The 144,179-nt window shown below is 41.1% G+C and overlaps 1 protein-coding gene across 1 annotated transcript; it reads right to left on the reverse strand.

Moving 5' to 3' along the window:
• Positions 1-6,340: 6,340 nt before the first annotated feature.
• On the reverse strand, positions 6,341-66,432 carry HTR2A (5-hydroxytryptamine receptor 2A). The gene is made up of 3 exons (XM_068984680.1): positions 66,021-66,432; positions 62,744-62,944; positions 6,341-7,140 (listed from the first exon to the last, which is right to left on the reverse strand). Exons 1-3 carry the CDS (start codon positions 66,430-66,432, stop codon positions 6,341-6,343), a joined length of 1,413 nt encoding a protein of 470 aa, XP_068840781.1.
• Positions 66,433-144,179: the final 77,747 nt, after the last annotated feature.

The raw sequence follows: 144,179 nt of genomic DNA on the forward strand, positions 1-144,179 counted from the left end.
TCAATGTAAGATAGGAAGTACAAACCGTACTCTTCTCTAGAAGCCAGAATAAGCACATTTTTAAGACCTCATAATCTTAATTATAAACAAAAACTTAAATGACCTTGGATCATTTTCAACAAAAATCTAGCTTTTAAAAAGGAGAGCTTTCTCTGCATTGTGCGTTCTACACCTGTTTGGGCTTTGAAATTTTAACCCTTCCAGGACTCAAATAGTGGGAACATTTGTTCTTCAGGGAGCCTGGGGGCTGTTTAAAAGAGCAACTTGATGGGGGCTGACTTTGAGAAAAATGCCACAGCAGAAATCCTTCCTATTGATATCAGACTCTTGGTCTCATATCTTAGAAACTCCTAAAATCATTGACAACTTGATTTTTCTCAGAAGATCCCCAAATAAAAGTTAAAGCTGTCTTTTATTTGAAATTAATCTAAAGAATTTAAGAAAACATGTGAATTGTGGGTTCCAGAATATTCCTTGCACAGGAAGTTATGCCTTGGTTCCTCAAAGCCTTGACTGGACTCCCTAGCACTCAGAGAAGCATAGCCTTAGACTCTGCAAAGATCATTGATTCCAAGTATTCATTATACACTTGAGGGAAAAGAGGCTTCAGCTAAGACCAAGGTCAGATGTTAGCAGCAGATGGAGGTTTTCTGTCTCAGTCTTCTGCTCCAGTGGAATCATAGCAAATCCTGAGGCTCCAAATGGATGTGAAAACTCCCAGTAACATTGTTGGCTCAGGTGGGCATCTGGTGTTAAATATCAAAAACAAAAGAGAGAACCAAGACTGATGGGAATGTCACGAAGGGAAAATGGGGAAACTATTTGTTTTTGCAAACTGCCTGCAAAATGATAAAACTTACCATTTAAAAAATGATAAAAATTAACAAAGAAGTTCTGTTCTACTGCATATTTGCTGTGAGAAAAGGAGTCTTTCCTGCCATGCAAATAAACAAGGGTGTCATTCCTCATCTCTGATTGCAGCCTTCCACCGTGCGCTGGTGAGCCCTGAGGAAACTCAGGAAGGAAGAATACAAGCCATCTAGCAGCCATCAGACTGCAGCCACTCCCTATGTTGAGCCCTGAGCAAATGTCAGTCGTGAAAACACAGGATACTGGCCCCAGATAGCTGAGGTGTGTACCAAAGGAAGGATTTCAGTAAGCCCAGACTCTTGCATCTTCCAATACATAGAAAAGCGCTAAATTCCTTAACTCGACATATCTGCTTTCTTTATTTAACAGTAATTTTTTGATGTTCCTGGTTACTTGCCCTTTGTTGCAAAACTCCTCTACATCCTAACTCTTCCCCTCACCTCCTTGGAGCAGTTTCTCACGTCTGTCTGAAATGCAATACCCTGGGCTGCAGTCCTCATTTTGCCTCAAGTAAAACTTAATATACTACTCTCATACTATGCCAATTGTTTTCAACAACTGGGGAAAATAGCCATTAAGAGAAAGCTTAGTAATGTTACACTGTCCTCAGTTTAGAATGACATCGTTAAAGTCACAGATGTTTCTTTCAAAATCATCCTTGTTACTGTGGATTAGAGCACAGCGTTAAGTTATAAAACTTTATATAAGTTACGAAGTGTCTGAAGGCACGTGTTTTTCTGTGGATCATTTGAGTGATACCGGGAGGATGTTTCTTGCCCTCAGATTTCTTCCTGCCTCCTCTCTCTGTTGTTTAAAATTGTTGCCTTTGGTTTCTCCTCCTGGTGGGCAGCTGGAGGGGTCTGTGAGAGACAGTGAGTTATCAGCTGGAGTTGCTTATTTGTTGTTTGCAACCCTATGGACTGTAGCCCGCCAGGCTCCTCTGTCTAAGGGATTTCCCAGGCAAGAAAACCGGAGTGGGTTTTCATTTTCTCCTCCAGGGGATCTTCCTGACCCAGGGATCAAACCCGCATCTCCTGCATTGGCAGGTGGATTCCTTAACCACCAAGCCACCTGCGAAGCCTGAATTACTTGTTAGAATTATTTACTAGCGCTCCAGAAAAGGGAAGAAACAAGAGGGAATGGTGCATAACATAAATAAGTTTTGATGTAAATAGAAGAAAACCAGTGAAGGGAATTCTACACTGTGGTAAGAACAAAACAGAAACAAATAGTTGTCAAAAAATGAGAAGCATTCAGAGAAAGGCTAGTAGAAGCTGTTGAATAATAATGTTGCTTAGCCCCTAGTTTTGTCTAGAATTTGCTCTGTTGGCTAATAATGTATAGAGGCTTTTTTTTTCTCTTTAATAACAACACATCTACAACATTTATATAGTGTTTCATAGGTTATCAAGCAGAGCCATAGCCATGACCTCATTTAAGCAATGGGGTTAGCTAGCCAAGACAAGTACTAGTAGTTCCATTTTAGAGACAACGAAATCAAGGCACAGGGAATGACCTGTCCAGGTTCAAATAATCAGTGCAGAGAGAGATAAGATGGGAACTCGCATCTTTTGGTTCTAAGCCCAGTGTTCTTTCTCCTACACCAAATTGAGCAGGGACAGAGTTTCTGCTTCAGAGTCAGATGACCCAGGCTTGCACTCATCACTTTTGTTGCCAACTGTGTGACCTCAAGGCATGTTACTAACCTCTCTGAATCTCAGTTTCTCCGTCTGTGAAAAAGACGGAATAATAATACATACCTGTAGGCTTGTGATGATTCCATCAAGTGAAGCAAGCAAAGCAAACAACTTACTGCCTGACACAAGACAGGTTCTCAATACATGGAGCTGGAAATACCTGGAAAAGATCCTTGTTATCCCTACTCCCCTTTCCCCTACATTCAGAGGTGAAATGATGAATCAGAGCAACTTTCCTGTTTATTCAATGATATTGCATCTCGACTTTAAATAATTCTTGAAACTAGCTTGTGTGAAAATGTGTGTGTGTGTGTATGTACCGATGAATGTCTTTGGGTACACCTGTATATGTGTACTCACAGGCAGGTGTACCCACAGGTGGGACCAGATATGGTGATGAAACATGGAGCATTTGTCTGCTACAGATAACTAGAAACTGGACCGTCACCATAAATCTAACTCAACTGGGAGGGTCCTAGCTCTTGTGACTGAGCTCCAGAAGCAATGGCTTTGTACTCTCAAAATACCTGGACGGTACCTGGAGCTCCCAGCCTGATCACTTGGGAGGTTTCAGGCAATTCTCTTTAGCAGACACAGCGATAGACTCACAAAACTGCCTTTATTTTTGAGTATACTTTATTTACAATTATTTATTCTTTCTCAAAATCGATTTAGCCTTGATTAAAATCATAACATAAAATAATCTTCACTCTATGTGTTCCATATGGCACAGAATAATTTAGCACTTTATAAATATGTTTCAATGATGCACAAGTGGAGAAAGCACCCTTTGCAAAAGCAGTTACAATAACTTAGTTCAATTTTTCTATGGTAGCACTTTAAAAAATGACCATGAGATGGTGCTGTGCCCAAGTAGATTAAGCATGTTTTAAACAGATTTCTCTAACTATGACACTTAATTCTTTTCTTTAAATGTGGAACAATTTACCATTCAACTTAGAGTAAAATAAGATTGGTCACTCTACTTTAATATTGACTAGGAATGAGTCTTTTAATCACAGATCCATAAATAAGTCAAGGACTGTTTCACTGGAGTAAGAGGTATGTTAAAAAGCCTTAAGTGGGAATTGTCTGGTGGTCCAATGGTTAGGATTCCTGTGCTTTTGCTGCCAAGGGCGTGGGTCCAATTCCTGTTCTGGGAGCTAAGATCCTGCAAGCTGTGTGATGGCCCCCCCCCCCAAAAAAAAAACCCCAAACACCCACAAAACTTAGTAATCTGAAAGTCCCCAGACTTAACAAAGAACCCCAAATTACCATTTTATTTAGGCTCAATCAAGTATGTAAAAGGAACATTGCTTTCATCACCCTCATAGAATTGTGTTAGTCTTCCCACAAAATTAGGTCAACTTCCAGTTTATTTAAAGAGCTGACACCTCTGTTACATTTTAATCTGCTTTGACAGCAATGGAAGATCATAGAAACGTTAGAACATGAAATTCACATTTAAATTGACGTCATACAAACATGCACACATGTGTATATACTAAATGTTTTCAGTAATGACTCTTGCTTTCCTCCATATAAATATATAAATATTGAATAAAGTGCATGGGAACACGTCTGTACAAGTATACAGATACATGTTGGTCTATATACACTTGAAGAGATAATCATGGAGAGAAAAACAGACACATTTGTAATATATATGTAGTCAAAAGACATATCAGGCAGTATTTATGTTCATTCTGACCAAGATTGAGTATATGGGTGTGGAATCTGTAGCCTTTACTATATAATGAGATGGGCAGAGTTATAAACTAAGGCAAAATACATTAGAGCAGAGACTTTTTAACCTTTGTATCAGTTAGTATGGTATAATCATTAAAATAGTTCAGTTCAAATGGAGCCTAGATATTAGCAGCTTACCATAAATTCTAGCTTTGAAAAAGACACCTTTCAATGTACTTAAAAGGACATAATTATTAATAAGACAGCCCTAAATACATTTCCAAATTACACAATGATATTTCCCACATTCTTTAGGTTTCAAATAGTTTTTTTCCAAATGTCATAGAGCAGAAAACTATTTTTGACTCATACAGAGGCTTCAGTATGGTATTAACATATCTAACATCTATTCCAATAAGAAACTACAGTTTAACTTAGAGTAATGTAACATCAAGGTGAATTAACTGCTGTTCATCTCTGTCTCTTTAGCAAACTTTCCTACAAAATATTACATTACCACTTTTTTAGGGGTAGAGAGTCCAGCGTCAGTGAGTAATAAATGAGCTTGTTTTTAGGAAAGTGGAACAAAAATTTCGCTCAGTATTTGGTAGTCAGAGTTGGGGTCAAGGTTGAAGTGCGTATTCCTAAATTAATTTGCAGATTTTGACCTTCAGTGGTATTTTTTCCCTCCTTATTTGGTGGGTATTCATGGGCAAATGGTCAGGAAACTGACAAGATGATCCTCAGAGTGGAAACAAACCTGTTTCTGAGCCAGATGAGAAGGAAATAAATTGAACTGGTTCTCTAAATGTCTGTTAATTACTATTTTTGATAAGAACCATTGTAATTAGGTTATTTTTCTTTAAAGGCAAAGATCTTGTTTTAATTATTTTATAACTTTATACCTAGGGCATTTTTTCACACGTAGTGTACACTCAATCACCCATTGTGAATCCAAAACTGAGCAGTTTTAGTAAATAACATACATTGATCTGAAAGCATTGGATGCCAACAGGAGGATCACTGCATTTTACAGAGTTGTCCCAAGACTCCATGGACTGGCATGCTGCAGTCCATGGAGTCACAAAGAGTCGGACATGACTGGGCAACTGAACAAGACCCTACTGCAGTCAGTAGCCAAACAACCTGAGTTCGTTCCTCAATCCTGACAGTTACATCAATACTGCTTTACTGCTCAGAGGAGCGCATGCGCAATGCAATCATTAAAGGGCAAGATACCAAACACTTCTACTGTGCTGTTTAAGAGAAGCAATTTCTAGAAACGTATCTGGTAATGTTTGATTATCCTTTTGATATGTTTACCTAGTAGAGCAAACACTAAACAAGACCACATTGGAAATTCAGAATAAAGCCTAAGGAGTAGAAGAGAAAGCAGCAATAGTTACTAAATAACATTTAAAATCTTGTTCACTTCTGAGAAGAATTAACTTGAAGTGCAGCAAATGCCAGCAGCTCTGTGAATATTTCAAAATGGCATCTATGAAAAAGCAGGAATGAAAAAGTTGTCAAGTGTTTCTTTTAAGTATCATAGCAATACAGATTTCATAACACTGTCCTTAGTGTCTTTTTGTCATTGTCATTCAAAATATGTATCATGGCAAGTTTTACAGAGAATTTTTCTTTATGTAAGAGGCCATTATATGTAACCAATATTTCACTGTTTAGAGCTATTTTTATTTACAGCAAAAGGTACCCAACTCATGCCATCAATTGACATCATAGCAGCGAGGTTTCCACTTGAAAATAGAAGATAATTTAGATTTATTTATGGCCTCATTGTAATTATACAATAAAAGCTAATTACTTTAAAGACACATCATTTACAATGTTAAAAATAATATCGTAAAGCTCACAGCTGAAATGCTGTCAGAATATTTTTGAAGTGCACGTTTTGTGGCATTGAACCCTGCTTTTCATTGACAGAATAAAATGAGGCGTATAGATATTACTGTTGGTTCCACTAGACTGGCCTAATTTTCTCCAGTCTCCCAGTGTTTTTCCCCTCCCAGAGAGGGAAAACGGACTCCGGGTTGCCCTCCACGGTTGCTAAGGCAACCAGCCCATCAGACACAGCTAACCTTTTCGTTCACTGTGTTGCTACTGTCTGCAGGAGCATCTTCAGAATGCTCTTTTCCTAGAGCAACCATAGTGCAGTCATTATCTGTCGTCTTGCCATCTTTCTTCGAATTCGTTTTCGGTCCCATTTGGAGTTGACTGGACTTGTAGGCCAAGGCTGGGATAGTGTTCACTAAAATTAACTGCAATGGTTTTTTATTTTCCTTGTACTGACACTGAATATACCTGGAAAAGGCCGACCTATAGGTCTTATTGAACAGTGTATACACCAGTGGGTTGACTGCTGAGGAGAGGTAACCGATCCAAACGAACACGTTGAGCAGGGCTTCGATGACGTCCCTGTTGCAGGACTCTTTGCAGATGACAGCCATTATGTTGGTGATGAAGAAGGGGCACCACATCACCACAAACAGGAAGAAGACGATGCCCAGCACCTTGCAAGCCTTCTGCTCGTTGCTGATGGACTGCATAGTTCTCCGGCCGTGCGAGCATGGCTCCCTGTGGATGGACCGCTGGAAGAGCTTTTCCGAAGACAGGGAGCTCTGAGGCAGGAAGCTGAAAGAAGCTAATTTGGTCCGTGTTCCAGGATCACTCACACACAAAGTGGCTTCTTTCTGGAGTGACTTTATGGTGAGAAAGTAGGTGATCACCATGATGGTTAAGGGAATGAAAAAGGCCACGAAAGAGCCAATCAGGACAAAGTTCTCATCCGCCAGTAAGCAACTCCCTTCCTTAAAGACTTTGGAATCGTCCTGGAGCCCAAAGACTGGTATTGGCATGGATATACCTGGAGATGGATGGAAAATGAGCCACGATTATTAAGGAAGTGAGTATATGAAGACAAGAGCATTACCACATAATGGTGGCTGTTAGAACAATTTTATATCAGCGTTGTTTAAAAGCTTAACATATACTTTCAAGAGAATTAAAATTCCCTTGGACTTACTTATCTGTTTCATTAAGTATACATTATATAGTTCCTTATATTTATATTGTCCTACATAGACAATCCTTTACTTATAAAGAAATAGCAATAAACTTTTCTTATGCTATGGTTTTCTGATTATAACATTATACTTATTGATTGAAGAAGAAACAGACTGAGACAAAGATATTTACTGAAGAAGAAACAGACCAAGAAAAAAAAAAGACCAATGATGCCACCACTCAGAGATAATCATCGTTAACAAATTGATGATGTTTATTTTAGATACACATACACACACTGTGCACACACATTTAAAAACAAACTCAGATTCTACTTCATGTATAATTCTATAACTCTGTTTTTCACTTTATGCATCATGAGCATGAGTTATACAAATAACTTCATAAAATTAAAAACAATGTATTTCTTTCTAGAAAATTAGGAAAATGAAAAAAAAGTAACAAGGTACGAATAATAACATGTATTCTCGCCAGTCAGGGGCACCCATAATTTGCTTTTTCCGTAGTTTTAGTTTTCCATTTACACGCATATGTAAATATATATATATGTGTGTGTGTGTGTGTGTGTGTGTGCAGGCAATATTTTATGTATAGCTTTAAATCTCATTTAATGTTAAATCATAAAACTGCATCTATTTTTAATCATTTTTGAAAAATATGATTTTATAATGTGAATTTAAAGTAACTCTAACCTGTTTTGATTCTTTTTTAAAAAAAAGATTTTTATTATGGAAAACTTCTGACATATATAAACACCACAACAGAAAATCCAGCACAATGAGCCTATCACCCGGTTTCAACAATGATCAGTTGGAGGCCAATCTTGTTTCACCCATATCCCCACCTGCTGCAACCCTCCCATGTTATTTTGAAACAAATCCAAGACATCCTATCATTCAATCTGTAAATATTTTAGTGTGTGTTTATAAAATCCATGCACTCTTAAAAATCCTGATATTATCATGATACCATTCCCATTCCTACATAGAAATTTAAATATTTCTCTCTAATATTATTAAATACAGAGTTGGTATCCACATTCCTAATGTCCTATAAAAGTTATTATATATTTTTTATAATAATTTTGTAAGTAAAGCATTCAGAAGGGTGGATTACAAACAAATTAGCAGCCACAGGCTTTTCTTATGGACACATATAAGTTTTGGGGACAGGATGAGCCAAATATATGGGAATTTGGGTCCACGGTCAAGTTGCCTTTTCACTCACATTTGGGGAGCTTTTAGAGTTGTTAGGCTCAGGCAGAGGAAGGCACAGAGGGAATAAAGGCAACAGCTGGCCTCTAATCCAACTAGGTCCGTCTAGCCAAGGCTATGGTTTTCCCAGTGGCCATGTATGGATGTGAGAGTTGGACTGTAAAGAAAGCTGAGCGCTGAAGAACTGATGCTTTTGAACTGTGGTGTTGGAGAAGACTCTTGAGAGTCCCTTGGACTGCAAGGAGATCCAACCAGTCCATCCTAAAGGAGATCAGTCCTGAATATTCATTGGTAGGACTGATTTTGAAGCTGAAACTCCAGTACTTTGGCCACCTGATGTGAAGTGTTGAGTCATTTGAAAAGACCTGGATGCTGGGAAAGATTGAGGGCAGGGGGAGAAGGGGATGACAGAGGATGAGCTGGTTGGATGGCATCACCGACTCAATGGAAATGGGTTTGGGTGGACTCTGGGAGTTGATGATGGACAGGGAGGGCTGGCGTGCTGCGGTTCATGGGGTCAGTAAGAGTCGGACACTATTGAGTGACTGAACTGAACTGAACTGAAAGTGGTCACAAACCAGCCAACAACAGTTTCATTCCCATGCCAGGAGCTACTGCTTGCTTGACTCTTGCTATCTGCGGAAAACTTCCGTTGAGCTCATCTCCATCCAACCAGGGATCGGACTGTCCTAACCTCATGTCACCTCACACTGGCCATCCTTGCAAGGAGGGTACATCAGCTTGAGTTATTGTAATGCTGGATGCAAATCTTCCTCGGTGACATTGGCCATTATGGTCACAGGCTGAACGGGCAGTATCTGTCACTTGTCTGTGCAAGGCCATCCCAGGATTCTTGGAAGGTGGAGATAAATGACATCAGAACTACTCTTAAGGACACTCGGTGTGCTTGATGACTCTTCATTTCCTTCATTCCTCTCTGTACCTGGCCTGTTTCTGGGAACATGCTGTGGGCCAAGAAGAGATGAAAGAAATGTGGTTCCAACAGGAACATCCTCTGAGATTTTGGATACATACCAGTTTTGCTTATCCTTCAACAGACTTTTTTAGAAAAAAATACTTATTTTTAATTGGAGGATAACTGCTTTACAATATTGTCTTGGTCTCTGCCATATATCAGCGTATATCAGCCATAGGTATACATATGTCCCCTCCCTCCTGAACCTCCGTCCCACCTCCCACCCCATCGTACCCCTCCAGATCGCTACAGCACCGGCTTGAGCTCTCTGTGTCATACAGCAAATCCCCACTGGCAGCCTATTTTACGCGTGGTAATGTATGTGTTTCCATGCTACTCTCTCAGTTCGTGCCACCCTCTTTCCCTCACTGTGCCCACAAGTCTGTTCTCTATGTCTGTGTCTCCATTGCTCCCCTGCAAGTTGAGATGTGGTTTCTAAGAAGAGTGTTTTGTTTTTCTAGGTGTTTGCACTAACCGTAGAAGGTGTTTCCTGTGTTAATCTACATGACCTTTGTTAGTGTGGTTGTTCACTACTTAGAATGGAGGCAACCAACATGCTTCCATGGATGTGGTGAGGATAAAATGAACCAAAGATGCAGAGTACCTAGGGCAGTGTTCAGTGCAGAGCAGATGTTCTGCCAATGGGATGTAAACACAAGAGCAGCCTTTTCCCAGGATTATTCAGATTAAATACATTCACTTGATTTTCCCCTAATTTTGTCATATTTTGCTTTGCTTGTATATTCTGGACATTAATGTATGAAAAAGTGAAAGCTGCTCAGTAGTGTCCGACTCTTTGTGACCTGTTGGACTATACAGTCCATGGAGTTCTCCAGGCTAGAATACTGGAGTGGGTAGCCTTTCCCTTCTCCAGGGGATCTCCCCAACTCAGGGGTTGAACCCAGGTCTCCAGCATTGCAGGCAGATTCTTTCCCAGCTGAGCCACCAGGGAAGCCCAAGACTACTGGAGAGGGTAACCTATCCCTTTTCCAGCAGATCTTCCCGACCCAGGAATCGAACCAGGGTCTTCTGCATTGTAGGTGGATTCTTTACCAACTGAGCTACCAGGGAAGCCCACTTTAATGTATAATAGATCTTAAATCAAAAGAAATTAAAAAGACTTTTGGCTATTGGCTCTATAGTTAATAAATAATGATGTAATTATTATCTTCTGCCAGGGTGACGAAGGGGCTCAATCAATTTTAATTTTGTCCAGCTAGAACTGTTGATTGCTTCTCTAATGTGATGAATTACAGCCATTACGATTTGTCATGATACACAGAAACAAAATACCAGCCATCCAAAAAACGTGTATGATTTTGTTATTCAACTCTTGGCTGTGCATTTTCCTGATTAATACAGAGGAAGTTACCACCTTGAGAGCCTCTTGCCCTATTTGTTTGTGACCTGGTAATTTATATAAGTGGCAGTTCTCAATTAACCAGAATATAGGATTGCTTAAGAGACCAAATTCATCAATCATTTTCAATCATTTGGAATTCAAATGTGTGTCCTTGTTTGGGGAGAAGACATTTTATCTCTCTCTCTCTCTCTCTCATACACACACCCTCTTTTGGCCCAACTTTTGTGGTCAGGGAGGGAGAGGAATGATCACGGAAGCCGAGAGTCCTCCATTAGGTCTGGGGTGAAGAGCTACTGTGAAGTGGGTGGGGCAAGAGGCACAGGAAGGTCCTCGACTTGGGGGACCTTGGTTAGGAGGGACAGAATGAAGTGCTTGGGTCTTTAATGGCCATTCCTCTTTGAATGTAACAAAAACACCTTGAATGCTCTCATATACCGTTCTTTTCAGTGCCTCACTCAGAGTAGATGGTAAATAGGGGTTTAGGGAGAGACTAACTATACAGTTAAAGTAATAGTCTGTAAAAGAGGGGGAGGAATTTTACGTCAAAGAAGCAGAACACTCAGAGAGACTTTGTGGACACAATAAGCAATTCAAAAACGCTCCTACCAGGAGAGACAGAGATGCTGGCAGACAGCCGAGACTGTGGTCGGAGCCATCTACAGTGCTTTAATTTTCTGGTTGCTTTGTTTGATAATAACTGCTTTTGAAGACCTGAGATCTCCTCTCACTTGAAATTTCTGCACATAAAGCATTTTCCTTTATGAACAGACAGACAGCAGTGTGAGCTACTCTGCATCTTAATATATTTTTCTGAGGAGTGGAAAACAGCAAACGAAATTCAGTATCAGTATCAGATCCTCCTTGCACATTGCGTCTTTCTTTTTATTAAGACTAAGACAATGAAGTGAATAGGAACCTTAGACACCCAGGAACATGAAGGCTTCGGTTGGTGATCTTTCTTTTAGGGTAACCCTGTTTAGAATTTGCATATAAAGTTTGCCCCTCTGGTTAACATCTTACCACAGTCAGGGTGAATGGCCTTAACTCTGCAGCACTGACTGTGAAAAGCAAACTTTATTCTCAGTCCTAGATTTTTACACTTTAATATCTTGGGACTGAAGGTATTTCTGAGACAGTGTTTCTTTGTGAAAGAAGAAGCAGAGATTCTCTGATAGGGAGCCAGTGGGAATCCCCAGGACCTCAAAGACCAAATTTTGCTTCATAGGTTTCTTTCTCCTGAAACTACTACTCTTCCTTTGCATTTTAATACATGAGGTTTTTTTTTTTTTTTTAAGTAATAGGAATGGATTTATTAGCAGTTTAAGAGAAAGCACCATGCATGGTAACTGCAGGCTACTCATCATACCGTAGTGAGAGATAGGTTGAATATATAGGCCAACTTGGGCTGGGACTTACCATCCTTCTAGTACAGAGCTTCTAATATAGCTCTGAGTCTGCCCAAGAGTTGCTGAATTCCTTATAAATCGGTGGTCTGCTAACGAGGCAGCTGTGCATAACAGGGAAAGCCAGATATGCATGTCAGTTACCCAGGAAATTGTATGTTTCTTCTTAGATAAATTCTGAATTTCTCAGTTTTTCCCTAAATAATCTTATTTATTTATTTATTTTTGGCTGTGCTTGGTCTTAACTGCTGCTTGGGCTTTCTCTAGTTGCAACGTGCAGGGGCTGCTCTCTAGTCGCAGTACGCAAGTGCATTGCGATCGCTTCTCTTGCCATCGGTGGAGCGCAGGCTCTGAGGCTCCCGGGCTTCCGTAGTTGCACGTGGACTCAGTAACTGTGGCTCCTGGGCTCTAGAGCACAAGTTCAATGGTTGGGGCACGTGAGCTTAGTTGCTCTACAGCACGTAGGATCCTCACAGGTCAGGGATCGAACCCATGTCTCCTGCGCTGGCAGGCAGATTCCTTGCCATTGAGCCACCAGAGAAAGTGAAAGTGAAGTCGCTCAGCCGTGTCCGACTCTGCGACCCCATGGACTGTAGCCTACCAGGCTCCTCTGTCCATGGGGTTTTCTAGGCAATAGTACTGGAGTGGATTGCCATTTCCTTCGCCAGGGGATCTTCCCGACCCAGGGATCGAACCCAGGTCTCCTGCATTGTAGACAGACGCTTTACCGTCTGAGCCACCAGGGAAGTCCTGAGCCAGCAGGGAAGCCCGCTGCATATCTCTATTAATAAACTGTAGCTTTTCAAAGTAGTTTTACAGTGTTTCATTTACTCTGAATTGATTTTATTTTTACAAAATTGTAAAAAATGTTATCCACACTGCCCTATAGGCAGACAAACATTTCACTTTATAGAAAAACAGGTTTAGCAAGCTTAGGTCATTTGTTTAGAATCACACAGCAATTTAGGGGCAAAATCAAGACCCGTCTTAGGTTTTTCAGTTCTTATGGTTGATTTTTTTTTTTACCTGCTTATTTGTTCCTTTTATGGTAGTTATAACAGTCTGTGACTTTATCAGAGGTCCTTAACATTGGTTGTAGGAGCACGGTGATAGCCCTAAAATTTGCAAAAGTTATGTCTATGTACATTGTTTTAGAGAAGATAGAGCCTTCCTCAGATTATCAGAAACGTTCTTGCTCCCAAGGCTGTTAATAACCCCTGAATTATATCAGTGCCCTACCTACAGAACACACACGCACACACACGCACACACGCACAATCCCCAATGGTCCTCTGTACTCTGATGCTTTCTTTTTCATTCTTTACTCTCAAAGTTGAAACTTTCCCTAGTGAGACATTATCTTTGAGGCCAGACATTTTAAAACTGACATCCTTATAATCCACACCTAGTTTCTTTTTTATATTGCAGTTATTCTCAACCTTGCGTGCATATTAATATTACCCTGGGAGCTTTTGAAAATTTCATCGCCTGGGCTCCATTCCCAGAAGTTCTGACGTTAGCACTTTGAACAATACTAATGCTCAGGTCCTGCCGGGATAGTATTAGCAAAACAAAAGAACACAGCTGATCTTAATCTGCAACCGGTGTCAAGAACCCATGATGTATAGGATTAAAAGTGCAGTAAAAAGTGTGGATTGTGAAATAAAACCAAATCAAGTAAAATTTAACAATTCTGCCCTTTGCCTTCATTAAATAAATCTATTAATTTTCCAACCGACTCAGGCCAACTTCCTGCTGCAAACAGCAAGGCAACGCAGAGAATTGATGGAGAGTAGTAGTTAATTGGGGGAGAAAAGTGTTGAGTGAGGTTATTATGTGAAGCCCCAAATCTTTGTTGCAATTCTTCAACTATTATGACTAAATGTCCGAAAAGCCTTTCAAGCCTGTATTCTGCCCCAGTCCATCTACGATTCTTGGAAGGAATGCTCCAAGTCTGCCTGCGGTCCATGCAGCTGTGCACTCACCGCCCAAGCTGGTGCCCTTGGTTCCCTGCCCTTGCTTCCGAGAAAGGTGACCTCCTGCTCTTCTGACCCTCATTCCTTTTCCATTGTGTTTGTAGCCCAGAAGTTGTGCTTTTTTAAATTTAATTTTTATTTTATGCTGGTGTACAGTTGATTCAGGGCTTCCCAGGTGGTTCAGTGGTCAAGTATCTTCCTGCCAATGCAAGAGACGTGGGTACGATCCCTGCGTTGGGAAGATCCCCTGGAGCTGGAAATGGCAACCCACTGCAGTATTCTTACCTGGGAAGAAATCCCATGGACAGAGGAGCCTGGTGCGCTACAGTTCATCTGGTTGCAAAGAGTCAGACACAACTGGGCAACTAAACAGCCACAACATAGTAACTAAGTGTACAGCTAAAGGGCTTTGGTTCTGCATATTCATATATCCATTCGTTTTCAGATTCTCTTCCTGTGTAGGTTACTGCAGAATATGGAGTAGGGTCCCTGTGCTGTACAAGGGGTCCTTATTGATTATCTGTTCTATATAATAGTGTATATATAGTAGTGTATATATGTTAATCCCAAACTCTTGATTTACCCCCCACCCTCACCCTCAATGAAGTTGTGCTTTTAACATGACCATCTTGCACTGAAAGGTCAAGGGACTGCATTTTGACTTGTTGAAGGTGTGTTTTCAGCCATGGACAGGACACCTGGAAGTCCATCCAGGTGCCTCATCCCAGGCGGATCAGTGTCTATCCACCACCTTCATCACCTGACCATATGTCATGAAGCCCAGATAGAATCTGAATGATATGATGGAATTAAAAAAAAATGATCAGAGTCTCATTTTCTTGTTGGAATACAACAGAGATACTTTTCAAATTCTTTCATTCAACTTGTCATCTGTATTGATAACAAGTGGACATCACACTATCCATCAACGGAAAAATGTCCTTTTCTAGACCATATATTTAGCCATGTGCTCAAGAGCAAAGGTTTATTTACAGAATTTCATCTCTGCCCAACATACATTTTCGAAGAACTATATCTTTTCTTCCATGTGTTTAAAAAGGGATAGAGTTTTGGGGTGATTCCTTCTGAAAGCCTGAAGAATGAATTTCACATGTGACAACTCATTTCAGGGCCTCTGGGCTTAGAAGGCATGTGCAGAAACAGTGTCCCTAATGCTTGAGTCCGCGCTATAAGATCTCTGTGATCTGGTCTTAATGTCATTATTCACCTTTCTCAATTCTGACACAGCCATGTGGTGTTTTCTGTCTTCTTTATGTCATATCTTGAACTGTTCAGGAGGGTATTACATATGGCTTGAAAAAGCAAGAGAGTTCCAGAAAAAATCTATTTCTACTTTATTGACTATGCCAAAGCCTTTGACTGTGTGGATCACAATAAACTGTGGAAAATTCTGAAAGAGAGAGGAATACCAGACCGCCTGACCAGCCTCTTGAGAAACCTGTATGCAGGTCAGGAAGCAACAGTTAGAACTGGACATGGAACAACAGACTGGTTCCAAATAGGAAAAGGAGTACGTCAAGGCTGTATATTGTCACCGTGCTTATTTAACTTATATGCAGAGAACATCATGAGAAACGCTGGGCTGGAAGAAACACAAGCTAGAATCAAGATTGCTGGGAGAAATATCAATAACCTCAGATATGCAGATGACACCACCCTTATGGCAGAAACTGAAGAGGAATTAAACAACCTCTTGATGAAAGTGAAAGAGGAGAGTCAAAAAGTTGGCTCAACATTCAGAAAACTAAGATCATGGCATCTGGTCCCATCACTTCATGGGAAATAGATGGGGAAACAGTGGAAACAGTGTCAGACTTTATTTTTTGGGGCTCCAAAATCACTGCAGATGGTGACTGCAGCCATGAAATTAAAAGACGCTTACTCCTTGGAAGAAAAGTTATTACCAACCTAGATAGCATATTAAAAAGCAGAGATATTACTTTGCCAACGAAGGTCCGTCTAGTCAAGGCTATGGTTTTTCCAGTGGTCATGTATGGATGTGAGAGTTGGACTGTGAAGAAAGCTGAGCACCGAAGAATTAATGCTTTTGAACTCTGGTGCTGGAGAAGACTCTTGCAAGTCCTTGGACTGCAAAGAGATCCAACCAGTCCATTCTAAAGGAGACCAGTCCTGGGTGTTCATTGGAAGGAATGATGCTGAAGCTGAAACTCCAATACTTTGGCCACCTCACGCGAAGAGTTGACTCATTGGAAAAGACTCTGATGCTGGGAGGGATTGGGGGCAGGAGGAGAAGGGGATGACAGAGGATGAGATGGCTGGATGGCATCACCCACTCGATGCACATGAGTTTGGGTGAACTCCGGGAGTTGGTGATGGACAGGGAGGCCTGGCGTGCTGCGATTCGTGGGGTCGCAAAGAGTCGGACACGACTGAGTGACTGCAATGAACTGAACTGAACTGAACTGACTCTTCAGCTGGTGGATCTGTCTGCTCCCAGCTGTGTCTTCTGCCAGTGGTGTACTTGGGGCATGGCAGTGTCCTGCTTCTGGAGCAAGGGTCCCATTCTGTGTACCTGCAGCACCTCGGAGGGTTACCTATTAATCCAAGCTCAACTTGTGGAAACACAGAAGTGCATAGCAGGAGAGACTCCTGAGGGCACAGGCCTTGGAAAGAAGCACATTGTAGGAGAGAAATACTGAGAATATCTGGGGATGCAGGACAGAGAGGAATGTGGTATCTAAAGCACGTTGGTTTGTTCGTAAAAGCCTTGAGCACCTCAGGGGAAGGAAGATGCCCTGTACGCAGAATCTGGAAGGTACAGTCTCACTTCTCCATTTTGCCCCAGATCAGTTCCAATGCCACTCTCTCCCCTGAAATGCTCTGCCAGCTCCTGGGGGGCTCCAGAATTTCTCTGTGGCAAGGACCTGGGGTGGCAGCTGGCTGGGTGTGTGGAGCAAGGCAACTTGTCTTGTGGCTACATTTGTTTTCACTTTGACTGTATGATGATTTGGGGGTGATCTGGGGGCTATAGATGGAAACCATGTTCCCAGACCATAGTCTACATTTCTTTTAAGACATATCTCATGACATCACTTAAGACACCCCTGGTATGAAGCCTTCCCCTAATTGTTTTTCTCTAAAATAAGAGCCTTTTTCCTTTATAGACCTTTATGTGAGTGTGCGTGCTCAGTTGCTTCAGCTGCGTCTGAATCTTTGCTATCCCATGGACTGTAACCCACCAGGCTACTCTGTCCATGGGATTCTCCAGGCAAGAACACTGGAGTGGGCTGCTGTGCCCTCCTCCAGGGGATCTTCCCATCCCAGGGACCAGACCCAGGTCTCTGCATCTCCTGCATTGCTATAGACCTTCATCACCTCCATAAATCATTTATATTGAGCTCACCCACCCTGCTAATGCCTTAGAATTTTTCTCTAGAATTGCCATTTCAACCATGAGATGATAATCTCATTATGATAATCGGTTATGTGACATCGCTTATTTTACTTATTGCAGGTTCCTCCAGCAGCTAATGCAGCGCTGCTCATCCTTGGGTCTGGGCAAATGCTTGTGGGGCTGATTGAATGAATGAGTGGAAAGAGGAGAAAAGATGAGGAATTACAAAGGTAAATTATAATAATAATTCTTATAGACATAACTTGAATTTACTGGATTATTTCATAATGTTATCCTTCATTTTTGCCAGAGAAACACAATAAATGAGCTTACCAGTTAGCCACCTAGGGCAGAGAGAGGGAAATCAGATAATTATGGGGTCGTTAACTTGTATACCTTCTGAGAAAACTACATAGAGGATTAACCAGCACATGAGCTGACCATCTGAACAGCTATGATCACAGGGAAAAGAAGCTGTGAAATGCAGTGTCTGAGGGAGAATCAGGAGACCTGGGTTTCTTCCTGTCTGTTCTGATTCATTACCTAGATCTAGGGCTGTTGTTTTTATCAAAGTTCTCCTTCAGGTAAATTACACAGGTACATATGAGGAAACTAGAGCACAAGATGGTGCGGAAAACACAGAACAAGGCATCACAAGACACAGGTTTGCATCCCGACTGTCAGTCACTAGCTGGGTGACCTCAGACTGCTTAATTGTGACGCCTCTCTCTGTAAGGTGGAGATAAGAAAAAGAGGCCTTCCCTAACTTACCTATAGGGCCTTGGTGAGAAAACAAGGTCCTGTGTCTGAATTATCTTGTAAACTTTTCAGATAGCAGTTATTATAATGTCCTTGACATTATGCTTGAGTATGCCAAGCTTGACTCATTATTCTCTGAGTATACCACAGAAGACCTTTGAGAACCTTTGTGAAGCCTAAGATCTTGTGGGGAAAACAAAATAGACACAGGTGATTTAGAAAGACGGCAGTGCAATATTTAAAATGGATAACCCACAAAGTCCTACTGTACAGCACATGGAACTCTACTCAATGTTATGTGGCAGCCTGGATGGGGGAAACCTTTCCCTTCTCCAGGGGATCTTCCCAACCCAGGGATCAAACCCAGGTCTCCCGCATTGCAGGTGGATTCTTTACCAACTGAGCCACAGGGGAAGCCCAAGAATACTGGGGTGGGTGACCAATCCTTTCTCCAGTGGATCTTCCTGACCCAGGAATCGAACTGGGGTCTCCTGCATTGCAGGCGGATTCTTTGCCAAATGAGCTATCCGGGAAGCCTTTAGAAAGACAGCAGTGCAATATTTAAAACGGATAACCCACAAAGTCCTACAGTATAGCACACTGAACTCTACTCAATGGTATGTGGCAGCCTGGATGGGAGGGGCGTTTGGGTGAGAATGGATACATGTATCTGTATGACAGAGTTCCTTTGCTATCTACTTGAAACTATCACAGTATTGTTATTTGGCTATGTGTATGCACTCAGCTGTGTCCGACTCTACAACTCCATGAACCGTAGCCTGCCAGGCTCCTCTGTCCGTGGAATTTTCCAGGCAAGAATACTTGAGGTTAATTTGGCTATAATCCAATTAAAATAAAAAGTTAAAAAAATAAAATTAAATAAATAAATAAGAAAATAGCAGTGTAGGATGGAATGAGACCAAGAGGAGAAGCAGGTGATGTGGATAAACACTCCTCCGTAATATCAGAATGTGAGGGTCATTGCAGGATAGTGTCTCTGGGAAAGAGTTGTGTAGGAGGCTATGTGGTTAAGCTGGGTTTCGTGGGTGAACAGACTCTGCACAGGGGTCAAGTCCAAAGGTAGAGGGGCAGGTATCCTATTGCTGAACACACAGGGCTGTAGTACACCTGCCAGGGAGCACTGGCCAGGGCTGAGTTCAGTTGTGTTTGGCATGCAACTGTGAACTCAGGAGCAAGGGCACGTGCCTGCCAGCGACAAGAAGCAGTTCCTCTCTCTGTGATAGCAACCTATTTTAGTCATTCATCCAGTGATCAAATATTAATTGAACATACAGAGAATTAGGTACTTTAGGAACTGACAGGAAGAAGGTGGTTACGTCTATAATCACTACGATTCAAGACTTTTGCCTGTCATTCACGAACTCATCAATCCAAATCAAGACTAGGGAGAAAGAGCATACAGAGGTATAAGCAGAAAATCTAGGTTTAGCCCTGGCATCAAATTGTTAAAATGCAGGTAAGGTAAATCTTGATATTTTTTTAAGGCAGGTATAATGCAGGATGGTGGGCTTCCCACGTAGATCAGTGGTAAAGAATCCGCCTGCCAACGCAGGAAATGCAGGTTTGATCCCTGGGTCGGGAAGATTCCCTGGAGAAGGAAATGGCAACCCCCCTCCAATATTCTTGCCTGGAAAATCCCATGGACAGAGGAGTCTGGTGGGCTATAGTCCATGGGGTCACAAAAGAGTCAGACACCACTTTGCTACTTAACAACAACAATGCAGGATGGCAGTTCTCAAGTATTTCGGTCTCAAGACTCTTCCACGCATTGAAGAATTATCAGGGACTCCAAAGAGGTTTTGTTTCTGTGGGTTATATCTATAAATACTTGTTGTGTTAGAAAAGAAAGCTGAGACCACTTACAATAATAATTTACCAATCCATTTAAAAACAAAACTAATAACCCATTACGTATTAACATAAATAACATTTTTATGAAAAATAATTATGTTTTCCAGAATGAAACAGTGAGAAGAATGGCTCTGTTTTGCAGTTTTGGAAATTTCTTTTATGTCTGACTTAATGGACGACAGCTGGATTCTCACACATGCTTCTTCTTCAGCCTGTTACATCACATGCCACGTATCCTCTGGAAAATTCCACTGCACCCCCATAAAACAATGAAAGGGAAAAGAGAAAATGACACCTTATTTCCCCCAACTTTATCAAGATATATGACATATACCACTGTGTAAGTTTAAGGTATATAATATGATGGTTTGATACACATACACTTTGCAAAATGTTTGCCACAATAAGGTTGGTTAACATATCCTTTATCTCATCAAATTACCATTCTGTTGTTGGTACAGTGAGAACACTAAAGCGCTGTGCTCTTAGTAACTTTCAAATATACAATATGGTATTGTTAGCTACAGTCACCATGCTGTACCTTAGGTCCCCAGAACTTATTCATCTTATAACTGGAAGTTTGAATTCTTATTTCCCCCAACCCTCAGTCCCTGGCAACCATCATTCTGATCTGTTTGTAACAGTTCAGTTTTTAAGCTTCTACATACAAGTGGGATCATACAGCATTTGTCTTTCTCTGCCAGACATTCACTTAGCATAATGCCTTCCAGGTCCATCCATGTTGCCACAGAAGGCAGGATTTCATCCTTTTTAATGGCTGAGCGATATTCCCTCTTTATCTATACACACCGCATTTTCTTATCCATTCATCAGTGGACCCTTCCATATCTTGGCTATTGTGAATAACGCTGCAAACAATGTTGGGGAGGTGGTATAGACATCTCTTCAGGACAGTGATCTCGTTTCCTTTGGATATGATGATAACAATGTTGATGACGATGATGATGTTGGTGATAATAATAGTATTAGCTTGCTAGACTTCCTGAAAGTGTCCCAGACATCCCTGGAATCCACACTGAAAACCACTGATGGAGAAGAAAAAGCCACCAGCTTCAACTCAGAAAACTCAAGTTTGGATCCCCTGTGACCTTAAGCAAACCACTTAATCCATCTGAGCTTTTTCTCCCATAAAATGGGGGATTGTTTAATAGTATCCCTATTAAAGAATTCTCATGAGGACTATAAATGAGAATTTCTCTACTGTTGGCATAGTAAATATTAGGTCTTAACTTGTTAAGTCTTATTCTGTCTAGCAGACAGAAATAACAGAGAAAAATCTTCAACAGCCTTTCTTAATGTGCAGAGTCCTTCATTCTATGTGAAAATCTCTGCTGTGGCTGAAACCACCAAAGTTTCATTGCAGACCTGCCTGGTATGATGAGGAAACTTCTATTTTCCTTGTCCACTGAGTATCAGAGCTTCCTGCTTCATCAATGTCACGTCTCTACCAGGGACTCAATTCTGCTGCCACTGGGAACCTGACACCTCAGCTACCTCCATGCTGGCAAAGACATTCTGTTTTCTTTTACTTTGCTCTTTTCCATATCACAGTTTTGACAAATGCTGCTCTTTGGAGGAACCTCGGCCATGAGCCAATGTCTGACCAGCAAGGAAGGCTGGGAATTTGAGTTCTGCCTCTTGGGAATGTCTCCAAATACAGAAAGGTTTGTTGGAAGACATGGCCAGCTATGACTATGCCAGATACCCATCTCACCAGACCTAGCTATGCTACGATTTGCAGCTGTTATCACTGGGCTAGGGGCAGGGAAATGCCTTTTTCAAAGATGACAGACAGTGCTGGAATTCTCGGCCTTTTGCTACTTTCCTCTTCTTCCTGCGATTGTCCTCTTTGTCATCCCTGCAGTCAGCACATGCTCAAATATTTAATACATAGATCAGTCTGGAAATTACATACTAATAGGTGTGAACTTGAATGCGTAGGGCACTGGTGTAGTCATATAACTGAGTTCTGTGTTGGAGTATAAGAAGATGGCAGAGTAGTGCCTGGTAAGCTGAACAGTGTCTAAGGACAATCAGGTTCAATTAAGAAAAAAACACATTGTGCAAGCCAAACAAAACATCTGTATGCCAGACCAATTTTTCATTATTCAATTAGCTTGGCATTGGTTTGGAGCTTTAAAAAGTTTTTTTTTTTTTTTTGCATTGTGTATTCGCCCTGCCCCCATAGCTGCTGGTGTAAATAAACTGCATCTCCTGTTGGTAGAAAAAAAAAAAAAAAATTAAAGTGCTTTTAAGTGGATTCTTCTTTACTCACATCTCTTATAGGTTTCTCATCTTGCCATGTTCTTGGGGTCATTGTCCCTGTACTGATAAACTGACATTGTTTCTACCAGAAGGCTCAAACACTTTTTAATTTGGTTCTTAAGTCCTGTGATCAAGCAGGGTCTTTCTCAGCATGGGTGGCAGACACACTCCCCTTGGACACAGATCAATGCAATAGCCACACAGATAGGTAAACTCTTGTTCTGACAGTGTCCCTGGAGGAGGGGGACATGGAAAGTCACCAACCAGTGACCCCCTTTTCTAACTTAAGCTACCCTTCTGTATCTCCCTCCTGTCTTAGCCACTCTCTCCTTGAACTGCTAGGTTTGTAGAACTTGGTAGCTTCCCACTCTTTTATCAAAAACTCATCAGAGAAGATTCCCTGGACGAGGAAATGACAATCCACTTCAGTATTCTTGCCTGGGAAATCCCAAGGACAGAGTAGCCTGGTGGGCTATGGTCCACAGCGTCACAAAGAGTTAGACATGACTGAAGTGACTGAGCACGCACGCACGCACTGGTTGGCCAAGACCTCTAAACTTCCCATCCAGTTTAAGGAAGCCTGAGATGAAGAACTTTGGGTTTTGATTTCTCCCAGACTGTATTTTCAGTGAGTGATAATAAAATTGCTACTCAGTAAGATTTCATTTATTCTAACTTCTAAAAAGTTATGTTGTTGTTCAATCGCTAAGTTGTGTCCAACTCTTTGCAACCCCATGGACTACAACATGCCAGGCTTCTGTATCCTTCTGCTGCTGCTAAGTCGCTTCAGTCGTGTCCGACTCTGTGCAACCCCAGAGATGGCAGCCCACCAGGCTCCCCCGTCCCTGGGATTCTCCAGGCAAGAACACTGGAGTGGCTTGCCACTTCCTTCTCCAATGCATGAAAGTGAGAAGTGAAAGTGAAGTCGCTCAGTCGTGTCTGACTCTTCACAACCCCATGGACTGCAGCCTACCAGGCTCCTCTGTCCATGGGATTTTCCAGGCAAGAGTACTGGAGTGGGGTGCCATTGCCTTCTTTGTTCCCTGTCTTTCACTATCTCCCAAAGTTTGCTCAATCTCATGTCCATTGTGTTGAAGATGCCATCCAACCATCTCATCCTCTGTCGCCCCCTTCTCCTCCTGCCTTCAGTCGTTCCCAGCATCAGAGTCTTTTCCAATGAATCAGCTCTTTGCATCAGGTAACCAAAGTATTGGAGCTTCAGCTTCAGCATCAGTCCTTCTAGTGAATATTCAGGGGTTGATTTCCCTTAGGATTGACTGGTTTGATCCCCTTGCTGTCCAAGGGATTCTTAAGAGTCCACACCACAATTTGAAAGCATCAGTTCTTTGGCACTAAGCTGTCTTTATGGTCCAAGAAGTTAATTTGCCAGTTATTTGTTAAAATTGAAACTCTTAGAATAACTCAGACCAGAAGAACACTCTCATATAGATAACTTCTATACCTTGGAAACAGGGACTTCTGAAAAATTCCTCAGTTGTCCTCTTAGGTTTGGGCTTCTTTAATAGCTCAGTTGGTAAAGAATCTGCCTGTGATGCAGGAGACCCCGGTTTGATTCCTGGGTCAGGAAGATCCCTTGGAGAACAGAAAGGCTACCCATTCTAGTATTCTGGCCTGGAGAATTCCACGGATAGTCCATGGGGGTAGTAAAGAGTCGAGTAAGACTGAATGACTTTCATTTTCACTTTTCCACTTAGTTTTTAAGGGTAGGATGGTTTTAGACTAAGGGGGAGAGAGACCCTCCCTTTACAACCTTTTAGGCATGTTGAGTAGTGGTGGATACGGCCAAGTAAACTGTGAACTTCTTGATTATACGCTCACTGCTTTTCTAAACTTTGTGACAGTATCAGAGACATGGTTTAACTAATTCCAGCCCACTAAAGTTTTGCACTGAAACATTTTGTGGGGGACAGAATAATGATGCCCTGAAATACTCACATCTAACTTCTGGAACCTGAATACGTTGTTTCACAGCGAAAGGGAGTTAAGATTGCAGGTGAGCATTAAGGATGCCAGTCAGCTGACCTTCAGCCAGGGCGAGAATCCCGGTTCATTCAGGTGGCCTCACTGTAATCACAGGAGACTTTAAAGTGGAAGAGAGAGGGGGAGGGTCAGATCAGAGCGACCAGGTCTTTGAAGAAGGCAGCCATTGGCCTCTAGAAGCTGGAAGGGGCGAGGTGATACTTTGTCCCTGAGCTGCCTGAAGGAATGTGGCCCTGCTGATGCCTTAACTCCGTCCGGTAAGGCCTATTTTAGACTTCTACCTGAAACTGGAAGTAATACATTCATGTGTTTCTTAAAAAATCTGACCAAACTGTTGCTCAGTTGTGACAATTGTTACTGCAGCCCCAGCAAAGGATACACATTGCTTGGAGCGGTTCCTGCTCAGACACTTGGGTATTGCTGTACTCGGCACATTCGGGGAGACGGTCGGGGGCGGGGGCGCCGCAGAGCTCTCCAGGTCATGAGCACAGCCGTGGCTTGCGCACAGCCCTCCCTGCCCTCACTGTTTCAATGGCATTGCTTTTGTGCGTCTGAAGTGGGATTCACCTGATGAATCCTTCAACACTTCATGAGTTTTGATGCTTATCTAGGCTCCTGGGTTAATTTTTAAACTCTCCTGTGAGGAAGCAAACTATTCCAGAATATGAAAAGCGGCATTGCTTTTCACCTTTATTTATGCTATGAAAGTGCCATTCACAGCTGTGGTCATGTTGGGGGTGGGGGGAAATAAATAGGCGGGAGGCTGGGCTTGGGAAGCAGTGCCTTCCGTCCTTGGTCCTTCCTCTTCCTCAGACAAGCCATGGATGTGATGGATTTTGTTCTCTCATAAACAGTGACAACAACTTTGTCAAGTTCCTCCAATCCTTTTGATCTTTGAATTGAAAGTGTGGGTTTAATTTAGGGGAAAACTAGTATTTTAAGTTGTGCTATTAACGATGTCAAATTATCCCAATATGAACACGTTACATATGTTTTTAACTAGTTGTCTTATTATTTTCTCATAACACTGTAAGACTTTTTAATTTTTTTATGAAGTTCTTGAGGATTCTTATGTTACCGCCTTTTTTTTTTTTTTGCCATATCCATCTGCGTGGTTGCTGCTGTTCCTTTGTAAGCTGTGTTACCTCTGAATTATTGAGTAAAGGTTGGGGGACGCATTCCCTTTATCGAATTGCTTCTCATAGGCCTAAGTATCTTTTGTTTGAGTTTGTGCCGCAGCTTATGGAGACACCAGGAGAAGGGGTTACACAGCTCACGCCCTAGCGCATATGCCTCCTGGTGATTTTGGTTGGGAAGGAAGAAGGACTTTAGTGCAGACAATCTCTAGCATTAAAGTGTGCGCCCAAAGTTCCTGTTTGTCCATAACCTGCCTGGATGGCTCTATGAGCACCTGCGTGGGCTGCTGATGTAGCCCTCCCCTGGCCCTCGGGCTGGGAGGAGCAGGAGGAGAGAGAGCTCAGGGACCAACTGACAGCTCCCCTGCTTCCCCCATGCTCTCGTTCAATGTTCTCGACCTTGCGGCACGTTAAAAACATCTCAGAGCTTTAAGATACTAACACCTGGGCCGAGCCCACCCGCTGACTTTGAGCCCTAGGTGAGGCCCGGGACAGAAGATTTTAAAACCCCACAGGTGATTCTCATGTGCTGTGGAGGCCAAGCTCTGCAGCCCCAGCCCTGGCTGGCCTGAACAAGCCCACTGGCTGGAGAAGGTGCCGGCGGAGGTTGCGGTTTCTTTGCTTTGCCTGGTCACCAGGGAAGCAGCCTCTGCCAAGGGTGGTGGGGAGACCCTAAGGGGGCCCTCCACCCCGTCTGTGGCTCTCACTGCTTTCCTGTCTAGATCACGTGTCTCCCATGCGTGGACCTGATAACCTGTTTTCCTAGAGGTTTGCTGTAGCTTTTATGCTAGTCCTCAGAGTCATTAATAACCTTCTTCTGCTAGGCTGGGAAGAGATAGTCTCCAGTTCCATAGGGTCTGCCTTTGTAACAGCGCCCTGAGGCTCTTCTTTACTTTTACATCTGGAAGAATAAAGGGGAGCCAGCCTGAGAGACTAAGCTAGACGGGTTGTGGTCATCAGCACCATGTGCATTTTCCTATCAGATTAGGGGGTGGGTGGGTGGTGGTGGTGGACTCTGGACACAGTGCCAAGCTTTGGATTTGATTCTTTTTTTAAAAAAAATTATTTTGGCTGTGCCGAGTCTTCACTGCTGCCTGGGCATTTCTCTAGTTGCAGCAAAGGTGAGAGGGGGCTGCTCGCTAGTTGCGGCGTGTCGACTTCTCACTGCGGCGGCTTCTCTTGTTGCGGAGCTCAGGCTCGAGGGCACATGGGCTTCAGTAGTTGGGGTGCACGGGCTTAGCTGCCCTGCAGTCTGTGGGATCTTCCTGGCCAGATGGAACCCATGTCTCCTGCACTGGCAGGTGGATTCTTTACCACTGAGCCCCCAGGGAAGCCCTGGGATTTGATTCTTACCTAACAAGTTTGTCCTTCAGAGTTGTGAGGATTTAATGAGATGAAGTGGAAAGACCCTCCCTCCCCCGCAGTGTCATCTTTCAGGAGATGCCCACAGATGTTAGCTGAACTTGAACTCCTGTGGTGTGAAGAGGACAGAAACATTAACTAATGTGTTACAGGGGGATCAATGCGCTGAGAATAAGAGAATCCTAGACGAGGTGGTGTTACAAATGGCTTAGGTGTTTCTTGGTGGCTGTGAGTCATACCTTCAGTGTTCCCTTTTGTTAGGATTGCTTATTAGATTTTGTTAGAATTTAGTTAATTAGACTTTTTTGTTAGCTTACAAGAAAGCACATAATAGAACTTGCGGAACTATTTAGAAGCAAAATAGAAATAAGCTACTTAGCTTATTTCAGGCTTGTACTGGCTTGAGGCAGACACTGCTAGAGTTGACTTTTATTGTTAGGACTTCCAGTAGTGGTGGTTTTTCTTTCTTTTCTTTTTTTTTTGAACCTCTATTAGAATAAAATATCACGATTCCAGGTCTGGCCCTACTTCAGCTCTATCTAGGATCTGTCCGGGGATTTTATGGTATACCTCACTAATAAGAGAAGTCAGCGGAGACTCCTAGGTTCAGGTATGTGATCGTAAAATTAACATTAGATAACGCTCAAGGGAAAACAGATCAGGGCCTCTGGTCAAGTGATCATAGATTACCTTCTGCCTCCCTGCCCCCGTGGCCCCCACCCCCCAACCCTGCTGCCCCCTGCCCCTGTTTTAAGGTTATGAGTTAAAGAGTGTTGCTGGGAAATGAGTTGAAGTCCTAATTCCCAGTATTTGTGAACATGACCTTATTTGAAAATAGACTTCCTTGATGATCAAGTTCAAAGAAGGTCATTAGAATAAGCCCTATGTCTAATCCTGTATATCTGACCGTATGGAGAGGGGAAGTTAGGATGCAGAGACAGACACAGGGATGACAGTACATGAAGATTAAGGTAAAGACTGGGTGGTGCATCTACCAAAACAAAGAATAAATGGGATTATCAGCAAACCACCAGAAGCTGGGGGAGAGGCGTGGAACAGACTCTCCCCCACGGCCTTCAAAAGGAGCCAGTCCTGCCCAGGCCTTCATTTTGGACTGCTAGCCTCCAGAACTGTGAAACAAATGTATTTAAGTCACCAGTTTGTGGCACGTTGGTATGGCAGCCTAGAAAAGTAATACACCCCTTTACCCTCACTCTGCCTCCTGGGAGAAGTGATTGCTACGGATAGGTTAGGTTCAAGGACACTCATTCAATTGTTAGGGTGAAGCCTGAAAATGTTGCTATTTAGCTATCTTTGATCTTCGGAAAGGTCAGTGTCACGTGATCCAACACAGAACATTCTTTCTGTGTGTGTGAGACCCCTAAATAAACCTCATTAGGGTGGTATGGAGGGTTGTCTCTCCCTTGCCTGGACTGGGAAGGGGCTCCCTACTGGAGGTATCCTGGCCACCTTTTTCTTTGGCTTTTTCCTTATGATATTGGTTGCTCTCTATTCCATATAGACAAATAAACTGTACCTGGGGACAGAAATGCAAAGCTTGCTTTCCCTAAAAAGGTCTGAAGTTGGAGACTTTTTTAGTGTTCTGAAGAGCCTATGAAAATTGTAAGACCTGGAAAAAAGGATCCAAAATTCAAATATGTAACCTTTTCAAAATGAACATCTAGTGTCTATGCAATGTAATCTCTAACTATCAGTGCTGAGCTGGCTACCTAGCTACATTAATATGCCACAATGGATGAAACTTACATTTTAAGATTATGTGGATGGAGTCTCTAAAAATAAGTCACCAAAAGTCTTAAACAAACCTGGGCTCTGGGGAAAAATGGTCTTTCCTCTAGTCACCATCGTCTTATTCTTACAACTTGTTCCTTGCTGGTATATTTCTTGACATTCAAGATAAGAGATTGGATTTTAGGCCAAAGAGGGTAGAACAAAGCAATTTTTTGTCCTGCTTCATCTCTGGTTATAAATTTCCCTTGGAAAAATGATAGTGTTCTGAATAATGGGTTAAGAACAAAATTCAGGCATTTGTGTCCTACCAATATGATTCTTAACCTCCTTATAAAAGTACTCAATTTGAATTGTTCTTCTCTATAAAAATCTCTCATTAAAATAAAACAGTAATCCCTCATGGCTTTCTAATCAACCTAATATGTGATTTAGAAAGGACTTGAAATAAAGTTGTACCTAATGCTTCCATTTATCTTTCCAGTGAACTCTTAATAAACCTTATTACTTAAGCTTTTTCCCAACAAAGACAGATAGAAAGTAAAGATGTAAGAATGTTACTTCATTCACTATGAACCTATGAAACTGAAGGTAAAAATTGAAGGGTTCTGAATAGAAATGAGTCTTCTAAATGGATGTGGGGCTTGGCTATCTTTCAACCTTATGGAATATTGATATTTTATGTGAATAGAGCTCAGTTGGTAAAGAATCTGATTCCTGGGTTGGGAAGATCACTGGAGAAGGGATAAGCTACCCACCCCAATACTTCAGGGCTTCCCTTGTGGCTCGGGTTAGGTTTAGGGTGAATACAGTCTGCTGCTGCTGCTGCTAAGTTGCTTCAGTCGTGTCTGACTCTGTGCGACCCCATAGACGGCAGCCCACCAGGCTCCCCTGTCCCTGGGATTTCCAGGTAAGAACACTGGAGTGGGGTGCCATTGCCTTCTCCTACAGGTCTTATAAATGCCTTACAATTGGTAAAAAGGTAAGATCAGCTTGCCTTTCTCTAGTAGAACCTCTTCAACTCTTAGCACAAAGTATTAGAGTGAATGGGGCTTGTATGGTGGTTCTTATGGAAGCACTCACAAAATATTGGGCTGGTCAAAAAGTTGTTTGGGTTTTTCACAAGATGGCATGGAAAAACCCAAACGAACTTTTTGGTCAACCCAAAATTTACATCCTGGGATCAGGGTTTCTTATGAAAAGGCTTGTAACTTAGGTTAAAGGGCTATCATTATTTAATGACTTATCGTTTATGCAGAAAATACTTTTCAAATATCTCCTAAGTGTCAGGCATGATGCTGAGCCCCAGGGATACCCCCTTGGCCGAAGCAGTCCCTGCTATGAGTTTACAGTTCAGTGGGAAGAATTACTAACAATGGTAAGAAATTCTATGGTGGCAGCAGTTTGGGGGTACCACAGGGAGCACAGAGAGACACTTAGATTTGGGGATCAGATCAAGAAAGCTTTCTGCAGAAAGTGACCAAAAACTTGAGCCCTCAAAAAGAAGGCTTTATTCAGACAAACTGAATACATTTCCTAGAGACAGGAAAGCGCAACATGTAAGAAGAAGTGACAGTGATTCAATATGAGGTAAGGATCCTGCAGGGAAAGATGAGCCTGAAGAGGTACACAAGAGTCGCATCTTGAAGGGCCTTGTGAGCCATTTGGAGAAGTTTTAACTTTATCCTGAGGGGGACACACAGCCATTAAATGACTTAAGGCAGAGAACGGAAATGACTGGGTGAAAGGTCTGGCAGCGTGGAAAATGGATTCGAAGGGAACTAGCCCAGTATGGCATCACCGACTCAATGGACATGAGTTTGAGTCAACTCCGGGAGTTGGTGATGGACGGGGAGGCCTGGCGTGCTGCAGTCCATGGGGTTGCAAAGAGTCACACACGACTGAGGGACTGAACTGAAGTCCAGTAAACAGGCTGGTGTCGAACACAAGGTGAGAAGTGACAGCTGTGGAGCCAAAGAAAGTGGGGGATTAATGAAACATTAAAAGAATCAGTAGATCATAGTGACTAGGTGTGGATGTGAGGGCAGAAAGAAAAACGAAGACTGAAGGTTTTTAGCTCTGTGGGGTGGTCCCTACCCCTCATGGAATGTGAACTAGAAAAGAACAAGTTTTAGGGAGAAAGGAATGTCAATTTTGGATGCAATGACTTGGAGATAGAGCATAACCAAAAGGAACTGCTTGGTTAACAGGCAGGAGTCTGGACAAGGAAGGTGCTAAGGATTCCTCCAGGACCAGCACCTCAGTTGTCAGGGAGGATCTTAGGAAGAATGGGGTGCTGAGTTGAGCCTTGAAGGATGAAGAGCAGCGATCATAATAAAGAGGTGGAAGATGCCCCAGACAGGGGGAGCATCTTAGGGAAAGAGATCAGAACACAATGAGGAGTTGCAGGTAACACAGAGGGGTTGAGATGGAGTAGAAAGGCAGGAAATAATTCTTTTTTTTTTTTTTTTTTATATTTTTGGATGTGGACCATTTTTAAAGTCTTTACTAAATTTGTTACAGTGCTGCTTCTGTTTCGTGTTTTCTTGGCCCTGAGACATATGGGATCTCAGCTCCCCAATCCGGTATTAAACCCGTACCCCCTGCATTGGAAGGTGAAGTCTGAACTCTTGGACCAGGCAAGTCCCAGGAAATAATTCTTAATGGGCTTTCCATGTCACACCTGATGCACGATGAACCAGGAAGAAGCCAATCAGATTCTAGGCAGGGGAGAGGCTCGGTTATATCTGTGCTTTACAGATTAGATTGGGCACTAACACAAGCGTGAACTGGAAATGGGAATAAGCTGGACCACTTTAGATAATATAGCACTATTCCTGTCAAAGGTAAAGTCCTGAATGGATGCCCAGGCAGAAGGGATGGAGAAAAAAGGAATGAAATCAGGCGATACCAAAGTGACAAAAGACCCAGCTATGGACTCTGGGAGGCAAGGACAATGGCAAGAATGATGTTCAGGGGTCTGACTTGGCCACTTCATAAGCTAGACAAGATGGGTGATGGGAAAAAGTAACTACTGAGAAAAGCAGGACAGATGGACCTTAACCCTTGGGTTTTCATTCTACTGAACTCATGAATTATTAAAATGCTGGGATTTTTGTTCACTACAAGAAACATTGATAACTTCTGTCTGCAGTAAAGAACTTGCAGTGATGTCATATTATCCTTTTCTATCAATATTAAGGATCAGGAATTATTTCACTCTGAAAAACTACTTTTCTCCAAGGAGACAGCAGTACTCAACATATGGGAAAAAAGAAAATATTGCTATAACTTACCATTTGTAGGCATTTTTCTCTCCCAAATAATCACACACAAATCTCTGCAACAAAGTTTTTAATAATTTGTCCAAAGCCTCAAGATATTACTATGTGGCTACTTATTTTCCAAGTTTCAGTTGAAATAAAAATGCTCCAAGTCTTTTCTGAACATCTTCTCTAAATGGTTACCATTATTACTGTTGTGATATTGGTACTATGTCCCATTCACTCATAGCCCTTTTTATCTGCTTCAGATTATATTTTGTTTACATATTTGTTTCTCACTGTACTCTAGGGTCCTTGGTTGGTATCCGTGTCATGAAGAGTAGTGAGGATTTTGACTGTTCCCCTGTCTGGATTTCTAACTGGAGGCCTAAGTTTATGTTGCTCTGTTATACATGGAAACCTCCATACTAATTAAGAAGAGATCCGAAGACTTGCCTGGTGGCCCAGTGGTTAACACTCTGCACTTCCAATGCAGGGGGTGAGGGTTTGACCCCTGGTTGGTGAACTAAGATCCCACATGCTACACAATGTAGCCCTCCCTACACGAAAGAGAGATCCTCAATGGTAACATGAACAAATTAAAACCATGGTGTTAACTGGGCTTCCCAGGTGGCGTAGGTGGTAAAGAACCCATCTGCCAATGCAGGAGATGTAAGAGACTCGGGTTTGATCCCTGGGTCGGGAGGATCCCCTGGAGGAGGGCACGGCAACCCACTCCAGCATCCTCGCCTAGAGAGTCCTAGGGACAGAGGAGCCTGGTGGGCTGCAGTCCATAGGGTCACAACAAGTTGGATAGGACTGAAGCGAATTAGCACACAAGCACATGGGGTCAGTGATGGAAAAGTGGCGGGAAGATCTGTGGGTGTGCATTTGTGTGCTGGGGCCTGAGATGGGGCAAAGAAGGACTGCCAAACAATCTCCTTTTATTTTTCTTTCGGATGAAGGAAAGCTCTTTGCTTCTAAAGAGGAAAAGACTTATTGAAAGAAGTCCCACTTAAAACTATATTGTTTCTGTGACCATACTCTTAAGTGGAGAGATCTGAGTGAGCCTTTCTCCAGCAGAAGCTGGCTTAATTGGATTCCAACTGGGGTGAATGAATTCTTAATCAGAACATATTTTATTTGCTTAAAATGAATATTGTTTTAGTTACCCCCTGTTTGTCAACAAAGTGGTCATTAACAGCTATCAGCGGCTGACCTTGACAGATTCCATTACTGAAATAATGAAGTCTGATGGGTTACTATTATTAACATTTGCTAATGGTTTCACATTTGCTGAGCAAGAGATGGGGGTGAAATAGAGCTGCTTACTCAGGCAGGTTGACCACCGGGGGATGGCAGGAAGTAGTGAAAACCACAGGGAGCTTGATGGAAAATGAATGGCTCCCAGGAAGCATTTCTACAAATGAATGCAAATTCAGATATATATCTTTTAATCACCATGTTGAAAAGGTTGATTACTTAAAATTAGACTCACCAGATGTTTTTGTGGTAGGCAGAAATGGGAAACTAAGCAGGAGGAAAAAAGAATTTATCCTTTTAAAAGGTCCTAGTTATTTCCTAACAGCTGGTAGGAAACTGAACCGAGATGAGAAAATGAAAGCAACCAGGTTCAGAGTGAAATGGAGGAGAAAGGCTTAGAAGCAAGAAAAAGAGAATAAGATGAAATCCGATTGAGTGTTCGCTTTTTTTGAAACTTGGAGCTTGGGCTCTCAAAGGATAGGATTTTATTTTTTTCTTCTAAGCAGCTTCCTTCTCTCTTGACATACTTCTAGACTGTGATAAATGTCTTCCCTTGTCCCCAAAACCATTATTAAATTTTCTTTACCTCCAGACACATGACCCAGCAACAAATATCCACACAGCTCCTTTCACTAATCCTGCAGCATGCCAAGCTTCCCTGTTGATCACTATCTCCTGGAGTTTGCTCAAGCTCATGTCCATTGAGTTGCTGATGCTATTCAACCATCTCATCCTCTGTCGCCCCCTTCTGATCTTGCCCTCAGTCTTAGCATGAGGGTCTTTTCCAATAAGTTGAGTTCAGTTGCTCAGTCGTGTCTAACTCTTTGCGACCCCATGGACTGCAGCATGCTAGGCTTCCCTGTCCATCACCAACTCCTGGAGCTTGCTCAAACTCATGCCCATTGAGTCAGTGATGCCATCCAGCCATCTCATCTTCTGTCACCCCTTTCTCCTTCTGCCTTAAATCTTTCCCAGCATCAGGGTCTTTTCCAGTGAGTCAACACTTCACATCAGGTGGCCAAAGTATTGGAGTTTCAGCTTTAGCATCTGTCCTTTCAATGAATATTCAGAACTGATTTCCTTTAGGATGGATTGGTTGGATCTCCTTGCAGTCCAAGGACTCTCAAGAGTCTTCTCCAACACCACAGTTCAAAAGCATCAATTCTTCTGCACTCAGCTTTCCTTACGGTCCAACTCTCACATCCATACATGACCACTGGAAAAACCATAGCTTGGACTAGACAGACCTTTGTTGGCAAAGTAGTATCTCTGCTTTTTAATATGCTGTCTAGGTTGGTCATAACTTTTCTTCCAAGGAGCAAGTGTTAATTTCATGGCTTCAGTGACCATCTGCAGTGATTTTGGAGCCCCCCCAAAATAAAGTCTGTCACTGTAGTTAGTGACTTCTAGCAAACGAAGCCTTCCTAAAACAAAACATCTGTTGGGTCAGATAACTCTAAGAACTTCCTCTAATTGGTGAGAACTTCAGTGGTAGAGCACACTACTTTACAAAATTTGGAGCCAAGACTGGCAGAAAGAGTAGGAATTGAAGTGGAGGATGGGTGGTATTTCAGCCCTGAAGTCAAAGAGCCTGTTAATTGGGGAAAGAGCAGGCAGACACTAAGGGAGACACAGAACAAGTGGGGTGAAGTGAGGGTGGAGAAATGGGCAGGTCCCCGAGGGCCAAAGGACACGTCTAAGCATTAAACCTAAAGAAGGTATTTCAAAGTCATCCAAAGGGAAGCCATTGAAAAGTCATTAAAGATCTTTATTTACACAACTCCTATCTCAGAATTTTGAATAAGGCATCAAACTTGCGGTGGTTTGAGCATTCAACTGTTTATCTACAAATTGACTGGGTTAATAGGTGCACAGATTAATGACTATGTAAAAATTTTGACACTTTTCTGACCACTTGATTAACATGAAGGTACTTTATGAGAATAAACTACAGAGTACATGAATAACAGCTGGAATTTTCCTTCAAGTAAATGACGGTGTGACCCTTCCTTGAGGATGAATCTTACCAAGTATTGAAACCAGCTTTTTAATAAAGCAGTAAAGGGTGTTAATTTTCCTAAGTTATAACAGAAGTTGAGAGCGTATGATTGTTACATGTAACATCTTCGATAGCACAAAAAGGAGGCAAAGACCTATAGTAAGGTAACACAGTCAAGGAAAATTAAGTTCTTTGCTTGGCTAATTATACTACTTTCTGTATTTGAAAGCCCTATCTTGGACTATGTAGAAAAATACTGATACTAATAAAATGACATTTGATTCACAAAGAAAACAAGCTACTGGTGGAAATATTAATGTTTAGAATGCTTCTAAGCACTTGGTCATCTCTGTGTAAATGACTTAAATCTCTAATTTATACAACTTTTCAATTTACTCCTCAAATAAAATATTAAGGACCTCTGAACTGATTCTCTCTGGTATAACCCTATTTTACCATGTGCATTTAAAAGTAAACAACTTCTTTTAAAAACTCTGTAATTTAAGTTCTTTAATTATGACATTTTCCTGACAGTCAAGTAAGGTCACATTATGAATGGCTATACAACTTTGAGTCAGTATATTGCTTGTATAGACTTTAACGGCAAATACAAATCAAAATCAAAAGGATAAATTCTCCTTATTATAAACAAGGAGAAAGACATTCCCTTTCCTTTCCTTAAAGCATTTTCTTTTGTACAGTTGTAAATTCTTTCTCTGACTCTGAGCTTTAAATCTTTTACAAAGCCTCTTCCAAGTCTTACAACTAGGAATGTCTTTAAGGACCAGGAAGCCAACCCTTTGAAATGCCATCAAGGGACATAGGGCCTTAAAATAGCAATAGATTAACCTAGTGGCTATTTTATAGATAACTCAGAATTACTGGATTCCAGGCAAAATTTTCTGGAGTTGGCCAAAAATTCAGTTCAGGTTTTACTGTAAAATGTAATGAAAAACTCGAATGAACTTTTTGGTGAACCCAGTAATTTGGGGTCATTTACTTAGAGTATATTTATATACACACACACGTACCTGTACTGATGCAGTAGGGGGAGGGGATAAACCTGCAATATTGAATGCTGATCAGCATTTCTCACTGACTGGAGGAGGCATAGACCAGTTGAAGCACACCTGAAACATGTTAGCAGCAATGGGAACATGTGGATGCTCAGAAGGGGTAAGCTTTCCCAGGCTTCCTCTGGCCATCTCATGAGACCTTTATGCTGTCTACACTTCATTATTAAGTTCTGCTATCTGTATCTTGCCCACATCCTGGAACTCCTAAGAGGATTCATTTGTGAGAGTTTTATAAATTGCTTTGTAGATTAAAATTCTCTGTAAAGTGTTGGCTACTACAGGCAGTCCTGACTTGGAGAGATTAGACTTCTGACAGTTCCCATTTCCGGGGCTCAGCATCGAGGTTCTTAACCCAGGAGGCCGGCTCCTGTAGAGACAGTGGGATCAGGTGACCCACTCGCTGATCTGTTTACCGGAGAAGCTGACCCGTCTTTCACCCTTAGCCTGGCCTCACAGTTCTCCTCCCCTGCCTCCCCCCTTTTCCTGAGGTCTCTCAGCTCTTAGAGCTGTCCCGGACCTGCCTAGAGGTCTTAGCGTAGGGGTGAGGCTGAGGAAAGAAAGTGTTGCATAGCAGCAGTAGTCATGAACGTCAGATCGGAAGACACGCATCTGACAAGTCCTGCCTTGTTAGTGAGGAGGGCACGGCAACCCACTCCAGTATTCTTGCCTGGAGAATTCCATGGACAGAGAAGTCTGGCAGGCTATAGTCCGTGGGGTTGCAAAGAGCTGGACAAAGAGTGACTAAACACAGCACAGCACAGCCTTGTTATGAAACCCAGACTAGGTACTTAGTCTCTTGGAGCTGGAGAAGACTCTCAAGAATCCCTTGGACAGCAAGGAGATCAAACCAGTCAACCCTAAAGGAAATCAACTCTGAATATTCATTGGGAAGACTGATGCCAAAGCTCCAATACTTAGGCCATCCAATGCAAAGAGCCGGCTCATTGGAAAAAGACCCTGTTGCTGGGAAAGATTGAGGGCAGGAGGAGAAGGGGACGACAGAGGATGAGATGGTTGGATGGCATCACTGACTCAGTGGACATGAGTCTGAGCAAACCCTGGGAGATAGTGAAGGGCAGGGAAGCTTGGGGTGCTGCTGTCCTTGGGGCCGCACAGAATCAGACATGACTGAGCGATTGAACAACTGAACACCAGCTATGGGCTAGGTACAGTGTGCGGGGTTGGAGATTCATCAGTGAACTAGACTACAACCCCTACCCTCATGGAGCATACATTCTGGGTGAAGATAAAACATAAGTAAATGCATTAAAAAGGCAATAAAATCAGGTGGTGGGGAGAGAAAGCTGGGTAAAATGAATGGATAAGAAAGAATGGGATAACCTCTCTGGGGAGATCAGGATAGGTCTTGCAAGAAACAAGCATTTGAGCAAAGGCTTAAGAGGCAATAGAACATGTACCTCTCTTGAGAAGAACTTTCCAAATGGAGTCTAAACACAGGAAAACAGGAAACTAAAAACTAGCTCTTGACCCTTGCCTGGAACTAATAACAATGACAACAGCTACTCTTAAAATGCTTACTCTGTGCTAGGCATGTAGTAGACAAAGTTAGCTAGCAGATATCTTGCATCTAAAATAACTACAAGTTGGTTACAGGTGACCTTCATCCTGGAAAGTGAAGGCTAACCACCAAATCTTAACAAATTGCCAGTCTCAGGGAAGGGGCCATTTTCAATTTGAATGTGTCTTATTCTGCAATCTACCACTTATGAATTTACATCAACATTATGATGTAACATGATGTATACAAACGTGTATACAGTGTATTATAAAATTGCGCAGGCAATTCTCCGTGGAACTTTGAGCTGCTCTTCCTCCGGAATATCTTATCAAGGATGTTTGAATAGTGAACAGCCTTGGATGTTAGAGATAGTGTATCCATCTGAAGCAAAGGGAAGGTTGCTTACTGCTTATCATAAAGGATTTGGGTTTGTTACACGCAGATTTCTTACTCACAGTGTAGTGTACTGTGTGTGGTTGTTATGCGGTTCCATTGCCCTGTGTGAAACAAGGCTCAGGCAACCAGCTCAAGAAAATGATGATACTCTGCCTATTATTGCCAGAAACCTCTGGTCCAAAACTCTCATGCCATCTGCCAGCATCTGTGAAATCTGGCAGGTAAACCTGTGCCTGATACCTTGCAAGGAAAGTAGAATCTTAAGATGCACGCTTTAGGCATCACATGTAATTTCTCAATGAATTAGTGATTTTGGTAGAACAATGGAATAGTTAAGGGAACATGAGAACTGATGATAAAGCTTATACACAAATTGAATTTCCTAACGTCTAAATTTTAACTTTGTCCTGCCTGAAGTAAAAAATATCCAGAAAAAGTAAGAAACAAAAAAGATAGTTCATCAATTGTCTTGGCACTGCTGCAAAGAGACAGTCAGTTCTTAAGCAGTTGGATTCCTTAGGCAGCTGGGAATCTAGTCAGTCTGTTAAATTCACAATTTTACGTCATCAGTGGACATTCTGTTTCTATATTCAAATATCTTTTCTTTCCATCTCTGTAAAGTTATGGGGATGTCTTTTCCCTAAGAAGTCAGACTTCAGGGAGTACATAATACTTGAATTATCTGAAAGCTCAGCATTCCTGAATGTGCAAAGCTGCCAGAGCTGGGTCAGAGAGGCATGCTGAATGGAATTACTGAAGGGTCTGCGCAGCTGGAAAAGGAGTCTGAAGATGAAATGGAAGCCAAAACTCAGACAGCTTGGGATTGAGATTTAACGTTTGTACAAGGTCTTTGAGGGTGAAGGCATTGCTACAAACAATGCTATTCAGAAGATGTATTTGGAGGAATTGACTAAAAACACAAAGTCAAGTGAAAACACTTGACTGTTTTCATGACTGAAAACACACTTCTACTCAAATTGCAGACTAGCATTTCCCTAAAATATCATTGGAATTTTTTCCCTTTAAATGAGGAAATCACATCTTTAAAGATGTGTAATTACTATACTTAGTTCTTTGAAAGAATCTGCTCACAGGGAGAATACCTTAAAGAGCCTATATTTGGCTGGGTTTCTATTTTATCCATTACCCAGAATTTTCAGTGTTTATCTTCAAGCACTTCCCTAAGGAAGTCTAGGATGGCTATTCATCATTGAAGTATCCAAAAGGACTTATAAACCACATCTATATTCACTAACAACTGGAAGATTGCCATTTAAAAGGTGGAAAAATTATCAGCTATTTATATTGCTACACAGAAGTTTCAATACTTGTTTTAAAATATCTTAAATTATAAGAAAATAACTTTTTATAAGTCTTTACTTTTTACCCTCATAACTATTGGTTTACTATTTGACAGTAATGCTTGTGGTGATAAAGTCACTTAAAGGAATGTGAAGGAGTAAAAATGGAGACGAGACTAAGAGGATAGCGATGATACCAAAAGCACAGGCAACCGAAGAAAAAAACTGGACTTCATCAAAATCCCACGCATCAAAGAACACTATCAAGAAAGTTAAGAGACAACCCATAGAATGGGAAAAAATATTTGCAAACTGTATTTGACAAAGGTTAATAACCAGAGTATATAAAACACTCCTAAAACTCAAACATTCTAATTAAAATGGACAAAAGACTCGAATAGACATTTCTTCAAAGATATGCAAAGGTCAGTATGTGAAATAACACTTGTCATTAGGGAAATGCAGATCAAAGCCACAATGAGATACCACTTTACAACTACGAGGAAGGCTATTATAAACAAAAAATAAGCATTGGTAATGATGCAGAGAAACTGGAATCCTGGTACATTACTGGTGGGAATGTAAAATGGCATAGTTACTGTGGAAAACCATTTGGCAGTCCCTCAAAGAGCTAAACATAAAGTTGTCATATGACCCAGCAATTACACTCCGCAGTAAATGGTACTCAAACACATCTCTGTATGCCAATGTTCATTATAGCATTATTCACAAAACCTGAAAGATGGAAACAGCCCAGCTCTCTAACACATAAATCCAACAAAATGTATATGTAATGACTATTCAGCTATAAAAAGAATCAAGTTCCGATACGTGCTATAATAGAGATGAAACTTGAAAAGATCCTAAGTGAAATAAGCCAGACAAAAAAGGATAAATAAAATTTCACTTATATGAAATATCTAGAATGGATAAATCATAGACAAAATAGATTGAAGGTTACCAGGGGCTGGAGCAGGAAGGAATGGTGAATAATTACTCAACACTCAGGGTCTCTGTTTGCGGGGATAAGTCTAGAAATAAATAATGGTAATGGTTGCATGAGATTATGAATATAACACTCCTAAATTATATTTTTAAAATGGCAAATTTGTTAACCATAATTTGTTAAAATGTACATGCCTTTTATTTTTGACTTTTAAATTTATCTTCTAAATGGGTCAAAGGCTTGTTTAAACTGAAAAAGTAAATTTATTGGGACCAAAAGAAGTATATCTGAGGTAATTTATAGGCAAGTGAAACTAAAAGGACAGACTACTGTAGGGATGGAATAAGATACACTATATGCCAAACCACTGTTTTGAATACACTACTTTATCAGTCAAAACTAGAAACAGAATTGGGGAAATGGCTGATACACTTTATAACAGCAACATGAGGGAATAAGTTGTAGCCATTAAAATCTTAATTTGGAAGCCTATATGGAAAAATAAAAATACATTAATACAACATTATGTGGAATGTCAGAATGTAGTATATAGTATGTGTAATATTATCTTTGCTAAAATACATTTTATGTGGGAGTCAAAACAAAAAGTTCTAGGAATAAAATATTTCTAATGTGTTTGCTTTGTTTTTTTTTTGATTAAAGGGAAAGTGAAATATATTGGTGGGCTCAATACTTTGCATCTCTAGTAATTAGATATCGTGCAAAGTAATGTTGGTTTGAACTAGATCCCCTTATCCTGGAGCTGTATCAGTTATATTCAATTTTAATCTGAAGACTTAAATGTAAATTGGGCCAAAATTAATGACCAGAGTTAAACCAGTGGTTAAAAGGTGAGGTAACAATGGCACCCCACTCCAGTACTCTTGCCTGGAAAATCCCATGGACAGAGGAGACTGGTAGGCTGCAGTCCATGGGGTCGCTAAGAGTCGGACACGACTGAGCGACTTCACTTTCACTTTCCACTTTCATGCATTGGAGAAGGAAATGGCAACCCACTCCAGTGTTCTTGCCTGGAGAATCCCAGGTTCGGGGGAGCCTGAGGGGCTGCCGTCTATGGGGTCGCACAGAGTCGGATGTGACTGAAGTGACTTAGCAGCAGCAGCAGCAAGTTAAATTCCAATTAAACATTGCTTGGGATCTCACTGAATACTCTCATTTAATGCCAAGACTTCAGGGATCCTTTGACATGACTAAATAGTTAGGAATTCAGTAGTCAAAACTCATTTTACAAGTGAGGAAATATACACTGCCTGTATTCTGACAAAAGTCAAAGTTGGACAGTAGCCCAGGTTGCCTGAGTCTTCATACTCTTCTCATGTCTTGTGCTGAACTGTGCATGACACTGTATTATAACCAGAGGAGCTCAGTGCTGGAAGATGTATCTTCAAAACGTTGTTTTGCCACTAAGTCATATCTGACTCTCTTGCGACCCTATGGACTGTAGCCCACCAGTTTGCTCTGTCCATGGGATTCTCCAGGCAAGAATACTGGAGTGGGCTCCCATTTCCTTTTCCAGGGGATCTTTCTGACCCAGGGATCGACCCCACATCTCCTGCATTTGCAGGCAGGTTCTTTACCACTGAGCCACCAGGGAAGCCCATTAAAAAGTTGTTAGATTACTGCTATTAATATTACGCTAATCAAACCCGTCATCCTTTCTCTCCTCTAACTTTCAGTGTATTTTACACTGTGAGAATTATTTCAATTTACCAGTAATTGGACTTTTCTGCATGCTAGAAGCTTAACGTAGAAAAAGCTTAATGTAGAAAAAGACCTATAAATGCAACCTGATTCATATTTCATATCTTGTGAGAAATTGGTTAAAATCCCATAAACTAGACAGGTCCATTTTGACCTGAAAAACAAAAAGGAAATCAATCACAAAATCCTATCTGCTTTCATGACTACTATTTACTCAGTTCTACTTGACGGTAGATTAAGAGAGAACCTCTTCTGGTCCATCAGTCCTCTCCTGGCCTTATTCAAGCTCCTGAGTTGCTTCAGTTCAGTTCAGTTCAGTCGCTCAGTCATGTCCGACTCTTTGTGACCCCATGAATCGCAGCACGCCAGGCCTCCCTGTCCATCACCAACTCCAGGAGTTCACTCAAACTCATATCCATTGAGTTAGTGATGCCATCCAGCCATCTCATCCTCTGTTGTCCACTTCTCCTCCTGCCCCCAATCCCTCCCAGCATCAGAGTCTTTTCCAATGAGTCAACTCTTCGCATGAGGTGGCCAAAGTACTGGAGTTTTAGCTTTAGCATCATTCCTTCCAAAGAACACCCAGGACTGATCTCCTTTAGAATGGACTGGTTGGTTACTGGGTTACTAAATAATCCATAGTCTACTCTGCATTCAATCATTATGGAAAAAGAAAAGCAAATCATTCTGAAAATAGAAATTTTAGCATTACTCTGTTGATATAGTCTGTGATTTAGTTTATTCACCAAAATCCAACTCTACTTCAAAACAGTGTTAATAGACTCTCTAGTTAGGCAAATGGACAAGAGTTGCAGATAACACCACCTGTGTTGGTGAGGCCAGTCAGAGGTTTCAGTGTCTTTCTCTGAATCTTGACACCTAACTTGTTCTGAGCATAATTCTGAAGATTGCGTAGAATCCCTTGGAGCCAGAACAAAAGCCTCTTTGTTCAGTGGCTTGCTGACAATTTTAGGTATTGAGATCTAACAGTAGAAAATGGAATTATAGAGCCAGAAAGGATTATCAAAATGTAATTTAATTCTAGACAAATCCCAGATAAGTCTTATGATTTCAGAAGAACTCCAGGGAAATTACTTCAGTTGTATCTTCAATTGTTTCCTCGTCAATTCTGGTAGAGTTTGTGATGTACAATGATAGCTTTAAAGTATCATGGTGCTTTTTGAGTTGTGAGATGGTTCCTGTGACTTTGACCAACTTGGAATGAAAACTACTCTTAAATTTAGATTTTAAATCCAAGATAATGTAAGAGATTATAAGGAAGCAAGGCCAGCACACCTGGCTTGAGGAAATCGGAATGGGCTCTTTAACAGTCAGCTTTGCCAGCATCTATCAAGTGCCTACTATGCTAGTGATGAATGAATCAAAGACAGTATGGACCCTGTGTGTGCAAGGTTAAAAACCCAGCATGCCCTACTGCATGGGTTGACAGCTCTGTGTACCACTATTGTACCATTGGTTCCTTGGAAACAAATGTACATAAAATGCATATGTCTGAAATCTTAAAGTGCATGTGAGGCACTCCATGAGAATATACATTAAAAAATCTATCCCAGTTCTAAACTGATAGTTCAGGCAGTTCCTCTTCAGTTACTCAGTCATGTCTGACTCTCTGCGACCCCATGGACCACAGCACACCAGGCCTCCCTGTCCATCACCAACTCCTGAAGTTTACTCAAACTCATGCCTATTGAGTCGGTGATGCCATCCAACCATCTCATCCTCTGTCATCCCCTTCTCCTCCTGCCTTCAATCTTTCCCAGCATCAGGGTCTTTTCAAATAAGTCAGCTCTTCGCATCAGGTGGCCAAAGTATTGGAGTTTCAGCTTCAACATCTGTCTTTCCAATGAATATGCAGGACTGATTTCCTTTAGGATGGACTGGTTGGATCTCCTTGCAGTCCAAGGGACTCTCAAGTGTCTTCTTCAAAACCACAATTCAAAAGCATCAGTTCTTTGGTGCTCAGCTTTCTTTATAGTCCAATTCTCACATCCATACATGACTACTGGAAGAACCATAGCCTTGATTAGACAGACCTTTGTTGGCAAAGGAATGTCTCTGCTTTTTAATATGCTGTCTAGGTTGGTCATAACTTTTCTTCCAAGGAGTAAGGCACTAAGGTGCCTATTAGTGGACACCAATCCTTGGGCTGCTTCTTATTATCTACTAAATCAGATTATCTGGGAGTGACCCTGAGAATATGCACTTTCCTATGACTTTAACTCAATTCCATTGTTGTCTTATAGAAAAGCCATCCTTCACAGAAATGGGTTCTCATCCAAGGATAAAATGGTTCATTATTTTCCTGTTATGGGTCATTATTTTTGTGTCTTACATCTTGTTTCAGAAACATAACATGGTTATGATGGATGCTTAGAGAATCATTTCACTGTGTAGTCTCCATCTTTGAGTATTTCATTCAGTTTTTTTCTAACAGTCTTATAAATGGTTTAGCCAAATGGGAAGAAAACAGGCAGATGAGCAAGTTCTGGTTAAGACCATTAATTGAAAAAAGGGTGGTCGGTGGGATGTTCGTTCTGAACGCCATACCTGGAATCCAGAGTTCTCCACTCCCTGGAGGACATCCCCTAGGAACACTGGTCCTATAGTGGCTTTCACTTTTATGAGATACATAAATAGTCAAAAATGAAAACATCATTAATGAAACTGTTTCTCAAATTAATAAGGCTCTCTCCTGAGTTTCAAGCACCAAGTTATAGAAGAGACAAACGTGTGACTTTCAGCTTTTGCTTGAAGTTAGAACATGAAAGTCTCCTGGTATATGTGTCTCATTCTTAGCTTCTGTGACTAGCCTTGCCAAATCCGTTTCTATGGAAACGGACATTAAGCGAAAATACTAGAGAAGCTACTATGGAGATGTTCTTGTAAATTTTCATGTGTTATCCTTTGCCAGGTGAGGCCCCATATGCAAAACAGGCTTAGGTGAACATGTTAAAGATGACTGGCTATCAGGACAACAACAAAGGCTTCTAGGAAACCCTGTTTCTCTTCCTCCATTTATTTTCCTATCCTCTCCTTTTCCCCTCTTTCTCTCCTTTTTTTCTCAATCATTCATTTTATTTATTCAATCAACAAGTATAGATGAGCTCCCATATGAGGTTAAATCCACAAACTTTTTTTTTTCCCATCTTATATGGGTCCGATAAATGGCTTTAGGAGACAAAACCAACAGGAATACAACCTTGCCTTTAGTACCTGGGGAGACTACCTGTTAAACACACTGATAGAAGGGCAGGGTTGGGGTTTTTGCATACCAACCATCCAAAGCTTGATGGCTCAATTTGCATCAAAAACAATGGTGCCTGAATAGCATGGAGCCACAACAGAATGCTGGCAGAGTCCTATGTCAGAAGGTGTTGCAGAGTTGGTGGCTGGGAAACATAATAAGCATCTCTTTTTCATCTTTAAGTAGACACAACAGAGGTACGTGGTTTGTGGTGCACCATGGGCATCTATCTACCAGGGGCTCAGAAGCCAGTTCCTAAAACAGGCATAGACACAATAACCAGTGTGCCAAACAGAGACAATCAATGGAGATCAGATTTCCTCCAGACAGGTTTGAATGTCTTTCAAGGAATGAAGCAAAAGTTTAATAAGCAACAGCTCTTACCCAACAGGTAGACTTATTGTTGTATTCGAGGAAAAAAAAAGAACACCCCTGAATAGACAGATTTTGGTTTCTGTATCAGCTGGGTGGTTGCCAAATTTCTATGTCAAATGTAGAAACTGGATAGTTTCTTTGAATATAACACACAGTGGGCATTAACTTCGTCATGTTTTAACCATTCGAGGACAGCCTGTAAACACAGTCACCCATCAAAACTTTACAACGGTTCATCTGGAAGTTAAAAAGGGAATAGGAATATGAGAAAGAAGCCATTCCATAGAAAATAGGGAGATGTGGGAGAGAAAGTAATTCGTTTTGGAAAATGTTTTAAAAAGCTAAGACAACAACTTATCATAAAGGTTCTTATGGGCACACTCTAATAGAAATTGAGCAAGAAGTTTCTCTCCACCTCTCCACCCCACCATAGCAAGCAGTCCTAACTCTTGAAATCAGCCTTCATTAAAAAATGAGAAATATGAAGATAGATTAGAAACTAAGTTTAGGGGGACATTTTAGAGTGCCAGCATTCTTCATGCTTCCTGATTCTGTGGCCAAAACAAAAGCCATTCCCCCTCATTAAGCAAGAGAGCAAAATGCAGGGACTATCAGAAAGTGCCACCTTCTAGAATGAAATCCAAGAAGGATTATAATAAAATGATGAAACCCTTCACCTGCAGAAGTCTTCCCAGAAGCAACTCTCTAGAAGAAAGGCTTGTAAATGTTTCCGATAAAAACATTTATCCCTGTTTATCCCAGGGTCCAAGGTACCTCTCTTAGCCAGCACCTGTAACATGACTAAGGCCAGCAAGTGCTAATCTTAGAGCTCAACATTAATGTATAATGAAGTATTTGGATGACTGAGATGAAATATTGAAAGAGGCTGAGAGCTAAGAAACCTTCAGCCTTCTTTCAGTGCTGTCCAGGGGAAAGCTGCTCTGATTCAAGATGACGGTTCTGGCTTATTTAAAGACAGACAACCCTGGAGGCGGGGGGGGCTTCTCTAGTGGTCAGTGGTAAAGAATCCGCCTGCCAGTGTAGGAGACATGGGTTTGATCCCCAGATCTGGAGTATCCCTGGAGAAGGAAGTGGCAACCCACTCCAGTATTCTTGCCTGGAGAATTTCATGGACAGAGGAGCCTGGCAAGCTACAGTCCCCAGGGTCACAAAAGAGTCGGACATGACTTAGAGACTAAAGAAAAACAACAATCCCTAGAATGGGAAAGGGCAATTCATCAGTGTTCGTTGTAAAAATATCCTTTAAAGGTTGTCTACACTCATAGATCTCAATCCTTTTGTTTGTCAAGCAATATAATGCCTTTCTTCTGCATTATTCTCTTTCTGGAGAGTTCTGTCTCATTCTCCATTTTCCCAACATTCCTTCCTTCTTCAAAGTTCAACTCAAATTTCTATTTTTATACAACATTCTCTCGTCCTCAAATGCTGCTGAGTTCTTTGCATTTTTATTATAACGGCAGTTCTGTTTTCTGTTACAGTCCTTGCTCCATTAGATTATAAGCCCTTTATGTGCTTATATTTTGATTCACAACAAACAAACAAAAAGACTTGAAATTGTATGTGTCAGGCCCTTTGCTAGGTGCTTGTAGGTTTGTTCAGGCTTCGCTATGTCACTTACATGCTTATCCTGCCTCTGGCCCACTGTGGACCCTCCCTTCACATTGCTATTTTGTATGGCCATTTGAGAGGCTTGCCCAGCCAGGAAGGAGAATCCCAAGCAGCTGAATGGGTCCAGGAAGATGGGTGTATATTACTGATGTATCAAATAAGTCAGTGTATTTGAACTGGACTCATGTTAGTCAGCTTCCCCAGAGTGGCATAATTCTGGGGTAAAGGAAGGAAAAATATGAACTTGGAGAGGTGGTGTTTGGACTGCAGAATGTGGAGACCCCAGGGATGTTCAGCTGCAATGATGAGATTCTGCCTGAGACATCCTTGAGGCCCCCGAGAGATATATTGCTTACCTTCTTGTTACTATTTTAAAAAAGCAGCCAATGAAAAACTACACTGAGATGCTATGTTGATTCTGACAGGAGAGAACCGGGCTTCAAAGGAGGAGAATTGTCCCACACTTTCCAAACAGGCCACAAAATCTCAAACCAAAGTCCATCAACTGGTGGGGGAAAAGATTCAACAACTTTCTTACAAACCCTATTAATTAGGCCTTTATAATAACCACAGCATGGGAGGTATTAAGTAGAAAAATAAAAGTAGCAGTTTATTTGGATATAAATGTTAGGCTTTCATAAAGTATGGGGAAAGCAATCTAAAAACAGGTTGGAAATAGGTTTTTGAAATCAAGCATACACTAAATTTCTTAAAGGTACCTTCAGTCTGACTCTAGAAATTAATTTTTGCGTGCAAGCATGGAAAGGCATTATCTATTCTGTAACTTGGGCTGAAGATTAAGTATATATATTTTCATTTCTTGTTTTCTTTGGTAACTCATCATCTAGCAAGGGAATAAACAGATGATTAAAATTTGTGAAAAGATACTACATTAAAAGTTGTGGAAGAATCAAATCAAGGCAAATACCTAATCCTTGGAGAGAAGGGAAAAATGAAAAAGGCTTCCCAGAGGAGGCGGTACCAACAGAGAAGTAGAAATTAGCCAAGTGAGCAGGTGAGAAGGCGTTTGCAGCAGGAGAGGCAAAGATGGAGGTGAAATGACACGGGAATTCTGGGCAATTTATTGTAGCTGGAGAATAAAATGTGGGGCAAAGTATGGCAGGAGGTGAAACAGAGGTGTGGGAGGGGCCAGACTTACGGGGCTTTGTGTCTCTCATGTAAGGATCTATAATCTACAGGCAGCAAAGCCAGTCCTTTGGGAACAAGCAAACCGAAGGGTTTCCAACAGGAGAGTGATTGAGTGAAACCTTTATTTCACAGGGTGACTTTGGTGACAGGTGGAGAATGACAGCCTCCCAAAAAACCACACCAACCAAACTCAAAACCCCGTGAGCAGGACAGATGGCAGGGCTGAATGAAAGGAGAAGCGGATATATGAAATGACTAGCAAGTCTAGGCCAAGGGAGTAGCCAACTGCTTAGATATGGAGGACTTCTGGGTATGTAGTAATCGAGTAGATGTTAGCCATGTTCTGAACTAGAGGTTTCAGGAGGAGGAACAGCAGACAGTGAGCACAGCTTCTGATCTGGTAACACTGAGGCTCTTGTGGGATTTCTGGCTAGAAGTCCTCATCACATAGTTGGATGCCAGAGTCTGAAGTTCTGGGGAGCACTTTGGGCTAGAATATAGATTTGTTAGTTCCTCAGTGTTCTGCTAATAGGTGAATCTATGGAAAAGGAAGGGACCCAGCAAAGCAAGGAGAATAAAAAAATGAGAAGGTGGAGAATAGATCTAGAGAGAACACTACCATATACGGAATAAGAGAAAAAGGAGACTGTACAAGCAACACATCAGAGAGGGAGGGGAAGATTCTGAAGAAAGAGCTTTGAAGAGATGTCGATACACAGTTAAATGCATGAAAGGATTGTAGATAAAGAATGGTTTATCTATATGTAAATAAAACTTGGATCAAGATATTATCCAAGCTCACATGTCCATGTGTCTATATTCCCTCCCCAAATTCCATTTAATGATTAAAAAAAGATAAAGCACATTGATCAGAATAAACTATAACGACCCACGAAAATATCATCTTATTAGTATTTCACAAATGATGGAGGCATCTCTGGAAGACAGACAGCCGATGGGACTTGGTTTAGAGAGGAGAAGAAGCTGAAGAAAGGGCTGAAACAAAGAAATTGCAGCAGACGTCAACAGCGTCTGGAGGGTACAGCCGGAAATGCAAGCAGAGTCAGGATATACCAGTGGGAGGGGACTCGAGTTCTGCCTGGTGTTACTCCCTCCTCTCCTGCTTATGCTCTGCAACTGAGCAATCACAGTGAGGTTCAAGGTCAGCACAGTGCCTGTGGGTGCTGGTCTGGAGAGGCAGGAGGGGTGAAGGACAACTTCATTCTATAGTCAGAGCTGTTTGACTTTCTCACATTGAGGATGCATTCATGTGTTACTTGAGTATGTTATTAAAATAGAAACAGACTTTCGGATTGGATTGCGAATTAGGTGACCTTGAACAGCACAAAGGAGAAAGGTCAAAGCCGGATGGTGCGTGAGGGTGTGAACGAGAGGTGACAAAGTGGAGCAAGTGAGCAGAACCTTTAGACGAAACTGATTCAGAGAGAGGCAGATGGGGAGAAGTCAGAGCTTCTGGTGGGAGGGATAGGATGCAGAGACAAAGTGTGGAAGAACTTGGCTATTCTGGGGATGCCCATTTGGAAACTGAAAACTGAAAGTGGAATTAGAAAGAGGGAGTAAAGGAATTGCACTTGACGGCCCCTTCTTAGGTTGAAAGGGAATAAGATCGTCTGCTCAGAGCATGGTACCCCCGGTTTATAAGACTTTAATAGGAAAAAGACTTGAATACATCCACTAAAGATAAACCAAAACATTGAAAACAATGAGAGTCCAGGCAGGCATGGAGACCACGGGTGGGTGGTGCCTGATTCACAGTGTGTAATTTTCTCCAGCAACAGTAAAGGTTGGGTGTCCAGGGCTGGGGTTTTTTCAGGCCACCGAGGGAAGAAGTACCAGGGCACAAAGGGTGAGAGTGATAATAAATTGATCAGATGATCTGTTACCCTTCCTGACTTAGTGAAGATTTCCTACCTGCTGGCCCAAAAGGAAACGATAGATTTGGAGGAAGCAGATGCTTCCATATCTTGCAAATTCCTGATGCAGCCCAAGGGCAGGAGGGGGCAATCTATGGATGCTAGTTCTCTGCTGTAATTGCCCAGAAGCTATAAAAGTCCCAATCCTGTGTCCCCTCCTGTAACTCTTCCACCTTAGAACAATGATGAGCAAAAAGCCAAGAAATTCAGTCTACAATGAAGGCCCAGTCCATAAAGGATGAACGCATTTCTCTTTCATTGGATCATTTCTGAATTTTCCCCACCAGTTTCCAGTGGTTGTGGAGAAGGCATGCTACCGAATGCTGTTGTATTCAGTACACAGTCCCATGGCTACGGCTAGAATCTGCCATGCGTAGAGAAGTCAGCTGTCACTCTGGCAGGCTCTAAACTACTTGGGCCATTACATCTCCTCTTATCCATGGAGGGCAGTGTGCTAAAGGACAACCAAGGACATGTCTTCTAAGAGCCCAGTCTTTTTGTGATGTGACGTTCCAACAAATTGATCGGGTGATCTGCTATTGATCCTGACTTAGTGAAGATTCCTACCTGCTGACCCCAAAGGGAAGGATCAGTTTGGACGAAGTAAATGAGAAGTACGAGATGAGGTGGTCTGCTGGGGGAGATGGCATTGAATTCTCGCACCTGTGTCTGGAGAGGGAAAGGGTGCTTCACTCGGGGGTCAAGAGAAGGAGGTGGACAGTGAGGTGGCCCTGCAGAGGCTTTGTTTCAGGGCAGGAACAGTGTGGCGGGCTCCTTGGCAGCTCTCTGGTGCTGTAGCACCTTAAGGAAAGATGGCAGCCTCTCTGGACTGTGAGCATCGCTGCTCCTGGACACCAGCCCACTCACCTGCAGGCTGGGACAGCGCCCAGAGCTTCTTTGTGGATCTCTGATGTGCTAATGCATTGTGGCAGGGGTGAAAAGAGGGAAGGCAATCTTACTGCACCCAGGAGAGAAATCAGCAGATAGAGAAAACTGAGGGAAAGGCAAGTTAGATGAATTCTTCAGCGGTTTCCATTTGTATTGGGTTGGCCAAAAAGTTCATTCGGGTAAACATCGTATGGAACCTGTCGAATGAACTTCTTGGCCAGCCTAGTGTCTCGGTAGATGCTCAATTACAACGTGATCTCTACGCAGTGGGAGAGACAGCAGGTAACCCAAGTCCTTCCTGTCCTTGTTGTGTGATGAGTCTCTGAAACCCAGTTCCTAGGCTGACTCCTGGCAGCAAGGGGCTTGGGCATAAACCTATAAGGTCTGAGGAGAGAACCCCAAATGGGGTCCCCAGGTACATCTGTTTCTGACAGCAGAGCTAGGGGTGTACCCCACTAAGAAGGGTAACAGAACACCATCTGGTTTTGAGCCTATTTTATTCTGTTGATTTATTTTGTATTTTTCCAAGCCTTTTCCCACCCCCAGAAGATATGGTATGATAGGAAAACTCGACATACATACTTCACTATCATTCCTCTTGGACCTAAATACACACATAATTTTTTAAAACCTAAGTGCTAAAATTTTTGGTAGTTACCTGTATGTACTTTCACTTAATTCCAAATGGAATTTGAGGCTGTTTACAAACACACACTAAATAAGACCAGAAGTATACAGATATGCCAGCAAAAAGGTCTAGAAAATTGATTTACAAAATTGTATGCAGCTCTAATAAAATTTTCTTTTTTGGAACTAGATAGAAGTTGATTTCTAATAAAAACTCAGACTCAAAAAAGCAAGTAAAAATTTTAGCTAGGAAAACTCTGAAAAAGAGCAATGAGGGAATATTAGTTTTAAGAGATAATAAAGGCCATATTTCATCTCAACAAAAGTGTGCTGTAAGTGAATGAACAGACTGGTCAACAGGACATAAAGTTCAGAAATAAACCCAAATATGCATATACGAGAACTGAGTATATGATAAAGGCGGCATATCAAAGGGCAAATAAGTGGTACAATAAGTAGCTGGTATAAAAAGCAGTGTAGAAATAATAAAATCAAGCCACAGGTTAAATTCTAAATGGATCAAAGACTTAAGTGTATAAAACAAAGCCACAGAAATAATGGAAGACAATAGGGAATAATTCCTCTTATAACTTTGTAGTGGGAAAAGCAATTTTAGCATCACTTCAAAATTCAGAAGCCATAAAGGAGAAAAGAACATCTATAAATAAAATCATATATATAAGTATGTGAGGGAAAAAGACCACCATAAGTAATGGCAAGTGACAACCTATTGGGAATATATAGATACACTGTGAAAACATGAACAAATAGCTAATTCTCTTATTTTGTGTTAGGAAAAGTCCAAGAACCTTACAGAAAGGAGTTCAAGGGATGTTGTAAGCTTTTAACATGAGACAAATGCTGTATTTATTGTTAGAGCAACCTCACAATGTAGGTACTGTTATTGTCATTTACTCACGAGGAACCAAAGGTGCAGAGAGGCTGAGTAACTTGCCCAGGGTTACACGGCTTACAGGGGACCCATTCAGATAGTTGGCTCCAGACTTTTTGCTCATAACCACCAAGTTCTACAGCCAAAACTACAGGCAGCCAACTACAGCAAACTTAATATAAATTTGCTCAAAACATAAAAAGATGCTCAAATACTATCTAATCAGATAAATACAAATTAAAGCTGTAATGAGATGTAGCATTTTCATTGTCCCTCAAAGCTGCTTCATTCATCTACATTGTCTAGGAAGGGAAGTTTGGCCTGCCTGAAGGCATGAGGTTGGATCCAATGACCTAAACATTTAGTCTAGGATCCTGTGTGTGGTGTCCCAGTTTGTGAAGGCGAAGGACTGAATAAATTGACACAGCTTGTCTCTTCTATTATAAAAGTAATAGTGCATAAAATACAAGGTCATGCTTAGCCTTGAGGGAGGAAAAAAAATCTTATTTACACTCATGATACTTCAAAATTACTCATGAGCTGCAAATACAATTCTAAAATGAAATAAGCACAAGAAAAAAAATTAAGTTGGTGTCTTGGCTTGCTTGGCAGGATATGACAACGTGAAAATAGTCGTTTTCACATTTTCTATCTGACATACTTTTACCTGCTAAAGACAGTGAGGGAATAAACAGCATCTATTTTCTTTTCTCATACAGCATTAGCAAGGCAATCATCATGAGGAAGAGGTTTGCTCATTTTATATATTGTAGTTGAAGTCATGGTTCCCTCTGATCAAGGGAATTGTGTTTATAAAGGCAAGATGAAATTCAGAGAAGCTCAGGATCATTCTTAATCTAATGCTTCAATCTTGACTGTCATCGCTTCTTTACTCAGAGAAACTCACACATAGATAAATGGAATCAATTTGTAATTATGTTCATTGTTCCTCAGAGTTAGATAGAGGCCTTGGCAAAAGTAAACTGACCAAGCTGGTCACTGTAAGGAGCTGGGGAGAAGCAGCCAATCTCAGAGATACCTAGAGCAAGAGAACCTGAGTCATCTCTGATGTGGTTATCAAGCTTGCCATCTGTTAGATCCTTGCAAAACTTTGAGGGTCAGCATAGGAAATGGCAACCTATTCCAGTATTCTCGCCTGGGAAAGGAAGAAAGGAAAGGGATGGCAACCTATTCCGGCGTTCTTGCCTAGGAAATCCCATGGACAGAGGAGCCTGGCAGGCTATAGTCCATGGGGTTGCAAAGGGTCGGACACGACTTAGCAACTAAACACCACCACCACCTCTCACAGAGCCCTCTCTCCTATGAGGCAGGTGTAACGGTTTCATTCGTGGACCTATAGATCAGTGGTCCCCAACCCTTTTGGCACCAGGGGTCAGTTTTGTGAAAGCCAGTTTTTCCACGGATTTGGGGAGGCATGGTTTGGGGATGATCAAGCATATCACATTTACTGTGCATTTTATTTCTATTATATTACATCAGCTCCACCTCAGAATATCAGGCATTAGATCCTGCAGGTTGGGGACCCCTGATCTAAAACACTTTATCATCATATTTGTGTGAAAAATTGTACAGAAATATGTGAGGGAAAGTATAATAATCCTGCCATTCTTCCTAATTTTACCTTCTTGGCAAGTGTGAAGTCCTTTAATAGTTTCTCAGTGCTATTAATGATATGTAAACATCTCTGTGTACTGTTACTATAGTAACAGTTTACTGTTACTTACCAGAACGGGTCCAGACCATGTGTGTAACCTGCTTTTTGCACTTAACTTCACAGACATTCCTCTAGTTGAATCTCCATAACCCCAACTCAAGATTTTTAAGAGCTGCAGAATATTCCATAATTTAAAACAATATATTCAACCATGACCTAGCTTTTCTGCTATTCCCTCAAATTATCATAGATTCCTACATGTACTTTTGTTTTCCTGTAGAACAGATCCCCTCGAGTGAGGCCGGTAGGCCAAATTTTAATAACTTTTGCTAGATTGTTCAAGAACAAACAACTCATATTCACCCAAACTGAATATGGGTACACAGGGCACCGTATCCAGAACTGCAGTGCGTGTTTTCACTCATTTTAATTTTGCCAGTCAAATGGGTAAAAAGCGATATTGCATTATTGTTTTAAACTATATTTCCATAACTGTTAAAAAGGCTGAGTGTTTTTCATGAGCTTTGTCCATTTTAACTTAGGTTTCTGTGAATTGCCTGTTCGTATAGTTTATTTTTACCCTGTTCAATTGCTTGTCTTTTCATTTTTTTTATCAAAATGCAGGTGTTCTTGGTCTGTTATCCAGACATTGAAAGTTTGCTTTTGACTTTGTTGATGTTGATTTTAGCCATATACAATGTACTATTTCTCATGTATTGAGCTATGTCTCTATTGATCTTTATGGTTTCTTCATTTTTGACTTGCTTTAAAAAGATCTATTGTGCCATTAGCTTCATGTCACTGTATGGCAAAAACCACCACAATATTGTAAAGTAATTAGCCTCCAATTAAAATAAATAAGTAAACTAACAGAAAAATCTATGATTGGGACTCAGGATGTATGAGGAAATAAAACAATTTAGTGGGGTTACTATTTATTTTACATATATTAATAGTAATAGAAATGTCAGTATAATGATTGTTTGGGATAAGACTACAGGTGGTACTAGTGGTAAAGAATCTGCCTGCCAATGCAAGAGACAGATGCAAGAAATGCAGGTTCGATCCCTGGGTTGGGAAGATCCCCTGGAAGAGGAAATGGCAACCCACTCCAGCATTCTTGCCTGGAAAATTCCACAGGCAGAGGAGCCTGGTGGGCTACTGTCCGTGGGGCTGCAAAGAGTTGGACATGACTCAGCTTTTATAATCAAAAAAGGAATGGAAAAGCCAAGAAGAAATTCAAACTAACTGGGATGGGGTGAAAGAAACAAAACATTGTGCAAGTCAGCAAACATATGAAATGAGGAAGAAAAGTAACTATTACAAAGAAAGGCACAGGATGAATGTAAAATCGGAGGAATAAAACCAACTATGTCAGTTGTCACAGTAAATGTAGGCAGACTGAATTTCATTATCAAAAGGCAGAGTATCAGATTTTATTTTAAAAAGTCCATCTGTAAGTAATCGGTGAAAATAAGTATATTAAACAAAAGAACAAAGATATTAAAAATGAAGGGGTGAGAAAAGATATATTGGAAAGACTCAAACAAGAAGGAGGTACAGCATACTAGTGTCAAATAAAGCAAAATTCAAGGCCTCAATCTTTGTCTTGGGTGGGGTTGGGCGGTCAAAAATGGGGAGTTAAGGCTGTCAAAGTGGCCAGGATTTCAGGGGTTATGATCTGGAGTGAAAGGAAGAGAAAAAAAGTGAATGTAATGGTATGAGCCTCCTTTCCCTTTAAGGCATTTACCAACTTGTTAGAAGGACAGATTGAGAGGTAAAGACATATACACACTACTCGATATAAAATAGACAGCCAATAAGGACCTATTGCTATAGCACAGGGAACTCTATTCATACCCTGTAACGGCCTATATTGGAAAAGAATCTCCAAGAGTGGATATATGTATAACCATTTCACTTTGCTGTACAGCAGAAACTAACACAATATTGTAAGTCACTTATACGCCAGTGAAAAACAAAAGGGTTAGCAGCAGCCTTATGGTGCCAAGGAGACAAAAACTAGAGTTGAGAGGTCTTGAAGATGGAGACTGAAGTCATGTTCATCTGAGGTCAAGAAGGAATATATCCTAGGTATGAGGCTAAAATGAAAATAGACCAGTGCTCACAAAAACTCATCCTAAACCTGGCTGGATTTAGGAGACCTAACTGCTAAAGTTAATGGACCGCTCTCTGAAGAATGGCAACATCAACACAGTATCCACATATTTTTTTTCCCCAGTGTCTATATTTAATAAAATTACCAGGCTTAGCAGCTGACAGAACCTAATAGAAAAAGACTCTAGAAAATAGAAATTCCCAGGTTACTCAGATACCTGTGATTAATATTTAAGAAAACAGATGAAAACAGAGTTACTCCAGAGTGCGTGCGTGCATGTGCGTGTGTGCACGTGCGCATGTGCGTGCATGCGTGCATGTGCGTGCGTGCGTGCTGTCATGTCCGACTCTTTGCGACCCCATGGGTTATAGCCCACCAGGCGCCTCTGTCCATGGGGTTCTCCAGGCAAGAATATTGGAGTGGGTTGCCATTTCCTTCTCCAGGGGATCTTCCTGACCCAGGGATTGAACACACATCTCTTGAGTCTCCTGCATTGGCAGGCAGGTGGGGTTTTTGTGTTTTTTGTTTAACCACTAGCGCCACCTACATACTCGAATCTACAAAAAAGAATCAAGTGGGAATTCTAAGAACACATGCTAGTACCAAGTTAAGAATACAAACATAGGCTTAACAGCCAATTAGAAGTAGCTGGTGAGGGGATTAACAACCCAGGAGAAGAAAAGTCAGTAAAATGATCCACACTAAAGTAAGAATTGAAAAGTGAAAAATGTAGAAAAGTGTTTAAGAGTCATGGGTGCATGCTCAGTTGTGTCCAACTCTTTGCGGCCCCATGGACTGTAGCCCGCCAGGCTCTTCTGCCCAGGGAATTTTCCAGGTAAGAATACTGGAGTGGGTTGCCATTTCCTCCTCTGGGGGATCTTCCCAACTCAGAGATCTAACCCACGTGTCTTGTGTCTCCTGTATTGCCGGACTCTTTACCACTGAGCCACCTGGAAAGCCCCTTAAGAATCATAAACATGAGTAAAAGTTCTATCATAGGAGAAACTGGAGTCTAAGAAGTTAGTGGAGGACAGGAGAGAGAATGGAGCAGAAGCAGTATTTGAAAAGATGATGACCAAGATTTCTCCCAAACTGACAAAAGGCATTGAGCTACAAATTTAAGAATCAGTATAAACACCACATAGGATAAAGGCTTCCCTGGTGGCCCAGAGGCTAAAGCATTTGCCTGGAATGCGGGAGACCCGGGTTCGATCCCTGGGTCGGGAAGATCCCCTGGAGAAGGAAATGGCAACCCACTCCAGTACTCTTGCTTGGAGAATCGCATGGAGGGAGGAGCCTGGTAGGCTACAGTCCATGGGGTCGCAAAAAGTGGGACACAACTGAGCAACTTCACTCACTCACTCAGGATAAGAGCAAAACTAACCCACACTGAAGTACATCATAGTAAAATTGTTAAAATAGGGATGGTGTGTTGGGGGGGTGGGTGGGAGGGGGTTCGGGATTGGGAGCAGGTGTACACACGTGGTGGATTCATGTTGATGTAATCAAAGAAATAAAAAAAAGAGAAAAAATGGTAAAAAAATCCTATAGCTGGAAAGGGTAGTAAGAGGTGGTAGATTATAAACAAGTCTGACAGCAAAGTTCTTGCTAAGAAACAATATAAACTAGAACTTAAGAACATCATCCATAACTTGCTTTAAAAATTTAACTCCCAAATTGGAATTCTATACCGAACAAAAATATGCTTAAAATGAAGGTGAAAAAAAATGTTTGTTATAAAAACAATAAAGCTGAAATAAACCTATGTGATATTCCGATCGAAATTCTTCAGGAATTAGGACTGTAAACCCAGGCAGAATCACAGAAGTGACATAAGCGATAAATAGCAATAGAAAGGGTCAATATGTGAAAAACAAATACTAAGTGAACGGAACATTTATGATGACTTACAGGTTTTAAAAAGATAAATAGAAATTAGCAAAAACAATACAAAGGATGGGGTAAACTGATTAAATATGCTAAGGTTTTTGAATCATTTAGGAAGTGATAAAGTAATTGTATTAGCCTCTTTTAGGGGGAAAAATGAATGTTATAATCACTAAAAGGATTTAGAAGACTGAGATAACAGTTCTATAAAGGGGTATAATGAATTGATAATTCTTGGTTAGTGCAAAAGAAGGCAAAAATGGAAAGCATATGGAACATAGGAAAAATGGGAAATAAAAAGAAAAGGTGGTAAATTTAAATCCAAATACATGTGGGTTACATTAAATACAAATAAAATAGTACAATTAAAAGACAGACTGAATAAAAGCAAAACTTCATATGCTTCTTACGAGCAATGTACTTAATATTTGCATGAAGTCAAAAAGGAGTTTGGCAGTAACAGGATGGAATAGAATATATCTAGAAAATAAGACCCTAGAATAAAACCTGGCATAGTTATACTAGTTTCAGATGAAGCAGACTTTAAAACAAAATCATTGCATTTAATGATAATGAATCAATACAAAAGACAAACTTTGCATTCAGCTAGTAACCCAAAACAAGGTAGAAAATGTAGATAAAAATGTTAAAGAGGTTCGTGATATAGTTAAAGATACCATTTTAAAAGCCACCAGGATGAGAAAGATTTAGAATTAAATTCTATATAACCTTTAAAGCACATTCCTACTTAAATATTTTAAGATCTTAAGGGAAAAAAATCTCCCAAATTTAATAAAGCCACCAAAAGAAACCTTATAAGAATAACAAACCAACTAATCAAATTATATAAATCCAACTTCATTTATGAACATATTCTAGGCAAGCAAGAGCAGTTTGATATTCAAATCTGAAAGAAAACTAAATACATCAATAAGTTGAATGAAGGGGAAAAACTGATATCAGTAGATGCTGAAAAGGCTTTAATAATTGGTAGAAGAAAGCACATTAGACCATACACAAAATTTCCAGCCTAAGGATTTAATTGTGCAACAACAAAAATCAATGGAAATGGAAACATTAAAAAATAATTCAGGAGAATATTTATGCTACAATAAAATTCCATGCACAGAGGAGCCCAGTGGGCTATAGTCCATGGGGTCGCAAAGAGACAGACACAACTGAGTATGTGCACACCTTCACTAGAACTGACTCTTTTTTTAAACCTTTACCAACTCCTCAGCCATACCTCTCACAGAATTCTGGTACAGAGCCTAGGTAACCTCAGGGTTTCTTGTATCTGCCTTCTCTGACCACACATGGTCAGGGACCACAAAACGCGCATCCAAGGACATAGTAGCTATGCAATAAAGTTTGGCCAAATGGATGGATGATGGCTCCTGACTGTCTCCTTGACAACTCATTCCAGCCTGCCTGACTCCTGGGGTGATGGCTGGAAGGAGCAGGAAGCAGATTGTGTTTTGGGCAGTACTAAGAGTGTTGGCTTTCAAACAGAATTGCCCTGGGGTGACTCCTGGTTATGAGCTATGTCATCCCGTGCAACTTCTTTCTCTGCAATTTATCCCCCGTAAAGTGCTTTGAACACTACTGTGTCTCTGGTTGCTGTGCTAAAGAAATAGCCGTTATACTACTAGGGCTTCCCAGGTGGCCCATGGTAAAGAATCTACCTGCCAGTGCAGGAGATGCAAGACACACAGCTTTGATTCTTGGTTAAGGAAGAGCCCCTGGAGTAGGAAATGGCAACCCGCTCCTGTATTCTTGCCTGGGAAATCCCACAGGCAGAGGAGCCTGGTGGGCCATAAGCCCATAGGGTCGCAAAGAGTTGGACATGATTGAGTGACTGAGTACACACACACCCACACACACTCCCACACCGGTGAAATCAGTAGCTCCCCAGAGCTTTTACATGCAGCTGGGATTGAGTACGAGCAATCCTGCATTCTCTTGATCCTAGTAGGATGAGTTCAAGGTTGCACAGGCCCAGAAACTGCAAGCATATTTTGGGAGCAGCATCTGTTTTCTCAGGAAAGAATTTACCAAGTTCAGCAGGGACAGCAGGCTTTGGTGCTGGAAGCTTAGAGCCCTAGCCCTGACACAGTTGGAGAGGCGACCCAGTAAGCCACACCCTTTCTCCGCCCTGTTTCCTCAGTCCTTCAGATAAATAACAAAATAAGGTCTCCCACTCTGTCTGCTTCAGACAGTATTGTGAAGTTCAAAATGGAAAACAGCTAGGACTTCTAAAAATGCTGAGATCACACGGGTGCAGTTTGTTAGTGTTCCCATCATGTGTGTTGCTCAGGCATGTCCGACTTGTTGTGACTCCACGGACTGTAGCCCGCCAGGCTCCTCTGTCCATGGGATTTCCCAGGCAAGAAGACTGGAATCGGCTGCCAGGCCCTCCTCCAGGGGATCTGCCCAACCCAGGGATCAAACCCGGGTCTCCTGAGTCTCCTTCACTGCAGGCGGATTCCTTACTGTCTGAACCACCACGGGTGATCCCTTAAGTCAAATAAGTTCCTATCACAATTGAGCACAATCTTTGCTATTCACTAGCTTTGGCCAGTTTACTTTTTGAACCCATTTCCTTATCCATAGAACGGAGTTACCTACTCTGCAGATGATGTATTTAACAGCAAGGCAAACCATAGGGCCTGAAAAACACAAGCTATCCTGTTGTTGTGCTTGCTATCCCTGTGGTAAAGAATCCGCCTGCCAATGTAGGAGACACAGGAGACTCGGATTTGATCCCTGGATTGGGACGATCGCCTGGAGAAGGAAATGACAACCACTCCAGTATTCTTGCCTGGGAAATGTCTTGAGCCTGGCAGGCTATAGTCATGGGACCACAAAGAGTTGGACATGACCGAGTGACTCAACAATAATTCATTTGCATTCTTTACCATTACAAAACTGTGAGTAGACTCCCACGAGTCCTTGATGGCAAGCCTGCTAACAAATCCCATAGTTTCTCCTGTGAGCAGACACTGGCAGCCACGTGGCCCTGGTGGGATTGTGGTTTCCACTTGGCAACTTTAAAACTTAAAAAAAAGACTCCCAGGGAATCTTTGGTTATGACCCGAGCCGGCTGAGGTGACGGGTGCAATTCACTTAGCTGCCTGGGAGCTGTCTCTGGCTTCCACTACCTGGGATTTTCTGACTATTAGGCGTCTGACAGAAAATCAATACTGGTGACAGGTGAAGGTGTGTAATCAGCCTAAGTGAAGCGGGTTGAAATCCTCTGGCATGTTGTATCATAACAGGATGAGGAAGCTTACAGAGGTGCTGGGTTCTCTTTGACTAAGTTCCGCCACCATCCGTCGTCCTTACCTCTCCCTCTGAGTTATGGTGCCTGGCACCTTTCTCTACCCCCAGAAACTGTCCATTCTCCAGTATTGGGCTCTGTTTTCTTACATTGACCACAAAGTCCAGTGATTATAAACATTGAGGTCTCTGGGAAACTCAAGATTTAGAAATTCAGGCACTTGAATTTTGTGAGTTTGAAAGTGTAAGATGGGAAAAGTGTTTGAAGATGGCTATAGCACAGTTGTTTCCCTGGTGACTCAGTGGTAAAGAATCCCAGGAGATGTAGGTTCAATACCTGGGCTGGGAAGATCTTGGAGAAGAAAACAGCAAATCACTCCATTATCCTTGCCTGGGAAATCACATGGACAGAAGGTCCTGACAGGCTACAGTCCATGGGGTTGCAAAAGAGCTGGACACGACTTAGTGCTGAACACACACACAGCACAGTTATTCTGTTTTGAGTCTGTTGGTGTACATGTATATTCTTACTTGTGCAAAAGTAAGAATACAAATTTATGTTGTCTGCCTGTGACATTAACAGATTTTTCTTTCCTAAAGCAAAGCTGAGAATTACTATGCTATAACATATCTTGCAGCAAACAGAACAATTAATTGAGGATGTCAGGGTTCAGCGCAAAAACAAACAAAAACCCACAACAGAAGTCTACTTAGAACGCATGAACTGTCATTTGAAGTGAGAGTCTGAAATACTGTTCCACTTACCCACTGATATCGTCCAAACAGCAATTATTTTCAGAAACGCCTTAGTTCTGGAGTTGAACCGGCTGTGATGGATGGGGTTCTGAATGGCAACATAGCGGTCCAGGGAAATGGCACAGAGATGCATGATGGAGGCCGTGGAGAAGAGCACATCCAGGTAAATCCAAACAGCACACAGCTTGCTGGGCAGAGGCCACCGGTACCCTGGGATGCAGAAGGTTAGCATTAGCGAGTGACCTTGAGCTTCTCTGGCGCATGAAATTTACCCTGCTTGAATAGTTTTCATCCTGGGAAAAGGCATGGTTAACAGCAAAGGGCAACATGAGATATTTTCAGTACTTCAGAGCAGCCTGATGTCAATCAACTGTACTGAAGTAGAGTAAGACTGCCCTGGTTGAAAGCAAGATTTGAAAACTTATAGCTGGAATCATGCTGGTGTGTTGTAAACTCAGGCTGTGTCTCTTCAGGGTTTCTCTCATTCTGTCTCCTCTACCTAACAATATCTACTTCTCTCTTTGTTTTTAACAACTTAGGTTGGGAATTGTGATATACTTTGGGTTCCTCTATCAAAGAACCCTGGGGAATTCCATGGACAGGGGAGCCTGGTCAAAGAATCCTATTAGCTACTTACTTATCGACTTACTTTTTTTTCAGACTGTAGGTTTCCTGAGGTTAGACCATCTCTTAGCCATTATAACAATTGCTCAGTCTTGCGCAGTGATGGCATTTAGCAGTCTGCCAAAAATGCTATTGGTGTGAATGAAGAAATGTTTAAAAATCCAGACTGGGCATGTGTGCATGCTAAGTTTCTTCAGTCATGTCCGGCTCTGTGAGACGCCATGGACCACCAGGCCCCTCTCTCCCTGGGATTCTCCAGGCAAGAATACTGGAATGGGTTGCCATGCCCTTCTCCACAGACTGGGTATATACCTTCATGAAAATGAAGCTTCCCTAATAATTTGGGGATTAAATTCAAACTGGAGGGACAGGAGGTGGGGCAGGAGGGATGAAGACAGTGGTGAAGAAAAGGATGGTATTCTTCTGAGAACTGTTTCAGGGAAGTGATGCTTAAACTTGAAGGCGCCTCAGAATCTCCGAGGTGGTTTCTTAAAATGAGCCACTGGAGCCCGCCTCCAGGTGTTCTGATTCTACGCATGTGCAATGGAGCAGGAAGAATTGCATTTCTAACAATTTCCCAGCTGGTACGGATGCTACCCGTCCAGGAACCACACTTGGGCAACCACTGCCTGGGGCAGTGGTTCTCACCCAGGGGTGCACATTAGAATCAGTTGAACAGCTTTTCTGGATGTCCTGATATCCAGGAGGGTGGGTGGAAGTTGGACCTCAACATTAAATTGACTTAAAGCTACCACAAGGACCCACTGTGAGACGCAGGGCAGGAAGTCACCTGCTATATTAAAAAGATAGGGCATGTCTGAGGGACACACAGTCTCCTGTATCTGTTTTAGAGGGAGATCAAACGGTTATAGGAACCTCATTAGTTTTGATGACAACCTAAGCTGTGGTGTTAGATCTGCACACATGTTAAGAAGGAAAATTATGAAAACCATCTTTCCCCACGCTCTGGACCCACAAAGCTGAACAAAGTCTCTATTCACAAACCATCTCTACCAAGACGCCACCACTGATGTTTAGAAAAGTGCAGGAGACAAGTCTGACTTGGTGCCTTTCATGCTACATGCAGAGAGCTTGAGCTCCAAGGAGAGCCCAGTGCCTGGGAGGAAGCCACCCGCTGCCTGGTCGGAACTGATGCTGACCGTGGGAGGAGTTTTCTCTGCAAGGAGGCAGCGGCGGACCGTAGTCTGGGTTTCCGTGGTGGGGATAAGGAGGGGGATTTCTGTGGAGTCCTGGGGACCAGCCAAGGGAGAGGCGCGTCTCTCTACGGGAATCAACTGCGCACAGAGCCTCGGCCACCAGGGGGCGCCATTGCACCCCGAGCCGGCGGTGCCCAGCTGGACTCGACTTGCTAACCTGGCTGACATCTGCCAGCCCCACTCGCCGCTCTGGGGTACCCACCGCTCCCCACCTCCCACCGGGGCTTGGGTTCCCGGATGGGCCCTCTGGGAGCCATCTCCCACTCCTGGAGTTTGCCTTCCACGTGGCAGGGTTTTAGGAAGCGGGGACCTCTCCCGGATGTCTGGGAAATGACAAGCGAATTTAATCAGATCATCCTGGTGTGACATTTTGAGTCGTCAAGCGGGGGCTGGCCTTGCAAGGAGCGCTGTGGACCCTGTGCAAACCTGACGCCCACGCTCCCTTGCTCACCTCCTTCCTCCTGCATACTCCTTGGGGATGGATTGATACACATATTTTAGCTCTTAAGACATAGCCAGAAAAATCCCTTCTAAAAATGCCCATAAACTGTTTCTAGCTCTGGGTGACGGGCTGGTGTGCCTGTGTCAGCGGTCTCAATATTCTCCCCTCCTCTTCCACTTTTAAACGGAGAAATCTGGCTATATTACTCATAATTTGGAAAGAGTATCACATTCTGCTTCCTGCTGAAGTCGTCCCAGTGTTTGCTGACTTGCTGAGAGGTTTGACTCTTTCAAACTCCACTGAGAAGAAGCAAGATAAATCTCTTCCCATGTGTTTCCCACCCTCCTCCAAACAATTCGGGAGGAGTTTATGCATATGCATTTTTAAAGAGCTGAGGGGTAGAATTCAAAGGCACACCTCCAAATTAATGCTGCTTCAGGCAGGGAACAATTAAAACTGGTATAAGTCATTTATTCTAATGGAGACGCTGCATATTTTAACATTAAACCCACTGCACCACTAATATTCTCTCTGTAAATATTCCAAGGGAACTGGGAAGGTTTTACCACTCCATTAGAAGTGCTGAAAGCAGTGTGACCAAGATCAAACTGGCCTGTCTCGAAGGCTGGGATATTTGGTTGGGAATATAAAGGCTTGAAAACCAAGTGAATTCAGATATGACAGATGCTTTTGCTTTAGGACTGTCTTGGGACCTTTATAATTCTACATAAAATGTACGTGCTTTTAAGCACAATGCTTTCTCTCACTGTGTAAACTGTATATGTTTCAAAGCACAAAACTCTCCAATGATCACAGCATACAGTTTGTCTGATCTTTTACAATGTGATCTCATTTTAAAATTTAAGTAATATAACATGGTAGCCCCTCCTCCATAAACAAAGTCTTACGCTTAGTTGGTCCCCTGAGCCTGGACTCATCTGCTAATGACATGCACGCGTTTTGTTACCCATGTGGGTACAGCTAGGAAGCTAATGCCACTCACCATAGAGGATGGTTAACATGGACACGGGCATGACCAGGAAACCCAGCAGCATATCAGCTATGGCGAGTGACATCAGGAAATAGTTGGTGGCATTCTGCAGCTTTTTCTCTAGGGACACTGCCATGATGACGAGTATGTTTCCGGCAATGGTTAGTATAATCACTACCGCTGTCAACAGAGCAGACCAGTTCTTTTCCTGGAGATGAAGTAAGGAGAAGCAGGGTGGTGAGAGACAGCCCTCACAGGAAAGGTTGGTTCGATTTTCTGAGTCCACGGTCCAGTTAAATGCATCCGAAGTGTTACCTTCTCCGGAGTTAAAGTCAGTATTGTAGAGCCTTGTGTCAGCATGTAATTGCATTAAGGAGTTCGTAGTTGAGCTCAAAGAAGTGTTTTCTTCACAGAGAATATCCATTGCTAAGCCGGAACTTGTAGCAGATGAAGTGTAAGAAAAACCTTACCGGTTACAGGCTCTGGTCACCATTCAGCTTTATGTCCCCAAGGTCTGTCACAATGAGGCTGGCGTACGTGCTCGGCTCCATCGGTTGGCTTTTCTTCTTCCATTATTACAACAAGATAAAGAACTGCGGTGGCTTCTTTATAGTGCTTTCCTTCACAATTTCAGTAGAATCCTCTGTCTAGCTGCTTTTCTTTTTTTTTCTCTCCAAAGCAAGATCAAAAAAGCAGCATAAACTTTTAAGAGAGAGGTTGCTGAGTTTTGAGGAGTCAGGGAGAAAAATATGATCCTGGCCAAAAAAAAAAGAGAAAAGTTTTGTTAACTACCAGGACTGTCATTTAGCTCTATCTCATTCCATTGGTTACTCTGATCATACTAGTTTAGCCACAGCAGCGTTAAAATAGCATTCGATCCCAAACAGTGGGGCTGCAGGCAGCCTACAGTACGGCAGGCTGTTAAAAACACATCCAGGGTAAATCCCATAGTAAGTATAGTGGTACTTTGGGTTATAGTTGTCAGTCTTGGGATGCATTGCCCCGGCTGCCTTCAGGAATTTCAGCTTGTATTCTGTGGCTTAGTTAATCAAAGGGAAAAAAAAAAAAAATCTTAAGGATCAGCAGACAACTTTCCACACTGGGAATTCTCATCGAAACAATTCCATGGCGGCCAAGCAGCCTTTCAAGCCAGAAAGAAAATGACACAAGCGTAAAACACAGCAAGCCGGAGAGCGCGGCAACTTACACGGGTCCTCAGGGTCCGCCCGGGAGACACGCTCGGCTCATCTGTGACTCGCTGCATCTCTCCTGGTGATCAAGCCGGCAGAGAGAGCCCCTTCTCCCCGAGCGGCCACTGCCAGCATCGTAGTAATTCGATTTCTGTTTTGCTGACTTCAAAACTGTCTGGGAGAGTCGAGCCAGTGCCAGCGTTGCCAGGTCCGCGGCGGCTCCCTCTGCCCCCGCCCGGCTGGGTGCTCCCTCCCTCCCGCGGGGCTCGCCGGGCAGGGCGCGCGGAGACATGGTCCCCGGCCGCGCGGACCGCGTCGCGGGCTTCCAGTGGGCACAGCCGCCCACTCCAGGGACTCCCGCGTCCCCGGCAAGGGACTTGCTCCCCACCGCCGCCTGGTTCACTCCGGCAGCCTTCCCTCTGTCTGTGTCATAAACTGCAAGGTAGCAACAGTCAGGGAGGGCGGACCAGAAGGGCTGGTTTTTTTTTTTTTTTCCTTTCATTTGCTACATATTAACAGTGGGAAGTTTTCCTTTTTTTTTTTTTTAATTTTAAAGAGAGTAACGGGAGAAATCGCCTTTGGTACAGATTCCTAAGGCAGGTAAGCCCCACTGTGATATTGTTTAGGGTGAAGGGTGAAGAGAGAATGTAAATAAAGGCGGAGAATGGTATTTCCTCGGAGCGCTGGTGCTTCCAGCCAGCGAGCTTATTCCCGAAGTGGAATTCCTGACTTCCGCGATTTGGGCTCAGAATGGCTAGCAGATATTTGGTAAAAACGCTGAGAAGCTATTAGTACTATTTTTTTTTTTTCTTCAAATTTTTAAACATACCCATTAAACTAGCTTATTTTCTGCAGCAGAAATATACCCCCTAGAAGTAATCCAATACTTCACACGGGGAAGAGAATAAGTTTTTCCAGAGATAACATTAAGAACAGTCACCTTTACTTGTAAGAAAGCCCCTTCTCAGATTTTTAAATAAGGCAGATATGTCAGGAATCTCTGTGTATGTATGTGGGAAAATGGATTCTTTCCTGAATAGTTGAGGTTTTCTAGGTTTCTGTTCATCTTTTTATTCTTTACCTTTTCCTTAGCCAAATACACCTCCTTTCTCATTCCTTTAACATGTTTTTGGCCAATCTGTGCCTTCACGGTGGATTTGCCTCAGATATTTAATTGCCCAGCAGGCCCTTTTATCTCTAGCCTGGGAGATGTTGGCCTGAGCATCTTCATTTCCCCCCCTCCCGTTCTGCCCCCACCTCTTCCTGCTTATTCCCATCCTTCCACTCGGTTAAAGAATCACCCTTTCTCAGACAGCTGGCTATTTTCCACATCTCTTCCCTCCTTTTCACTGCCTGATCTTAAGTCTCCAGGGCCACCTCTGTGTACACATTTCTCGAATCTCTTCTCCAGCCTACAACCCTCACTTGTTTGATTAAAGGCTGTATCATATTCTCCTGGGCTTCCCTGGTGGCTCAGACAGTAAAGAGTCTGCCTGCAATGTGGGAGACTGGGGTTCGATACTTGGGTGAGGAAGAGTCCCTGGAGAAGGAAATGGCAACCCACTCCAGTATTCTTGCCTGCAGAATCCCATGGACAGAGGAGCCTGGCGGGCCACAGTCCATGGGGTCTCAGACCAGTCAGACAGGACTGAGCGATGAACACTTTCACTTTCTCATTGTCTTCTGGGCTGAAGCAGGAATCCACCCCTCTCTGCCCTCCCTGTCTTCCCCTGACTCCTCTGCTTCCCTTGTAGGGGTGGGGTGGGGTGGGGTGGGGTGAGGGGTGATTGCCACGTATCATAGACCCAGCTGCGGAGAGAGCACGGGCTTTTGAATCAGAGTTCCCCAGGTCTGAGCCACAGCTCTGTTACTCACAAGGAGTAGAACCCCAGACAGTCAAGCTGCTTCCTTTGATTGTAGTAATAAATGTGATAAGGAGTAGAAATATTTAGCCTATGTCTGGCTGCTCTGGAAGAATGTTAGCCACTTTAATTCGTATTAATATTCTTACTGATATTACTAAATGTGGCACTTTGTGCCAACATTCCTTCAGTCTCCCTAGGGCACGCGGCGGCTCCTGTCTGTGCCCATCCTCCACTGCTCCCACTTTTCAGGCTGGGACTTTTGTTCACCTCCCACCAGCGGCCTACATGCAGATGAATTTGTCAATTTCTGATGATTTTAAAGCATTTTCACTCTGGTTCACTGTGTCTGGAATACTCCCCCCACCACTTTTGTGTCCATTTCGCAGACTGCTACTCAGCTTTCAAGGCTCAGTTCCAATGTTATGTCCTCTGAATCCCAGGCCAACCGTTACCACCTGTGTGATGTGGGTGAAACTACTAACCTCTCTGTGCTGTGACTTCCTCATCTGTAAATAGGATGTAATAATAACATCTACCTCCGAGGATTGATTTGAGAGTTAAGATTCATGTATTTGCCTGGAACATTTTACACCCTCAGTAAAAGTTAGTTGCTGTTGTTACTACTGTTGTTTGGCTTACTGTTACAAAGCTTTCCATGGCATTCTTTCTGCACGGAGGCAGACTGTAGCACCTTCTATTTGAACGCGTCCCACGTTGCATGCAAGCGCTAGAAGGGCAAAGACTATGTTTTTATTATTCATGGTATATATAGTTGGTGCTTAGATGTGTTTGTGGAATGAATGAATGATTTATAGTCACTTGTTTACATGTCTGTCGTCCTTCTTAGACAGTGAACTTCTTATTCATCTCTGTACCTTCAGTACCAAACATAACGTCCCCTAATGGGATGTCCTTGGTAGATGCATTATTATTAAGGAATAAATGAACTAATTCAGGGAGAAAATTCTAACTCCTTTTTCATTGTTTTATCCAACGGGATACTAAATTAATTTTATTTATAAAAGGCAAAGGAAGCAACAAGGTCCTACTGTGTAGCATAAGGAACTATATTTAATATCATAATAAACCACGATGGAAAATAATATGAAAAAGAATATATATTTACATGCATATATACATATATATGTATATATGTATATGTTACTCTTGCCTCGAAGATCCCATGGATGGAGGAGCCTGGAAGACTGCAGTCCATGGGGTCGCTGAGGGTCGGACACGACTGAGCGACTTCACTTTCACTTTTCACTTTCATGTATTGGAGAAGGAAATGGCAACCCACTCCAGTGTTCTTGCCTGGAGAATCCCAGGGACGGGGGAGCCTGGTGGGCTGCCATCTATGGGGTCACACAGAGTCGGACACGACTGAAGTGACTCAGCAGCAGCATATGTATATGTATGCATATGTGTGTATATATATAACTGAATCACTTTGCTGTACACCAGACACTAACACAACATTGAAAATCAATTATATACCAAAAAAAATTAAAGTATAAAATTGAATCACTTTGAAAATCACAAATAAAAAGAAAGGCAAAGGAGAATATGATATATTAAAAAAAGAAACACTTTTGTGTTGGAAAGTGACTCTAAAGCTTCTTGATGCTAAATCTTGTTATACTGAATGATGTGTTATCAGTCTTAAAGAAAGCTCATGTTCTCAGACCACTATTCTACCTGAAAAAAGTTAGGCTTCTGGTCATGGAAAGGTGGTCAAGTGAGTTTCTTGATATATAGTTTATATTAGGAGGGAATTCTATTAGTAACCATCTGAGATAATGTGTAGTTTCTATTACAGTTTCATGAATTCTTTTAAGAACAAAACAATATGGGCAAAATCTCCACCCTTGGCTCCTGGTACTTAAACAGAGCTTGTTTATTAACAGCGTGAGAATTAGACTTGGTCAGGATGGTTTCTTGCAGATCAGACACCCCTTTGGGCCTGGTGAAAAGGGTGTGCCCCGGCTGCTGTAGTGGACACTGTGGTGTGTGACTCATTTCCCCCTTCAGGGCTAAGGCTCTCCCTCTATCTGCTGCTGGAAGTGTTGGCAGCTGTCAGCTCTCAGCTGATCCCTCCCCTGTTCCAGAGTGCCCCACGTTTGTGGTGGCTGCATCACAGTTAAAGTCCTCCCCCTGTCTGGCCCTGCTTCCCTACAGCTGTTGGTCTGAAGCTTTCCCTAGTAAATCTACACACAAGGGTTCCTGAGGCGCCCAACCTAAGACTTCCAATTTTAAACTTGCGTTTCAGTGCCTTTATGCCACTTAAGGAAGACTTGCATAGTTTACAGAGACAGAAAGATAATTATTGTTTATATTGATGAGTGCTTTCTTGCTACTCACTTGGAGTTCTTCAATAGATACTATCTTTAGGTAGTAAAGATACGGTTTACTCTCTAATTATTGCCAGAAGGAATTGGAGGTCACTAATATAAAAATAAAATTTATTATTTTGGGCAGAGGTACTCCAGTACTTAATTGGACTTTCTCCAAGTGTGCATTTTGCAACTAGTTTATTGTGGGGGATTCACTAAAAATTGTTGATTTTTATGTTTTCAGTGACTGACATTGTATACATAGCCCTTGTTTGAATTTTTCCAGGCTAAAGTTACTGGGTTCTGAAATATTAATGCCTTATACATGTTAATATATGTAAGACAAAATAAAGTTCTTTGAGCAGTTGAGTCTGGAACATACAGTATCCTGTAGCCTCATCTTAGGAATTTACAGTGCACGTGCTAAGTCACTTCAGTTGGGTCTGACTCTTTGCAAGTCCATGGTCTATAGCCTACAAGGCTTCTCTGTCCATGGGATTCTCCAGGCAGGAATACTGGAGTGGGTTGCCATTTTTTCCTCCGGGGAATCTTCCTGACCCAGGGATCAAACCTGGGTCTCCCACATTGCAGGCAGATTCTTTACCACTGAGCAGTGCACAGAAGTGTGTTAAAGGCTCTGAGAGATCCTGCTGTGAAGGCATTTGTTTTCTATTTTTTCCCACTCCCCTTCTAGCCCCCAGAATACTCATTGCAGGAAACTTCTATGTGTTTAAATCACATTATATTTTGCATTCATTAAATTGTTAAGATCTTAAATGGTTTAATGCATTTTGATAAATATATACATTCATGTAACCGTTACTCAAATCAAGATCTCTACCATTTCTACCATGGAGTAAGTTCCCTTATGCCCTTTTCAGACCTTCATTTAAATGGAAGCATGTAGTACGTGCTCATTTGGTGTCTGTCTTACTTTGCTTAATAGTATGACTGTAAGAGTCATTCATATTGCTGTGCAAGTATACTGATTTTTTTTTTTTTTAGTAGATTGCAATCTGGGAAACTTAAATGGCCTGGATGTCTGGGGTAATCACTTGATTTTATTCAAAGAAGCATAGACTAACTAGCTCCTTCTTTTGTCTGCCCTTTTATGCTTTATTTTTAAAGATAGTGGCCACTTTAACCTCCACTTAGTTGTATCTGATTTTGTTCTGAATTGGCAGCATCGAATTTATTTATTCCATGTTCTTTCTTCACGATATGCCCCTGAGATTTCTATTACTCAAATCTTACTAATGGTCTAAGAATGAGAAGAAAAAAAAAAAATTCACAGATTTCCCGAGTGGTGTGTAATCAATCCATCATTTCCTTTGGATGTTCCAGTTTTGAGGTTTGGAACAAGCCAGGCCCCCTGACCACTGCATGCTTGGAAAGCAGTGTCCTGCATTGCCTTCTGTTAACGCCATTGGCATGTGTGAAAAGAAACCCCTGCTTGAAATGAGCTAATGAGCCTGTCGTCTGTCTTTTCAGTTTGCCAACATGGGTGTCTAGTTTTAATAATATTCATTAATTTCACAGATAAAAACTAAGTGCTGTGTCAGACAGTTTGAGGAGCTAATACTGTGAAGATGGACAGTATTTCTGCCTTCATTCATTGACTTAAGGAGCTTTTGGTGGTGGTAAGCATAAGTATAGAGTTGAGGTATAAGCTTGGCTGTCCATGGTATGTTGATGGTACTTGAAGTCTGAAGCTCAGTGAGATCGGCCAGAGAGTGAATGGGATTATGAAAGCAGAGAGGTTTGAGGGATGAGCCCTGGATTACTCCAGTCAGGGAGGTGTAGAGAGACAGCAAAGAGGGCTGCATTTTTGTTGGAGGGTCTAGGGGAGCTTAGATCTAATCTTATTTTCCAGTTTCTAGAGGACATCTGTGCTCCTTGGCTTCTGTAGCCCCTTCTTCCATCTTTAAAGCTAGAGGCTAGAAGGGGATTTCTTCTCATGTTGATACCTCCCTGGTTCTCTGAAGCTGAGAAAGAGTCTCCACTTTTAAGGATTTGTATGATTAGATTGGGCTCACCTAGAAAAATGCAGACTACGCTCCCCGTCTCAAGGCCCTTAGCCTTAAACACACCTGTGAAGTTGTACTTACCATTTTAAGGTACCATAGTTACAGGTTTGGAGGACTGAGACATGGGCATCTTTGAGGGTCATTACTCAATCCACATCACAGTGCTTTAAAGAGCAAAGGTTATGACAGAGAAGAACAGAAGCCTTGGACCAAGCATGCCAACATTTATACTCTAAATCTTAAGGGTTTGAAGGATTCAGCAAATAAAAAAATCCCTTTGAGAAGTGGTAAGACAAGCAGGAGAGTCCCATGTCATAGAATCCAACAGAGGAAAGTGTCTTAAGAAAAAGAAAAAGGCCAACTCTTAACTATACTCCGATATAAAATAAAAATGAAAAAAAAAAACAAAAAAACAAAAGAGGCCGAAAGAAGTGTACCATCTTGAGATGGCTGTTTAGATGAAAGCATTGAAGAATCCATTGAATTTGGCAACACAAGTTAGTTGTTGACCTTAATAAGAAATAAGAACAGTTTCACTGAAAATGTTAAAGTATACAAGAGCGATGTGGTGAGTGGATTTTGTCCGGAGAGTGTGAGGTGGAAAGATATAAATAGTAAGTTACATAATGTCTACAAGTGATAGGTGTTAGGAGAAAATGAAGCCTGGGGTAGGGACTGGAGTAGATTAGTAATAGCAGGTGGTCAGAGAGGGCTTTATGGGAAGCTTGTATTTGATCAATGACTTGAAATAGAATGATTCGGGCAGATATATGGGGAGTGGGTGAAGATTGTTTAGCAAGTTTTTCTCCAAGCGAGGACCTTGAGGTGGTGGGGCAAGCCTGGGATGGGTGAGAAAAAACAAGGAGGCTGGTGTGGCTAGAATAGCATGAGTGGGCTGGGAGTTCTGTGGAGAACCTTACAGAGGCTGGTGAAAGGATTTGGCTCATCCGTTAGTGACATGGGAAGCCATTTGATGTGGGTGGGAGTATGCCACGCTCTGAGATACATTTAAATTGATCACTCTGGCTGCTTTGGGAACAGAACGAGATGAGGGCTAGGTAGTGGGTAGGAGCGAAGCAGGATGTCCGTTTCACGTGAGAGGATGGCGGCTTGGACTAGGGTAGTGGTGATGGGTTTGTGTGAAATGGTCAGATTCTGTGTATATTTTGATGACAGTGTCAAGAGTACTTGCTGATGGATAGACAGGATGTGACATATGAGAAAGAGAGGTGACTAGGTTTTTAGATCTGGACAGCTGGAAGGATGGAATTGCCCTTCATTGAAGTGCTTCAAGGGCGAGCAAGTTTTGGGTGAATATCAGATCAGTTCTGGACGTGTTAAACTTAAGATGTCTTGTGACCAACAAGTGACTATACAAGGGTCCAGATAGACAAGGATACAGTGTAAATTAGGAAATTGTCAGTGTATGGATGATGTTGAAAGACATGAGATAGGGTGAGATTTTCCAAACATCTGCGCAGACAAAGAAGCAGTTGGACAGCTGAATCCAGGGATACCTCAATGTTTAGAGGTGAGATCACTGCAGATGGTGACTGCAGCCATGAAATTAAAAGATGCTTACTCCTTGCAAGAAAAGTTATGACCAACCTAGATAGCATATTGAAGAGCAGAGACATTACTTTGCCAACAATGGTCCATCTAGTCAAGAATATGGTTTTTCCAGTAGTTGTGTATGGATGTGAGAGTTGGACTGTGAAGAAGGCTGAGCACCGAAGAATTGATGCTTTTGAACTGTGGTGTTGGAGAAGACTCTTGAGAGTCCCTTGGATTGCAAGGAGATCCAACCAGCCCATTCTGAAGGAGATCAGCCCTGGGATTTCTTTGGAAGGAATGATGCTAAAGCTGAAACTCCAATCCTTTGGCCACCTCATGCGAAGAGTTGACTCATTGGAAAAGATTCTGATGCTGGGAGGGATTGGGGGCAGGAGGAGAAGGGGACGACCGAGGATGAGATGGCTGGATGGCATCACTGACTCGATGGACGTGAGTCTGAGTGAACTCCGGGAGTTGGTGATGGACAGGGAGGCCTGGTGTGCTGCGATTCATGGGGTCACAAAGAGTCGGACACAACTGAGCGACTGAACTGAACTGAACTGAGAACCATTCAGGGAGGCTAGGGTGTAGGCGTGGTGAGGAAGGAGGAAAAACAGAAATATTCTCCTCCCTTAGTCTTAGAAGCCAAGGGAAGGAGATATTTCAGGGAGGAGAGAAGGCAAAGGAAAGAGCATTTAGCTTTAAGAGTCATATAGTTGAAGAGCATTTCATTATGTGGGAAGTTATTCATGTGTCAAATAAGAGCGGGATAAAAATTCCATAGGGTGTGATCTCAGCTTTAAAAAACACGTATGCGTGGTCCTAGACTGAAAGGAAATGCATGAAAGCATTCCCAGTAATCATCTAGGTCAAGAGTTACAGGCCTTTTTTCTTGTTTATGTTTACTTTGGATTTTATAAATTCTCTGAAGCATGTATGTGTTAGGTTTATAAACAAAATTACTTTAAAATATTTAAACAAATTAAAGGTCATAAGAAGAGAACCAGGAATGATCTTATGTTCTGAAGATGACTGAGATACACTGGCTTCAAGGTGAGATGTTAAAAAAGTATAGCTCCTCTTTTAAGCATGGCAGTTGTATTATTCAAGATTATTATTGGTAAATGGAAGAAATCCAAGACAAAGAAGCATCAAAGGAGATTCTTATGTAATTGAAAAGTCCAGGAATGGGACTGATACTTCAGACATGGCTGGACCCAGTGGCCAAAAAGATGCAGACTGTTTCTGTCTCTGAAATATGTTTTCCTCTCAGTCGACCTGATTCTCTTCGGCTACACCTGACTTCCTTCCTGCGACTGGGAAAGATGATTGTTGGCAGCTCTGAATTTACATAATTTGTCATTTAACTTTGTGACATTCCTATATTACCTGCAGGACAGACCGCGATTGGACCTCCATGGGTCACATGCCCATCTCTGAACCAGTCATGGTGGCTAGGGGAATGAAAAGTGAAAGTCACTCAGTCATGTCCAACTCTTTGCAACCCCGTGCACTATACAGTCCATGGAATTCTCCAGGCCAGAATATTGGAGTGGGTAGCTGTTCCCTTCTCTAGGGGCTCTTCCCAACCAAGGAATCGGACCCAGGTCTTCTGGATCGCAGGCAGATTCTTTTGGTTGGGGGAATGGAGCCCTTGAATTGGTGGCCAGTCTGGGACCTGTACCTGCCCATACCTGTTGGGAGAGATGAGTGCAAAGTGATTGTTTCATGGGGACTGTATGGAATGGACCCTTTTGTCAAACAAAGATTTCTTGCCCAGACTAGTAAAACAGTGACTATTCACTGTTAGTAGAAGGTGATACTTGGTAATACTTATCCTTTTTTTTTTTTCAATGTGTTTTTATTCCATCAGGTTGGCTCTGGTGCCCAAGTCATACTTAGGTACTTTAAGAGACATTGCACACATTTCAGGTCACAAGGAGGCCACTTGGTACATTCTCACTGGAGAGGCAAATAGTACTCCAGTTGGTCAGTGTCCGAAAAGTGTAAGTTTGTTTCACTACCAGGCATATCCTAGAGTTGGGGAAAATGAATATATTATCACTTAGGTGCTTACTATAGAGCAAAAGGATAACCTCTTTCTTTAAAAAAAAAAAAATGACAAGAGGAACAAAATAGAAAGCCCAGAGATAAATCCACGCACCTGTGGTCACCTTATCTTTGACAAATGAGGCAAGAATATACAATGGAGAAAAGATAATCTCTTTAACAAGTGGTGCTGGGAAAACTGGTCAACCACTTGTAAAAGAATGAAACTAGAACACTTTCTAACACCATACGCAAAAATGAACTCAAAATGGATTAAAGATCTAAACGTAAGACCAGAAACTATAAAACTCCTAGAGGAGAACATAGGCAAAACACTCTCCGACATACATCACAGCAGGATCCTCTATGACCCACCTCCCAGAATATTGGAAATAAACAAATGGGACCTAATTAAAATTAAAAGCTTCTGCACAACAAAGGAAACTATAAGCAAGGTGAAAAGACAGCCTTCAGAATGGGAGAAAATAATAGCAAATGAAGCAACTGACAAAGAATTACCTCAAAAATATACAAGCAACTCCGGCAGCTCAATTCCAGAAAAATAAACAACCCCATCAAAAAATGGGCCAAAGAACTAAACAGACATTTATCCAAAGAAGACATACAGATGGGTAACAAACACATGAAAAGATGCTCAACATCACTCATTATCAGAGAAATGCAAATCAAAACCACAATGAGGTACCATTTCACACCAGTCAGAATGGCTGCGATCCAAAAGTCTACAAGCAATAAATGCTGGAGAGGGTGTGGAGAAAAGGGAACCCTCTTACACTGTTGGTGGGAATGCAAACTAGTACAGCCGCTATGGAGAACAGTGTGGAGATTTCCTTGAAAAACTGGAAATAGAACTGCCATCAGTTCAATCAGAACTGCCATAGGACCCAGCAATCCCAGTGCTGGGTATACACATCGAGGAAACCAGAATTGAAAGAGACACGTGTACCCCAAACCAGGACATGGAAGCAACCTAGATGTCCGTCAGCAGATGAATGGATAAGAAAGCTGTGGTACATATACACAATGGAGTATTACTCAGCCATTAAAAAGAATACATTTGAATCAGTTCTAATGAGGTGGATGAAACTGGAGCCAGAAAGAAGCCAGAAGTAAGCCAGAAAGAAAAACACCAATACAGTATACTAATGCATATATATGGAATTTAGAAAGATGGTAACGATAACCCTGTATGTGAGACAGCAAAAGAGACACAGATGTATAGAACAGTCTTACGGACTCTGTGGAAGAGGGTGAGGGTGGGATGATTTGGGAGAACGGCATTGAAACGTATAATATCATATGTGAAACGAATCACCAGTCCAGGTTCGATGCATGGTACAGGATGCTCGGGGCTGGTGCACTGAGACGACCCAGACGGATGGTACAGGGAGGGAGGTGGGAGCGGGGGTTCAAGATGGGGAACACGTTGTATACCCATGGCGGATTCATGTTGATGTATGGCAAAACCAATACAATATTGTAAAGTAATTAGCCTCCGATTAAAATAAAGAAATTTATATTAAAAACATAAACAAAAACAAAGAAAACACATTTAATTCAAAAACAAACAAGACAAGAAAGCTATTGTGAGGCAGTGCTTTTGCTGGTCCCAAAGAATTGCCCTCATAAAATGTCACATATGTCTGTTGGTTGAATCTCAAAGATATTTGAGCAGGATTCTAAATTTTGTCTCAACTGTGGGCATAGACACCCAGTTAGATGTCTGTGGTATATGCTAAAGGAATATTCCAGGCAAATTTTCTTCTTATTCATAACTAGGGAACACAGTGAGCCAGACTAAACCACATGGGTTGTGAGGGTTAAATTGTTGGGTCAGAGTCATGCCTAACAGCCTCTTGGATAGTTCTGTGTTCCACTCAAGTTCTAGATAGGGCTGTGAGGGTGGGGAGATGGACGGTTGAGGTACTTTCCAAGAAACAGAACCCCTTTGGGTCAATTTTCCCAAACTAGTGCTATGAGAAAAACAGCCTGTGAGAGAAAAGACACTGATCTAAAAAGCAAATAATCAGAGCTCACTGCTTGGAACAGATTGTTTAACCTCTTCGTTCCTCTCAATGAAGGCTGTATCTTTTATTAAATAGCACTTATGGCCTAATTGTGACCTTGGTCTTGACCCAGATTGGAGCTCTCCCTTCTTTGTGGTGAGGGTCCATGTGGTAGAAAGGGAGTCTTGAATTTTTATGGGATTAAATGGGTGAATTGTACACTGGGTTCATCAGTTCCAGTGGGTTCAATAGCCCTAGATAAGTCAATATGAAGTATTGACTTCCTCAGAAGTATAACAGTATAGCAGAAAAGGCAAGTTTTCACCTTCATGAGGTCACTTTTTATAGCCAAATTATTGTTCCCTCTCTTCGCCTGATATTGATAATTCAGGCAGGTAAACTCCTCAGGGCCTTTTTTAAAGCATCTGAAAGGGCCCATAACTACTGAAATGGAAAAGAACATTCCCACAATGTAGCTTCTCCTAAGGCCACGCTATCCACTGAGATACAATTACTCTTTCTGTTCTATTTTCCTGCCCCAAGTTACTCTGGACTGTGTTTTCCAGGATAAGGCATGCTATAAGTCACTTCAGTCATTTCTGACTCTTTGTGACCCTATGGACTATAGCCCACCAGGTTCCCCTATCCATGGAATTTCCCAGGCAAGAATATTGGAATGAGTTGTCATTTCCTCCTCCAGGAGATCTTCCTCATCCAGGGACCAAACCCACGTCTTCTGTGTCTCCTGCATTGGCAGGTGGATTCTCTTTCACTGAGCCCTTGGGAAGCCTAGATGATATATATGTATATATATTAAAGCTTTAATTATATGTATAACTTTAAAAAGTTTAGGCAATAGAATTCTAGGGAAGGATACACTATGATTCATTTGACTGCTCTCATCTTGTTCAACAGGCTAAATCACGTCTTAATATTGAAAATGTTAAATTTCAAAGATACCACCAAATACCTAAAATAATATACTTATGTTTCTACAAACAATTTATTAATATTTTCCCCACATCTAACACAGGGTTCTTTAAGTTGGCAGCTCGAACATTTTCACATTTTATGAACCACTATTGGGCTCTAATAAAATGACTAACTATAAAACAGAATTATTCTAATGAAGGTATCTGTGAATATAATGTCTGTGAAGTATTGCTACTTATGAAAAATGTCTTTTCATTTGTGTGTTAACTTTCAAGGCCAAGAAATACAACAGTTTTTGGAAGCCACAATCGTATCCACTTAAAACCCTGACTTCTCCTTGGAGTATCTTTATCCCTCAGTTGGAGATTCTCTGCTTTTACCATTTCCATCAATGTTCATTTTAACTGCATTTTAGAAACTTGGTTCCACATAATTTCTCTACAAAGATCAAGTGCTTTCCTCTAGATAATTTGCCATAAAAAAAAAGTCAAAGGCTGTAATGTATTTGGAGAAAATAACTTCATGTACGAATGCACCGTGAAAATGTAACACACAGGACTTGTTCAGAGCTGTGCCTGTGAACAAGGTCTTTATAGCTCTTCTTACTCTAAGTGTATGTGTACCTGGGAGATGTAAGAGATGCAGGCTCAATCCTTGTGTTGGGAAGACCCCCTGAAGGGAGGGCACGGCAACCCCCTCCAGTGTTCTTGCCTGGAGAATCCCATGGGCAGAGGAGCCTGGCGGGCTACAGTCCATGGGGTTGCTCTGAGTCAGACACGACTGAAGTGACTTAGCATGCACACACATGTGCCTTTACTTATCAGCTTTACGTAATATCTATGAGGGAAGAGAAAACCAGCATGCTTATTCTTCTTTCACATTCTTACCTTCTTTCTGACTTTTCCAATTGTGTTAATTATATCATTTCTAAATGATCCTGGGGCCCGATAACAAAATCCATTTTGTGATCACAGTCCTCACACCTGCTCCAGGCTTAGTCCTACAGTTTGCTGGGGTGAATGCTTGTCAACATCTATTTTTGCCATTGCTGTCTAGTTATCTCTTGGTTGATTGAAGATTGTTCTCTAGTGGGTTCTTAAAAAACAAGTCATGGAACTGTATTCCCTGAGTGTTTAATAGTTCAAAAACATTACTCTATCTTTACACTTTAGTCTAAAATTCTTGTCACATTTTCTTTCCTTGAGAACATTATGTGTGTATTTATATGTGTGCATTGTCGCTTCAGTCATGTCTGACTCTTTTGCGACCCCCCATGGACTGTAGCCTGCCAGACGCCTCTGTCCACGGGATTCTCCAGGCAAGAATGCTGGAGTGGATTTCCTTGCCCTCCTCCAGGGGATCTTCCTGACCCAGGGATCGAACCCATGTCTCTTAAGTGTCCTGCATTAGCAGGCAGGTTCTTTACCACTTAGCGCCACACATGGAAGCCCATGTGTGTGAGTGTATGTATGTATTTGTGTCAGTGGGATACATAACCTTTTTCAGGTATGATTGACATGTAAAAAGCCGTGCGTATTTAATATACACAACTTGATAAGTTTGGTGCCCAGTACCCATCTGTGAAACCATCAGCCATATCTATGTTTATGATATAGATACAGTGATAAACATACACATGAACATATCTACCACATTCAAAATTTCCCCCTGCCCTCTTACCTTTTGTTTTTTTTCCTTTGGGTGATAAGGAGGCTTAAGATCTACCCTCTTTACAAATTTTTAAGTATGCAACACAGAGCTGTTAACTCTAGGCACTGTGGAGTACAGTAGGACCTATCTCTAGGACCTATTCACGTTGTATAACTGAATTTTGTACCCCTCAACTAATAGCCCCCCATCACTGTTTCCTCCTGAGTTCCTGCCAAATACCATTCTGCCTTCTTCTGTGTTTGGCTATTTTAGATTCCTTATTAAGTGGTATCATCTAGCATTTGTCCTTCTAGATCCAGCTCATTTCATTTAACACAGTGTCCTCTGGTCCACTGCATGTGTGCCTGCTCAGTCGCTTCAGTCACATCCGACTCCTTGTGACCCCCGTGGACTGTAGCCCGCTAGGCTCCGCTGTCCATGGGATTCCTCAGGCAAGAATACTGGAGTGGGTTGCCATAACCCCCTCCAGGGGATCTTCCCGACCCAGGGACTGAACAAGAGGCCTCCTGCACCTTCTGCATTGCAGGCGGATTCTTTACCACTGAGCCACTGTGGAAGCCTCAGTGGCCATTCATGCTGTCACAAATGGCAGTATTTCCTTCTTTTTAAAAGTTGAATAATATTCCATTGTACATGAACATCACATTTTCTTTATTCATTCATCAGTGAATATTTATTTCCATTGCTTCCATGTTTTCGGCTACTGTAGGAAGGCATTGTACATACTTTCTTCCTGTCTTCTGGGGTTGAGTATGACTGTGTAGAAATATGAGGTTAATGAGGCTGTTTCCTCTTTCTGTCTTATGCTTTGGGGCTTGATCTTTTCACCTTGCTAGCATGTAAAATGTGGAGAAGGCAATGGCACGCCACTCCAGTACTCTTGCCTGGAAAATCCCATGGACGGAGGAGCCTGGTAGGCTGCAGTCCATGGGGTCGCTAGAGTTGGACGCGACTGAGCGACTTCACTTTGACTTTTCACTTTCATGCATTGGAGAAGGAAATGGCAACCCACTCCAGTGTTCTTGGCTGGAGAATCCCAGGGATGGGGGAGCCTGGTGGGCTGCCATCTATGGGGTCACACAGAGTTGGACCGGACTGAAGTGACTTAGCAGTAGCAGTCTGTAAAATGAATGCAGTTGTCCAGTTGAACATTCTTTGGCTTTGCCCTTCTTTGGGATTGGAATGAAAACTGACCTTTTCCAGTCCTCTGGCCACTGCTGAGTTTCCCCAATTTGCTGGCATATTGAGTGCAGTACTTTAATGACATCATCTTTTAGGATTTCAAATAGCTCACCTGGAATTCCATCATCCCCACTAGCTTTGTTCATAGTAATGCTTCCTGAGGCCAGTCAATGCACCAAGCCTAACAATACACTAGCTCTTGTCAAATTTGATACTGACTTGCCTTATTTAAATGGAAACATGCTAGTGCCAGTTGCCATGCAGTTCAAAATCTTTTAATATACAGGTCATCTTTTTTCCCTTGCTGCATTGGAATTTGGCTCCTAAAGTTTGATCATCACTTTTTCCTTCAATGTTCAATGACACTTATTACAGTGACACTCAACTGAATCAGGATCATAGCTCCTGGTTGTTAAAAACTCTGTCACAGCTGATATTCTTTCAGGCAGCACAATATATATACGTATCTGTCTGTCTGGTAGCTTACTCACCACCTACCGTTTGTTTTCCCACCCTAGAAAGGCATGTAATGTTGGAATGTTAAAAAATCCCCTGGAATTGTCTAATTCTGTCTTGGCATGGACATTCTTTGTAGTACACTTGTCCGCACTGATGTTGAGTTAAACTACTGGTTATGTACTCTTCCTGCATTTAAGAATAACAGCAGATGTCTTTTTAAAAGAGACACGTGTACCCCAATGTTCATCGCAGCACTGTTTATAATAGCCAGGACGTGGAAACAACCTAGATGTCCATCAGCAGATGAATGGATAAGAAAGCTGTGGTACGTATACCCAATGGAGTATTACTCAGCCATTAAAAAGAATACATTTGAATCAGTTCTAATGAGATGGATGAAACTCGAGCCGATTATACAGAGTGAAGTAAGCCAGAAAGAAAAACACCAATACAGTATACTGACACATATATACGGAATTTAGAAAGATGGTAATGATGACCCTGTATGCGAGACAGCAAAAGAGACACAGATGTATAGAACGGACTTTTGGACTCTGAGGGAGAGGGAGAGGGTGGGATGATGTGGGAGAATGGCATTGAAACATGTATACTATCATATAAGAAACGAAGTGCCAGTCTATGTTCGATACAGGATACAGGATGCTTGGGGCTGGTGCACGGGGATGATCCAGAGAGATGATATGGGGTGGGAGGTGGGAGGGGGATTCAGGATTGGGAGCTCGTATACACCCATGGTGGATTCATGTCAATGTATGGCAAAACCAATACAGTATTGTAAAGTAAAATAAAGTAAAAATAAAATTAAAAAAATTATTTTTAATTGAAGGATAATTGCTTTACAATATTGGTTTGATTTCTGCCATACATCAACATGAATCAGCCATAGGCATACATATGTTCCCTCCCTCTTGAATCTTTCAACCTCCCACCCTTTCCCCCACTCTAGGTTGTTACAGAGCCCCAGTTTGGGTTCTCCAAGTCACACAGCAAATTCCCATTGGCTATCTATTTTATGTATGGTAGTGTATACGCTTCCATGCTGCTCTCTCCATTGATTTCACCCTCTCCTTCCTCCCACTGGCCCTTGTACGAAAGTCTTTCTCTATGTCTGCCTCTCCATTGAGAGAGTCACTCAGTCATGTCTGACTGTTTGTGACCCCATGGACTACAGAGTCCATGGAATTCTCCAGGCCAGAATACTGGAGTGGGTAGCCTTTCCCTTCTCCAGGGGATCTTCCCAACCCAGGAATCGAACCCAGGTCTCCCGCATTGCGGGCAGATTCTTTACCAGCTGAGCCACAAGGGAAGCCCACTGCGACCCTGCAAATAGGTTTATCAGTACGATCTTTCTAGATTCCATATGTATGCGTTAATACGTGGTGCTTGTTTTTCTCTTTCTGACTTACTTCACTCTGTATAATAGGCTCTAGGTTCATCCACCGCATCAGAACTGACTCAAGTGCGTTCCCTTTTATGGCTGAGTAGTGTATTCCATTGTGTATATATATGTACCACAGCTTCTTTGTCCATTCATCCAGCAGATGTCTTTGAAACGTACAGTCATATCTTATTCTAAAACCAAGGAAGAGAAATAAATGCTTATAGAACCATGTGACAAGTACTATGCTTTACCTATATGTCATATAGTCCTGGGAGCAACTCTGCAAGAGAGGTGAAGTAAGTCTATGACACAGATGCCCCTCAGAAGTCAAGAGGTATGTCCAAGTTTAATCTCACACGCCCATGCTGGTGTTGGAATCTTAACCCGTGTCTCCATTTTTCTTAATCTATTGCATCATATTTTCTTTGAATATATACTTTGGATTTTATTATATCTTGGCTTTTAAATTTTAAACGGCCTAATGGCTGCTGTTTCTTTTGCCATGGACATTTTAGTTTTATTTTGCCTTTATGATATTGCTATATAATATATTACAGCAAAGTTCACATATTGTAAGCGTACAGCTGGATGCATTTTTTCCTTAAATGAACATACCCAGGTGTCTAGCACTCAGGCTGAGAAACAGAAAAGTTCCAGCATATAAGAAATCCCCTTTATTTTCCCTTTCAGTCACTCTGTCCACTTCTAACAGCAAAATGAGTTTTATCAATTATTAAATTTTATGTTAGTAGAATTATTGCAGTATGTACTATTTTGCTGGCAACTTTTATTCAACATCGTTTTTGTGAGATTCATCCTTGTTGCCTGTAGCTGTTGATTGATTTATGCCTTTCCCACCTTTGTGTGACTTACTCATCCGATTGTTACTAGTACAACTTACTCATTCTGTTGTGACTAGTGTTTTGGTTAGTATCTAGTTTGGGGTACTATGAATTGTTATTATTCAGCTAGTCAATGCCTTTTTGGTAAATAAGTGTTTTCTGTTGAACATATGTTTAGGAGCAGAATTGCTGAGAACTTTTTGATATATAAATGCTCACTAAACATTTACTAAAATGTTTTGGAAAATGTACAAAAAACTAATAGTCTATCAGCTGAGATATTTGGTATAAAAAAGATTTTCATACCCATACGTGAAAAAAAATTCACATGATCTTGCCTTCACTTTAAATGAACAACAAACACATTATTTTCTTAAGCAAAAGTCATCAAAACAAAAATTTTCATCAAAATACACAGAGCAAAAAAAAGATTTGAGTTCTAATTTTCAGTTTGTTTCTTTGCAGTTAAAATACCAATAAAATCAGCAGTACTGTAGGGTGTAGGTGGGGAGGACCCTGAGTTATTTTTCTAAAGGAACAATTTTAGTAGGGATTCTCAGTCACAGGTCTGTTCAACAAATATCTATGGAGATTTTTCAAAATGCTTCTACCTGCATTCTACCTTAGGAATTTAGATTCAGGGCATCTGGAATGGGGCCAAATTTTCTTCATTAAAACAGAAACAAAAACTCCATGGAAATACTTGTGCAGCAGAAGCTGAGACTTATTGACATTTTCTAATATTAGAACAATGGTAAATCCTCCCTAGATACCTTTTCTATGTTTTATACAAGGGTATCTGTGCATTCCTTGTACTCTAATGGTACTTTATACATATTCTACAATCACATTACTTATACTTTGCTAATTGTTCTCTGGTTTTAGCTTTCACTGTTTTGAAAGAAGAATAAATTACTTTAACCCTATTCAGTTCTATCTAGTATTTACTTCGAGCGGGCTGTGTGTTTGCTTTTAAGGGATTTGCAGTTTCCATATGTTAGTAGGTAAAAAGGGAAAAGGAGTCCAAAATGGCGGTGGCTACAAGACAAGGAAGGGAAAAGCCCGTGAAAATGAAACAAAAGAAGGTCCGAGGACTGGAGTGAAGACCTCAGGTAAAACAAGCAACACTCCTAGCTGGCCCAGTTTACATAGGACCAGCCCAGGGAGAGATAAATGTATAAATACAGGAGCCAAAGCCAGCTCTCTCTCTCTCCCGCGCGCTGGGGCGCTCGTCTCCTCGTGTCTTTGGATCCATGTGCCCTCGTACCTCGAAGATGGATTTTCCTGCTATCTTCTAAATAAAATAGAGCTGTAACACTGATTTGTCTAAGAGCTATAACATGGTCCATTCGAGACCTGAGAGCTATAACATGGTCTATCCAAGACCTGAGAGCTGCGACACGCCGAGGGGGCTTTAATGTCCGTCACTCCAAATCTTTGTCATGACGAGACAAAGAATCGAGGAACATATGCTCGCATGACACATACAAGTGTCTTATCAGATCAAGGAATTCAGTAGTTTCTGTTTAATTATAAAAGTAATCCTATTTTCCCAGTTAAAAAAAGTAGATGTAGAAAGTAAGAATAAAAGTCCCACTTGTTCACCCACCACCTCAATCACCATCTTTCTCCTCCCTTTTCCTAAGCATTCAGGAGGTGTGTGCCTTTTCTTGGCAGCAGTATTGTATTCTGGTTTGTGACCTTAGGCTGGTTTATCATTCTGAGCCTCCATTTCCTCTTCTACCTCATAGGATTTTTGTGCGGATTATATATGATGACAGCTGCAGAGTACCGAGTAGAGTAACTGGTGTGTGGTGGGCCTTCAATTAACAAGACAGAGAGGATTAGAATTATGCTGTTAATCTGCTTCCATAACAAAGCACTTTTATGAGGTAAGAAAGGAAGACGCTGTGTATGATACACTCAGATAGCATTGCTCATCTTATTAAAATGTCTGTTCATTTGAAACCTTACTTGCACAGGAGCAGAAGCAAGTTGGAAACTTGTCCCACTCACAGAAAATGTCAGGCATAATGGTTTTATAATTTGCTGAGTTAAAATGTCAAACGGCCTGAAGGTAACATTTCTGGGGTCCAGACTTCTCTTAAGATTAGAGTATTCGATGAAGTTCCATCCTGGTATTCACAGTGTGTGCGACCATAATGCAATTTTGGTTCATATCTCCCTATTTAAAAAGCACTTTTAGTGACATGGGGCTTCCCAGGTGGCTCAGGCGATAAAGAGTCTGCCTGCAGCGTGGAAGATCTGGGTTTAATCCTTGTGTTGGGAAGATCCCTGGAGAAGGAGATGGCAACCCCCTCCAGTATTTTTGCCTGGAAAATCCCATGGACAGAGGAGCCTGGCAGGCTACAGTCCACGGGATCGCAGAGTCGGACATGACTGAGCAACTTCACTTTCACTTTCTTTTAGTGTCATAGCACAAGGTCTCTAATTTCTAAAATATTGTATTGCTTTTTGGTTTGAATTTTTTATTCTCAATAGGACTAGTTCATGACAGGCTCCAGGCTCCAGCTTACCTTTCGCTGTCATAAAACAAGCTATGAGATAGGTCAATGTGATTAGATTTACACACAAAGTCATCAATACAACCTCACCAGTCTCACTTTGAATGGAGTAATTTTTGCTGCTTACCTTTGCATATCCCAGAATCCTTACTTATGGACAATCAGTTCACTGACCCACTGTGGATGTGGTCCCCTTATTGTCTGTGAGAGTGTTAAAAACTGGTTATATTTAGTAGATCAAGCTAAATGTATAACAGTGTGAGTGTCCCTTGCTGTGTATAGCAAACATGTTCTGAAACAGTTATGGCGACTAGTTTTTGTCAATCTGGATTTCATGAGAGAGAGGGATAATTGCTATTTTAAATAAACCTGAGAAAAATGCTTCTGAGAGGATTATGTCTTAGATTGAATCATTTCTCTCTCTCTCTCATTTTTAAGATAGGATTAGAATCACGTTTTGCATTCATTTGTGGGCAGATTGAGAACATAAGAATGATCATAAGCCTAAGTGCATAACAATGAGGCTTAGGCTAATTGGACAATTCCACATAGCCCAGTAATATAGATTGTTGACCACTCATGCTATTCAGCCTGGAGAAGGGCATGGCAACCCACTCCAGTACTCTTGCCTGGAGAATCCCATGGACAGAGGAGCCTGGCACGCTACAGTCCACAGGGTCACAAAGAGTTGGACACAACTGAGCGACTTACACTTCATGCTATCCAACTTGAAAAAATATGTCCTATAAACAATTATGTTTCCCTTAAATATTCTCCTCTCATTTTTATAATTATTGAAGATGAGCTAATGATAAATAGTGAGGTAGACTCAAAACAACTTGATTCAACTGCTGGAAAAACAGTAGATTTTCCCATTGAAATTGAACATCTCAGTGCCATTATATACTTATATCATAGGTTAATTGTTCAGTGGCTAAGTTGTCTCCGACTCTTTGCGACCCCATGGACTTCTGCACACCAGACTTCCCAGTCCTTCACCATCTCCCAGAATTTGCTCAAACTCATGTCCATTGAGTTGGTGATGCCATCCAACCATCTCATCCTATGAAAGTGAAAGTGAAGTCGCTCAGTCGTGTTCGACTCTGTGACTCCGTGGACTGTAGCCCACCAGGCTCCTCCATCCATGGGATTCTCCAGGCAAGAACACTGGAGTGGATTGCCATTTCCTTCTCCAAGGGATCTTCCCAACCCAGGGATCAAACCTGGGTCTCCTGCATTGTAGGTAGATGCTTGACTGTCTGAGCCACCAGGTAAGTCTCATCCTGTATCATAGGTTAATTACTCTGGGCAAGGGCATGTTTACAGTTATAATCAATAATGCTGAGTAGCTAATTGTGTTAGTTGGGTACCAAGGCTAACTTGTTTGGACTTAGGAAGATGTTCTAGGAGCAGAACTTGTTTGTATGTAGGGGATTTAAGTGTACTAAGAGTATTTCCCATGTCCTAGATCAAGTTCCTTTGGTGATGTGTGCGTGCTCAAGTTGTGTTTGACTCTTTGTGACTCTGTAGCCCGCCAGGCTCCTCTGTCCATGGGATTCTCCAGGCAAGAATACTGGAGTAGGTTGCCAGTTCCTACTTCAAGGGATATATCTGACCCATGGATCGAACCTGAATCTATCTCCTACATCTCCTCTGTTGGCAGGCAGATTCTTTACCACTGCAATCCGTATTTCTAAAGACGACCACTATGTTTACAAAATGGGGACCACAGTTTACTTTTTTGGTGTGCAAAGTAGAGTGGTTATTATCTAAAGCTTTTCTGTCTTCCTAGGCTATTGCTTTCCTGATCCTTTGGCTTGAGAGAGGCTCTGGTTGAGGCATTTTTTTTGTTTGTTTGTTTATTGCTGTTGGTGTTTCCAGGTTGCTTGCTGTTCTCTCCAGCACTGGTTTGGGTTACATGAGACCAAAAGAAAACCCAGAAACTCACCACCTGTGTGTTGTTGCATTGTTAGGTCTTATGGGCCCTCGGCATTCTGACACCCATTTTCTACCTTTCAGAGTGTTATGTTCATTTTATATATGACATCTAGGGGTTTTACCTATACTTAGTGGAAGGAATAGGGAAAAAAATATGTCTACTCTTTATTCTTGGAAGTGAAAATTCTCTTGCTGGAGTTTTTGAAAACCATCTCAGGATTATAGGCAGAGACCATCTGAATGGTCCGTTTGGGGATCAGTTGTTCACATCTGTTCTGCTTATCTTTAGGGAGGTCAGCAGTCCTGTGGCTCATTACCTACTCAGTTGGGATAGTGAAAGCAGGCTGCTATGCTGGGAGATGATTTCTCTCTCTCTCTCTATCTATATATATGTGTATATATATATACTCTTAAAGTTTTTAAGAACTATTACCTTATTCCTTATGTGTTCCCTTCTTGAGAAGAGATGCCAATTATTTAGTTCTGCAATACTTGGGAGGTCTGAGAACTGTGTATAAATGAACAAATTCAATATGGAGAGGCATGAGGTATTGAATAGTTCTTTTTGATTATAAGAGAGAAACTTTAAATTATAAATAAATCATGAATATCAATAGTCTTTAATAATAAATGAGGAAGAAGTACCATATAACCATCTTTGTACATCTTTGAAACCATCAAATTCCATATGCATCACTTCAACCTATTAGTTCTAAAATACAATCTATTAATCATCGCCTCCTCCGGCAGAAGATGTTCATTACATATTCCTGACAAATTTCAACTGTCATTTTCCTGTCAGGAGTTTGACATTCTCTACAGTGTTTGCTGTGCCTTTTGAACAGTATTTAAAAATCAGTTAGATTCCTGCAAATGTAATTAGATTTTATCTGTCTGATAAAAATGCTCTAATTGAAAAGAAGGATGTTTTCTGTAACCTCTTTCCAGTTCCAGTTACCCTGACAGCTCTTCATTCTCTCCTCCCCTCCCACCACCCAGTTTCTCTTAAACAGCCTCTGGCATTTTCCTCACTTGTTAACTATTTATTAATGGCCTCCCACTATCCAGGCAGTGCCCTTGGTGCTGGGTATACTTATGTGAATTGTTGTTGTTTAGTCACTAATTCGTGTCCACCTCTTTTGTGACCCTCTGGACTGTAGCCTGCTAAGGCTCCTCTGTCTGTGGGATTTCACAGGCAAGAATACTGGAGTGGGTTGCCATTTCCTTCTCCAGGGGATCTTCCTGACTCAGAGATGGAACCTGTTTCTCCTGCATTGGCAGGTGGATTCTTTACTCCTGAGCCATACTTATATGAACAGGATGGAATTATGGTTCTCCCTTATAGAGCTTCCATTCTATCTGGGAAGGTAGATCACCGTAGACACACTAGTATGTAAAGGTTGGGCCAGGTGGTGATGACTGACCAGGAAAACAATGGAATAGTGTTAGAGGATAGAGAGCAGTGGGGAGTATTTTAGATGGTATTCTTTGGAAAGATCTTTCTGAGGAGGTTATATTAGAGCTAAGAGCTGAATAACCAGGAGAATCCTGGGAAGCTGGGAAAAGAGCTTTCCAGGGAGAAAGTATTAATGGCTCAGTGGTGTCTGACTCTTTGTGACCCCCATGGACTGCATCCCTCCAGGCTTCTCTGTCCATGGAATTCTCTAGGCAGGAATTCTGGAGTGGGTTGCCACTTCCTTCTCCAGGGGATCTTCTCAATCTAGGGACTGAACCTGGGTCTCCTGCACTGCAAGTAGTCTTCACCATCTGAGCTAACAGGGGAGCTGCTAAGTCACTTCAGTCGTGTCTGACTCTGTGCGACCCCAGAGATGGCAGCCCACCAGGCTCCAAGCAAATGTGAATATCCGAGATGTATGATTGACTTGGGCTACTTGGGGAGCAATAGACAGTCCGTGGAGCTAGAGTGAAGGGAGTGAGGGGAAAACTGGTGGGATATGAAGTTGAAGAAACAGGCAACTATCAGATTATGTAGGGCTTTGCAGGTCCTGGTAAGAAGTGTGGAGCTTAAGAACACAAGAATGCTTTGAGCTGGATAGAAAATTGACCGAAGGAAGCAAGAGTAGAAGCAGAAAGTCTAGGTGGAGATTGCTGCAGTAATCTAGGCTTGAGCCAGCTGGTGTTGGTGAATGTGATAAGGTGTCACTGGATTTGGGATATATTATGAAGGTAGACCCAGGACTTGCTGATGGTGTGAAAGTGAGGTGTGAGAGAAAAATAGGAGTCAAGGATAACTCTGAAGTTTTTGACCCAGGTAACTAAGATGGAGTTGCCATCTGTTGATATGCGAAAAGTTATGGGAGACGCATATATCGAGATGGAGAGCAAATATTAAATTTGTTACATCAAGGTTCTTCTTAGACACTCAAATAGAGATATTAAGTAGTTGCACATATGAGCCTGGAACTGGGATTAGGACTGGAGTATAAATTTGAGATTCCTCACCATTTACGTGACCTTTGAAGTCATAGGATTGGGAGAAAATTGCCTAAGGAGTAAATCGAGATGAAGAGAAGAAAATGCCTGAGCTCCAAGGTACTCCAGAGAGAAGTCAGTAAGAGAACTGGGGAGCAGGGGGCTAGCTGGCAAAGGAAAGTGGGGAGGAGCAGCCACTGAGATGGAAGGATACCCAGGACAGAAGTGTGTTGTGAAGTCCAAGAGAGGAAGATCTTCCAAGATGACCAGGGAGCACCATGGTGCTTGGTGAGGCATGACCAAAGAGAGGACTGGGAATTGAGAATCAATACTGTTTTATGACCTTGTTGATGAGAGGTCTGTTTGGGATGTGAGTGGGAAGAAAGTCTGATTACAAAGATTGAGAAGAGAGTAAGAGGTGAGGGGAAGAAATGTGAGGTTGGAGAAACAGGCAGCAGTCAGATCGCATGGGGCTCTGCAGGTCCTGGTGAGGAGCTTGGGACTATAAAGAGGAGCTGAGAAACTGCAGTAGTTGGCAGAGCAGGAGGGGATTGGCAGGGGCCGAGGGGAAGGCTGTTTCTCTCTCTCACTTTTTTTTTTTTTTTTGAGGTTGTTAAGAAATATTTTTATTTAAAAAGTAAATCAAGATGACTGAAGGAAGAAGAAGCAAAAGTCCTCATCACAAGAGTATCTCGGCAAGTCATCCAGGGTCAGGCAGCCCTGGGGTCTGTGGTCGGCAGAATAACAACCCCTAGACATGTCCATGTCCCAAACCCTAGAACCTGGAAAGACATTGAATGGTGAAGGGGAAGTAAACTGCAGATGAAACTAAGGTCTTTAACCTGGGGACCTTGAGACAGGGAGGTTATCTGGATGATCTGGGTGGATTCAGGTAGTTTCAGGGTACTTACATTGTAGGTGGGCCCACTTCTGATGGAAACTTGGCAGTGTGCTTGTAGGATAGGAATGATTCCAGAGCAAGGGCACTGAAAGTGTTATGAGAGAGATAGTTGTAGCGACATTAAACTCACTCTATGTAAAGCAGAATAACATGGGGATTAAGATAAGATAGAATAGAATGGGAGTACAACAGAATAAAAGCAGATTAGAGTGGCATAGAAAAGAATAAATGAATAAAATCTTTTGTTTGCATTGTAAACTGTTAGGTTTTTTTTTTTTTTTTTTTTTTTTTTACTTCTTCCCCCCATCCCATCTCTTCACACATGCTTTCTAGTTTAACCAAACACAGGATTGATCATGTGATGGGGACATGTGTTTTTGACTGCCCAGTGCCCATCTTTCAGTGAGGAAACTCTTCTCTCTAAAGCCCAGGATTCTGATGGACCTTGTATCCTGCCTGCTGACCTTGGGGTGGTCACAGGACCCAGGCAGGCTGATCATGGGACCCCTGTGTCTCTCACTACTGGATGAGAAGATATAGGATGGAAGAGGACTAAAATGGAATGAATCTTATGAGGTTTTAAATATTGATCCTAGGAGACAGAATGTCTTTTGCTTTTGAGGAATAACCTGTAAGCCTCCAGTAGGAAAGAATGAGATAAATATATAAAAAGAAGCGGAGACAAGCAGAGCCCAGAGGTGAAGAAAAAGAGTGTGAACAACATCGCTCAAGCCTCCAGATATATCTGGGTTTGAGAGCATCCTCCCTTAAAGTTGTTGGTTTCCTGAGCCAATAATTGCCTCTTTAGGCTTAAGGTCATGTGATTTTGAGTTTCTATCAGTTGCATCTGCCAGAGTCCTAACGTTGCTTCATATTATATCACACGGTTAACAAATGACGTATTTTAAAAAATGCCAAGGGTGTCAGATGATCAGAATGGTAATCAAAAACAATGTTCTGGTTGTCATATAGGATTTCCATTTCTGCTTGGAATAGGGGTGGATATACTAAGAGAGGAAACTAGCTGAGAAATATGTCTGTTATCTATTTTTTCTTTTAGTTTCTTCCCTCAGATTATTATTTTCACTCACCTCTAAAAGAAATGATACTGTCAATGCTGGCTGCCACGTGCATGGATTTCGGTATGGTGCTGAGATGCCTGTAGGACTATGAGAGCAGACTGTGTCTGCTTCGTGAGTGAAGCCACTTTCATCCTGGGAACCCATCGTGTTACATTCTTATGAATATAAAGGAAAATCTCCCAATTGAAACAAGAAACTACCTCTACATCCGCAAGAACACTTTACCGCAGTATTTGAATAGACAGACTGGCAATAATGTCGAAATGAGGAAGAAATCCATTGTTTGTTGATCAGTCACTAAATATTATTGATCAGTCACTAGGTCGTGCTTGCTGCTTTGACCCCATGAACTACAGCACACCGGGCATCCCTGTCCTTCACTAGCTCCAGGAGTTTTTCTCAAATTCATGTCCATTGAGCTGGTGATGCTATTTAACCATCTCATCCTCTGCCACCCTTGTCTCCTTTTCTCCGTTATTCACTGGGAATTGCTTATTTCCATTCAGGCAGTGTGTACTTCCTTGTGTCCCTGGTAGCTCAGTTGTTAAAGAGTCTGCCTGCAATTCAGGAGACCCAAGTTTGATTCCCGGGTCAGGGAGATCCCCTGGAGGAGAGGGCATGGCCAACCACTCCATATTCTCGCCTGGAGAAGTCCATGGACAGAGAAACCTTGTGGGCTATAGTCCATGGGTATATAGTCAGACACGACTGAATGACTATCATTTGCTTTCACAATGTGTACAAGCCCACTTGGGGGGCAAACTTTGCTTCTGTGTTCTCAGTAGAAGTTCAAAGTAACTGGCTTTTAAGCAATGGCCCTATGTTTCCTTAACAGAAAAGGGAGATCATAAGAGTATAACCAGAAGTGCATTCTCTGACTCATTCTACACCCACAAAATCAGCCCCTTCTCCCTGAGGTCTGGGGTGGTGGACACCTTACCTGTGTGAGGTAATGGGGTGGCCATGTGGGGTGACTGTACCCTGCCTACCTTAGGCTGTGGTGCAGAAGGGAGGCTTAGGGTCCAAGTGGCTCCTGGTCTCTTCCGTGTTTGACATTGACAAGATACTCTACCTCAACCTGGGCTATGTTTTCTCTTGAAGTAGAGCTGTTAGTCTCCTCAATTTTCTACAAACACCCTGAGGACTTTCTTTCATGCTCATTCTGTTCTGCAGCTCCCCTCCATAAAAATCAGTGTATATGGCTGGGTGATCAGGCAGTCTGCATAGCACACTCTATAAACGTGCAAAGTATCTTCTCCTTGGAAAACACCTACTTGTCCTTGGACCAAACTTGTTTTCTTTGGTAGCAGATGAAAGATGGCTCCATTGAGAGGTGGGCCTACTTTCCTTGAATCTGGGCTGGCCTGTGATGTCTCAACCAATAGAATTTGGGGAAGTGACCCCATACCAGCTCCGGGCCTGGCCATTGTTTCTATTTGTCTCTTAAAATGCTCATTTTTAGGCCCCTGGGCCACATGTATTGGGTTGGCCAAACGTTCGTTCAAGCTTATTCAATCATATGGAAAAACCCAAACGAACTTTTTGGCCAAACCAACACATAGTCAGACTGCCCTGCCGAAGGGCCCTCAGAGAGGCTCTTGAGGATGCGTGAAGAAGGTGAGGAGACCTCACCTTAAGGTGCCAGGTGTGTGAACACGGACATATTGGGCCTTTTATCCCTACTCACTGCTAGCCGACTACCAATGAATGATCCACAGTGATGCTATCAGAGTGCAGAAGAGTTGCCCAGGCAGGCTTTCTCCAAATTCCTCACCCACAAAACTATGAGGTCGATACAAAGAGTTTGTTTAAGCCCCGGAGTTTGGGTTATAGTGTTAGGCAGTGCTAGATAGAAAACAGAATGGCTTCTTTCTTATTTTGGTGTTTAAAAAATTTTATTAGAGTATAGTTGCTTTACAATGTTGTGTTAGTTTTTACTGGACAGCAAACTGAATCATATATCCCCTGTTTTTGAATTTCCTTCCCATTTAGTTAAGCTCAGGGCACTCAGTTCCATGTGCTATACAGTAGGTCCTTATTATTTATCTGGTTTATGCATAGCATCAATAGTGTATATATGTCCATCCCAATCTCCCAATTTGTCCCACCTCTCCCCACTCCCTTCCTTGGTATTCATACATTTTTCCTCTACATCTGTGTGTCTGTTTCTGCTTTGCAAATAAGTTAGTTTGTACCATATTTCTAGATTCCACATATAAGCAATATTATTCAATACTTGTTTTTCTCTCACTGACTTACTTAACTCTGTATCAAAGTCTCTTGTTGATCTTTGTCTTTTTTGTTTGTTTTTTAGCACTATATCCAAAAACATCATTGCCAAGACCAATATCAAGGAGATTTGCCTCCTGTGTTTTCTTGTAGGAATTTTATAGTTTAAAGTCTTTAAATTTTTTATCCATCCAGTTAATTTTTGTGGGTGATGTAAGATGGGGATCCGAGTCTTTTTATCTGCATGATACTTCTCTCATGTTATTTTAAATAATACTTTTGACATTTTTGCCACCTAATCCTTTAAATGCCATTTGCTATCTTGCCAGAGAAATGGAGGCTTTTGTGGATTTGAGAGCACATGTAGCTTCTAATGTCCTGTGTGTGCTGCGTGCTCAGGTGCTTTAGTCGTGTCTGACTGTTTGCAACCACATGGACTATAGCCTGCCAGACTCCTCTGTCTATGGGGTTTTCCAGGCAAGAATACTGGAGTGGGTTGCCATGCCCTCCTCCAGGGGATCTTCCTGACCCAGGGATCAAATCCATGTCTCCTGTGTCGCCTGCATTGCAAGCAAATTCTTTACCACTGAGCCACCAGGAAGCCCCTTCTAATGCCCTGTTCTACAAAAAACATTATGTGATTTCCAAAAATTCGTGCTACCTTCAAGATTAAATACTCCAGTAACTATTCAGTGGCACACACATAACTCAGGTCTTATTTATTCCTGCCTATGTTCTTCCTGAGAAAGTTTTTTAATGGTATGTGGTCTTGCCAATGGTTCCTTTGTCTGCTTGCTAATTAGCCCCAGCAATAGTTGTCTTCAAGCAATCCTGTCTCAGCAGGTGGAAGAGGGTGGGGATCTTGAATTTGCCAAGACATATCTGCCTTGTCTCCCCTCTCTCCTTCCTTAAATTCTCCATTTCTTAGGGATCTGTGCTGCTGTAGAGGTTGGGTTACACACAATTTCCTACCTGTAAATTGATCCAAGATTTAGCTGGTATGGTAACTTGTATTGTGATGCATGAGTCTGACTGACCATCTGGAATACTCAATAACTAACAGCACATTTCCCCAGCTGTTGTGATGATGGTGCTACAATAGCTCAGCAATTTCTATTCAACTTGTAAGTGGTGCCCAGGGGTCACCATGACTTGATTCAAGCTAATTTCTGGGTATTCTGCATTTATCTGCTTGAGAGTCATAGTGGGGATGTATTTTTGGTTCATGGACTTCTAAATCCAGCTAAGTTCATGGACTTCTAAGTCCAAACTAGCTAAGAAAGAGGCATAGCTTAGGATTATATCTTAGCCACCTACCCTCAGATCCCTGATAGACACAATTTTTAGGAATGGGGCCTGACAACTCAACAGCCAGATTCTCAAAGCCAGTCTGGTACCCTTTCAGTGGAAAAATCTTACAGGCAATTTATGATAAAGAAGAACAATAACCTTGAAGCAGGAAACTACAATTTCAGCAACAGGGAAGACTGGGAATAGGAAATGTTAAAATGCTATTATGTCCATAACCAAGAACACAGATAGGCTGAGAAGACTGAAAAAACAAACAAAAAAAACCAACTAAAAATTAGTGCTTTGAATATGAATGTAAGGTGGAAATTGAACTCTGTGGCTTAGATTAACCTTTCTAAGCTTCAAATTACTCATCTGTGAAATAGAGTAATGGTATTGGCTACCTTACAGAGGTGTTGAGAGAATTAAAAGATGATGCCTGTAAAGTGTTTTGATTGGTGCTTGGCATATAATAAATATAAATGTTAAGATTTATTCTTGTTATAATTATATCAAAGCTGATTTGCTAGACATAATCTAATTATATGGGGGCTTAGTTGTAGTGGAGCATTGGCATCTGAACATAAAGACAGATTCAGGCTTTGGAGTGTTTAGCAGACGTTGGTAATCATTTACTAAAACTGATGGGTTTAAGTATGACAAGGGTCTTTTGGTCTACAGCTGCAATGAAAGAAGGTGAAAGGTCATGAAATTTGGAAACATGTTTGAGGGAATTTGTGCCATTTACTAGTTATGCACATGGGCATGTTACTTAGCCTCTGAGCTGTAATTTATTTCTTTATAAAGTAGAAATTTTAATAATAGCCATATACAGAAAATCAAATTAATTAAGCATTGATAAATATAACTTTATAAGTTAAAAGATAATATTATGGACAGGTACAAAATTAATTCACAAATAAATTTAGAAAGGCTATCCTCAAACAAAGAATCTGTTTTCTATGTTAAAACTTAGCTTCCCTTTGAAACTGTTATAGAGAGGAAGCCAGTGGAATATATGAGCAGTTATTATATGGAAGTTAAAAGGAAGACCTTGAGCTACATGACCAAATGAATGCTTCCATACTTAACTGAAATACTATATATAACTTGATGTAAACTTCTGACTTATTTGCAGTACATGTAGAATTTATTCTGTCAACACTTATAGTGTTTCTACTATATGCGCTCACTAATGGTAGGAAAAATTTCATAGGAAAAAGTAACACTTACAGGCAAGATGATTTTCACCAGATTAAGACTTAAGTACTTGCTATATGCCAGATATTATGCTCTTTGACCAGCATTTAATTGTCCCAACATTATATGTTAAGTATCATGGAAACAGAACACAGAGGTTGAAGTAATGTGCCCAAGGTCACACAACTAGTGGAGTGCAGAGTCGGAAGTGACTCCACAGTCCATGCTTTTAACCTTGTCACTCTTTGATGACACCTCAGACTAGAAGCCCCCCTTGGTCCACTTGAATTTTATCCTATATTTTTTCTTCATAGCATTTGTCAATTTGGGTTGTATTTACATGAAGAATTAAATTATCCTCAGTGCCTAGTAAGATCCAGCACATAGTAAATATTAAAAAAATATGTATTAGTTGAATGAGCCAGATTAACAAAAGGGAAAGGCATTCCAGGCAGAGGAAATAGTGTGGCAAAATCCTGGAGGCGTGAAATGACATGGGTATTCTGGAAACAATAATAAATATTCATCGTTGATCACAAATCATATGGTAAGCAAATTATTAGTGTATCACATATATGGATTCTCCTAAAAGCCCTTCAAGCTAGGTATTATTATTATTCCCATTTTATACATGAAATCAAAGTTCAAACAGAGGACATACCTCATTCAGGACCACTAATTCAGTATATCTAGTAAGTGGTGGATTTGGGTTCAAATGAAGGTCTGTGTAAATCTCAGGTACAGTTCATTATATGGTGGTATTGCCCTGGTGGTAGTTCAGAATGGCATCAGTAAGAGACAGATTTATTCTTTAGACTCTAAAGCTCTCAGAAAACTTGAAAATTTAAAGCATTTAAGTCCCATAGGCTCTATTATCAGTTAAAGTATAAACCACAGAGCAGCTTACACATATGTATAGTATATGTATATCTCTAATTACTTCTCTCTTTCTGGACACTGAAATATTTATTTGCATTATTTTTGGTATATATAGGTAACATGAACTGTTTTATCTACTATTTTAAGTTAGTGTCTCATGTTCAAATGTTGAAGTTACTGTGTTGGGGCAGATTCTGATACAATTTCTATTGAAGTCTTTTGGATAAGTTCTCCCTGTGAGTAAGAAGTGGGGCCTCTCAAAGTCAGGTTGATACTCCTGACATCATACATCTGTGGAAGGCAAATCATCAGAATTTGAAAGGCACATACAAAAAGGGAGAAGAGAGAATGACCATCTTCACTGTTATTTCCTTGGACTTTTCAGCATCAAGGTGTGCTTGTGGGGATTCCTGGCATGGAGGGGAAAAAAATGACCCCTGATGTGTGAAAGCAGATAGTGGTATGACTTAGAATACCCCTTGTTGAAACTGATATACCTTGAATTTAAACTATATCACTCATTGGTTCTCAACTCAGGCTGCACTTAGCATCATCTTGGAGCTCTATAAAGATACTGATGTCTGGACCATGCCATATTCTAGACCAATGGTTCTCAAGTTGGGCTGTGCACTGGAATTCTTTGGAGAGTTTTAAAAGCTACTGATGTCTGGAATATACCCCAGGGTTCTGATTTAATTGGTTTGTTGTAAGTCCTGGGTGTAAGGAATTCTAAAAGCTCCCCAGGTAATTCTAATATGCTGCCAAGTTTGAGGATGATTATCATAAACCAACTGAATCAGAATCTCTAGAGGTTATCAAGTTTAGTGATTCTTGAACTTGTACTTATAAACACTTCTCAAAGCAAGGATTCCTGGGCCTTATCCCCAGATATTCTGACTCAGTATGTCTGGGGTGGGAGTTCATGAATTTGCATTCATAACAGACTCCCAAGTGATACTGATGCTGCTGGTCCAACGGCCACTCTGTGAGCAGCCCTGGTCTAGTTTTATGCCACTCCTGGTGTAATTTTCGTCCCAATTTTTAACTAAAATCTTGTGTAAATGTTTCAGCATTGACTCAATTTTACTTGAGGGTGTAAGAAAAGGGTCATACGTTAGGACATGGTTGTTTTCCTGTAGTCGCTGAGTCGTGTCCGACTCTCTTGCCACCCCGTGGACTGTAGCCCACCAGGTTTCTCTTTCTGTGGGGTTTTTCAGGCAAGAATCCTGGGGTGTGTTGCCATTTCCTCCTCCAGGGGATCTTCCTGACCCAGGAATCGAACCTACCTCTCCTGCATTGGCAGGTGTGTTCTTTACCACTGAACCACCAGGGAAGCCCCTGTGGTGACCTAGGTCAGAATATTAAACAGGAGTGGCAGGCCCCCTTGGGGCAGCTATAAGTAATAAGAAGGTAAGTCTCTGGGTGAGCGGGATGGTCATGCGGTTCAGATAGTCAGTGTTCTCTCTTCCACTCCATATTCTTTCCCATTATCAATGGAGGATCTGGGCTTTGATGTTTTTAAAAAGGTGTGATGATTTTACCTATGGTGAATAATAAGACATGTTGATTACAGATAAAAGTGCCTGCAGTTTAAAGAAAATACATTAGAACTTAGAGCTCAGAGTTTTGCTCCTCTTGCTCCTTCAAAATACGCACCTTGGGAGAACAACCACATATTTGAATGAGGGTGCAAATGCACCCAAATCTTTTATTATTTCAGAGATGCTTTTAGAACTTAGCTGACAGATTTTGGAGTATCTTTAAGATTTAATCAGTAGCAATTTTTAGTGAAAATATTTTTAAGAAAAAAATTTAAACATCAGAAAATTAGAGTGACTAGTATGCTGCTGCTGCTGCTAAGTTGCTTCATTTCTGTATATTCAACATCAAGGTATGTTATCAGAATTTTTTCCATATTGCTTCATCTAAAGCTTTTTCTTTTTTTCTATTTCTGAAGTGGTAGAAGTCAAATATAAGACATCAGTCATTTTATACCTTCATGCTTCAGTGTACCTCTCTGAAAAGGATATATTTAAATATAACTACAGTGCCATTGTCTTAATAAAATGTTAATTCCTTAATATTATGCAGTACCATCATTTCAAAGGTGCAAAGAAGCCTCTTTGCAATTTTCCTTCAAGTCAGATCCAAGAAAGAGCTATTCATTGGATGTTATGTATCCTAAGACTCTTTTCATTTATACTGACCCCATCCTTATTTTTCACTTTCATGACATTTTGATTAGTTGTAACACCTGGTCAATGACTTGTCAACAGAAACCTCTAGAATTTCCCAATTTTAGAATAGTTTTGTTTGCTTCATTGTGGTGTCATGAAATTTGTTTGTCTAGCTCCTGTTTTTTGTGTTTGATTTTTAAATTTTCTATTTTTAATAAGAGAATAATTGCTTTACAGTGTTGTGTACATACATAAAATTGTGTTGTGTGTGGCTGTGTTCTGCCATACAACAACATGAGTCGGCCATAAGCATGCACTTATCTTCCCTCTTGAGACTCCCTCCCACTACACCTCTATCCCATCCCTCTAGGTCATCACAGAGCGCTGAGCTGAGCTCCCTGCGCTACACAGCAGCTTCCTACTTGCTATCTTTTTTATGCATGGTAATATGTGTATTTCATGCTACTCTCTGAATTCGTGTTTTTTTTTTTTTTTTTGGTTTGTTTTGTTTTGCTTGGATAAATTAGCATTAGCTTTTGACACTTGATTTGGTTCTGGCTCCACATTTTTGGCAAGAATGCTTTATAGGAAGGATGCTACATGCTCCTGTTGTGTCGCATAAGATAGTGATGTCCGGTTGTTTTAATCCTGAAATCCTGATCCCTCCATTGTTAAGCTCCCCATCAACTCTCCATTTAATGGTTTCTTTCCGTTGATTGTGTTGCTTGGCTCAATTATTTTACTTAAGGACTACAAAATTGTAATTTTCTAAATCTGTTTTTCCTCCCTACGTGATTTAGCTAGAGTATTTTGATTAAAGAAACAGCTTTCCATCATCAGTCAAGAGTATTTAGTTATCCTGAAATACAGTTTATGTAAGTTAAGGTAGAATGACTAATTCTTTCCTCTTAATTTCTAATTGTTAACTTTCAAAATAAGGGATTATTGACCCAGTTACTTCCAAAGTTGTTAAATGAGGTTTTTTGGTCTTTCCCTTTATCTATTTTAACATTAATATTATCAATTCATGGGTTTTTAAAAGTCCACTGTTTTCCAATCAATTGCACTCATTCTTTTTGATAGAAACTCTTTCCAATTAGCTCTTTACCTTCTTGATATAACCCAGTTGTCTTTGATACATTATAACTGGCACAAAATGTCCCACTAAATGTGGCAAATATCTGACATGTATTTGCCAGAGACTTTGTTGCCTATAATGAAAAACAGAGCTTGGTGATACCAGTTTTATTTAAAGCAAACAAGTAAATCTAATATATAACCATAAAGTAAAAATGACAGGTTTTTTTTTTTTTTTGTATGTGTGGTTAGTAAGCTTATTTAAGGGACTAGATCTGATACACAGAGTGCCTGATGAACTATGGATGGAGGTTCATGACATTGTATTGGAGACAGGGAGCAAGACCATCCCACAAGAAAAATAAATGCAAAAAAGCAAAATGGCTGTCTGAGGAGGCCTTACAAATAGCTGCGAAAAGAAGAGAAGTGAAAAGCGAAGGAGAAAAGGAAAGATATACCCATTTGAATGCAAAGTTCCAAAGAATAGCAAGGAGAGATAAGAAAGCCTTCCTCAGTGATCAGTGCAAAGAAACAGTGGAAAACAATAGAATGGGAAAGACTAGAGCTCTCCAGTACTCTTGCCTGGAAAATCCCATGGATGGAGGAGCCTGGTGGGCTGCAGCCCATGGGTCGCTAAGAGTTGGACACGACTGAGTGACTTCACTTTGACTTTTCACTTTTCATGCATTGGACAAGGAAATGGCAACCCACTCCAGTGTTCTTGCCTTGAGAATCCCAGGGACGGGAGAGCCTGGTGGGCTGCTGTCTATGGGGTCACACAGAGTCAGACACGACTGAAGTGCAGCAGCAGAGATTTCTTCAAGAAAATTCGAAATACTAAGGGAACATTTCATGCAAAGATGGGCTTAATAAAGGACAGAAATGGTATGGACCTAAAAGCAGAAGATATTAAGAAGAGGTGGCAAGAATACACAGAAGAACTGTACAAAAAAGATCTTCACGACCCAGATAATCATAATGGTGTGATCACTCATGTAGAGCCAGACATCCTGGAATGTGAAGTCAAATGGGCCTTAGAAAGCATCACTACGAACAAAGCTAGTGGAGGTGATGGAATTCCAATTGAGCTATTTCAAATCCTCAAAGATGATGCTGTGAAAATGCTGCACTCAATATGCCAGCAAATTTGGAAAACTCAGCAGTGGCCACAGGACTGGAAAAGGTCAGTTTCCATTCCAATCCCAAAGAAAGGCCATGCCGAAAAATGTTCAAACTACAGCACAGTTGCACTCACCTCACATGCTAGTAAAGTAATGCTCAAAATTCTCCAAGCCAAAGTTCAACAGTATGGGAACCAGGAACTTACAGATGTTCAAGGTGGATTAAAAAAGGCAGAGGAACCAGAGATCAAAATGCCAACATCCGCTGGATCATGGAAAAAGGAAGAGAGTTCCAAAAAAACATCTATTTCTGCTTTATTGACTATGCCAAAACCTTTGACTGTGTGGATCACAATAAACTGTGGAAAATTCTTTAAGAGATGGGAATCCCAGCCCACGTGACCTACCTCTTGAAAAACCTATATGCAGGTCAGGAAGCAACAGTTAGAACTGGACATGGAACAACAGACTGGTTCCAAATAGTAGTTCCAAAAAGAGTACGTCAAGGCTGTATATTGTCACCCTGCTTATTTAACTTATATGCAGAGTACATCATGAGAAACATTGGACTGGATGAAACACAAGCTGGAATCAAGCTTGCTAGGAGAAATATCAATAACCTCACATAGGCAGATGATACCAACCATATGGCATAAAGTGAAGAGGAACTAAAGAGTCTCTTGATGAAAGTGAAAGAGGAGGGTGAAAAAGTTGGCTTAAAGCTCAACATTCAGAGAATGAAGATCATGGCATCTGGTCCCATCACTTCATGGCAAATAGATGGGGAAACAGTGTCAGACTTTATTTTTGGGGGCTCCAAAATCCCTGCAGATGGTGATTGCAGCCATGAAATTAAAAGCTGCTTACTCTTTGGAAGGAAAGTTATGACCAACCTAGACAGCATATTAAAAAGCAAAGACATTACTTTTCCAACAAAGATCCATCTAGTCAAGGGTATGTGTATGATGTGAGAGTTGGACTATAAAGAAAGCTGAACGCCCTTGAGATTGATGCTTTTGAACTGTGGTGTTGGAGAAGACTCTTGAGAATCCCTTGAACTGCAAAGAGATCCAACCAGTCCATCCTAAAGGAAATCAGTCCTGAATATTCATTGGAAGGACTGATGTTGAAGCTGAAACTCCAATACTTTGGCTATATGATGCAAAGAACTGACTCATTTGAAAAGACCCTTATGCTGGGAAGGATTGAAGGCGGGAGGAGAAGGGGACGACAGAGGATGAGATGGTTGAATGGCATCACTGACTCGATGGACATGAGTTTAAGCTCTAGGAGTTGGTGATGGACAAGGAAGCTTGGCACACTGCAGTCCATGAGGTCTCAAAGAGTTGGACAAGACTGAGTGACTGAACTGAACTGAAGCTTATTTTAAAGGTAGTTCAAAAGAGCAACAATGGATCTTTAGAAAAATTTTATAGAATTTGAGACCCAGAGCTTTTATTTATACTGTTTTGGTGAAGGGATGTCTGTATGGGTTGTAAGGAAAAAAAATGTATCCTAGTGACTCTGGTAGGAGAATTTTAACTCTTAGTCCTTTCCATTAAATTTCTTTTATTGTATTTTTAAGTTCTGGAATTTCAGATTTTCTTTATCTGTTTATTTGCAGCCTTTCAATTTTTTTCATTTGTTTCAGGAGTATTTAGATTTGCTTGCTGGAGCATTTGTGTAACAGCTGCCTCAAAGTCTGTCAGATAGATCTAATATCCATCTCATCTTGGTGTTGATGTCTGTAGGTTTTCTTTCCCATGTGAGGTGGAGATGGGTTTTTTTTTGGTCTTTCATATGCTCAGTAATTCTGGATTAAATCTGACACATTTTGAATATTAGGTTGTGAGATTATGGATCTTGTTAAATCCTACAGTGAATGTGGAAAAAAATTTTTTTTGGATGCCTAATCAGGTTTAATTTGGAAGTTTAAAATTGCCTTCATTGCACTGTAGTTCTAACGTCAACTCAGCTTTCAAAGCCTTTGCAGTATTTGAATGTACGCCATGTGTGCATCAGCCAGTGACAAGCCTGGGACCAGTTCTCAAAATATTTTATTTTCTGATTAAGATCTTGTCCACATGTACACAGGTCGGGGTGTTCCTAGGATTAATAAACTTTGTGAAGTCACTTTATGCTCGTTCACCACTACAATCTCTTCAGTACTTTTTAGCTTTCTGGGGATCTCCTTTTCAGACTTTTGGCCAGAAATCTGGGGCTTTAGTTATCCTGGTCAGAATGGATGTCCCCTGCTGCATCCACACAGGGGAACAAATGATGGGGTTTCCAAATACAGGGGAGACAATGGCAAACCCACCACTGGTTTGGTACTACTCTGAATTGTAGTCTTTTTCACCAACCCACTTGCCACTACTTTGCAGTCACCTGATCGTTTCCTTGTATATTCTGTCCAGGTTTTAAAACTGAATTCAGTGGAAGAGACAGCGAGGAGTTTGTTCACTCCATCTTACCCAGAGCCAGAAACTTTTGCTTAGGATTTAGATTGACTATTTTTTTCCCTACAGGGCCAGATAGTAAATATTTTAGGCTTGTTGGTCACACAATTTCTGTTGCCCTATCAACTTCTGTTACAAAAGCAACTGTAAACAATACACAAATGAATGGTATGACTGTGTTCCGGGAAGATTCTATTTTAAAATAGGTGTCTGGCATGCGGACCATGGCTTGCCAGTCTCTGTTTTAGATGATGAATTCAAGGCTTACTGAGTGGAGGATGTTTATCTGGTAGGAATGTGGAACAGCCATAGGGAATATAAAATGTTTTCTTTTATCATTTCGATGTTGAAACCTAGCGTGGATGATACGTCTCAAGAGTTACTAGCTATTTTATTTTGAGTCACTTAAAAACTGTGATGTTCCCATCTATTGTATCATACTCCACTAGGCATTTAAGTGCTAAAGAATTACTACTTGAGTTATAGGCTAAGTTGCAGTCTTACACTCTTCTTGCCAATGTCTGTGTCTTTGTTCAATGTCGATTTCATAGTACAAGACTGACATTTCTACTAACTCATATACACATAGCAGCACAGTATTTTTGCTGTTTACCATGGCAAAGCTTGTTGATCTCAGTCCTGGTTGATCAGAAACATTCTCTTTCACAATTGTCCCCAGGCCAACACAACTCAATTAGAAGTACGTTTGGACCAGAGAAACTCAACTAATGCTCAAGTGTGGAAGCAAATGTGTATGAGGGTCTACTTGGGTTGCCTCTCAGGCCTGAATATTATCCCACTTACTGTCATCAAGAGAACAGAAACAGTTTTCTGAGATCCCAAGAACCAAGGAGCATTGGCAGAGATGTATTGTCTTGATTTCGAGAGATCTGTCAGGATAAATGCAGTTTTCGATTTTATATTTTAGACTAAAGTCTGGTCAGTCTTGTGCAAGACAGGCATCTGCAGAGATTCTGAGACTTCCACTTGAAATTCTACTAAGAGTTTCACATCTAGTGGAAGCTGATAGGAGGCTGTGGTCTGGGGTTCTCATTGATTTGTCCAATAGGCCTCTCTGCTAACCCTACTTTCAGCAACTCTTATTTGAGGAGCTTTGCCATACTCTCCTCTTTGAGGAGCTGATAATAAGAACAGAAAGGATAGAAAGAAGAAACGAAGGAAGGAAAGAAGAATAGGTGAAACCAGCATTTCTTGTGAAAAGAATAGTTTAATAATTTCATATGAAAGCTTATCATTTAATCTCCACAACCACTCGGTAGAAGGTGTGGGCTGAGATTACTCATGAAGGGACTTGGGTGATGCTCCTCAGAGCCCTTGACCCTGGAGAGGGCTCCAGCAGTTCCTTGATCTCCTGGCAGAAGCCGTAGGGTTAGTAAATGGATTTTTCTTTCCCCATAGTCTCAGTTCAGTTCAGTTGCTCAGTCGTGTCCGACTCTTTGTGACCCCATGAATCTCAGCACACCAGGCCTCCCTGTCCATCACCAACTCCAGGAGTTCACTCAAACTCACGTCCATTGAGTCAGTGATGCCATCCAGCCATCTCATCCTCTGTTGTCCGCTTATCCTCCTGCCCCCAATCCCTCCCAGCATCAGTCTTTTCCAATGAGTCAACTCTTCTCATGAGGTGGTCAAAATACTGGAGTTTCAGCTTTAGCATCATCCGTTCCAAAGAAATCCCAGGGCTGATCTCCTTCAGAATGGACTGGTTGGATCTCCTTGCAGTCCAAGGGACTCTCAAGAGTCTTCTCCAACACCACAGTTCAAAAGCATCAATCCTTCGGCGCTCAGCCTTCTTCACAGTCCAACTCTCACATCCATACATGACTACTGGAAAAACCATAGCCTTGACTAGACGGACCTTAGTCAGCAAAGTAATGTCTCTGCTTTTTAATATGCTATCTAGGTTGGTCATAACTTTCCTTCAAGATACCTAATACTCTGAGAGAGGTCATAATCCAACAACCCCTAGTGGTACATTGTGGAAGAGCAGCCCCTACTGCAGGTGTTCCAGTGTTGCTGTTAGAAAGCTCTTCCTCCTCAATAGAATGTGATGAACAATATTAATATGTGATGGTCCCAAGCACATGAAGGTTAGCTACCCACCTGAAAAGTATCTTAGGAGAGGTAATTAAGAAAAAGCAAGAACATATGGGTCTTTTGAAGATGGTATAAAGAGGCAGAACTTGTATAAGAACTTAAATTTGAGACTTGAAATTTTGGTTAGGATGAATTCTGGGTACTTTTGTTTTTGAGGTCATATTTTTAAGATCACATTCCGAGATGGTACCCCCTGCAAAAAAAAAGGACTTTAGCTACCCTAATTTAGGTGTCATTCCTGCAAAGATTCATATTTTCAGGGACTCAAATGGCCTGCCTTGACTTTTAAGACTGAATTTTCTTAAGGTTCTAAGGCCCTTCTTGACTGGTGCTGAGGCATAGCAGAGAGAAACAGTAGCTAGTGGTAACATCAACTTTGGGGCATTTTCACTGGGTCTAATTCTTCTTCATCCTAGAATACTACTACTGTGAGACTCATTTTGACTTTAGTAATAGCTTTTAAAAATAAAAATGAAACATTAAATATGTGGACTGATTTTTAGAATTAAAACAGTTACAAAAATGGTTTTAAAAAGTGAAATATGATATTTGATGACATTTCATGGCTGTGTGGCTCAGTTACATACAAATGAAAGGATGTTCAGAGATAGTCAGTGTCTTTCTCAAGATTGTCTAACTAGTTAGGCAATATTTGCTTGAACCTATCTATGTTTACTCTCTCCACTGACTCATCCCAAATGGCAGTACATCTCAGAATCATTTGGGTGAGTTTTTAAAATATGTATATTCCTGACTCTAGTAAACCTCCAGTAAATCTGAGTGCCTGGGTGTGTGTTTCAGCACATGTACTTTTTAAAATTTATTTTTCATTGCAGGATAATTGCTTTACAATGTTGTGTTGGTTTCTGCTGTACAACAATGTGAATCAGCCATATGTGTGTGTGTGTGTGTGTGTATATATATATATATCGCTTCCTTCCCACCCCTTCATCCCACCCCTCTATGTCATCACAGAACAACAAGCTGGTCTCTCTATGTTATAGCTTCTCACTAGCTAGCTATTTCACACATGGTAGTGTCTTTATGTCAATTCTACTTTCTCAGTTTGCCCCACCCTCCCCTTCCATCCATGTGCACAAGTCTGTTCTCTACGTCTGCATCTCTATTCCTGCCCTGCAAATAGGTTCATTGGTACCATTTTTCTAGATTCCATATATATGCTTTAATATATAATATTTATTTTTCTCTCTTTGACTTATTTCACTCTGTATAACGGTCTATAGGTTCATCCACCTCACTACAGGTGATTCAACTTCATTCCTTTTTATGGTTGGGTTATATTCCATTGTTTATGTACTGCAACTTCTTTATCCATTCATCTGTCAGTTGACATCTTGTTTGTTTCCATGTCCTGGCTATGTGAAGCTGCAACGAACATCAGGGTACATCACCTTTTTTTTTTTAAATGAAATCTTACCAGATGATTCTGAGTAAGAACTCTGGTTAAAACTATGCTAATCCAAGCTGAATGTTAGGTGGAGAGTCTTAAATGAATGACTTATTTATAGTTACTCAAAGGATAGATTTCAAGAACAAATGCATTTTGCTTTTAACAAGCCAACTTCTATGTATTTTGTGAACTTGCTAGTTACAGTTGGATGTTTATATAGAAGAATTCTGTTTGAAACATACTTGGAAATCTACTTAAAAATTTATTAGGATCCTGTTAGGATAGAGTGTTTGTTTTGATCTGAAAAAAGGGCTTTTCTGAAAAAGCATTGTCTGTTTGAGAATGATACCTTATGGTGAATGGTGTTGGATTCGTGATCTCCGAAGAAGATTTAGCTTCGGGACCAGGGATCAGGCTTGAACACTCAAGAGTTTTGTATAGCCGAGTTTTATTGAAGTATAAAAAGGGACAGAGAAAGTTTCTGACATAGACATCAGGAGGGGGCCAGAGAGTGCCCCCCTGCTAGTCTTTAGCAAGGGAGTTATAGACTTTTTAAGTTAGTTATTACAATAAATCAAAAGAATGTCTCAAGGTTGTAGAAATTTTACTGGACCCACTCCCATAATATACATTTTAAGATAACAGGATTAGCCAGAAGGTTTTTAGGAAGGAGAAACTGTCCTCAGGCAGGATATATTGTTGTTATATAATCCTTAGGACAGAGTTTAAACTGAGTTGTTTGTTGGTTAATCATCAGTTCTGGGCTTAAAGAAAAAAAGCATTCTATGTGAATAAGACTAAGGAATGTAGAGAGAAAAAAAAAATGTCTTTTCCTCCTCCTTGAAAATTCTAGACCCCTATCTCTGCTTCAAGAGCCCCAGACCCCTTTCTCCTCCTTGGGGACCCTGGACTTCTTACCAACCTGCCTAGGAACTGACTCTCTCAAGAAGCTGGCCCTTTTTCAGGATCCACCCCCAGATTTCAACCATTTCTAAATATCATTCAAGGATTATTTACTTTTACTTACTTTATTTTCATAATTCCTACAAATGAATGTTTTCAACAAGCAAATATTTACTCCATTATTATCCTTCAAATTTGATTAACAATGAAAATAAAAAAATCACACAGCAGAATCCAGAAGGTAGATATGGACTATTGACTATAATGACCTTGGACTTCTGCTGTATTTTAAATATCTACCATCTGTCTCCCTTGGAGAAGATGACTCCTGGTTAGAAAAGAGTGGCTCATTAATCAGGCAGGCAGATTTGATAGTAAATCTTGAAATCTTTACAGTAACAACAAAAACCTTATTATACACATTGTGGAGACATTTCTAAAGAATGAAACCCCTGTTTGAACGTATGCTTTTGTGAACCTCACAGGGTCAGGACTGATGCCGACCTTGGTTTGGCATTGTATATGAGTAGGTCAGGCTCTTATATGAGAACCTATTGAAGGATCTCCATAGTGAAAATGGTCCCTTTTCTGCTTGAGTGCAGTTTTCAAACTGCTAAATTCAATACCTGTAGCAATTTCTGGCTGATTTTCAAGAAAGATCCAGGGAATCACAAATTATAAAGTAACCAGTCTTGTACAAGAGTTTAACAACTTGACCTCGTGTAGTCTTTGTATTAAATATATCAGAAATTAAAGAAAATAAAGATAAATTAGGCAGCAGATATTAAAATTTCATTGCTCTCAGCATGTATGGAGATAGAGGTTGTAGAGGCATTTGCTTAGTGTTTTCACAGACTAGATTAAGCCGGCTTTTTCAGTTACTTCATACAGCTTTTTAAAATCGTAATATTAAGCGTCAGGAATAAAGAGGTTCTAGTTTTTTAAAGAAAATTATGTTTATCCCTATTAAATCTAATAATGAAATCTTTGCAAATAATTCAGACAGCAGGGCTGTCAATCATCAGAGCTTCTAATAGGAAAGATACTTGTCCTGTGCAGTGGTGTGGTGAGCTTGTGGGGGAAGTGGGACATTTACATAATCTTGAGCCTAATGTCTCATGTCTGCCTAGACAAAGTGGCTTCTAAGCTCTCTGAAGACTTGTACTCTCAAATCACAGTAGTTTTTTTGTATTTCTATTGATCATTAGTAAGTGAATGCATTGTTGTTGTGCTTTAGTTGCGAAGTCATGTCCAGCTCTTTTGCGACCCCATGATCTGTTGCCCACCAGACTCCTCTGTCTATGAGATTTTCCAGGCAAGAATACCAGAGTGGGTGGCCATTTCCTTTGCTAGGGGATCTTCCCCAACCCCGGGATTGAACCCACATCTCCTGCATTGGCAGGCAGGCTCTTTACCACTGAGCCATCAGGGAAGCCCAAATAAATGCATAAAGAATAAAGTTAGAAAATCACTGGCTTGGTACTTCCAGCAGAATTATATCAATAGTCGTTTAAGCTAATGGTCAATGGTTGTTGGGAACAGGAAATTCACGTGGTCTTGAAATATCATCCCTTAGATAACTTTTTTTTTTTGACCTTTAAAAATATTGAGATGTAACTGACATACAACATTGTGTAATTTTAAGGTATATAATGTGTCTGTTTGATGTATTTTTGGGGGCTTCCCCAGTGGCTCAATGGTATAGAATCTGCCTGCGATGCAGGAGATGCAGGTCGATCCCTGGGTCGGGAGGGCATGGCAACCCACTCCAGGATTCAGCTCAGTTCAGTCACTCAGTTGTATCTGACTCTTTGCAACCCCATGGACTGCAGCATGCCAGGCCTCCCTGTCCATCACCAGGTCCCAGAGTTTACTCAGACTCATGTCCATTGAGTCAGTGATGCCATCCAATCATCTCATCCTCTGTTGTCCCCTTCTCCTCCTGCCTTCAATCTTTCCCAGCATCAGGGTCTTTTCAAATGAGTAGGTTCTTGCATCAGGTGGCCAAAATATTGGAGCTTCAGCTTCAGCATCAGTCCTTCCAATGAATATTCAGGACTGATTTCCTTTAGGATGGACTGGTTAGATCTCCTTGCATCCTGGAATGCCAAGTCAAGTGGTCCTTAGGAAACATCACTTCTAACAAAGTTAGTAGAGGTGATGGAATTCTAGTTGAGCTATTTCAAGTCCTAAAAGATGAAGCTGTGAAAGTGCTATACTCAATATGCCAGCAAATTTGGAAAACTCAGCAGTGGCCACAGGACTGGAAAAGGTCAGTTTTCATTCCAATCCCAAAGAAAGGCAATGCCAAAGAATGGTCAGGCTATTGTATAATTGCACTCATCTCACATGCTAGTAAAGTAATGCTCAAAATTCTCCAAGCCAGGCCTCAGCCGTATGTGATGTTCAAGCTGGTTTTAGAAAAGGCAGAGGAACCAGAGATCAAATTGCCAAAATCCGTTGGATCATAGAAAAAGCAAGAGAGTTCCAGAAAAACATCTATTTCTGCTTTATTAACTACGCCAAAGTCTTTGATTGGATCACAGCAAACTGTGGAAAATTCTGAAAGAGATGGGAATACCAGACCATCTGACTGCCTCCTGAGAAGTCTGTGTGAAGCTACAGTTAGAACTGGACATGGAACAACAGACTGGTTCCAAATAGGAAAAGGAGTATGTCAAGGCTGTATATTGTCACCCTGCTTATTTAACTTCTATGCAGAGTACATCACGAGAAATGCTGGGCTGGAAGAAGCACAAGCTGGAATCAAGATTGCTGGGAGTTCACCTTATATGTATTGTTTATGTCTAGGCTGTCTATTCTATTCCCCTGCCTTGTGTGCCTACTTATATACCAGTACCATACTGTTTTGATCACTTTGTAATAAGGCTTAAAATCTGGCAATGTGATGGGTTCAGCTTTGTGCTTTCTCAGGACTGCTTTGAGTATATTAATACAAGGTCTTCTGTGATTTCAAATTTTAGAGTAATCTTTTCTATTTCTGTAAAGACTGCTGCTTGGATTTTGATTAAGATTTCATTAAATATGTAGTTCACTTTGGGTAGTATACATGTTTGCAATATCAATTCTTCCAATCCAAGAACATGGGATCTATTTCCATTTATTTGTATCTTCTTCAATCTTTTCATCAATGTCTTATAGTTTTTGTTGTACGCATGTTTCACCTCCTTGATTAAACACATTTCCAAGTGTTTTATTGATTTTTAATGCTGTTATAACTGGGATTGTTTCCTTAATTTCTCATTCAGGTAGTTCACTCTTACTATATAGAAATGCAACTGATTTTTGTATGTTGATTTTTGTACCCTGCAACTTTACTGAATTGATTTATTCTAATAGGTTTTTTAAATGAAGTCTTTAGAGTTTTCTCTATATTAAATCAATCAACTACAAACAGGCAATTTTACTTCTTCCTTTCTGATGTGAATGCCTTTTATTTCTCTTGTCTAATTACTCTGGGTAGGATTTCCAATACTCTATTGAATAGAAATGGCAAAAAGTGGGATTCTATGCCTTGTACCTGATCTTAGAGGAAAGGACTTTTTTTCACCACTGAGCACAATGTTAACCGTGGCATTGTTGTATATGGCCTTGATTATGCTCCAGTACTTTGGCCACCTCATGTGAAGAGTTGACTCATTGGAAAAGACTCTGATGCTGGGAGGGATTGGGGGCAGGAGGAGAAGGGGATGACAGAGGATGAGATGGCTGGATGGCATCACTGACTTGATGGACATGAGTCTGAGTGAACTCCGGGAGTTGGTGATGGACAGGGAGGCCTGGCGTGCTGTGATTCATGGGGTCGCAAAGAGTCAGATACGACTGAGCTACCGAACTGAACTGAACTGATGCTAAGTAATATTCCTTCTATACTGAACTTCCTTCTTACCCAACTTATTGTTTTTTGTCATGAAAGGATGTTCAGTTTTGCCAAATGTTTTTTCTGTATCAGTTGAGATGATCATGTGATTCTTACCTTTGTTCTGTTAATGTGGTGTGTATTACACGTATTGATTTGTGTATGTTGAGCTATCTTGAGATAAATCATGCTTGATAATAATGAAGGATTCTTTTTAATGTGCTGTTGCATTCAATTTGCTAATACCTTGTTGAGAATTAGATAACATGATTGACAGAGGCAGAAGTGAATATTTCTTTGCATTGGAGAATATAAGCTGTGATTCACTTAACCAAGTGATCAAATTAATGTTCCTTATTGTGAGACAATGATTATTATGTGTCCTGATTTAGTGAAATAAGTAAACAATAGCACCCCTGTAACAATTTTTGCAAAAAAAAAAATATATATATATATATATTACCTGAATCTTTTAGTCAGTGGATTCATCAATCAGACAAGTTAATTACATGACATATTCTATTACAAGACCATTGGCCTGGCCTCTGGCAAAAACTCAATGCCATAAGAAAAAGGGCACACTTCTGTGTTAAAAGAGACTGAAAGAAAAACAACCAAATTCATTTTCTGAATCTTATTTAGATTCCAGGTCAGAGGAAAAACCCCAACTTTTAAAATATTTTTAGGAATTGGTAAAATTTAAATTCAGTGTCTCTCTTCCCCCTCCTTCCCCATCTCTTTCTCCTCTTCAATGGGTATGAGAGTCATATTGTGGTTGTGTAGAATTGATATCTCCTTAATTTTAATCTTAGGAGATATTAAAGTATTTAAAGGTGAAGAGGTGAAGTCTAAAATTCACTTACAAATATATCAGGAAAATGGAAAAAAAAAGTCATCGATGAGCACCCGAGAGAGAGAGAGAGAATGGAACTACATTGCCAGTAATGTTACAAATGGGCGAATCTGCATGAAGGACAGACGGCTGTTTATGTGCTGTGCTTCCAATTGCTCTGTAGCTTTGAAATTGTTCAACATAAAAAGTAGGGGAAAATCTACGTATTTATTTGAACATACATGAACATCTCTTAAATGTTAGAGAAAGCTGAGTTCAGTAATTTTTGAAATACTCAGAATTTTATTAAATATAAAATCAACTACTTATATTTGAACAGTCAGAACATTTTATGTGGATGACATCTTCTTTCAGCCTATAAGCATTTGCTTACTAACATGTAAGATACATAGATCTCTTAAAATAACTGTAACCTTGCTAAAGTTCAACTCTCATAGATACCTGTCTCCTTGGAAAGAAATCTGTTAGAGATTTCTCTAAGGGAATCTCTACAGAGGTTGCTCAGTTGTGTCCAACTCTTTGTGACCCCATGGACTGTAGGCCACCAGGCTCCTCTGTCCATTGGATTTCCCGGGCAAGAATACTGGAATGGGTTGCCATTTCCTTCTCCAGGAGATCTTTCTGACCCAGGCATCAAACCTGCGTCTCCTGCATTGGCAGGTGGATTCTTTACCACTGAGCCACCTGGGAAGCCCATCAACAGAGGTTAGCTTCCTTGTAATCAAAGTTAATCTGATCTCTGTGCCAAGCATAAAGCTATCTTCATTTCAGAAATAAAAATTATGCCGTGTGCAGCTGCTTTGAAAGATTCTGTTCATTCTTGGGCTGATTGAGGGATATTGTTCATTCTTGGGCTGATTGTATCTGCATTGCTTGGAATGGCTGCTCTGCTTCTGATGTCTGTCCTGTGGACTTTTCCAATTCTCTGGAGAAAAACACCACAAACCCTTTAGATCTGTGTAAAATCAAAGTTGGTTTGATATATTTATCTTTCCATAGATGTCCTGTTTGCTTTCCAACATCTGTATCTCTTACTGTAACAGGGGCACATTTTACTTTTTTTTTTCTCATATTAACTTAATATGTGCATTAATTAACTTGCTTTGAGATTGATCTCTCCTTTTCTGTTGCTTATTTTTATATAAAATCAGTTTTGTTAAACTTATTCATTCAAGATAACGTCTCTAACTTTCTGCTCCACAGTTAACCCTTCTAACTCTTTTATGTAGGGTTACAAAGTCCCAGGTGGCACTAGTGGTAGAGAATCCACCTGCCAGTGAAGAGATGTGGGTTTGATCCCTGGGTCAGAAACATCCTCTGGAGAATGAAATGGCAACCCACTCCAGCAGTCTTTTCTGGAGAGCACCATGGACAAAGGAACATGATGGGCTACAGTCCATGGGGTTCCAAAAAGTTGGACACGACTGACTGCACCCACACAAAGTATCGTGGGTCTTCTCGATCTCCTGGTTCTGTTCTCATGTCCAGCTTCTATGTGAGTACCTCCTTCGTTCTTCTCCATTGACCTTGTGTCTTTCAATTGGATTTTCTTCCTAGCACTTCATGCTCAGTGTTGGACTTTGTCCTGTAAGGGAGTTTAGGCAGTTGACTTTGAGTCCATGGGACACAGACTGCTCCAGTCTCTTCAAAACTCACCACAAGGGCCCACACCTTCACCCACCACTGGACTATGCAACATTCACTCAATGCCGGCTGCTGTTCTCACATTGGCCTTCTGGAATTTCCAGTGAGTTTCTGTTGGCTATTTTAGAACGGTAGTCTTAGACTGTGGAGGATACCCAGTTCTTTCTTATGCTTCCTATGATGCAGATGCTCTGTGTATCTTACAGTTACTAAAAGTTTGTTTATACCAGCCCTTACTATGGGGTGTATGAAAATACTTTGCCACCTAAGTTTGTTGGAGATGTTGATCGTGTCTTTGTTTTCTGGCTACTTGCCTACTTTATATAGTAGAATTTAGTTAGTTAGTTCAGTCGCTCAGTTGTGTCCAACTCTTTGCAACCCTGTGGACTGCAGCACACTAGGCTTCCCTGTCCATCACTAACTCCCGGAGCTTACTCAAACTCATGTCCATCGAGTTGGTGATGCCATCCAACCATTGCATCATCTGTCATCCCCTTCTCCTGCCCTCAATCTTCCCCAGCAGCAGGGTCTTTTCCAATTAGTCAGTTCTGTGCATCAGGTGGCCGAAGCATTGGAGTTTCAGCTTCAGCATCAGTCCCTCCAGTGAATATTCAGGACTGATGTCCTTTTGGATTGACTCTCCTTTAGGTTTGATCTCCTTGTAGTCCAAGGGGCCTTCAAGAGTCCTCTCTAATGCCACAGTTCAAAAGCATCAACTCTTTGGCACTCAGCCCTCTCCATAGTCCAACTCTCACATCTGTACATGACCACTGGAAAAACCACAGCCTTGACTAGACAGACCCTTGTTGGCAAAGCAATGTCTCTGCTCTTTAATCTGCTGTCTAGATTGGTCATAGCCTTTCTTCCAAGGATCAAGCATCTTTTAAGTTCATGGCTGCAGTCACCATCTGCAGTGATTTTGGAGCCCCCAAAATAAAGTCTCTCACTGCTTCCCCATCTATCTGCCATGAAGTTATGGGACTGTATGCCATGATCTCAGTCTTGTGAATGGTAGGATTATTCTTCTTAAGAAGAATTTAAGAAACACTAAATTGCCACTGCCACCATCTTCCCTGAATCAAATTTTATTACATTCATGAATACAAAATGAAGTAGTACATCATCATCCATGGCATTACTTTCAACAAATAGGTGATTTTGAAATAAATATTTTTGTGACAAAAATACGTAAAATTTTCCTTTGAGTAGGAATGATTTATCTACCATCATTATCCATGGACTCATGAAACTGACTGAATTATTTTGTGAACATGTTTCATATTTTTCTCTTCAGTTAGTCCTCCAGCCTCTACTGCTCTACATTTTTCCAAAGAAGAAAGATGAAGAATGATAATTCTTTGTCTAGAACCACAGACATGGATTTCCCACTCTTATATTGTAATCCTGCTTTCCAAAATCATGAACTGTACTCTATTTCCTAATTCTCTTTACTTCTGAGTTATACTTTGCTTAAAAAATTACTCATATGACTCTACTTTTAGTTTGTTATATGCAAACATCCTCTGGATAAATAAGCAATGCAGAATCTTAAACTTTTATCCTTTCTGAGGTTTATTTTTTTCTGTTTGAACTATTGAGATCTTAAGTCAATGTAGAAACAAATCCTAGTGGTTGATGAAATAGCATATTATAAGGAAAGGTGGGAATGAAAATACAATACATTAAATTGCAACAATTAACTTGAAGTCATACTTTTAAGATAAATACATATTCCTGCTCAGACATTAAAAAAAGAAGTCCAATAGTGTTTCTTTTGCCCATCATCATTTCTATAATGTACCCCTAGTGTCCAGATTTTGTTTGATATCCAATTTTGTCCTCTGCATGGAAGGGACCAGATCTCGTGGAGGTGTTTGATTTCCTCCTCAAGCCAGGAAAATAATCAATCTATGTGTGGAATAGTCTCTTGTCAGAAAGCAAAAATGCTTTCGGAGATGTAAGGGGCAGTAAAAGAGTGAGGAGATCTACTTAAGAGGACTCAGCAACAGTAACCCTTAGAAATTTGCATCAAATAATAATAATAGTTATACATTTATGGCTTTTTACAGATGCTAATTTCTAACACCCAGAGTAAAAAAGGTTGATGTTAAGTGTGCAAAGAATAGTTATCATATAAAGGGAGTACAGATATATTTGGATAGCTTTAAAGTTTTTATTTTTTACAGTGTGGTATTTTTAATTAAATATGTGTGTGCATGCACGCGCGCGCGCACACACACACGCACACACACACACACACACATATTTCTGTGTAAGGAGGAAAGGAATCCAGTGTAAAGCAGGAGCTCTACAGGGGCAGCCACCTCACGCTCGAGGCCAGGGGCGGTGACCCTGAGGAGCTACCCCAAGCCCGAGGCTAGGGACGGCAGCTGGAAGGAGCCACCCACGCCCGAGGCCAGGGCTGCAGCCGGGAGGAGCAACCCAAGGAGCAGTGGCTGCACAGGCACAGGAGGGCCTAGAGGAGCTATCCCACGTTGAAGGTCAGGAACGGTGGCGGTAAGGAGATACCCCTCATCCAAGGTAAGGAGCAGCGGCTGTGCTTTGCTGGAGCAGCTGTGAAGAGATACCCCCATGTCCAAGGTAAGAGAAACCCAAGTAAGATGGTAGGTGTTGCAAGAGGGCATCAGAGGGCAGACACACTGAAACCATACTCACAGAAAACTAGTCAATCTAATCACACTAGGACCACAGCCTTGTCTAACTCAATGAAACCAAGCCATGCCTGCGGGGCAACCCAAGACTGGCGGGTCATGGTGGAGAGGTCTGACAGAATGTGGTCCACTGGAGAAGGGAATGGCAAGCCACTTCAGTACTCTTGCCTTGAGAGCCCCATGAACAGTATGAAAAGGCAAAATGATAGGATACCAAAAGAGGAACTCCCCAGGTCATTAGGTGCCCAATATGCTACTGGAGATCAGAGGAGAAATAACTCCAGAAAGAACGAAGGGATGGAGCCAAAGCAAAAACAATACCCAGCTGTGGATGTGACTGGTGATAGAAGCAAGATCCGATGCTGTAAAGAGCAATATTGCATAGGAACCTGGAATGTCAGGTCCATGAATCAAGGCAAATTGGAAGTGGTCAAACAAGAGATGGCAAGGGTGAACATCGATATTCTAGGAATCAGCGAACTAAAATGGACTGGAATGGGTGAATTTAACTCAGATGACCATTATATCTACTACTGCAGGCAGGAATCCCTCAGAAGAAATGGAGTAGCCATCATGGTCAACAAAAGAGTCTGAAATGCAGTACTCGGATGCAGTCTCAAAAATGACAGAATGATCTCTGTTCATCTCCAAGGCAAACCATTCAATATCACAGTTATCCAAGTCTATGCCCCAACCAGTAATGCTGAAGAAGCTGAAGTTGAATGATTTTATGAAGACCTACAAGACCTTTTAGAACTAACACCCAAAAAAGATGTCCTTTTCATTATAGGGGACTGGAATGCTAAAGTAGGAAGTCAAGAAACACCTGGAGTAACAGGCAAATTTGGCCTTGGAATGTGGAATGAAGCAGGGCAAAGACTAATAGAGTTTTGCTAAGAAAATGCACTGGTCATAGCAAACACGCTCTTCCAACAACACAAGACTCTACACATGGACATCACCAGATGGTCAGCACCGAAATCAGATTGATTATATTCTTTGCAGCCAAAGTTGGAGAAGCTCTATACAGTCAACAAAAACAAGACCGGGAGCTGACTGTGGCTCAGATCATGAACTCCTTATTACCAAATTCAGACTTAAATTGAAGAAAGTAGGGAAAACCACTAGACCATTCAGGTATGACCTAAATCAAATCCCTTATGATTATACAGTGGAAGTGAGAAATAGATTTAAGGGCCTAGATCTGATAGATAGAGTGCCTGATGAACTATGGAATGAAGTTCGTGACATTGTGCATGAGATAGGGATCAAGACCGTCCCCGTGGAAAAGAAATGCAAAGAAGCAAAATGGCTGTCTGGGGAGGCCTTACAAATAGCTGTGAAGAGAAGAGAATAGCAAAGGAGAAAAGGAAAGATATAGGCATCTGAATGCAGAGTTCCAAAGAATAGCAAGAAGAGATAAGAAAGCCTTCTTCAGTGATCAATACAAAGAAATAGAGGAAAAGAACAGAATGGGAAAGACTAGAGATCTCTTCAAGAAAATTAAATATACCAAGGGAACATTTCATGCAAAGATGGGCTCGATAAAGGACAGAAATTGTCTGGACATAACAGAAGCAGAAGATATTAAGAAGAGGTGGCAAGAATACACAGAAGAACTGTACAAAAAAGATCTTCACGACCCAGATAATCATGATGATGTGATCACTAATCTAGAACCAGACATCTTGGAATGTGAAGTCAAGTGGGCCTTAGAAAGCATCACTACAAACAAAGCTAGTGGAGGTGATGGAATTCCAATTGAGGTGTTTCAAATACTGAAAGATGATGCTGTGAAAGTGCTACACTCAATATGCCAGCAAATTTGGAAAACTCAGCAGTGGCCACAGGACTGGAAAAGGTCAGTTTTCATTCCAATCCCAAAGAAAGGCAATGCCAAAGACTGCTCAAACTACCGCACAATTGCACTCATCTCACATGCTAGTAAAGTAATGCTCAAAATTCTCCAAGCCAGGCTTCAGCAATACGTGAACCGTGAATTCCCTGACGTTCAACCTGGTTTTAGAAAAGGCAGAGGAACCAGAGATCAAATTGCCAACATCTGCTGGATCATGGAAAAAGAATGAGAGTTCCAGAAAAACATCTATTTCTGCTTTCTTGACTATGCCAAAACCTTTGACTGTGTGGATCACAATAAACTGTGGAAAATTCTGAAAGAGATGGGAGTACCAGACCACCTGACCTGCCTCTTGAGAAATCTGTATGCAGGTCAGGAAGCAACAGTTAGAACTGGACATGGAACAGCAGACTGGTTCCAAATAGGAAAAGGAGTACGTCAAGGCTGTATATTGTCACCCTGCTTATTTAACTTCTATGCAGAGTGCATCATGAGAAACGCTGTACTGGAAGAAGCGCAAGCTGGAATCAAGATTGCCGGGAGAAATATCAATAACCTCAGATATGCAGATGACACCACCATTATGGCATAAAGTGAAGAGGAACTAAAAAGCCTCTTAATGAAAGTGAAAGAGGAGAGCAAAAATGTTGGCCTAAAGCTCAACATTCAGAAAATGAAGATCATGGCATCCGGTCCCATCACTTCATGGGAAATAGATGGGGAAACAGTGGAAACAGTGTCAGACTTTATTTTCTTGGGCTCCAGAATCACTGCAGATGGTGACTGCAGCCATAAAATTAAAAGACGCTTACTCCTTGGAAGAAAAGTTATGAGCAACCTAGATAGCATATTCAAAAGCAGAGACATTACTTTGCTGACTAAGGTCCGTCTAGTCAAGGCTATGGTTTTTCCAGTGGTCATGTATGGATGTGAGAGTTGGACTGTGAAGAAGGCTGAGCGCTGAAGAACTGATGCTTTTGAAGTGTGGTGTTGGAGAAGACTGTTGAGAGTCCCTTGGACTGCAAGGAGATCCAACCAGTCCATTCTGAAGATCAGCCCTGGGATTTCTTTGGAAGCATGATGCTGAAGCTGAAACTCCAGTACTTTGGCCACCTCATGCGAAGAGTTGACTCATTGGAAAAAACTCTGATGCTGGGAGGGATTGAGGGCAGGAGGAGAAGGGGACGACTGAGGATGAGATGGCTGGATGGCATCACTGACTCGATGGACGTGAGTCTGAGTGAACTTTGGGAGATGGTGATGGAGAGGCGTGGCGTGCTGTGATTCACGGGGTCGCAGAGAGTCGGACACGACTGAGTGACTGAACTGAACTTAACTGTGATCATATGAAATAACCAGCAAATTAAATATAAAAGTTAATCTGACTTGTTGATCATGAAGATGGAAATTTCAAAAATTCATTTCTAGTAAAGTAGCCTAATCTCTAATAGTCTAATCTCTTGAGTCTAACAGCTCAAGAGGTGAAATATTCATAGAGATTAAACCCTAGATAGCTCTAGTAATTAAAATTTTAAAGATTCTAGAAAAAATATATTTTAATAATAATGCAAATAGACTAGATTCATATATCATAGAGACAGGCCAAGGGATTAGGGACCAAGAAATCCAAAAGTTGAAGAATACATCATTTTCAGAAAAGGCACCAACTTAAAATAAATGAAACTTAAAACATGTACTATATAAAAAGACTCAGCTTATGATGCTCAGTGTCACTTCTTTGAATCACTGTGGTCATTACAGTCAGATCAAGGTCCCAAGGCAGAGTTTCCTAGCCAACAACTAGAATCTGCAACCTTGATTTGTGTGGCTATGATCTTTTTCTTTTGTGTCTGATTAGATTAACAAAACTCTTAAGAGCATCTGAAAATAGCACTAGCAATGTGTCAGAGTACGGGGCAAGAAGAAACGAAGTTAAATATTTTTTTTCAGCATTTTGATAACTAGCTTTAATGTTAAGGTATTATTTTGGAATCACTGAACTTCAGTTATTTGCTATTTTAGATACTTTAATACCTTCAAATGAATCAACCATATTTAATCTATAATTACAGTTTAAGGGAATTTCATTAATCACATGTCTAACTGATGTCCAAGTGCTCAGTAAAACAATTTTGAAAGTTTTTAAAATCATATATGAGATGAATAAATTGGACTCACTAAATGAGGTACTATCTAAGTGGGTATTCCTCTCCTTAAATAAAAACCCCCTTGGTCATAATCATGATTGGTTCTCTACAAAGGAGGTTTTTAATTTTAAACATATCATCTCTTGTCTATGAAACTTTAACTTGCCTTTCAAATTCTTTTCACCCTGAATTAAGAAGCTGCAGCAAGGAAACGAGAGCAGCATTATGACTCACTCCAGGGTGATTGATCATGGTGTCCACCACCAGCCCTTGGCCATCTATTTCTGTCATTGCTGAAATGGAAGCAGAAGAGATCAAACACAGTGAACAAGTAGGTTGTGTAGAAGCAGAACTGACTTGCTGAGTAGTAGATCTGCAGCCTGAGCTTTGTAGCAGGATCTTAAATAATGGCCTGAAGGAGAGAGAAATGAGGCATCGGATGATACTGTTGAAGTATTTGAAACAGGTGTTTGTTATTTTGTCTTCTGCACCTTCTTTTGGGGGAGCTCTTCCTTTTTCTCTATCCTCCCTGTGTGCTTCTACAGTTAGAGCCCATTATCTCCTCCCTATAGAAATGATCATGTGTTATTTAAGACACTGGAGTTGTACACACTCTTGGGCACAGAAACTCATTAAAGAAGGCAACAGGGGTCTGGGACCATGATTCAGAATTCCTTCAGAGTTTATTTATAATGTGGCAGAGATTCTTCAGGATCCTTTCTAATCCTCAGCCTCCACTTTGGTCTTGATATGGGAAGGATGGTTCTGGGTGGTGATGGGGTTCATGATCTCTGACTCATGAAAGAGCCCATCTGTGGTTGAAAGGTAGAATGAGGGTTTTGCTAAGAGAAGAGCAAGATGGGACTGGAGAGGCAAGATGCTATGGTTTGAGTCTCTGCTCCTAGGCACCTGAGCAGCGGTCCTTGGTTTTTGTTGCACTTATTACAGTTGCAGGGATGTGCTGGCTATCAGTTACTTCTCAGCTCTAAAGCTACTCTTTGTTTGTCCTAATGTTTGGTAATGGATATAGGCTTTGTCAACTGCATTTGTTGTTCAGTCACTAAGTCATGTCCAACTCTTTGTGATCCTATGGACTGCAGCACACCAGTCTTCCCTGTCCTTCTCTCTCTTCCAGAGTTTGATCAGACTCATGTCCTTTGAGTCGGTGATACTATCTGATCATCTCATCCTCTGCTTCCCTCTTCTCCTTTTGCCTTCAATCTTTCCCAGCATCAGGGTCTTTTCCAGTGAGTTGCTTTTTTGCATCAAGTGGCCAAAGTATTGGAGCTCCAGCACCAGTCCTTCCAATGAATATTCAGGGTTGATTTCCTTTAGGGTGGACTGGTTTGATCACTTTGTGGTCCAAAGAACTCTGAAGAGTCTTCTCCAGCACCACAATTCAAAGGCACCAATTCTTCGGCACTGAGCCTTCTTTGTGGCCCAACTCTCACATTTATACATGCAGACTGGAAAAACTATAGCTTTGACTATATGGCTGCATTTATCCTTTACCAACTTTCTTGATGTTAAGCTCCGCCAATAGATGGTGCTGTGGAAAGGACAGCAAGATACTGTGAGACAGACCTTTTTCCTTCTGTTTCTTCCTTTTCTCCTGTGACATCAAGCAGATCAGAGCTCAGTGGGTAGCTTGCCTATGGTTCTGGCAAGTAGCCTGGAGCCTGTTTCTTCACCTTGGTTAGTGCCTATGTGTTTCTGCAGCCGCCAGTTCCTTCTCAAATGTCAGAATCGCTCTCTTGCAGGGAGAAGACCCCTCCTTTAAGTTTCTAGGTTCCCTTTTCACTTCTTTGAGCTTAATAGTGGCAACAGCTTTCTGAAGTGGCTACCTTTTTATACCTTAACATTTTCTTTTACTTCTTTCAGTAATTAACTACCTATTATACAGGTAGCAATTCTTGGTATTGGTATTGTCCTTATTCAAATTACTGGTATTTTTTTTCTAATTAGACCCCAATGAATATAGCAAGCTGTCTGAATTTATTACTTTCTAATAAATACTAGTTTTGCTTAAGGGAATTCAATTTGTGTTTCTTCTCTTGTTCTTCAGTTACTGTTTGGACTCTATTCAATAAATCATCAAAAAATATGTGAGGCACTAGGCCAAGCACTCTATCAGGGGCTTGGAGTATAAAGAGGAGTATGCTAACCTATTATCAAGACACTAGACTGTCATTTATGAAATAATTATGGTATTGGGTGGACACATACATAAACAAATGATTAAGATACAATATGATAAGTGTTGAAGATATGAACAAGGGATGAAGAAGCATGGGGAAAGGAGTGATTAATTTTACAGGAGGAATGGACATGTGGACACTAGATGGGCAGGGAGTGGTGGGGCAAATTGGGCAAGTAGTATTGACATGTATACATTACCATGTGTAAAATAAACAGCTAGTGGGAAGCGGCTGTATATCACAGGGAGTTCAGCTCAGTGCTCTGTGATGGCCTAGAGGGGTGGGGTGGGAAGTGGGAGGGAGGCTCCAGAGGGAGGGGATAGGTATGCACATAGTTGGTTTATTTCATTGTAAAACAGTTATATTCCAATTATAAAAATAAAGATCGAGGAACTAAGTGGTCAAGGAAAGATTGACAGAGGAGTCAAAGATTTTTGCAGGAACTTAAAGGATGAAGGCAATGGCACCCCACTCCAGTACTCTTGCCTGGAAAATCCTATGGGCGGAGGAGCCTGGTAGGCTGTAGTCCATGGGGTTGCAAAGAGTCGGACATGACCGAGCGACTTCACTTTCACTTTTCACTTTCATGCATTGGAGAAGGAAATGGCAACCCACTCCAATGTTCTTGCCTGGAGAATCCCAGGGATGGGGCAGCTTAGTGGGCTGCTGTCTAGGGGGTCGCACAGAGTTGGACATGACTGAAGTGACTTAGCAGCAAAAGGATGAATAAGTATTTACTCAGGAGGAAAGTGGAAGAGGGGATAACACAAACCAAGGTCTGGACTTGCTGAGCCTGTTCAGGGAACTAAAGTTGGTCATTGGCTATAAGCGGGTGTAAGAGAAGAAAGCTGAGGAATGTGGTTTTCCAGGTAGCTAGGAAAGGAACATGTTGATTATATTAAGGAGTTTGAGTGTATTCTATCCATAGCTGAATATGTAAGTTTTTCCTTTATGCTATGTACCTGGGGCTTCCCTGGTGACTCAGACAGCAGAGAATCTGCCTGCAGTGCGGGAGACCTGGGTTTGATCCCTGGGTCGGGAAGATCCCCTGGAGGAGGGCCTGGCAGCCCACTGCAGTATTCTTGCCTGGAGAATCCCCAGGGACAGAGGAGCCTGGGGGGTAACAGTCTATGGGGTCACAGAGAATCAGACACCACTGAGCGACTAAGCACACACAGCGCACATGTAAAAGTGATTACATGCATTGCTATATTCTTATGTAATATAGAGCAAATACTAATCTTCTGTGCATTGCGTGTATAGAAAAGTAAATCTAGGTACATTGAAATACAGTTGTCCCCCCCATCCACAGGGGATACATTCCAAGAATGCCAGCAGGGGATGCCTGAAACCACAGATAGTGAGAGTATTTACGGAGGAAGGTATGGCAACCCATTCCAGTGTTCTTGCCCGGAGACTCCTATGGACATGGGAGCCTGGCAGGCTGTAGTCCATAGGGTCACAAAGAGTTGGATATGACTGAAGTGACAGCACACATGGCACGTGTGTGTGTGTGTGTGTACACACATGTGTATATATATACACACACACTTGTTTTTTTTTCCTATATCTACATACGTGTGATAAAGTTTAATTTCTGAATTAGGCACATTGAGAGATTAACAACAGTAACTAGTTATAAAATAGAACAATTATAAAAATTCATTTAAGTAGTTTTAGGGCTTCTTTGATGGGTCAGCTGGTCCAGAATCCGCCTGCAATGCAGGAGACCTGGGTTCAGTCCCTGGGTCAAGCAGATGCTCTGAAGAAGGGAATGGCAACCCACTCCAGTATTCTTGCCTGGAGGATTCCATGGACATATATGTAAATATACTTGTTTATTCCTCTGTGTACATACTTGTGATAAAGTTTAACTTCTGAATTAGGCACCGTAAGAGATTAACAACAGTAATTACAAACAGAACAATTACAATGATACGGTATAGTAAAGTTATGTGAATGTGGTGTTTACCTCTGTCAAAGTATCTTCTTGTACAAATTTAATGCATTTTCCATCTTAACTGGGCACTTGTCACACATCACAGGTGTAACTTAGCAGTTTGAGGTGTGTCAGCAAAACCAGCTTGAATTTTTTTTTCTTTTTCACAGTTTCACAGAAGCTTCATTCTTACCATAGATCTTAGCAATCTCAGTACAGGATTCTTTTCAAGTCCAGAACTTTCACCTGTTCACTGATAGGAAGCACTTTTATAGCTTTTCTCTGGCATGCCTGGAGTCCCGGCATCACTGTTCTTGGACTTTGGGGCCATCACTAAGTACAATAATTGTTACTTGGACATGAGAGCTGCAGTACCTAGCGTCTGTCTGAGAGCCAGATGGCTACTGAGTGACTAATGGGTGGGATAAGCAGGATGAATGGATGATTCACATCCCTGGTGGGACAGAGCAGGACAGTGCAGGCTTTCATCTTGCTGCTCTGAGTGGTGCACAATTGAAGTCTTATGAATTATTTATTTCTGCAATTTTCCATTTAATATTTTCCCATTGTGGTTGACCCTGGGTAACTGGGAAACTGAAAAATGAAGCTGCGGCCCGGGGGACCACTGTAACTTTGTTGTGTGCGTATGACCATGCAATAATAAATGGGGAGGGTTTATCACCCAAATATATAAACAGCAGAGACTAAGCTGTACTGTTTCCACAGACTATAAATACTTAATGAAGCTATTTTTATGACTAGAACTCACATGATATATTGCCCATTGCCCTCTGTTTCAGTGGTGTGCCAGAGATCGCTTGCACCAGTTTGCAGGAACCAACTGTGCCCATCTTTTTCCAAATCTAATCGGTGACTTGGGTCAGCAGGCTGAAATCTGCCACGGCAATGATATTTACACCATGGAAATAGGCAAGCACTACAGATCAGTTTCTTTTCTGTAAAACTGGTTGTTAGATATATCGCATCACTGCTGTTGCAAACTCTTGAATTTTTTAATATACAGAAGACACGGACCTATTGTTTTCCCGTCTATTTTGCTTTCCTTGTAAATTGAATGATATTTGATCCAATAGTTAAAAAATCGTTCTGGTACTTAAATTGCATTAATCCACATGGTATCTTCATAGTAAGCTGATGTTTTATGAGATTAAACTCAGAACATTCACCAAGAACTCTATTTTCTAGTTAACCACCAATTTTATCACTATTTTTTTGTTATGATGACTCTTACGGATTTTTATCACTTTTTCTAAAATTTATTAGTCAACTTGGATTGCTATTGCCATTCTTTTTCTGCTTCAAGTCTGTGCGTGTAGATCCCTCATTTGAGGGACTGGGATTATGTTTACTTTCCTTTATTTGCTTTCTATTTCAACTTGTCAAAGAGAAGTCTTCCTGGGCAGGCCGCAGTATAGCCATTAAAAAAGAAATCCAAAGTAGGAAGCCTTATTCTGGAGCGTAATTCCGTCTCAACTAAATTGAATGCATAATTGGAAGTACAGGGTTGAGTGTGAGCTGGCTCAGTTCTGCCATCTTTCTTCTAAGAGCGTCATATCTTTCCTACCCTCACTTTTGCGGGGATACTTTTCCTTAGCAGATTTCAAAATGATGATTCTTCCTAAGATAGCCTCATAGCATCTCAGATTTCCATCGTATATTTTCTCTGTGGATTAAATCAGGGATCCCCAGCTTCTGGGACCTAATGTCTAACGATCTGAGGTGGAGCTGATGTAATGATAACAGAAATAAAGTGCACATTGGATGTAATACACTTGAATCATCCTCAAACCATTCTCCTACCCTGGTCTGTGGAAAAAAAATTGTCTTCCATGAAACCTGTCCCTGGTGCCAAAAAAGGATGGGGAGCCCTGGATTAAATCACCACTCATTCAGAACTGGACGCACCTGTTCTATTATTATTCTAATTGAATGATATTATATCAATACTTACCATGTTGCTTTAGGAGTGACTCTCAAAGCTAACTGCTCAAAGGAAAGGAGATGAGCTGAGGAAAATATTCCAAAAGTGACTTAGAGTATACTAAATTTAAGGTGTATATTGCAATAGCCACCTGAATAGTGACTGTCACACCATGCAATAGTCCGTGTCTGATTGATTGCTTTGGCTCAACATTTTTAGAAAAGCATGTTCAGCATAAGTCACTTCTATGCATTTTCTTTCTTTCTTTCTTTTTTTTTTTTTTTTTACTAAATAAAGACAATGATTATTTTGTCAAGATCAGGTACCCTCAAATACTTATTTCAGAAAGAGAAAAATAACTTATTGAATTCAGAGCTGTCTGGTCCTTTACCAGCCCTGAAAATACTGCATTTGTGATCTTTCAAAGTTCTAATGTCTTTAGGACAACACAAAAAAATATAGACTGTGTACCACCAACAAATCAAAAATGTAAAAATATAGACTGTGCACCATCAGCAAATAAGAATATTTATAGACTTCTTCCTACACAGGAGAGAGGAAAGAAAACCTGTCTGTGGAGACCAAAATGTACTGAAGTGGAGGTGAGGAGAGGAATAGCAGAAAAAGAAATAGACTCTACTATTTTGTAACATCTCAGGGAGGAGGAAAGGCCTCTATGTGCTACATGGAGAACTGGGTGGGAGCTGGGGAATACCCAGGGCAACTTAATGAGGTAGTCTTAGCCCCAGAAGAGTCTAGAAGAATCAGAATGAATTGGATAAAATAACTCATTCCTCCTTGAATGTTATAGCACCAATTTATCAATAAAAGTTACAGTTCGCTTATTAAAGCTGGACTAATTTATATAAATGTTATAACTTAAATGCTTCTCAGGTGGCTCAGTGATAAAAATCCGCCTGCAATTCAGGAGACAGAGCAGATGTGGATTCAGCCCCTGAGTGGGGAAGATTCCCTGGAGGAGGAAATGGCAACCCACTCCAGTATTCTTGCCTGAGAAATCCAAAGGACAGAGGAGCCTGGCGGGCTACAGTCCATGGGGTCACAAAGAGTCAGACATGACTGAACACTGAACCACGATGATGATGAACTTAAATACCTGTGACCCTGGAATATCATGATATTGAGCAACTAATAATGCATAGCCAGTGACCAGTCAGGACCCTGGGCACAATGCTGGAGCCACTTTGTGAAGCCAGGTGTTGACACTTTCCTTTTGGGATCCTGGGGATGTCAAAATACTTCCAAGGAGGGGTTAATGATGGGAAAAGTGGGTACTCAGGAGGTGCTGGGCAGTGGTCATATCCTAACTTACATGGACATATTTCAGTATGACTAAATATGAACATCAATCAGTATGGCTGTACTAATATATACTGGTTGGATATTAACAGGTCCCAACTCAAAAATTCTATCTCTAGGATTTTTCTCAGAGGAAATGGGCCCCAATATTGAAAATACTATGTGCATCATGATAGTCACTGTGAGAGCTCGTAGATCGTAAAGCAGCTGGGAATAACCTGTATATTCCACAGAGGGCTATTTAAGTTGTGATGTGCTTAATCAACAGAATATTATGCAGTTTATAAAATGATCTTTATGAAAGGTTTATAATAGCAAACAACTCTGTAATACAATGTTGAGTTACAACACTGTGTTTATGTGTTGCATATATGTATTTAAAACATGCATACGGGTACAGTAGCAACCATATTTTCTGTTGCTTGCTGTCTGGGATTCTATTAAGCATGGACTCAATGGAAACTCCAAAACCTTTTTCACATACACTTGTGTTAAACCAAATCTTTTCAAACTTTTGCAGTGGGGTAAAAAGTAATAATTTCGGGACAGAATTTTAAGTTGATCTTTATGAACGTTTGTCTTGCATTTTTAAGCCCACCATTCAGACTGTCCGTATTCTATTAGCGTAGGTATTCTGCCACCAGAGCCCAAAGTCCAGGATTCACTCTTGTTAGCTGTCTTGCCTTTATCTCCTGATTATGTCTTTACCAGCAGCATCTTCAAAATCTGTCTTGAATCTGCCCTCTCTCCCAGCTTCCACTATACCATTCTATTCTAAACTGCCCCCACCTCCTGTCTTGATGCTTATGATAGTCTACCAGCTTCCATTAAGCTGTTCCCCACACACCAGCTGGGGTGAGCCTTCTGGCCCATCTACCAGATCTCTTATGCTCCAGCTTAAAACTGTCAAATGGCTCTCTGCATCTCTTAGAATAAAATTCAGATTCTTGCCAAGGTCTATGTCTCCTACCTGACTTGGCCCTTGTCGGCATCTCTAAGCTCATCTTTTCCCGTTCTCCCATCACATGTGAAACCCCTTCAGCCCCTGTCTCTGGTTTCTTCCCTAAAGCACATCAAACTCATCCGACCTCTAGGCATGTGCCCAGATTATTCTTTTTGTCTGAAAACCTTGCCTCCAGAAACTTCAGCCCCAGAGTTCTCCTTATCATTCAGGTCTTAGACAAGTTAGTTGGTATTTTTGCATGTGTTTGATGCAGGATACAGGATGCTTGGGGCTGGTGCACTGGGATGACCCAGAGGGATGGTATGGGGAGGGAGGTGGGAGGGGGGTTCAGGAGTGGGAACTCACGTACATCCGTGGCGGATTCATGTTGATGTATGGCAAAACCAATACAGTATTATAAAGTAAAAAAAAACAAACAAACAAAACAAAAAAACCTTGTAGGTATGTAAGGGCTTCCCAGGTGGTGCTAGTGGTAAAGAACCTGCCTACCAATGCAGGAGATTCAGGTTTGACCCTGGGTTGGGGAAGATTACCTGGAGGAGAGTACGGCAACCCACACCAGTATTCTTGCCTGGAGAATCCCGTGAACAGAGGAGCCTGGTGGGGTTGCAAGGAGTTGGACACGACTGAAGCAACTTAGCATGCATGCATCATGTAGGTATTTAATATGCAGGACTCTTTACACGTGCAAATGTTATGAAATATCTCCTTTTAATGGGAAGAGATTGGAGATAGCATGAATTCCTGCTCCTCATTGGCTTGATCTGTGTGTGTATATATATATATATATATATATATTTTTTTTTTTTTTTTTCTGATACATTTCTTCTGTGGCTTCTCATTTTAAGAACAGTTGGAAGGTAGGCAAATTGTTCTTTGAGTATTACGGTTGCATTTGTCAATAAGCATTTGTTTATTGCAGGACTTTATTTAAGCCATTTAATAAGAGGTCAAACTGTGTGTATAATAGTAGAGACAAAAGAGGAACGAAATGTATGTGGCTGCCTGAAGTTTCTTATTGCTAAGCTTCCAGCAGAGAAAGCTTGATATGCATGCTCTCCTGTCTGAGAAGCTGCTAGAATGGTAAGCATGGTAGAAATTGAATCAAAGATACTGGATACATTTATAAATTTGCATCTGTGATTGTATATTTTCAGTTTAAATATGTGTATCATTGTTGCTTTGATCATGCTAATCAGCATTGCAGTTGTTACTTTGTTTTAGCTAATCATACTAAATTTCAGATGAGAATAATTTAATTTTATGAAAACTCATTTTTCCTTAATGTTTTGAAGTACAAAACAGACACTTAAATTTGTTTGTAAAAGTTGAAAATAACCTTTAAAATGAGTGTGCGTGCATGCTAAATTTCTTCAGTCACGTCCAACTCTTTGTGACCTTGTAGACTGTAGCCCATCCGGCTCCTCTGTCCTCATGGGATTCTCCAGGCAAGAATACTGGAGTGGGTTCCCAGACTCTCATCCAGGGATCATACTGACCCAGAGATTGAGCCTGTGTCTCTGGCACTACCTCACTGCAGACGGATTCTTTACCACTAGCCCACCAAGGAAGCCCTTTAAAATGGGAGGCAGATTTAAGTCTCTGCTCATCACAATTAAGTTTAAAATGGGAGGCAAATTTAATTCTGATGAGTAGAGACTTATTGGGTATTGTGACGTCAATATCATAAAGTGTGTGGGAAGAATAAAAATGATTTTGCATGTGACTGATAATTTATTATCAACAAAATAGATTGTGATAGCTATGTTTTATGTAAGTCCTATTGTAACCACAGAAAATATTTATGGAAGATTCAAAAAAGAAAATAAGAATGGCTCAAAGCACGACACTACAAAATAGCCATAAAGAACCAGGAAATACAGCAAGAGAGACAAAGAGGAGCACAAGAAATACAAAACAGAAAACAATTATTAAAATGACAATAATATACCTCTCTTTCAGTAATTAATTAAAGTGTGAATGAATTAAACTCCCTAATCAAAATATAGAGTGACTGAAACAATTAAAAAAATACCTACATGCTAAATCACTTTGTTTTTTTTAATTTGTAATTTATTTTAATTGAGGTATAATTGATTTACAATATTGTGCTGGTTTTAGATGTACAACAAAACGATTCAGTTATTTTTTAGACTACATTCCATTATAGGTTTCTACAAGATATAATTCCCTGCACGTGCATGCATGTTCAGTTGTATCCAAGTCTTTTGCGACCCCGTGGACTGTGCCCTGCCAGGCTCCTCTGTCTGTGCTGTATAGTAAATCCCTGTTGGTTATCTATTTTATATATAGTATTTATATCTGTTAATCCCATACTCCTAATTTTTCCCTACCTTCCCCTTTGATGATCATAATTTTGTTTTCTATGTCTGTTTTGTCTTGTATATAGATTCATTAGTAGTATCTTTTAGATTCTACATATAAGTGATAGTATTTGTCTTTGACTCTCTTCACTGAGATATTCTCTAGGTCAATTCATATTATTGCAAATAGCAATATTTTATTTTTTATGACTCTGTATTATTCCATTGTGTACATATACACCACATCTTCTTAAGCCAGTAATCTTTGATGGGTGTTTGGGTTGTTTCCATATTTTGGATATTGTAAATCATACTACTATGAATATTGGGGTACATGGCTAAATCACTTTAGATTTAAGGACACACATAAGCAGAAAGTAAAATGATGGGAACATACTTCCATGCAAATGGTAACGAAAAGCAAGCAGAAATAGTTGTAATTATATCAGATGAAATAGATTTTAAGTCAAAACTGTAACAAGAGACAAATAAGTACTTTGCATAGTAATAGTCAATCTATCAGGAAGCTATAACATGTATAATAAATATGTAAGCACTCAACCTTGCTAAGTTGCTTCAGTCGTGTCCGACTCGATGTGACCCCATAGACAGCAGCCCACCAGGCTCCCCCGTCCCTGGGATTCTCCAGGCAAGAACACTAGAGTGGGTTGCCATTTCCTTCTCCAATGTATGAAAGTGAAAAGTGAAAGTGAAGTCACTCAGTCGTGTCCGACTCTTCAAGATCCCATGGACTGCAGCCTACCAGGCTCCTCCATCCATGGGATTTTCCAGGCAAGAGTACTGGAGTGGGGTGCCATTGCCTTCTCTGAAGCACTCAACCTTAGAGCACCCAAATACAAGAAGCAAATATTAGCAAGACTAAAGGGAGAAAGAGACAGTGACATAATAGTAAAAAATATTCAAAATCTCACTTTCAAGAAAGAAAAGAACATCCAGACAGAAGATGAGAAAACAGAGGACTTGAGCAATGTTATATACCAGATGGACCAGACAGACATACTTGGTATGATTTTAATCTTCTTAAATTTCTTAAGACTGTTTTTGACCTCTGTATAATATTCACCCCAAAGCAGCAGATGACACATTCTTAAGAACACACAGAATATTCTCTAGGATAGATCGTAGGTTAGGTCAAAAACCAGTCTTAAGAAATTTAAGAAGATTAAAATCATACCAAGTATATTTTCCTACCACAGTGAGATGTAACTACAAATCAATAACATGAAAAAAGGGAAAATTCACAGATAAGTGAAAATTAAACAACAAGTTTTTGGGCAACCAGTGGGTCAAATAAAAAATGGACAGGCAAATTAGGAAATATCTTCAGACAAAGGAAAACAAAAATACAATGTAGCAAAGCATATGAAACTGGAAAAAACAGTAGAAGCTGGGTTCCTTTTATAATGATAAATGCCTATATTAAAAATGACAAGACTTCCGTGGCTGTCCAGTGGTTGACTTCACCTTCCAATGCAGAGGGTACATGTTCAATCCTTGGTCAGGGAGCTAAGATCCCACAGGCCTTGTGGCCAGAAAACCAAAGTGTAAAGCAGAAGTAATATTGTAACAAGTTCAATAAAGACTTTAAAAATGTTCCTTATTAAAAAAAATATATAGATGAAGGACACTTGAAAAAATCTCAAGCATCCTAACTTTACACCTCAGGGAACTAGAAAAAGAACAAGCTAAGCCCAAATTTAGCAGGAGGATGGAAATGATAAAGATTGGAGCAGAAATAAAGAGTAGAAAAACAAACAAAAAAAAAGAGCAACGAGTTGGTTTATTAAAAAGATAAACAAATTGACAAACCATTAGCTAGACTAATCAAGAAAAAAAGACTCCAAATCAGAAATGAAAGAGGAGATATAAGGATATCACAGAAATAAAATGGATTGTGAGACTGCTATAAACAATTATACCACAACAAATGAGATAACCTAAAAGCAATGGATACATTCCTGGAAACAACCTACTAAGACTGAATTGTTAAGAAATGAAAAATTTCACCATACATGTAACTAGTAAGGAGATTGAATCAGTAACCAAAAACCTCCGAATGAGAAAGGGCTATGGCCTGATGGCTTAGCCATCAGGAATTTTGGAGAATTCTTCCAAAAATGTAAAGGATAATGAAAGCCAATCCTTTTCAAACACTTCCAAAAAGCTGAAGACAAAGAAAGACTTCCAGACTAACTTTTTGAGGTTGGCATTACCCTGATGCCAAAGTCAGACAGACACTACAAGAAATAAACTACTACAGGGCAATCCCTTGGAGGAGGAAATGGCAACCCATTCCAGTATTCTTTCTTTTTTTTTTTTTATTCCAGTATTCTTTCTGAGACAATTCTGTAAACATAGAGGCCTGGTGGGCTACAGTTTGTGGGGTCACAAAGAATTGGACATGACTTAGCTACTGGGTGCACACGCACACGGTGATATCCCTGGTGAATATAGACATAAAAATTCTCAACAAAGTGCTAGCAAGCCAAATTCAACAGTACATTGAATGGATCGTACAATGTGAGCAGTGGGATTTATCCCTGAGATATAAGAATGGTTCAGTGTTAAAAAAAAATCAGCATTATATACCACATAAAGAGAAGGAAGGATAAAAATTACATGACTTAGACATAAGTCCTGAAACTATGATACTCCTACAAGAAAACTATAAAATCTTGATAACATCATCTTTGATTTCTTAGAAATAACACCAAAAGCACAGGGAACAGGAGCAAAAATAGACAAGTGGGAGTATATCAAACTAAAAAAACTTCTGCGCAGCGAAGGAAACATTCAAAAGAGTGAAGAATATTTGCAAATCATCTGTTTTGTTTGTTTGTTGAGTTGCTAAGTCGTGTCCAACTCTTTGTGACCCCATTGATTGTAGTCTGCCAGTCTCCTCTGCCCGTGGGACTTTCCAGGCAAGAATACTGGAATGGGTTGCCATTCCTTCTCCAAGGGATCTTCTTGACCCAGGGATCAAACCCACATCTCTTGCATTGGCAGGTGAATTCTTTACCATGGAGCCATCAGGGAAGTGGGATTAATGTACAAAACAGGAAACTCATATAACTCAACAGCAAAATTCCCCCAAACCCCAGTTAAAAAATAGGTTTTAACTTGAACTAAACAGATATTTTAAATAGAAGCTGAACAGATATTTCTTCAAAGAAGACATGTGGATGGCCAATAGGCATGTGGAAAGGTGCTCAGTATCACTCATCATTAGGGAAATGCAAATGAAACCAAAAGACAGCACTTTACACGTGTTAGGATGGCTATAGTATATTTCTGAAAAGGATGTGGAGAAAAGGGAACCCTTGTACACTGTTACTGGGGATGAAAAATGGTGCAGATGCTATGGAAAGCAACATGAAGGTTAAAAAAAAAATTAAAATTAGAGCTACCATATTATCCTCCAATTCCCTTCTGGGTATTTATCCATAATAATTGAAAATAGGATCTTGAATAGATATTTACACCCAAGTTTATTTCAGCGTTGTTCACAATAGCCAAGAGGTGCAAGCAACCTAAATGTCTATCGGAAGATGAATGGGTAAAAAAAAAAATTGGCATATATACACAATGGAATATTCAACTTTAAAAACAAATCCTATCACATGATACAGTGTGGATGAGCCTTGAAGACAGCATGCTAAGTGAAAGAAGCCTGTCACAGAAGGACAAATACTACATGATTCCACTTGAATGAGTCAAACTCCTAGAAACATAAAGTAGAATGGTGGAGGCCAGCAGCTGGAGATGATGGTGGAGTCTGAGGGGCAGTGGAGTTCAGTGGACGTGGGTTTCAGCCACACAATAAGAGCGAGTTCTAGAGATCTTCAGTACAGCAGCGTGCATGTAAGTAACAAGACTTGACTGCACAGTTGCAATCTTAAGAGGGTAGATTTCAGGCTGTGTTTTTACCAGAGTTAAATAGAGCGAGACCACAGCAGCAAAGATCTATCATCTTTGTCACTCTTCCTATTCCCTCTGTTTCCAGATTTCTAGGAAAACCAAGGAATCAAAGGAACAAAATTGGAAACGTTCAATTTGGGGCCTGAAGATTGAAATGTCGGGTGTGACCAGATTTCTTGATGTCCCTGGTTTAGGAAAACCTGTGATGAATTGGATAACTTGTGATACTAGTGTTCATGTTGTTAGTGATTTCATCACCAACTCCAGGAGTTCACTCAAACTCACGTCCATCGAGTCAGTGATGCCATCCAGCCATCTCATCTTCTGTCGTCCCCTTATCCTCCTGCCCCCAATCCCTCCCAGCATCAAAGTCTTTTCCAATGAGTCAACTCTTTGCATGAGGTGGCCAAAGTACTGGAGCTTCAGCTTTAGCATCATTCCTTCCAAAGAAATCCCAGGGCTGATCTCTTTCAGAATGGACTGGTTGGATCTCCCTGGAGTCCAAGGGACTCTCAAGAGTCTTCTCCAACACCACAGTTCAAAAGCATCAGTTCTTCAGTGCTCAGCCTTCTTCACAGTCCAACTCTCACATCCATACATGACCACAGGAAAAACCATAGCCTCGACTAGATGGACCTTAGTCGGCAAAGTAATGTCTCTGCTTTTGAATATGCTATCTAGGTTGGTCATAACTTTTCTTCCAAGGAGTAAGCGTCTTTTAATTTTATGGCTGCAGTCACCATCTGCAGTGATTTTGGAGCCCCCCAAAATAAAGTCTGATACTGTTTCCACTGTTTCCCCATCTATTTCCCATGAAGTGGTGGGATCGGATGCCATGATCTTCGTTTTCTGAATGTTGAAGTTTAAGCCAACTTTTTCACTCTCCACTTTCACTTTCATCAAGAGGCTTTTTAGTTCCTCTTCACTTTCTGCCATAAGGGTGTAGAATTTTAAAATACAATATTACACTAATATGTGGAAATACAATATAGAGCATTATACATATGGGTTCACCAGAAAAAGTTCATCTGGGTTTTTCTATAAGATGTAACAGAAAAATCCTGACAAACGTTTTGGCCAACCTGGTATATATAGCGGTGTATACTTTGCATGCCTGCTAAGTCGCTTCGGTCATGCTTGATTGTGATAAGATCATCTATAACAGCATTGTACAGCACCTGTACTCCAATAAAAATTAATTTAAAAAGAAAAAAGTAAAATTTAAGACATTAAAGTGGATATAATAATAGTGCCATTGGAAATTTTAAAAAGAAAAGAAGATATGCTCTTCCCCTTTACTTTGGGGATGGAGGAAGGGTGATTGGTTTTGAGATGGGAAGGGAAGCTTTAGGAGACACATCCCCAGAACATGCCTGGTCCCTGAGCATTCCTAGCCAGGTGTGTTCACCACTGCTTGTCCTGAGGAGCCGCAGCGTGGCAGGACAGATGTTGCCTCTGGGTACTGGGAAATGTGTGTCTAGTCCCACGCTCTGCCACCAGCCAGCTAAGGCACCTGAGAGCACATCCCAAACCTGGATTCCTCATCTGTAAAATGAGGAAATCAATCTGACTTCTAGATTGATTCCCTTGTCTTTTCATCACACTGCCAGTTTCCAATATGGTTCTTCATTTTCAGACTATACCCTGATTTTAACTTGGTACCTATGGTGGCCAGACTTCTTGGGTCTGTCCCCAGACTGAACCTCTGATCTTTTGTCAGTTCTGTAAAACTCAGGAGACTCTTTCCTCTGGTTGCAGTGTCTGAGATAACAGATTTGGCCAGGAGGAAGAAAGGAGCAGAGAGCTGTGATGAGCTGCTGTTAGCAGCATCCCTCCACTTGGGTATCAGGCTGTGTCCGTGGGAGACACTGGGTGAGTGCTGGTGACAGGAACGGTCTTTTGTAGAGCATCCCGAATGAATCCTTAGAGGAGATGATTCTGCCATTTAACCCCTCTCTTCAGCCAAATGTTCCCCATGATGTAATTTGTTAGTATCTGTTGTTGGTTGTTGTCAGGTTAGCACACCAGTGTATGTCAGAGTGTGTCTTATAGTGATGGCCAAGGACAAAAAGGACCCTGTATGGAGTCTGGCAGAAATGCAGTGCATCTGAGCCCATGAACTATGACATCATCATTAAAAAACCCCAAACACTTACCAAGTGCATACTGTGAGCTAGGCTGTGTGCAAGATGCTGTTGCTCATATTCACTCCTTATTTTGGATATATGTTCCGTTCTCTTTTCTGCTGGAGGTTTTCTGCCTTATGTTCCAATGTCCTGATCTATGTCTTGTCTGCCTGGTTTTCATTTTCCGGATTCTGACTCACAGCCACCTCCTCACAGCGCCTCTGCTTCACTTCTACCTCTGTGGCCTTTTCTGTATTCTCAGTTTTATTTGCTGGTTTGACACACAAGCACATTTATCCCCAGGAAGGTCCTCAGGCGTGAAGATTCTTCGAGGGTAGTGATAGGAACTTTCTGTTGTGGGTCGTGCCTTCTGTGTCAGAGAAGTCCTGCTGAAGTGTATGGCGTGTTGTTACCTCACAGCTATTAATCAGCTGGAAAGTGTTTACTGAGTATGTTCTCAGGCACTGACTTTATTGTCACTGTGATATCATTTCAGATTAAATATGCATTCATATTTTAAAAAGCTTGAAAGTCTCCTCTCTCCTGAAAAAATAACAATGACATCAAAGAGCTAACTTTCGAAATCTCTCAATGAGTTTATCATCATATGATATCTTAATCTTCCCCCTTGGAAACTGTGAAATCATGACATTTCTGTAACCTGTGGCCTTTTTTCTTGGTGATCATAAATGTAAAGCCAAGATTAAAGCTGAAAACTGAGATTTAGTTTGTGGATTGGAGTTAATTAGTATGAAATTAATTTTAGTCTTCTGGTAGACTTGAGAGAAATGTAATCATTTGTTAAATAGAGCTTGAATGATGGTATTTTCCATGCTGTTTTAGAATAAGGTACAAATGATAATAGCATTTATTATTATGTTGCTTTTTATAGTCACTTAGTGTTTTCACAGCTATAACCTCTGTTAGATATGGTTTCTGTTTTCAAAAAGCATACACTAAATAATTTGGGAGAGAAAAACTGAAATATGGAACTGCTAGAGAATGATTAAGTGCTAATGAATAAGAATCTAAATATCATAGAGCAGAGAAAGGTCAGTAGAGGTTGAATAAATCCTGTTAGATGAGAATCAGCCTCCTGCTTCGTCAGGTCAGCTTTGTAAAACATGTGTTACTTGAACTTTCCTAGATTCAGACCATAGAACTGTTACCCTAGCTCAGAAATCCTAGATTTGTAAGAATGGCAGGGGCTGCTTACACTCTCCAGGTAACAGAACATGCTTGTGCCTCATCACCTTTGATTGATTCACTCATTTTATAAGCCAGAGACATGTGCAACTGTGGGATAAAACTGTTGCTGGAAGAAACACTGAGAACAATACATTCTTTCATCCTTAGGGAAAAACATATGAATTGTTCCTCTTGCTTTATGTGAATTTGTTTCTGTTTGCCTTCACTGTGATGCTTGGATTCTCCCAAAAGAACCACTTGAAGATCTTGCAATTTGTTAGATTTCCCATCAGTTTCCTAACTGCAAAGGCTCATTACCTCAAGTTATACCATTTATCCCCCATGAGAAATGTGTGCAGCAGGAGGAGAATTCAGACTCAGAATTAGCACAAGTTTGCATTAGGAAAAATGGGGATTCATTTCTAAAGCTCTTTTTGCTTGAACTTCATTGTGTTAGGAAGCCCTGCTCTGAGTCCATTTATTCCATCGCAATCATGCCTCTTGCTACAGCTCAAGGGGTCTAGGGAGCAAAGAGCCCTAGAAAGGGCTCACACTTGTGACGCTGGTTATCGCATATGCCTAAGATTAATTGGGAAAGCAACACTGTGTTCATTAAGCATCTTTAGGAATGTAATGTGGCTTATTCTTGCCTGATTTCAACTCTTTCTTGTCATACCTATGTAGTGAGTTGAATTGTATTCTCCACAATGTATTCTTCAATACATTGAAGTTCTAACCCCACAGACCTCCCTGACCCCAAATGTACCTTATTTGGAAATTGCATCTTTACAGAGGTAATCAAGTTGAAGTCATTGGATGCACAATATAACATACGTCCTCATAAAGACAGAAATTTAGACACTGAGACCATGTGAAGATGAAGGCCGATCTCACAGTAATGCACGTACAAGTTAAGGAATGCCAAAGATTGTCATCAAGACAATAGAAAATAGCACAGAGACATGAAACAGATTGTCCCTCTAAATACTCAGGAGGAACCAGCTCTGCCAACACCTTAATCCTGGACTTCTAAACTCCAGAACTGAGGCATACCTTTCTGTTGTAAAAGCTACCCAGTTTGTGATAGCAAATTAATACACCCTGTAGATGAAGCTAAGGATGCTAAGAACATACTATACTGTTCTGATATCTAACCACTTCTGGAGATACATGTTCACTGTTCTCAGTGTTAGTTGCTCAGTCGAGTCCGACTCTTTGTGACCGCATGGCCTGTAGCCCACCAGGCTCCTCTGTCCATGGGATTCTCCAGGCAAGAATAAGAATAGAATAAGATAATGCTTAGCATTTATTATTCTGTTGCTTTCTATAGTCACTAAGTGTTTCCACAGCTGATTTCCCAGCTGGAGTAGGGAGCCATTCCTTTCTCCAGGGGATTGTCCCAACCCAGGGATCAAACTCAGGTTTCCTGCGTTGCAGGCAGATTCTTCACACCATCTGAGCCACTAGGGAAGCTCAACATGTTCACTAAGTATTAATATGTTAGCTTTCTAAACTATGATAGATGATCATTTTGTCAAATGTTATCCCTCTATAATGTGGGTCATATTCCTGGTACCAGTTTCTGCTTTCATTCAGGGTAGGTTATGCTGCTGTAACAAATAGCTCTGAAATCTCAGCTCGGATGGTAATGGCCTGTCTTCCCTTGTGCCTCATATCCATCACAGGCTGTGCTCTCTGCTCTTGTTCAGGAATCCAGACTGATAGAAAGTAGATCAGTACAGACATCAAAAGGAAAAGAGTACTTAAAGCTCTTCCACTGATGACTAAATGTTGCTCTTATTGATAGCAGATTAACCAGAATGGTGGCTCAGATGGTAAAGAATCTGCCTGCAATGCTGGAGACCTGGGTTCAATGTCTGGGTTGGGGAGAGCCCCTGGA

Source organism: Capricornis sumatraensis, chromosome 12 (assembly GCF_032405125.1).
Source record: "Capricornis sumatraensis isolate serow.1 chromosome 12, serow.2, whole genome shotgun sequence".
NCBI lineage: Eukaryota > Metazoa > Chordata > Mammalia > Artiodactyla > Bovidae > Capricornis > Capricornis sumatraensis.

Coding starts and splice junctions, on each gene's coding strand:
- HTR2A (XM_068984680.1), bottom strand. CDS start 66,432: ATGGATATTCTCTGTGAAGAAAACACTTCTTTGAGCTCAACTACGAAC. Junction 62,945..66,020: donor CATGTTAACCATCCTCTATG/GTGAGTGGCATT, acceptor TCTGCATCCCAG/GGTACCGGTGGCCTCTGCCC. Junction 7,141..62,743: donor TGTTTGGACGATATCAGTGG/GTAAGTGGAACA, acceptor ATCCATCTCCAG/GTATATCCATGCCAATACCA.